Source organism: Microchirus variegatus, assembly GCF_963457635.1.
Source record: "Microchirus variegatus genome assembly, chromosome: 17".
Classification (NCBI taxonomy): domain Eukaryota; kingdom Metazoa; phylum Chordata; class Actinopteri; order Pleuronectiformes; family Soleidae; genus Microchirus; species Microchirus variegatus.
The window spans coordinates 12,528,485-12,655,212 of NC_139818.1; the positions used below are offsets into that span (position 1 = coordinate 12,528,485).

Here is a 126,728-nt window from a genome sequence, read left to right on the forward strand (position 1 = left end):
ATATACTGTTAGATAACACATAAAACCAAACCAGTTCCTCATCCCAACACAGAGAAACCCTGCGTCACATTGTTTGAGATGCAAGTTGTAAATAAGAGTGACAGGTCTATATTCGAAAGGTGAGTCAGGGAAATGTCAAAACCAAAACACACATTTAGATTTAAAATGTATTCCGGCCCCAGTCGCGCCATGAGAAGTCAAGTGTGGAATTGGAACTGGCAGCAAATTCAAATCCACACTATCACAGTAAAAAAAAAAGAAGAGGAGGAGGACCTCAGGCTCTCTGTCATCCCACCGTCTCTCACAGTCAAGTCCTGCACTTGTTAAATCTTCTGACAAGAGGTATTATCCTCAAACGTGTGAGTCCGCACACTTGAGATGCTGTCGCAGACACAGTAGACCCAAAGAACCGTCCACTCTCAGATTTTAGGTGATACACACATCTTGACACATGCGAGGAAGATAATCAACACCGACACTGTTCCACTTGGATTAAATGAAGACAGGGACGAGTTGTCATGCGAAAAGAAAAAAAAAATACTTTGATAATGAACAAAAAAGTTGATTAGCTTACATATTTAGGTCGAAAATTAACAGCCTTTTTGTCAGAAAAATTATGTCTGATTTAGTTGAGTACATTTTTTGAATTCATGATCATCAAACACACAAAGTTTTTGTTATACTATATTTGAGCTGATGAAGTCAACAGTGTTGCTTCTAAGTAAACAAATGGACACCTGCTACTACAATTACATGTAAATGCATGCTACAAACAAACTTCTCAAAGCTTATAAATCCTTTTTGTGATGAATACATGAGAAAATCAGTGAGGTTTGATCTTCACTAACGTGTGTGAATTGGCCTTAAACATGATGTGTTTCTTTTAAAGCTCCCATAGAGTGGTCCTGTTGCACATATATGTTAGTTATGGAGGTCTACTTACATACATTAACTTGTTTTTATGGTCAAAAACCTCCTAGTTGCTGTAAACGAGCTGATAGAAATCTCTGTTTTCTAATGCTGTTCCTCACCTGCGATATTTCAGACTGAACTCTCACACCCAGAGGACAGAGTGTGTTGTGATTGGCCAGCCAGCGTAGAGCCTTCCCAACTGTCTTGTGATTGGCCAATACCCGGAAGTGACATAATTAGCACACCCGCTCTCAGAAGCGCAGCTCCCCCCTCTGGAACGGTGGCTGCACTGCTACTCATTATCAAAACATTGTTTTAACAGTGTTTAAAAATAGAACTGCTGTTTACGTAACCGGACCGGGTTTTTTCAGAGATCTCGCTGAGCCCGAGATTACAATAAAACACAGCGTTCTCAGCAGTGGCTGAACTGTTTGTTTTGAACTTAAAATTGTTGTTTTCTTAAACAATAATGACACAGATACACAGTAAAAAACAGTGTTAATTGGAACTTCCGGTCTAGGTCCGCTTTAAAGAAGCTGCTGTGGGTCTGTTCATATAAGAATATTCTTACCAGAGGTCCGGCGGTGACAGTGTGTCCAAATTGAATCAGGCTTTGTTGACATAGATCTTCATTAACACGGTGTTCTCTTCAAATACGAGACTATCATTCCTACCGAAAGAGGATGCATTGTGTGTTTTTAAAAGTGCATTTATCAAAACCTCATACACCTGTCTAACGTGGCATGATGATGAATGGGGATTTCTGTGTGACCAAAACTATCTTAATCACTTTTTTTTAAAAGACTCTTTTCAACAACAAAATCCATCACAAATGCACAGTATTTGCCCATTCCCGCTCACTCACAGTTACAATATATTTCAGGATGACATTATCGTTGTGTGTCGCTGTCATTTACTGATGAAAAGAATAATTACAAAAAAGCTGCTCCCTCGTGCCTGGGATCATCTGGTGGCTCTGGGCTGATAAGGCCTCTGAACTGACACTATAGGGACCTGCAGAAGCACTTGCATGACAGCGCTCGATTGTGCCTCTCTCCAAAGGCTGAATGGCCAATGACATGTGCGAGTGTGGTGCTGGGAACGCATCCATCATAGCCAAAAGCCTTACTCGGGACAGAAATGGGGCTGCATTTCAGCTTAAATAACAGCCAGCAGCTGGCAGGCTTCTCTGTCCTCCACCTCCCTGCGGCAGCCTTCTCTTTGCATCAAGAGCAGACATCATCCTATATACGTTCTCCTCAGACGCCATTTACAGGACGGCGTTTTAATGAGCTTCAGATCCAAGGGAAACCCTCCACGCAACCTCCTTTTCAGTCTCACCTTTTGCCACCGCGATGAAAGTGAAGAGAAACTCTGAAGCCTGCACTGTATCACAGGATCTTACACACTGGAATATCATGTGTGCTGCAGTAACAATTCCACCCACACACCCTCACTCTGTCTCAACCCCCCCCCCCCCCCGCTCCCCTTATTACATCTACAACCATCACCTCACACTCTCTCCCAGTGGCTCACGTGCTGCTGCTGCACACTCAGATGAGTCCCACGCTTCAGAGGGAAAATTCTCCACACTCCAAGTCCAGAGTGGGGGGGGGGGGAGAGTGTGGGGGCGTCATTTGGCTTCCAGGGGGACTGACCAAAAGATGTTACTCCCCATCAGTATGATGGAGCAGACTTAATCAGCAGAGATATATACTTGAGCAACTCATGAAGAGGATGACACACTGCTGGAATGCAGTGATGGTGCGAAAAACATGGAAGCAGCCTTAGTATATGTTTTTGATTTCAAATATAAGGTTTGTTAAATGAGTCGTTCGGTGATTATTCTGTTTGCCCTTTTGTGCAGTTTGAAACCATTCCACTTCAAAAGAGCACAGAAACTGCATTTAAAAGTCCAAGAAACTAATGAATCATTTAACATGTTTCCTGATGTGGCACTGACAGATACATCATCATCAGCCACCACTTATTGCATCTTGGTGCCCTTTTTTCTCCCACAATTTCACAGTAAAGATAAGTTTGGATTATATGAAATTAAGGAAAAACTCGTCCCACAAACCAATCCAACTCCTAATAATATTACTTGTCTTCTGATTGCTTCTCGAACGAGGTGAGAGCGAGTAGCCCACACACTGGGCAGCGTGTGCGGAGGGGTGATACCTCCAGAGCGCATCACTGGACGACAAGACGCCACTGCAAGACGCAGTGCCAGAGGAGAGCAGCTTTGGCACGGGAGCTTGGTTTCCTGCAGTTTGTAGGAGAATCAAGGGGAGGAGGGGAAGATTCAAACTACGAATCCCCAAACGAACAAACCGCTGCTCGTGTCGGAATCCTCCTGATCATCTCCAACACGGTGACAATGTAGCGGGGACAAGAGGCGCGGATCTCCACCGGTGGAGAGAGAAGTGGGGACGCACGGACATGGCTGTGATGAGGGGATTAATGGCAATCTTCAGCGGCGCACGCATGGATATGTGCACAAAAAGTGTGGATAAGTGAGTGACCACAGGATGGACACTACGGAGGTCATCCTCTCTGTGTTGGTGGTTGTTATTATTATAGTGTCGTTGTTGTCCAACGTCCTGGTGCTGGTCTGTTTTCTGTACAACCCGGAGATCCGCAAGCAGGTGCCCGGTCTCTTCAACCTCAACCTCACCTTCTGCAACTTGTTGCTGACCGTGTCCAACATGCCGCTCACTCTGGTGGGACTCGTCAGCAAGACTCAGCCGGGAGGGGACGGCTTCTGCCAGAGCGTGGGATTCCTGGAGACCTTCCTGTCCACGAACTCGATGCTGAGCATGGCCGCGCTCAGCATCGACAGGTGGATCGCGGTGGTGTTCCCGCTGAGGTATCACTCCAAGATGCGCCACAAGGACGCGGCGTTTGTGCTCGGCTACACGTGGGCGCACTCCATGTCCTTCTCCACGGTGGCCACCTGCCTCTCCTGGGTGGGATACCACCGGCTTTACGCGTCCTGCACCCTGTCCAACCCCAGGGCGAGCAGCCGGACCCAGTTTGTCATATTCACCGTGTTTTTCCACTCCTTCACCTTTCTCCTGTCTTTTATAGTGCTGTGTGTCACTTACCTCAAAGTGCTGAAAGTGGCGAGGTTTCACTGTAAAAGGATCGACGTTATTACAATGCAAACGTTGGTGCTGCTGGTGGATATACATCCCAGGTGAGCTCCTTTAACTTATCATTATTACTATACTACACGTTTTGTGCACAAATTGCCCCCATGCTTCAAATGCTTGAATATATTATTGGTGGGATATTGGTCTAAAAAGTCTAATTTTGCACATCAAAAAAAGAAAATATGAAATTCTGATCTGTGCACCATAAATAATCTTTATCCTAATCTTCTGCACAGCTATAGGTGGACAGTGTATCAGCTAGGTAATAAGGTTTTTGGTATCAGAAACAAAACAAAAGTGATATGGATATTCATCAATATTTATAAGCTCTGTGCATCGATGAGACAATGAAAATGAAAATGTTATCTTTAGTTTTGCAAAAAAATAAAAAAGACCCAGCACTGAAAGGGGCCTCTTTCACTGCTGGGCCCTTGGAATCAACTTTTTTTTTGCACTGTCCCTGCAAATCTACACCAAGGCTGCTCAGTTTCCCACAGTGTGAATGTACCATCTCACCTTTTTTACTTTTTTTTTATTATCCCAAATTTGAATCCAAATAACCACACAAATCTTACTTTAACCATAACCTATGTCTGGAGAAAACTCGTCCAAATCCATCCTCAGCGTCTTGAGATATGCTGCTCACAGACAGACACAAACACTGCGGCCCAAAGCGTAACCTCCTTGGCAGAGGTGATAAAATAATATTAATAGTAATAATAGTAATAATAATAATAATAATAATAATAATAATAATAATAATAATAAGGCAGAGTGTGTATAGGATTCAGCTGAAGAGCAGGAACAAACTGTACCAAACCCCTGGATCACAGGGGAAAACGGGAAGCAGGCGAGCAGCCTCGTCGTTGGCCGGTGCCATTAATAACAAGCGCCACCATCAGGAGCTTGAAATGACACTGTTGTGAGTCTGCTCACAGGACAAACTGTGCAGTTAATGATGCTTTGCACTGACATTTGAATTGAGCCCTCAGTATTCAGAGGGGACACGCAATCTGATTAAACTGAAATGTCATACAGAGTGATTGCTTTACTTCATAACCACACACTATGACTTAAAAAAAAGAAAAGAAGAAAACCTGTGTGTGTGTGTGTGTGTGTGTGTGTGTGTGTGTGTGTGTGTGTGTGTGTGTGTGTGTGTGCTGGTGGTCTTTTCCCACACTCATCTCCCCAGTGTCATCAACTCCTACTTAAAGCAGTGATTGAGCATGACAACACAGTGCATTTAGCTTTAAAATCGACTGATATAATTGTAATTCAAGGTAGCAGAGGCCTTCACTTTGCAGTACAAACATGTCTTTGGGATAAATCAATTGTTTGACCACATGCTCACGATTTAACCCCGTGTGCAACAGCAGCGATGGACTCTTCTTCCTTTGCGTCTCGTATGGAACACTTTGTGGTCTTTACTTTTGTAAAGTGTGTCTCACTGATTATAAACCAGTCACCACCCGCTGTGTCTCTTACAGCGTTCGCCAGCGTTGCCTGGAGGAGCAGAAACGGCGGCGGCAGCGAGCGACGAGGAAGATCAGCACGTTCATTGGCACCTTCATGCTCTGCTTTGCTCCCTACGTGATCACCAGGTGAGCTCTGGCCCACACTGCGGCGTATAGGCTGCGCTTTTGTTTTGCTGGTTTCTGTCAAAGCAAACCCCCCCCCCCCTCCCCTCACCTCCCCTCCCGCTCCTCCCCTCCCTCTCCTGTTTGCCCACTTCCTCCTCTCTGCCTTGTCTCTGCTTCCTCTCCACACAGTGAGGCCAGATTGGGAAGATGAGATTGGCTGACCCTGTGATAAGTAATATGTCTGTGTTCTGCTGGTGCTGCTGCATTTGCACTTTCCTCCTCAAGTTTGCTGGTGCAGGTGCAGTCGACGTGCATTAACCGCCGAAGAGAGAGAGGATGTCAAAATTCAGTATATAATGAGAGAAGAGTGTGATGCATAAGAGTTGAAAACATCCTAAACGTGCAGTTTGTGAAGAACATAGACACACACAACAAAAACAATAGGTAACTTCTGTAAAAAACCTCCTGTTGGACATTTATTCTTCTGACCCTGTCATGTACATTTTGTAAAATAGTAATGCTGTTTTTAAAGGAATGTACTTGCTCCTTAAATGTGTCCTTTTTCAGTCCACTGTTGTTTAAGGTTCTTTCTAGGTATCTCAAAACCTAGAAAGAAAAAAAAAAGTGTGAAATTATCTGCATGCTTGGCTTGGGACCAACTATTTAAGTTGAAAAATGCAGGATTATAAAGAGTAAAAAAGTTTAAGCTTATCTTGGAGGATCAGTGAAACAGCGTCGAGAACATTGAGTCCCGAAAATACAGAAAATATTTCCTCAAGAAGCATTTCCTGCCTCTATTTTAGGATGAATCCACAGGGCATTTGTGAAGCCACACCAGGACATCAAATCTAATTTTACGTTAGTTTAATACATTTGAGTATTTTTTCATATATATATATATAACTTCAAAGATGATATTGCAAAGAAGTGGCCCTTTAAGACATCATTTTAACCCTTTAACCTTTACTTATTGTGCCCATAAAAGGGCCAGAAATGTCCTGTGAGTCAGAGCTTTTGCCCGTTTTTTTCAGAGCACTTAGAACTTTAAATACGTGGCAGTTATTTACAATTTACTGCATGTTAAAAGAGTGCATTAACAGTTTAAAGTCAATTATTGAGGGAAAAACACTGTAGTTGAATGACATGAATGAGAGATTTTGCATTTTAATGTAGAAATTTGACCAGTATAACACTATTTGTCTAAAAATTGGATATTTGATAAAAAATGAAATGCTCTCTCTTTGTGTGGAAAGACGCCGATTCGATCGGCTACCTCCATCGGTCTCAGTGAAATTACCGTAATGACGACATGCTTGGCTTTGAAGTTCTCAGCTTTAAAACGGTCGTGTTATTACGGTAACACAAAGAGCTCTTGCCCAAACGTGTTGCCGCGATGCGCTCGATGTTAAAGGGTTTAATCGTTAGCATCTCTACACCACGTCTTGTTAAACTGGACAATGTGAGAATCGTAATGGTTGTCTGGTCAGAATATTATAGTTTAGTATAGTAAAATAAATATTTCCAAGCTCTTTTATTGAGGTCAGAGACGGTCGGACTTAAAAATGATTACAACATACGTTGTTTTTGTCAGTAAAACGTGAGTAATAGACGTTGACAGCGCTGCATGCTCTCCCTCTGCGAATGGCAGTTTACTGATTACAATCTGAATGAATATTGTGCTCAGAGCTTCTCCGCCGCTTGTGTAGCACTCGTTTGTCATCAGGGTCGTCGTGCATATAGTAGAAACCCCGCCGTGCAGCTGTGGCAGCTGACTTAACCTCCTGTTCTCTTTGGTGCTGTGGAGAATGGAGGCCAAACAACGCTGATGGCTACTGGCCCATAAGGCCAGCGCTAATGTGCTGACGAAGCTCCACTGTGGACAGAGTAATCATACAGAGTGCAAGAGAAGAGGATCAGCTTTTTTTTTTTTTTTTTTTTTACACCTTTTTATGATGGCACGTTCAATAAAATATCTCAAAAATTAGCGTGAAAGCAGCAATTTAATGTCTTTACGAGCTCGTCTGAGCTGAGTGAACCCCGAGATGCAGACAAGAGGCGGGACTGTGAAAAGTCATTATGTGACCTTTTTAATCAAATATACAGGGTTATAACTACACAAGAGGTTTCATGTCGAAGAAACCGCGTTGTCATATCGTCCTTTCTTGTTTAGCCGTCCAGCTGACACGCAGATGTCACGCGCTAGTTTCGTTAACTGTCATTTTGACTTGAAGAGTTTTGCACGTTGGCAGCACTCTCTTGGTTTCTTGCAAATCGGAGGAGAGAAGCCGTATTTGGATGAGAACGTGGAGCTGGAGAGGAACTGAGGATGTGAGCGCTGACAGTTCACGGTGCATGACATCTGCTCTCAATCCCATCATAGCCATGCTCCAAAGCATACCCTGCTCTCTTGTCTCTTTTACTCTATATGGGACTGTGCTTCACAAAATGCTCATACCAACATGGTTAGAGTAATAATTTAATAGAAATAGGAAAGTAAGACAATTTACACCATGGTAATAACGAGTACTAATGACAGTCGTGTGGGACAGAGGAGATATTACAGTAATGTCGTGTTATTTCCAAAGTAATCCAGGTAATAGCGTGATAATAAGAATCACTACCAGTGTGATACCTTCACATGAAAACCATTGTAGATCTATACTGACAATTACTATAATATATAGTTGAAATTATTCCTCCACTATGCAGCACAATAAGGGTGGGAATTGCAGGGATATGAAACATGGTCCTTGATACACTCTTAGAAATAAGGGTTCCTAAAGGATCGAGGTTCTACCTGGAACCATTTGCTTCTGAACAACCCTTTCCCGAAGAAAGGGTTTTTCAAGGGTTCTTGGTAACACTAATGGTTCCTGTAAGAACCATTTTGATCCAGAGAACCCTTTAAAACCACTTTCCTGAATAAAGGGTTTTAAAAGGGTTCTTGGTGGAACCAGGTGGAACTTTTATAAAAATGTTCTACCTGGAGCCAAAAATGCTTCTCCTATGAGGACAAGCCGAAGAACCTTATATGGTTCTACTTAGCACTTTTATTTCTAAAGCCCAATTTATACTCCTGCGTAAAGTGCTCTGTGTAGGTTACGCAGAGACTCTGTCGAGCCTGTCGAAGAGCCTCTGCGTCGTCTCCGACTGCACGAAATATTTTTCAAGTGTCCGTCACTCCGTCAAGGGACAACGGAGATGGCAAGAGCTGCGATTGGTCCTCAGGACAGGCCGAGATAACGCTGCTCTGTGCCGGCTCACAGTGCGCACCCGAGCGTCCACAGAGGCGGAGCTCATCCCCGCCGACAACGTTGCTGCCAAACAATAAATACGTCATATCTTAATACACACAGAGCACATGTTTAGACTCTAAATGGCCAATTTCTCGCCTCAAATTATCTTAAAGCTGCCTTCCGTGACACAGAAAAGTGAGAAACGGCCACTGTTTCAACAACAACAGTCTAACTCTCTCTTTCTCTCTCGACGCCATTGCTCACTGTAGCAACACCGAGCATATCGTAGACGACACGTTTTGCATCCCTGCGGTTACTCGGTGGTTTGTTCCATGGGGAAAAATTCAAACAGCTTCTGAAAGCGTCTCAAAGCCTAGATGTGGTTATTATTTTAATTTCACTCGTGCTGTTGGAAAAATGCCTGTACTTAAGTTTCTATTTTCAATTCACCCCATGGAATGACTCCGTGTTTCTGTCTGTTTGTCGGTCTGTATGTTTGTTTTGTTTTGTTTGTGCTTCCACACTTGCACTTACCAATATGACCAGCAGAGGTTGCCAGGTCTGCCATCTCTGATTGCCTTGTTTTGGCCTGTTTTTGGACATTGAGATAAAGATTTTAAATATGTGTTATACATATAAATCTGGTTACTACAGTGTTTTTTTCTGGATAAAGCTTTTCTACATTTTAAATTGTTAATACCTAATTTTAATTCTGGAAAAATGGGCAAAAACTTAGTCACAGGATAATTTCTGGGCCTTTTATGGTTGAAATAATGATATTTGCCGTAGTGTACCAATAATCGTATTGCACAAGGAAGGACAATATTTTTAATTGTTTTTTATCAAGCTATCATTTAGTCATTACTGTAGAAATTGATAAAATGACTTCAGCATTGTAAATTATCACCATATCTTTACTGTGCTGGAATGTAAAATGTTATATATAATTATATAGTGAATGTTAAGGCTTGCAATATCCCACAAATGCCTATCTATTTCTGCACAGTGCTGCTGTCCCTCTCTCACCAGTCTTTATGCTTCCCTCCAGGATTGTGGAGTTATTTCCAGCAGTGCCTATCAATCCTCACTGGGGCATCGTCTCCAAGTGCTTAGCTTACAGCAAGGCGGCGTGTGACCCCTTCGTGTACTCGCTGCTCCGACACCAGTACAAGAAGACGTGCGCCGACATCGTCAACAGGCTGCTGAAGCGCGGCTCATTGAACACGTCCGGGCGCGGCCAAGAGAACCAGGTCAACAGCATACCGACGGTGGAGTGACACAGAGAGAGTGGACTGATAGGAGACGGTCAGAGGGTGGACTTAGCTCTGGGGAGACATGAAGCTGATTTGTCGTCGATGAAGTGTCTATTTCTGCTTGAATTTCATGTGACATTTCAAGAAACGAGCGACGACAGCGACGCGGCACAGGAAGCGCTGTGTTTGCACAGCGAGTGTCCACAGCAGCAGCGTCGTCAGTGGAGAGGACATTTGACAAATGGCAGATTTCACATCCACTTAGAGAGCCGTGTCTCACATGTGTCGGCCTCACTCAAACATGTACTGATTTTGCAGTATGTGTTTGTTTTGAAAAAAAAAATCACTGTAGTATATATATATATATTCATATTTAAAAGGAGACAGGAGTGGCTGTAGGTCTGTTGTAGTCTGTGTGCAAAGTGCAAGTGACAAGTCCATACTGTATGTAGCACTGAGAACTAGCCAAACCAAAATGAACTGTGTATTGTAAATAACTGTATAAAAAAAAGAATGAAATCATACAATACAGCAGACAGTGCAGCTGCACAGTCTGGCTCAGGTTTTTTTTCCCCACACTTGATCTCTCCCGGTTAGACACATTCTTATATGACTTTAATTCTTTTTAATAAGTGTATTGGTTTGAGAGCTTTTGAGGGCCAGTGGAAGGAAGGAAGGGACAAGCAGGACTTCATGATTGGTGTTTGAAGGACTTACTGACCTGGCCAAGCTGAGGTTTAATGGGAAACATGGGCCTTGAAAACTAGCTGCCTTTTGCTATCATGAATGACATGTGCCCCTCAGGTTGTTTAGTCAACTGGAGCGTGACCAACTGTACTTGTTATTCACAGAGGGGAGTAAACCCACAGAGACTGCATCTTTCTGCCTCATAACTTTGAGTAAGAAGGACACGGGGAAAGGGAAATGAAGGCCCACATGACGTCTGTCACGTGTAATTGACTGTTTTCTACAGTGATAGCAGCAATAGGCAGTTCTTACCTCCTTACCGTAACTCCTTTTCCTGAAGTGAACGGAGTGGTGGAGCTGCAGCATGCAGCAGTGACATGGATATTACTGCGATTTATACAGAAAACTCCTGTGACATTTTCTTTTTTCACAATGTTATTTGTTGCAATCCCTGAATAGGACATTAATAGGACGTTAGCGAGACCACACGAAGGCAATGATCGCTCTCATAATCGAGAATAACCTCTAGTTTTTGGGGCCTCCAATAACGCAACGTGTTGAAAATGAATAGCTGATCAGTTGATGATGACATCACTCACCTCCATTTGAAAGGTCAGTGGGCTAACAAACTAGTTTACGAGGCAAATATGATCACCATGAATGGGTATTCAATATTCAATATTTAGGGTACTGTTGAAAGGATTTAAGGGTATAGTTTCTACCTCAAGAGGTGCTTTTAAGTTATTTTTTATTTTAAAGGGGGTGGGTAGGATGTAACAAAAAGCAATATTAATAACATCTGCATAAGCTATTAGAAAATACACACTTTGTATTGAACATGTTTTGATCATCAGTACAGTAGAGTCCTAAAAGATGAACGAAAATCTGAAATAATGTCATAACGGAACTTAATCACCACAAACGACTGTCCACAGTCTTTGTTTACATGAAACATTCACATCACTAATTCTCCATCCTCTGTGTTTAGATGTATTCATGGAAATCAGGGTGACAGCTTTCATAGTATTTTTATTTTTTTTTGTTAGATACATGACAGCCAATGTAATAAATATACAGTGTTAGTCGTACATATATTAGCTCGTTTTCCAATGCTCGTGTACGACTCACTCTGTGTTGCGTCTGCTGCGTTACGCCCACTTTTTTCTGTATCAGAAGACAGGCGGCTCTGTATCAGAGAGCTTTTTGACAGGGTTCCACTTAAGAGTTGACGTCATTGAGGAGAAGGTGCTTCAAAAAAAAAAAAAAACATATTATATATTGTACTATTGTATTTTGAAAGTTCATTTTATAGGACATAATGATTTTCCCGTGTATTTGTACACAGTGTGTTTCGTGTGTGCATGCAGGGGGGTATAAGTGACATATTGTGTGTCTTTACAATTGAAATACACACAGTGCCAAAATTACAAAAAAAATATTAAAAGGCCAATTGAAATTCCTAATTAATAATTTTTTATTATTATCATCTTGTGTCCACACGTATTAGCATTTATGATAACACAAATGGGAACTGTTTGTTTATGTCATATTTATTGTGTGTTACTGTACGGCACACCAAGACATCAGATGCCTTAAATGATGTAATATATAGTGTTTAAGAGTTTTAGTTTTTTCTTTCAAAATAGAATTTGGATATATTTAAAACGACAGTAAAAAATACAAAAAACAAATGGCCTTATTCACTTAAGTTCATTAACATTACTATGGAGGAGTATTAGAGACACATTTTGTATATATATATGTACAATATATATATATATAAATATATATATATGTATACATATACATATATATATATATATACATGTGGCCCTAATACTCTTCCGTACATTAACTAGAGTCTGCTTATGTGTTAGTGTTTCCTGTTTCAGTTGGTCATTTCTCACTGATGTGTTGCACTGGTTTTATTTTATTTATTATTATTTTTATTTCCATAAATGATGACTTTATGGTTATTGGTGGAAAAACAAGCTCAACATGAGATGACGTGTGCTGACAGGTTTAGACGAATGACAGAAAGTCAAAAGTATTTTGTGTCCTTTGATAATATGTGCGTACTTGTTATTTATAACAACACTGTATTCATTAGTGTTACAGAATGTGCTGCTTCAAATGCAAATTAGGTTTTTAACTGTGGTTAATAGTTGACAGTCAAGTGAGTGTAATATACCTCATTTTGTTGTGGTGATGGACTGGACAACCTGAAGTGTTTTGTTATGTATCTCCTGATTTATTAAACCTCAGTGTCTCAGTGCTGCTGCTGCTGCTGAAGTCAAACTGATGAAGGTGAAGGTGGTGAAGACGATGACTGCTTTATGTTTAATTTCTGGTGATGATGATGATGAAAGATAAGAATGTCTCGTGTTGACACTGAAATATTGGAAGAACTGAGGAAGATGACAGATTTTGATCATGATGATGAGATTCAAAGTAGCCGTTAACAAAGTAGTCTGGTACTGCATTGACCAAAATAATAATGTTGAAGGTCGGCCTGGAGATCCTAGAAACACATTTTAAATTCAAAAGTCCAAGCCCCTTTGTTCAGACTTCCCTCTGAAGCTCCGCCTCAAGAGCACACAAACACGCAAAATAAACACAGATTCACGAGCACTGCGCAGCATCAGTAACTTTCGGTACTTTTCGTGATGCTTGATATGAAGTTTGATATTTTGACGTGATAATAATAAAAAAAAACAAATAACCTCGTCACTTTTGGAATGGTTAACTCAATTTCTCTGTCTCAGAGCTACAACTGCCCATCACCCTATACCTGCGAACACAGAATACCAGGTCCTTTGTGTATAGTGTATTGTATATTGTGTCTAGCCTGAACTGACACCTTCCTATAACATCCGCATGGAGTCGGGTCCCCAATACCTACAGTAGACAAAAAGGTGTGAAAACAACGTCTGGAATGGCAGACTCTTTGTCTATTGGAGGAATGCAAAAGGGGAGTTGCTCAGGTATAAATGTGGAGGGAACACTTTGCTCTGGGTCTTTCTCCAGCTAGGATCGCTCGTGTGAACATTGACCTTTTCCTTGCAACGAAAATAAAAACTTGTCGGCCGGCAGAAGTTCTCTATTTCATTCTTCGTCAGCAGCAGAGAATTTCCACAACACTTTGCGTCACCCTTTCTGGGCTTTCAGTTGTCGCCACTGTTCTAAAACATCACCAATGTTCACTCTGGTCTTGGATCGCTCTGCATCAGTCTCTTGACGGTAGCTTTTCCCATAAACGCTCTTTGCAACCAACACCTATAACGTTGCTGCAACTGTCTCGTTGGATTTAGCAAGCTAGCATAAACTCTGGCGTTGTCTTCGGTGCATGCACGATCAGTGCACAAGAGGGTTACACACACATGGGGGGGAGGGAGGGGCATATGGCTGTTTGATTGATCCATCACGATCACAATTGATTTGTTCAGTATGATTGGATGGTGTTTTTACAGGCCTGTCCGTTCCACGGCTGACTGACATTTTTCATTTTAGTGACAATGCATTCAATAATTGGTTACAGACTGGGAATGAAGAGGATTTTAAGCAATGCAGTAAAAAAAAAAAAATGCAACAGAAAATGATCTCCCACCCTTTCTTTAATAAAAATTAAAAACATCTGTATCCATGATGGTTTCTAGAAAGTTTTCCATTCATTGCATCTATTTTAGGCAGCTGAAGCTGCAGTGCATGATGTTCATGTTAGAGACGGCTCGATGCCAATATCACTTGAGTGTCCAATGATCCTGTTATGAGTCTATTACAGGCTTACTCATCTCTTTATTTCTATGATATTTAAAGCTGCTGTGTATATTTTTTTGTGGTCGCTGATGTTTTTGTTCTGCCTCTGTTTGGTCTTCGTGACCAGAAACGATGTAACACGATTTGTGTGCTGTTGCGTTCCTTCTTCTGAAAACGAGCTCTGTCCTGTAACGTTGTCGGACCTGACTGAGGCGGGCGGCCCCCGGTGTTGTGTTTTCGGTCGCTGGGTGACACGAGATGTAAACATTCTTACACAGAGGGAGTCGAGAGCTTTGTGTGAACTCATTTGATATTGGTGTGAATATAACGTACAGTTGTTTAGATTTAAAAACGCGTGTCACTGTCACTCTCTGTTCGTTTCAACAAACGCTCACTTCAGCGTCTCAAGGATCGCCACAAGAAATTCCTGTCAAATTTGACACAAACTTACAAAGTGATTGCTTAGAGTTTGGGCTGCGGGGGCCAAAGGTCAAGGTAAAAGTGGCCTCACACGACACATTTGTCCTCTTGAATATTAAAATCTGTTTATGTCAACGTGTGCATGTTATATGAGTCTGTAAAAGAAATACAGCAGGCTGAAAGTACAACAGCTTGGCAGTATTCATAATCTCAGCCGCCACAGTGCATCATATGACTTTAAGCTCTAACGTTATGGGCTGAGAAACAGTCTGACTCTGAGCCACTGTGACTGTTTCCTCCTGCAGTCGGTTCAAGTCGGAGGCAAGTGATTGTTGAGTTCACACCACAGTGCAGGTGGTAATGAAACGCCGTCAGAGGCAGACTGATATGGCCTCAGCTGTAAATGGCTGAGATTCCGTACACTGATTCTCGCCACAGGGACGAGTGATTATCTTCGGGCGGTTGGCACTGACCATAGCGCATGGCTTAATCATGGCTGGCCTCAGCCCACTCAGTTAACTGACCTCCCCATGTGGGCAATGAACCACAAACTCCGAGTGGAAAGTGGACACCCTCGCTCTGCAAAAACATAGCAGTGTTTGTCATTTTTCTCTCTCTCGATAACGCTTTGACGAGGACCTTTTTGTGTAACGTATAACGAGTGCATTGAGTGTTACCCTTCTATTTAACGGTGCTGTATGTAAGAAATATCTGTATTGACCACTGATTACAATGGTAAAGCCAGTTTATTGTACATGTAAGTCTCAAACAGCTCAAATTTGGGATTGCAGTACCCTTTTTAAACTCTATTTTTAAACTCTATTTGTGCACACTTATGTATATACACATACACATTATTTAAATGTGTAGAAAAAAAGGGTGCAACGTCTTATTTGACAGCTAAGCCTCAAAATAAATGCAAAAGCTGTGGAAAGCCCAGTGACAGCAGAGAACCTGTGTATTTTTGCTATCTTTGGCTGAAATACCATCAAAATGCACACATGACTCAGCAGGGGGCCTCCTCACCCCGAGACAAGCCAGTCATGTTGTTTATTTGCTGTTGTTTATGTGTCATCCCAACTCCAAAATACAAGATCCCACAGGCTTTGGCCTCAACATCTGAATGACGTGTGTGTGAATTTGTCACGCATGAGTTCTTGTATCCATACGAGCATGTTGTGACTTTTATTCCACCTCCACTTTCTCGCCGAGGAAAATGGGATGTGTTGTGTCAGTGAAGTGGCTGCTAAGATAGGATCTGAAAATTCTCTCAGTATGAATGGTGGAGAGTATATAAGGAAGGATTTCAGGCACAGGTCCAGACCTTTTTCTTTAATGAGGACAGTATTTCAGGAAAGTGTCCCTGATCCAGGACCTAGACACGGTGCATGCTGGCTCAGTGTCTCGTCTGTCTTCCTCGAAAACCTGACTGGATCACGGCCTCTATTAATAAATGATGAATCACGATCAGTTAATCTTGAAACAATGCTCTAAAAAGTTCTCCTTGAATATGATCAATACAATACGTTGCAAGCACCTGTGTGTGTATGTGAGGACTTTGATTTGTTTGAAGAGCATATCTGAGAGAGCCAAAAAAGAACATGTATAAGTCTCTGTGGTCTAATTATAATTTTTTTTTTTTATCCCAACTACATATTATCTTCAAAACCACCCACCATCACACTTTAATGAACCCAGAGCTCCTGCCTGTACCAGCTGTGTGCGACGATGACTCACAGCAAAACAAAGTGAATTGCATAATAATCCCTTATTGCACAAGATAATTATACAAGTACGGCAAACGCAAGACACACCGATGGTACATGCTCATTTGTTAAAGATAATGGGTGTTTACACTCAACAGTTGTCCTGCTCAATTTCATCTGACTCTTCATATTTCATATATCTACTTTCTTCGGGAAACAATACACAGTGAGCAAAATGTTGTCATGACCAGTAGGACGGATGATCAAAAGTCTGAAAATCAGCTTGACGTGGCATGAAAGTGAAGCTTCCCTGACGTTTCAACGAAACAAGAGAGATAATTCTGCCCCTTTGCTCATTTACACTGCCTAATTATCCCCAGCTTTGCAAATGAATACATAAATTACATAATTTTTTTTTTTTTTTCGACAACCCTCCCTCTCTTTGTTAATCTGGTTGTCGTCTTTGAAGTCCGCTGAGCCCACAGTGAGTCTAATCTGTCCTCTGAGGCTCTGGAGCAGCCTGAGGGCAGCTAGGTTAAGAACTGGTTTACCAACGCCGCATGGCGACTCGCTCCTGTGATATCCAGGCCCGGCACTCCAGCGCTTCAAAGGCTGGACCGACTTCTGAAGAAGCGTTGGCCTTTCAACTACTGGCAAGGGCAACCGGTGACTGTGTCTTCCCACACATCTGCACGCTATCACAGCTGCAGGCCACAGTCGGCTGCACCGTGCAGAGGGTGTGCAGCATGACCACACCTCCCCCCATCCTGCCCTGACCCACACCCACCTACACTCAAAGGGATCGTCTGCAGTCCATATGGGAGAGGCTTGGATCTCGATTCGTCGACTGTAAATCAGTGTTTCTACCGTTGTTTTAAAGATGGCAGAAGTATTGTGGTCCAAATTGTGACATTTATGCATCATGAAGTGACTCATTTACAGCCATATCTTTATGTTTGGTCAATTAATTACAACTTCATTTCATTCATGCTATTAAAAAAACCAAAAAAAAACCATATACATGTAAATCTTAAAGGTGCCATATGTAAGAATGTGGCCAAAAACTGTTATTACATTCAAATTCAGGTCTTTTAGGTTTCGTTTTCTGACGTAACTGGCAACCCGTGGTTGCGCGGCAGCTGAGACTCTACTGACCGCAATGATTGGTAGAAAGCGGTAGGTGGCGCCACATGCCAAAACATGATTTCAAAACATAAACGTGATTTGCAGTCTGCAAAATATTTTTTTTAATGGAAATATCTTGGCTGTACTGTTGTTGTTGGTGAGTTCAGTTTGTTATATGAACATTATTCTTGAGTCTCTGTGACATATTAGGAGGATTTTATGGCCAGTTGCTTTAGATTTATTACATAATGCACCTTTAACTAAAACGTTGGGAAAATTCTGTTTGGCAACCTCTCACTAACCTTTATGAAACATTGCCATAACTCAATCAACGCATGTCTCGTTCCACTCATTGGCCACCTTTAACGATCCAAATTTACCTGGACAATCAAATGTATGTAACTAAAGGTACATTTAGTCGATTTATCACATCAGAATCACTTTGAATTGTCCAATATCTTACATTCAAGCACAACTGCTGCACATAATTCCCCCTCAGTTGTGTTAAAATGTCTTCTGTGTGCAAAATCCATGACAGGGACCTCACAGCTGCTGCAGATCAGTGCCAGTGTCTGCCCTTTTACCTCCGAGGCTTTCTAAACTGGGCCACTTTTTTTTTTTTTTTTTGCCTCCCCCCTTTTCCATTTGAATGCTGAATTCTCAGAGGAAGTCAGGTCAACAATGAGGTAGAATTTGAAAGAGATTCAGAGATCTGAGGCTCTGGTAAACCTTTCGAGTAAGATGCAAAATTGTTATGGCTTAAAGAAGTCGGGAAGAAAGCGGTGTTGTGAGACTGTATGTTGGCCACAGCTCATGGTTACTTGTTTTTTGGCCACGACTATGGCAGTGCTGTGAGGATGGCAGTTGATCTGTCCGTTGGGAGGACTGATATATTCCAGTTACTCTGAAGGTAATATTAGAGAAGTAGTCAGAAAACTAAACATCTTGACTTCTGATCCCTGTGGACTGTTTTTTGTCAATGACTTTTTGGAAACATTAACTGGCTCTTCTTGCTCATTGGACTGTTGTACTGTTGGACTGAAAGAACGTTTTCTTTCTTACTCTGCACTGTGCCAAATCACCTGCACTACATCTGAATATACATACACATATTGCACTTTTCTTCTGTTCATAATTCACTGTAGAATAGAGCTGACTGGGATGATGACAGGTGCGTGAGCCTCCAGTCCGTTCAATAACCTTTGTGGGATGAGATGAAAAGAAAGAAAGAAAGAAAGAAAGAAAGAAAGAAAGAAAGAAAGAAAGAAAGAAAGAAAAGTGGAGGCTTCCTCTAATTGCATGTCGGCCAGAGAGAAGGAAGGTTTTTGTCAGAATAAGCTAGTGATGTGAAAAAGCCCCAGTAGAGCTCTTATAATTAGAGCCTTTCCACGCCGGCACTCCCCAGATACAACCACACTGCTGCGGAAATCAAATGAGATGATGCTTAAAATTAACCACGGTGATTACAAGTAAGTTATGGGACTGTAATGGAGTTTATTTTCCATTAGGGATGTTCAATCAAGCAAGAGTGAATGCAAATTCATAGTTTGATATTAATTAACGAGCAGCGCCATGGTGCATCAGTCATTACTGCGAACACTTTGACTTTATTAATCCCTTGTCCTTTTAATGCGGAGGCTAACACATTTACAACATGCATGAGTTGGACCATGTATTTGTTTTAATTCTGTCCAACGACGTTCGACATTTACATGGTTCTCAGAAGGTCCAGGAAGAGTCTGTGTTTTTTTTAAAAAACAGAATATAATACAGGATACAGGATGATTTTGAAAACCTCTTGTGAAACACTTTTTTTTTTTTAAGAATCACACCCATAACTATCTGTGTAACATCTCACAGCTGACACGGCATGTCAGAGCGAATCTCAAACCCTCGAGTGCTGCCTGCAGAGCTCAGAGAGAAGAGTGTGCTGGCACAGATCTGGGGAAGACTTCATAAAATATAAAAAATATTCTGCTGCAGTGAAGTTTCCCTAAAGCACAATGCTCTGTATGATTCTTAAACAGTTTCCCATGCAGCCAAACCGAACAATCAAAGACGGAGGACTTTGGGAATGGAGATGAAACCTGATGCAGGGCTACAGAACATCCACCTTTAAATTAACCTATAGTAAGATCAACACATGTTCAATTTGTGTAAACGTATAGTCTTTATTAATAACTTGACAAACCAGAGTTTATAAGAAACAAACCAGCGACACACAAAGGGCCACTATGTCCAATATTTAAAAGAATCAAATGCAGGTTAAAGTTTTGTAATGGTTTACGTAGCTGTGTTACATAAGTTAATACGTATGTACATAATAACAGTAATGACTGTAATGCAAAGATAAAACCTCTATCTGTAGCTTATTATTTTATTTTATCTTAAAAAAGTGTTTATAGTTGATGTCTTAAAGGTACAGTGTGTGAAATCTAGCAATTAATGGTTACATCCTTTCCTTTTAAGTGTGTTTGTATGGAAACTTGAGGTTCAAATTGTGTTTAGTTTGTCCACTGTGGGCCTCCGTTCGATCCATTTATAACGGATCTACAATTTCTTCCAAATGAAAAGAATTTCACCAAAATTTGACAAACTGGACCTTTATGGATTCAAGAAAAGAGGTTTTTAACAAACTCTTCCCTTGAAACGCACAGTGGATATTATAACACAAGTTGAAATGAAATTTGTAAAGAGCTGAGTAACCACCCCACCCGCCCTCAACAAAAGTAACCCATTTAAATGATCCACAGTTTTAAAATTTTAAAGTAATTTCTCTGACAGCTCTGTGAAGGAACCTGACAGAGGTCCAGACCCAGGGCTGGAGTTCTCTGCAGTCTGATCTGAGCAGAACTGATTTTTGTTTTTAATTCTCCCTCTGGTATTCCTCGAACGAACTTTAAGTTCCCAGACGTCTTTGTCTGGACCTGCGGGCTTGGAGTTGCCTCATGGGCAGTCTGATGGGCTGCTTGTTGAATCGTTCCATGATTTCTTTAATTCGTGCCAGGTTGGTGCGGCCGATGGTGAAGTCGCACCTGGTGGCGCCCATCTCGTAGCCCACTTCGCACTTCTTGCTGGTGAAGCTGTAGCCCTCGGCCCTGGCTGTAACTTTGTACTCTCCGGGATTCAGTAAGCGCCAGTAATCACCGTCAGCAGCTGGAAACACACACAGGGATATTTTACCAGTGTACTTGAGAGGCTATTATCAATTAGAGATGGTGGGGATTGAACCCGTGTCCACTTACACAGAATAATCAATGGCTGGCATTGCTCAATGCATGTGAGTAGAAGTGAATATGACAGTGGCAACATGGCGGATCGTATTAACCCTTTAACACCGAGCGTATCGCAGACGGCACGTTTGCGCAAATTGCCCAGCGGTTTGTGCTGTCGGTAAAATTCCAACCGTTTCTGAAAGCTGAGAAGTTGCACGTCAAAGACATTTTTTTTATTTTTTAAATGAAACTTTGAGTTTTTCTTAATTTCAAAGGTCCCATATTATTAATTATTAATCGTTTAAATCCTTACATTTGGGTCCTATCAGTCGGCAAAGTGTGAAAAAAGATGACACACTCATGTTTTTGTAGTCCCCTTAACTAAGTACAGGAGATAAAAGACGCAATGTTGACTTCCTCGCTCATTCGGACGTCACAAGACGCTAAATTCCTGGCATTGTTGTCGGAGCTCTGCTTTGTCTGTAAAAATCATGTGAGAATGCTGGCGAGGGCAGTGGTATCTGAAAACCGGAAGTCCGCGAAAAGTTCTATTCTTGGCTCCACAGTGCAGCACAGAGTTCTACACAAACTTCCAGTCTCAGAGGATTTATCTGTCCAGTGGATACATGTTATATATGAGGGCGATGTGCCTGCTAGAGCCTGCAAATGATCACTTTTCCAAATGCTAACTGCTGTTAGCTCCCAGTAGCCTCTGTGGCTGATTTGTGTCATTTCCTGTCCCTTAACCTTTTTTTTTTTTTTTTTAAAGAGATACTACTAAACAGAGCGTTCTTAACAGCACTGTTTTGGCAGGGTGATTGAACTGCTGTGGTGCTTCATCCTTATGGTATTTTGACCAAAGCATGTTACAGACATGTTCATTAGGACACCAGGGAACTAGGTTAACTTGGAGAAAAAAGGTATAATATGAGTCCTTAAAATTGTTAATACACCATTATGGGCATACAGCACATTGCAAGTCATGCTGGAAAAATGGACAAAAGCATTTAGTCACAGGACATTTTCTGGCCCTTTTGTGGTTAAAATAATTTGCAAATGACAAACCAATTAAGTCTTGGTTCCTGCCGGCAACCAACTCTTTAGGTTTCCCAATCAAATTCCAAATGTGCCAACCGGTTAAAAATCTGGATCAGGAATCAGAACCGTGCCGAGTGTTGCAACACAACATAGTGACACACAATAAATGACGATATGAACTAAAAATGTTTTTACAATACGATATAACAAATTATTTTGTGATAGATCCTAAAATAAAAAAATAAAAAACACTCAACAGTGTACCTGCTGCATATGATGAGCTACTGATAGCACAGGTTAAAGTCACAGATTTAAATTAAAGTTTAACTTCACTTCACACAAAACGTGTAATTAATCTGATATATATATAAAAAAAGACATTGGCTAATTGACAAGAGCTTATCTTTAATAGATCTCCTAAAACTTTTAATAGATTTAGTTGTTTTTTCTTTGTAGGAGAATCGTGAAAAATAATGGGACAGCACTATGTGGCTCTGTTCATAAAGTTAATTAAAAAACAAATGTATTTCCATTAGCAGATTTAATTACGGGCATCACAATGAGTACTTTCTCTTTTTACCTATGAAGGGCAAAGCACACATTAAAAGCGTAAAACAGCAGCAATATAAACGTCCTAAAACCCCTTAATTTAAATCCCCCAAAAACCCGAAAATAAAAATTCTAGAGTTCTTAGTGTTCTACCTTTGAAAAAGTACACACTCTTTATTCCTACTGAGAGGTTTAAAAATAGCTCTGCATTGTCATGTTGTATTTCCTTGGTCTCGCCGAGCTGAACACGAATGGCTCGTGGTGTATTTTCAGCCCATGACTCACTCATAAGAACAACAGTGTTGTTTCCTTCCAGTCAACCAAACGCCCACCTGACACGTTTGAACGAACACTGAGGCAAATTAGATGTGACAGCAGGTCTGTCCGTGCAGCTGAGCTACAGTCGATCCCAGCGCTTGCATTACGGACATCTGCGCTCACATTACTCACAAGCAGATGACAGAAGGGCAATCTAATTGTTTCCTGAAATGCGATATATATTTATAAAATGCTAATGAGCTAATGTCTTTTCTGTCGTCTAAACATCCTATATGGAAGTTCATCCGAGGCTCCGCAACCTGTCCTGCCTTTTCAGACTGCAGTCGATGTATGCTGATGAAAGGATGATTATATACTTTCTTCTTATAAATGGATCATCAGCTCCAAAAAATAATACAAATCTGAAAACTTTTTTCTACAAATACAACGTTTGTAAGATGAGATGTTTCAGTTTCAGTAATTATGACTAATGTCATTCTGGACATTCAATTTCACGCTCTAAGTACAAAACCGCTCTGGCTCATCTGGGGTTTTTTTTTTTTAGGCATCAGCAGAGATTTCTTGTCGGATGTAAAATCAATAGTCAAATTCAAAGCAGAAGACTTGATGACACTCGATATGTCTTTGAATTAAGTCAGACACACGGAAAATGCTTTATTTATCCTTCACAGAGTGGTTCAGAGGAAGCCAAGTGTCATGATGTAACTTCGGCTGCTTTGATTGTAATCTCTGAGCTTGTATCCACACACACAGGCAATTTAGCACGGTAGCTCACTGGCAAAGCAAGTTGTCTTTCAGCTGGAAGGTTTGTGGGATTGATTCCTGTCTCGCTGGTCTACATGTTGATGTGTCCTTGGGCAAAACACTTCATCCCAAGTTGTAACTGGGTCTGATGGAAAGTGTGATTGGATGGGTGTAGTGTAAGCCTTTAAAGGTGAAGTAAGTAGTTTATAGTGCCATCTAGAGGAGAGGCTGAAATTTACAACAAAGAACTGCTCCTCTGCTCACCCCCTCCCTTCCCTGAGCGCTACAGTATCCGCAGCCGGTCAAATGTCGTCCTCGTTGTCTTTCTCCGTGTCAGCAGATGAGGTTCGTGAGGCGAGGGAGAGGGCGAGCTACCGCGGCCGTAGCAGACGAAGCAGAGAGAGAGGAGGCGGGACTTCCTCTACAAGTAAAGCGACGCTTGATTTGTTCTCTCGCGTTTGTCCTTACAGGCTCCGGTAGAAACATGGCGTCGTGGCAATGCAGTAGCGGCCGGCGACCATGTTATTTTACATGACTTTTTGAAACACTACCAAAATGAAACACAAACTATTATACAGCGACTAGACAATGCAGGAGCACATAATATGTATAAAAAGGGGGATTTTGGGTTATATAAACCCATAAATACTACACAGTGTCCCTTTAAGGCCCTGGTATACCAAAGTGCGCATCGCATTGTGTGTCGCATATCGCGGACCCTGGTATACTCCCACGTCAAGGTCCTGTAGTAACTCACTTCACCCAACGCGCACCATGTGCGTAAGTATACCAGGGACAAAATTGAGTGCTCATCAAGATGAGAAGTACATACAGATCATTTACCATGTCAGTGATTACGTCAGATGAACAATTACTACCTGGAAATATATGAACCGAAATCACGTGTGATGTGATATATTTACCTGTACGAATATCGTGGCTGATGCCCTCCACAGAGATGGTAGCGTTGGCTATTCCACGACCTTGCAGGTCCCTCACCACACCTTTGATCCCGCGATGCACCTGCACACGAAAAGCATGACCTGTGCAGCCATGTGTGAATCCTGCCCTAAGTTTACCCCATTAAGAGCTACTGCATAATTTAACATAATATATATATATATATATATATTACACAAAGTGATGGCATGTTGTATAATTTGCGATGCATAATGTATGATCTGCAGTTTAACAGCATAGTAAAACATGTTCCTCCTCATCAAGCATCAATATTTAAATAAAAGCTGCCAGCCTGGGGTCGTATCCTCTGAAGCACACATCACAAGATTAAATAAAACATAATAGGACGTCTGTCACAGCTCAAAATCTGAAAGAGAAGCTGAGAATGCAGCCATGAAGCTGAACGACTTCTGGAACTCTCAGTATTCTATAATGCACCGTTTAGTTGTGTTATATCATACAGGTAATTAAGTCTTTTTTTTAATCAATGTGATACTGTTTCAATCTTAGGCTATTTAAAAATGGATAAAGTAGGGCCAAAAAAGCAGTGAGTCACCATGTTTAAGACAAACTCTGTTTGAATGGAAGTCTATGGGAAAATTAGCCTAATTCTCCTTTGATTTATAAGTGAACATTTTCACTTTCACTTCTAATGATAAAGTCCTCTTGATATGAATATGATGTCAATTTTGTAAATGATGTCTTAAGTGGAGACAAATGTGTCCACTTTAAGTTTATGGTTTTAATCGCTGGCTTAATGGTGGCTTGTCGTACTTTGGGAAGAAAGAAGGTAACAAGGGTAATGATCATTTCTGAAGCACTTGTATAAAGTGGGAAAAATATGACGAATGTTGCCTTTAACTCATGATCACTTAAATGTTGACCTGTACAAGACACTTTTGTCAAACATTTCATAGATGTAATGATTCCCATAGTGTGCAGAAAAATAAATGTTTGTTAAATAATGTTTTTCTGGCTGTCATCCATGTCCTTTAGAGGATCCAATGGTTTCCTATTTGCTTTTTCAGAAACACTAACCATTTGACCTTTACATCTTTTTAGGTGTTAAACCATTTAAATACTTCTCATCATGTTTGGAGTATGTGATCAACACATTAACTCCAGAGGAATAGACCACAGGAACCAGACGTAACTCCAGACTAATGAAAAAATGACTTGTCTGCTTGTGTATTTGCTTGCGTTGCGGGGGCCGCTTTCGCCTCTGTACCTGCTCCATGAAGACCAGAAGAGACTCGCGATTGTTCTCCCACTCCTCAGGCAGCTCACTCTCATGAGGGAATTTGTCACAGCCCACGTACATCGACAATTCAAAGCAGTTGGTGTGCAGAAAGCTGAAATCATTCATACCTGCCGAGACAGAGAAGAACTCGTACAGCAAAGGCCAGCATCAACTCAAATCAGCACTCTGCTTGGTTCAATGTGCAGATGTGGGTGTTTAAACAAAGAGCTCAGAGCGATTCCTGCAAGACACAGTGTTATATATAAGTGTGATAGCTATGGACACTAACTGCCAGCTGCTGTATGCCAGGACGCCCCATTGATGGTGCCGTCCTCTTTGGCGAAGTCCTCTGTGTGGCACACACGTCGACTGGCGTCAGTCATCAGGCGGTGGGTGGATGCGTAAGAGAAGGCCAGCCAGCGGAAGACGTGGTCATCCGGGGTGGGCGTCTGCTCCCTGCTCACTCCCTGGGAGCGAGTTTTGTCATAGGGGAAGGTCACCACCAGCTCTCCTCCCTGGAGGTTACCGCCCAGCACAAAGGGTATCTTCTCCATCCACGCTATCAGTGCCCTCGTCTCCAAGGCAACCTACAGGGGGAGAGGGGAGGGTGATGCTGTTCATCCACTCATCTCAGTTGCATCATTGCCGAATGAACTCCCTCACAGTGACAACAATTTCACTGCAATGTGCACACGAGGGAGAGGGATTGAGCATCAAAGGTTGTACCACCGCGTCTATGCTCGAAGCCAATTCCACTATTCCGTTTGTATTTCTGTCTTACAATCTGGAAATTCATCTGCTGACGGGGCTCAGATAATTAAACCAGCCTCACGATCACTAAGCAGTGAGCTGTTCAGTGAGGCAGGTGTGGACAGTTTTCACAGCTTCATGAGCACAGACGGGGGATCCCAGCTCTGCAAGCAGCAGCAGCAACAACAACAGCAGCAGCTATTCTGGAGGCTCTATGTGACTCACTCAGGGCTCTCGGTAACGTCAAAACACTCGTGAGGAGGAGCTTTAAATAGATCACTGGGGATATTTCAGCTCACAGCCTCTTCGTCACAAATGGCAAATGCGCCCACTTCTCCCAAAAATAGATTGCACATGGCTTTTTTTTCCATGCCCTTTTTAGCAAGCGGATGTGCTCTGCTCTGAGATTTGTCTCTTAAACTGGAAGAGGCAGCGGACATGGACAGGGACGCAGAATCCAAACATTTGAACTGAATTGTACTCAAACTTTCAGACTCACTGAAGCATTTGAGGACAGGTACCACTCCGGGATGGGCACGTAGTGGTTGAACACTTTGCGTGGGATCCATTTCTTGGCCTCGGCTTCCCACAGTATGGAGTTGAGATCGGGGAAGTTATGATGTATGTCTATTCCATCGCTGCTCCATCGACCCAGAGACCAACCACTCAGCTCCGAACCCTGGATAAAATATAATTAACATTTCCATACAAAATTGCTTTGTGACAATGTTCAATATTCATTATGGTTTTATACACAGGGTTCGTGAAAGTCAACTCAAGTCTGACCCTCTTATATTACACATAGTCATTTGTATGATCAGCAACAAACAAACATGATAATTTGAGAACTATCTCTTTAACAATGATGTACACGGGAATAAGTTGTATGCTGCACCATTAAGGCCACATTATACTTCTCCGACTGTGTAATGCGTTATCCGACTGCGTAACCATGGAGACCCCTCGAGCCTTCATACTTCTCCGTCGTGGTGACGGATACGCACTGCCATTTCCCGCCCGATCAGTAGGGGTCACTATGCAAGGCTGTTGTGCTTTTGGCTACCGTGAGAAATGGTGAGAAATTAGCCATTTAGTGTCTAAACATGTGGTGGTTGGATTAAAATATGACGTATTTATAGTTTGGCAGCGATGCTGTCAGCGGTGATCAGCTCCGCCTCTGCAGACTCGATACGCACTGTGACCGGCACAGAGCAGCATTAGCTCGGCCTGTCTTGAGGACCAATCGCAGCCCTTGCCGTCTCTGTTGTCCCTTGACGGAGTGACGGACACTTAAAAAAATGTTTGTGCAGCCAGAGACGATGCAGAGGCTCTCTGTCGACGCAGAGCACTTTATGCAGGAGTATAAATTGGGCTTTACTGTCACAGTGCATGTTCAGATTAGGTCAGCAAATGTCATGAAAGCATGGACTGTGTAAAGGGTGAGCACTGACCAAGCTCTGTCCAAACATATTGATAGTGCTTTAACTACAATAAATCAACATTGCAAGGTAGATTTATACATTTATTTACTATTTTTACTCCTCCCTGCCAGAAAAAAAAACAGCATTTATGCTGGTCTATGCTGGTTTTGGGTCAGGGTTAGTGTGCACCTGCACCGCACGTGTTCTCATCAGCAGAGGAGCTGCCAAACAGATACGGTGACATTTTCACCAGAGGCCTGCGCCTGATACGAGGTCACTAATGGCAGACCTACCACTTCAAAGGCCCTCTCGTACCCATCGGGGTTGACAGATGGCAACAGGTGGATTCTGGTCTCTTCCACCAGGTGACGAATGCGCTGGTTGCCAGACAGATACTCCAGGCACATGAACTGCATCAGCAGGAGAAGCAGCTCTCGTCCCAACACCTCATTACCATGGGAACCTGCTGTGTAACGAAACTCGGGTTCACCTGTTCGATTAGTTTGTTTTTCGGAAAGGGAAGGAGACGGGAAGAAAATTAGGATTCACACTGTGCAAAGTGTGATGTGTGTGACATTGTTTTCATTGCAGAACAATCACGTCCCGTCACTTCAAGAACTTACCAACTTCATGTTCTCCGGGATTGTCAGAGATCTCGATAGCATACAGCTTGAGGCCAGTTTGGCTCTTTCCTATGTTATAGATCCGGGTGACGTTGGGGCACATTTCATTTACCACCTTCATGAGCTGCGGAGGGTAAATCATGAAGCATCAGCTTTTAAACTGGACGGTTTAACTAAGACAGCTGAACATAAGTCTTCACATCACTAGTATGGTCCAGTATGAAAGAGAAGTGTTCAGAATAAAGGAAAGTTGGAATCAACCACCATGTACTACACTCTTAGAAATAAAAGTGCTCAGTAGAACCATATAAGGTTCTTCGGCTTGTCTTCATAGGATAACCCAATTTAGCTCCAGGTGTAGAACCTTTTTATAAAGGTTCCACCTGGAACCCTTTTGGAGGGTTCCACCAAGAACCCTTTTAAAACCCTTTATTCAGGAAATAGTTTTTCAAAACCAAATGGTTCCAGGTAGAACTTGTAGAAAGTAAAAGTAAATATACTGTGGAAGAGGCTGGTGTTAATTGATGTTGTTCAACTGCAAAATAATAATAATACCATAATCTATTCATTGTCTTGTGCCACATTTTCATAGGTTTTGAGTTTTCTTACACTGCTACTTTGAATGCTGGGAATTTGAATCCTCAAATAGTACCATATTATCGCCATTGTTATTGGTGATTTCAAAAATAGCGTCACGCGTGCTGAGACAAAGGCTTTGTTTAATATCAGTCTGGCAAGTGAGGATGGGGGGGGGGGCTCATGTGCTGCAGTCTAGGTAATTACCGAGACAGGCTTGTAGAGAAGATGATTAAAAATAGCGCGACTATCATTTGCTCATATGTGCATGAGCGAAGACGCAGAGACACAGGAGGGAGACTAACAAGCTGTTGAGCGCAGAGCAACTGCATTAATGGCAGAAATCTGTGTTTACTCGCACTCCCAGCTGCTGCGGGAAGCTATTAACCAGACAGGAGTGATGGGCTTTTAATTAAGTCTGTGTGGAATCTTGACTCTTCTAACCAAGCGCACAAACATTAGATTTGTTCATTTGACAAAAGATTGCTCGCAGTTCAATAAGGCTCGACGCTCCCTGGATAAATGTACCAGAAGTGTATTTAGAGTCAATGTTGAACATGCTGTCTACAAGCCTTTTACCATACAATTCCACTACCTTTTTAGAAAAGGGCATTCTTGTAAGCCCTTTTTAATTAGATTATTCCTTATTCTATATGATTCGGTTTGCTCTGCATTCTGTTGTACTTAAATTTTACATAAACCATTTAAATAGTGTAATATGTTATATTCTTATGTATGTAACAACAACAACAAATATTATTTTGGGCAATTATTTAAATTATTCTCCTCTTTCTATTCTATTCCTGGAAATGTCAAGGTTAGGTAATATGCCATCTTTAATAAAGTGGGAAATATTTCTACTTCATAATGCTGTTCAAAAGTCCAAGCACAGGCAATATCAGTATTCCCGAGGCTATTTCATTATAATCAGTGGAGATCTATGAAAAGCACAATCCTTGAGAGAAATCTTTCTCATTCCCCTCATGGGGCATGTCCTTTATTTGAAAAGCCGCGATGGGCTTTTTCCACTCTAAGGTCCCAGCACAGCACTATTTAAACTGCTGTGGACACAAGAAAGATATGGTACCTGGTGCCTGCGAGGAGAAAGGAAATGTCAGGGGTGAAAAAGGCTTTAGAAGAGGAGTTTTAAAAATACTCTCTGCGCTTTCTTTGTGAAGGCCTATTGAGGCTGGACACCCCGCTTGACACGCATTAGCCTCGCTGGTAACAAAAAAAACCGGGTGCGTTTAATTCACTTTGATAATGCTGGGGTTAGCGTTTTAAACTGTCACGGCAGAAAGAAACACCGCTGTGTCGCAATGAGCTATATGGGGCGAGATTTTAATTGGAGCAAAGTCTCACAGTGGGCCAGAGCAGCAGGTTAGGACACCAGCTGTCGGCTGTTTGGCACAGGTTTTTTTCGGCAGCACTCGTACACTCACTTGGTCACACTGCACACGGTGACAAATACAGCTGTCCACCTTATTATTATAAGAGGTGCAGGCTGAGCTCTGTTGTTTCCTTGTCAGCAACACTCACCTGTCTCATCTCTTTGTAGCTGTGGTGTCTGAAGTCCAAGTCATCTGACGTTATGACTTCATTGCGTCTGCGGTAGTAATTATTTGGATCTGCGCAGAAAGCAAAAATGCTTAGAGTTATTAATAATCAGGAGCGAAATAAGGCAGATGAAGTCAATTACTAGACTTTACATGCCGTGCAGGTCTCACTCAACAGCAGTGTTGTAATAACAAAGAACACATACTTTGTTACTGTACTTAAAGGTGCATTATGTAATAAATCTAAAGCATAAAATCCTCCTATAATGTCACAGAGACTCAGGAATAATGTTCATATACCATACTGAACTCATGCGGACAGCAAATCATGTTTATGTTTTGAAATCGTGTTTTGGCATGTGGCGCCACCTACCACCGTCTACCAATCATTGCAGTCAGTAAAGTCTCAGCTGCCAAGCAACCACGGGTTGCCAGTTACGTCTGAGCTACAATATCGCAATAGTGAGAGAACGAAACCTAAAAGACCTCTGTATTTTGAATTTGAGTGCAGTAACCGTTTTTGGCCACATTCTTACATATGGCGCCTTTAAGTACAAAGTTCACGTGTCTGTATTTTACTTGGTTATTTATGTTTCTAGCAACCTTTGCTTTTCCTCCACTACATTTCCTCTTAACTATCTTTGTTACTCGTTACTACCAAATAAAATCAGAAGAAGAAGAGTTGCTAATGGTCTGTATTTATATAGAGCTTTTCTCGTCCTGATGAGCTGCTTAACTGTTAACAGTTTTTCACACGCTTCAACATTAGCCTAGAATTTAACCCATAACCTTCCAGTCGAAAGACAACTCGCTCTACCACTGAGCCGCCATGGCCCAATACTTATTTCTTACTTTTTTTAATACTTTTACCTCGAAAACTTAAATACGTTTTATATCAGAAAATTACTTTTGATACTTAAGTACAGCAAATAACATATACTTTAGGACTTTTTTAACATAAGTTATGTTATAAAAAAGTGACTTCAACTTCGACCAAAGTCATATTCTGGTAACATACTTTGGTACTTTGGCCCATCTAGAGCGACTGTATAGTATAATAATTTTACGTTGTTATAGAGCTTAATTCTAATTATAGTTCCCATGATGACGGTAACACATTTAAACCAAACCCATGAGCCTTCCCCAACCCTAACCAATTCATTTTAAAACCACTTTGATTTTTATTTTGTCACATTAAACACGTTTTTCATATAATCAAATACATTAAGAAGTAATGGCCCTTTCAGATTGTGACCTTGTGTTGATTTGTGAGCAAAGTTCTGGCACTGTGTTCAACTAAAAGCTCTTTTCATTCTTTCATTCATTCAGCTGGAATTCTTCATGTGTCTGCTTTGTCCATACAAACCGGTCACCTGGCAGAGGGCAGCCAAGGATCTCCACTCTCATACAGATGTTTCCACTGTTAAACCAAGAGCGAGGGTTCACTCGGATGTACCGGGCGACCACCGGTGCTGGGAAGATGTTCCGGACTGGGATCTCCTTCTCCCTGTTGGCGCTGAAGATCTACTGAGGCAAACACAGTCAGCCAAACAGTGAAAACAAACAGGACTGTTAAACCCATTTGTCTGAAGCTGTTTTATTTCATTTCTTAGTTTATGTCTTATGGCAGTTTAAATCAAACTGATGCAAGCTGGAAGCATGGAGGTTTCCAACCACCGTGTCGGGTCTCCTGTACCCAGCGGATCGTGAAATCAAATGGCTGGCTCACATGTACCCAGTGATGGCGTCTCTAGTGCGGTGTCAAGTGTTGCTGCACTGCATTGTGGGTCTGTTGCCTCACATTCTGTGCGTCAGAGGTTGATATGCGAGCCAATCAAAGTTTGTTCTTGCCATTGCCATGTGTATGTGGCAGTTGGGAGGATTCGTACAAAATTGTTGTTCTTGTGGACGACCATAATCAGTTGTATTTGTATAATGCCCTTGGCTAAACGTAGCCTTGAATGCTAATTGTAATTGAATGTGTCTCTAAAAATCTTTCAAACTTGGTATGATATGTATGTTAAAGATATATATAATATACTGTATTAACATAATAGATATACATATAGCAGATATTGGAGTGAGCACAGGACAAATTCAATCTTCATAATTCGATCGACATAACCCAGATATAAATAAATATCCATGCACCTGTCAAGAGTCATTACACTATGATTCCATTAGGAGTTTATTTTAGGTAATCTCTGCTTCAAAGGTGGAGCAGCAAGTTTGTAACCGAGACTGCTAGATTGCTGTAGGAGCCTTATCTCCCACATTGATGACATCAACCAGCCAAGGGAGTCTACAGTTACGCCGAAATCTCATTTGTGAGGACGTGAACAGCAGTCGGCAGCAGCGAAGATGAGATTTTCCTCCAAAAAAACAACAACAAATTAACCTAATCAGAGCTGTACTATGTTCATTGGTGATATCGTTACATTTACATCCGTAATCAGTTGGTGTGTGTTGTTTTTGAGGTAGAACTCTGCTTGGTTTATATGCAGTTATTGGCTTCATGTGCCGAAGAAGAATGGAGACGCAAATCAGACAAATAGCCAGGATGAGGTTCCCATCTGTTTGAGAATTAGTGGTATTTGCTAATGTTCCCACTCAGCTCATTAAGCGTTGGAACCGAGCAGGACTCCACAGCTTTCACTGTAATTGCTCTAAAGACGGAATTAAATTTGTCCGTCTGCATCCGTTCAGTCAGTGCGGGAAACACAAAACAACACTGCTTATGAAGCGTTTCACGCAGAGGAAAACGATGATATTGCTCAATCTCGAACACTTCACGTTGAGATCAGCAGTGTGCAGATGTTGTCTGTCACAGGATATTAGATTCTAAATGTCATGGTTGTTACTCACCAAGTCTCCTGAGCCGTTCTTCAGTGTTATCCAGGTGTGACTGTCGTTGCTCACCATGACCTTGTACGAGGTCACCCAGTCACTTCTGTCAGCATTAGAAGAAAAGCAATGGGGTGAGTGAAAGGAAAGAACTCTCTTGTCAAGCTGAATTCACTGCAGATGGAGAACCGGGGTGATACAGAGTTAGAGTTGATTTAAAAATAGTAAAATTGGAAAAGAGGCAACTTATCACTTTAAACTGAGGTTTGTCACAGATTACTTTGTTTTCTAACTTCGGTCCAGTGTTGATTTTGAAACTTTAGTCTGATAATCAGACTGAGCTGCCATTTTTAATCAAGTCTCATTCAAGATTTTGGGAAATACACTCTCTTATCTTCATTTTTCATCAACATTGAAAACATCTTAACGTCTATTCAAATCGTACAGCATTTTTGTTTTTTTTAAAAGATGAAGGCTTGAAGTGCAAAACAAAAATCCAGATGGATTTCAAAGAGTAAAAAAAAAAAAATCACCCATTTTGGTTGCGCTTTAGCCCGTTTATAACAAATACTTTGAGCTTTACATCACAGTTAAACCTTTTTCAATCCATATTGTTGTGTTTTAGTAATTCTAATCTTCTGTCCTTGCCTTTCCATGTGTCCATCACTTCTCCTGTTTAACCAAACACCAAGGTTTCAGGAACTTAAATCTGCCTTAAAGGTGCATTATGTAATAAATCTAAAGCAACTGGCTATAAAACCCTCTTAATATATACAACAACAGTACAGCCAAAATATTTGCATTAAAAAAAATATTTTGCAGACCGGCATGTGGCGCCACCTACCGCCGTCTACCAATCACTGCAGTGAGTAGAGTCTCAGCTGACGAGCAAACACGGGTTGCCAGTTACGTCTGAGCTACAACGGCGGAGAAAACGAAACCTCAAAAGACCTCGGTATTTTGAACTTGAGCGTAGTGACCGTTGTTGGCCTAATTCTTACATATGGCGCCTTTAACTTCAACCAAAGTTACATTATTGGTATGAGACAACACAGTTCTGACCTACAAACATATACAAAAATATTTTTTAGGGTTTTAGAAACATAGAGAATTATATACCGCTAATGACATAACTGAGTAACCATAGCATAGCATGTTTAACAGATCAATCCAGGTAATAATCAGAACATCTTATGAATAGTTACCATTACTATAGTCAGTAGAACTAGCATTGCTAAGTGGTATTTCAAAAATGTAAAATCCCCTTGCAACAATAGTTTCACAACAACAACAACAACAACAGCTGGTGCAGACTTGGTGTTTGCTGCTTTGAATTACAAAGTCTACAAGATACCTTAAAAAAAATAAATAAATGGAAACACGCTGCTGCATTCCTCCATTCACGACCTACACGTTTGGTTTGTAAAATGATTATAGCAAACCCAGCACAGAGGTGAAACTTCACAGCAGGACAATTTGTTTTTGTGTTTTTTTTACACGTCTCTGTAAAAAGAGTTAACCAATAACTTATCGTCCCATGTGCCACACAGAGCTCTCCCCTCAGTGTGCAGCATGTAGGCTGGCAGGGACTCCCATCGTCCTGGATAAAGACATCAGAGCTAAGCCGGTGCAGCCTGGTAAGAATTCCCAGTTCTGCTAATTAAAGCACTGTTAGAGAAAGAAGCCCATGAGTTGGCAGCAACAGACAGCTACATGCCCTACAGATCTAATTGTGGAGAAACCCTGTCTCAGGAATCAGTGTCTTCTATGCCCTCAGAACGTGCTGGCCTTGTGGGGGGAAATCACAAAACCCAGCCTGATAAAGTGTCTCCCCGTGCTCTCCAACTATGCTGCAGTTTCCTGACGTCCGCGCCACCCTTCCCAATTAAGAAGAACAGAGGCCAAAAGTTGTCAAATATTATTGCGGAGCAAAGTCAGAGGAGGGGAAAATGTGAACAGAATAGGTTGTTGGCTTTCTTGGTGAATAGAGAAGCAGATTAAAAGATGACACATTCTAATGGTAAAATAATGTTGTTGTTTTTTCCAATTTTACCTTTCTACACTTTCTACAATCACTTAATTCAGTGAACTGTAACCTGCTGGCTGCATAGTAATCTACAACATATCATATGGTGGTGGAAGAAGCCTTTCGAAGTGATTTTTTTTATCAGATTTAATTGCAGGGTTGAGAAGTAATTCATTCACTGCCTCATTTTGATTTCGAAACGCAATCACATCTTTGGCCAGTTGGATTAAACAACTCTTAAAGGATTGCAGATTGTAGGAAATAGAGAACTCCTCGGTTCACTGCTGTCTTTCCCAGTGGCCTTTGTATTCCAGAAGGAATGTCATCCCTCTTTGTTTGTGTACTAATCTTCAACTTCAAAACATAAAAAAAAAAATGCTTCAGTTTGACCAAAGGGTCTTGACGAAAGTGCAGTTAAAAGGCACACACTATTTTTTTTAATTTTAAAAGTATTATATATGTCCTAAATGTTACAGACTGGACCTTTACGCTGTACCTACAGTATAAAATATTTCCATAGTTCAAATATTTGATGGGCATAAATACATTTGTGAACAGTCCAGGCCCCCGCGACCCTCTGGTGGAGGAAAAAGCGGTAGATAATGGATGGATGGATGGATAAATACAATTGTGAAGATAACTTAATTTATGGAGCTGTTCTCAATCAAAATACTACGTCAATAATTTTAGGTTTAGGTCCATAGTTCTCAAACTGTGGTATGTGTACCACCAGTGGCACGCAAGTTACCTCTAGTGGTACTTCTAATTTCACTATACCAGTGTGTGAAGTATATGTGAGGAAGAGGAGGATAAATAATACATGAATACATAACCCTTTAATGTGCCTCCTGTGAATAGTCCATAGCTGTCTTTGCTCGACCTATTTTATACCACTGTATTTTAAAGGCGCCATATGTAAGAATGTGGCCAAAAACAGTCACTACACTCAAATTCAAAATACAGAGGTCGTTTAGGTTTCGTTTTTTCTCCGCCATTGTAGCTCCGACGTAACTGGCAACCCATGGTTGCTCGGCAGCTGAGACTCTATTGACTGCAATGATTGGTAGATGGCGGTAGGTGGCGCCACATCATGCCAAAACATAAACATATTTTTTTCAATGTGAATATTTTGTCTGTACTGTTGTTGTTGGTGAGTTCAGTTTGTTATATGAACATTATTCCTGAGTCTCTGTGACATATTAGGAGGATTTTATGGCCAGTTGCTTTAGATTTATTACATAATGCACCATTAACATGAGCGATAATCATAATAGTAAAGCTCAAGCTTATTTTCTCAGGTGGTACTTGAAAGGTGAAAGTTTTGATATCCACTGGTTTAGTCCACTACAATCACACTTATGTTGTAAAATTGGGTCACAGGTGTTTGCCATGTTCAAAAGTGGATTCCAGTATAAAAACAAAGCTCTATAGATGACCTTTGTTGCTGTGGTTACAAAAATGAAAATGCAATTAAATCAAGAAAAGGTCATCATTACATGTTGGCCGTGTAACAACAGCTGTCCTTCTTAATTCATAATTACCACAGTCTCTTTGATAATAATGGGTCAAAATAAGCTCCCTCTCTTTTATCTTTTGTAGTTTACAAACTAAAACAGTCAATAATTGGACGGAATGATTCTTCACTCATGTGACTTGTTGTAAATCATTGGTGCTGGATGTTAATAATCTTTTACAATACAATACAAACAGTATTAACAGTGGCGTACAGACTGAAGAGACAGGAATGTGTAGGCGGTTTCCAAGTTTAGAATAAAAATGTGTGTAGCCAATGTGAAAAAGCGGATAAAATCAGACATTTTAAAAATAATCCCTGAGTGTCATATCTCCATTTTGCCTTCATATGAGTGTAATAAAAAAGCTTAGAATTGAGCAAAAAAAAAAAAAAAAAAAATTCAAGTGTTATTTCAACAATGCTGTGACCTTTTAAGAGAGATGAAAGAATGAGACTGAGTTCCAAATCAATACACCCTTAATCCCACAGTGAGGGGATCAGAAAAGTCTTGTGAAAAGGGCAAACACCCATGAAGGTTCCAACGCTACTTAGACGACATCGGAGAGCTCGTGTTGTTTATGATTGTAGAGGTAAAAGGTGAAAAGAAAATCCAAGTTTCTTTCGGAGATTTTGGAACAATGATAGCCGCCTGGGATGCTTTTAGTTTCCATATAACATAGTCATTGTAAAACTCTTCTGTTATTCAGCGTGATTCAATGTTGCTTTGATCGAGACTGACTTCATCTGAAATTGGATGGATGGCCGTGACATTTTGTACAGACAGTCACGGCCCCTGAAAATGGAAACATCTAACCTGACACGACCGACCGCTGTTCTGAGTATGTCACTAATGAAAACGACAGCCGCCCAGTCCATTTCTGTGAAAATAGTTCAGTTTTTCCTTTACAAATGTAAGTCACCTGTAAACATTTAACCCTTAGAACACGGAGCTTTTTTGGCTGCTTTTTTCCATGTTAAAAAATACAGTATACATATCCTTTTTTTTAAAGCACAACCTAGACAATCTGATCAAAAATAAATGGTAATTTTCACCAAATATATAAACACACCTGAGCAAAAAGTACTGAAACCTTTTAAAGTTGGATTTAATTTGGAAATACGTAGCTAAATCTTGTGTACTCGGCAAAGTTATTGCGACTTTTATATCGCTATTAAAAAAAGTGAGGATATGATATAAAAGGAACCATAACTTTAACTCATCAGCACATTAGAATGAATATGTATATATGTATTTATGTTATCTATTATAATACACGCACCCAGGATGTCCATATAAGGCGTTGTGTATTATTCCCACAGCAATTTACCAAGGGTTAAAGGGACTAAAAATATTGCCCTATTTGCTCTGCCCCACCTCGGCTACATGGGAAGACGATGTCTTCATGAAACTTTGAAAACATTAAAAAAGAAAAAAAGAAAAAAAGGACTTCTTATTTATACTTTTTCATAAACAAAACAAACATATGTTTGCCCATGACCAAGACAGACATCACTACAATTTAATGCAGCTTGGGAAAACCTGTCCCCCACATTTAGCCTTTCAAGTTCGCTCGAGCAAGAAAGAAAAAAATCCCCATTCTCGCTGTGCGACCATCTGCAACTCTCCGTGCATGTCTGCGTGGTTCCTACTCACGACCAGAGGGAGCTCCTGCCTTGTGTGATGACCCCCGTGAACTTGGTCAGCCTCCTGGCGTCCACTTCGAACCACTGCAGTGGGTCATTTCTCCCTGCACACCAGGCCCCGTCATAGAGGTCATCCTCATAAAGGCCTGCCTGCGGGTCAGAAACAGGCATGTGGAGCACAATTTTATTCCAGATGTACATGCTGACTCTCTCTCTCTCACACACAGACGCACACACCGCCTATGCATGGTGCAACACACTGACTGATAGGGCCTTAAAGCCTAATGTACACTATTGAACTCTAACAAGCAAAGCAGCAAAGATAAGAATCATCTCAGATGGATAAATGTGTCTCCTCTGCCTCGATGAAGACATTACTTAAATCTGTAGTACATAGCTTTTAAAGGTGCATTATGTAATAAATCTAAAGCAACTGGCCATAAAATCCTCTTAATATGTCACAGAGACTCAGGAATAATGTCACATATCACATCACATACTGAACTCACCAACAACAACAGTACAGCCAAACTATTAGCATTAAAAAAAATATTTTGCAGACTGCAAATCATGTTTATGTTTTGAAATCATGTTTTGGCACGTGGCGCCACCTACCGCCGTCTACCAATCATTGCAGTCAGTAGAGTCTCAGCTGCCGAGCAACCGCGGGTTGCCAGTTACGTCAAAAAGTGTAACCTAAAAGACCTCTGTATTTTGAATTTGAATGTAGTAACCGTTTTTGGCCACATTCTTACATATGGCACCTTTAAATATAAACAAAAGACGTAGATCATTTAAATTGAAACCACTGTTTCAGTCTCATGTAAAAGTATCAGTAATTATCATGAACACAGGCCACATCTGTATATCTAAATCCAAGCCTTCTTGGATTTTAGTTTTAGTGCACGCTTTAGTGAAAATGTTAAACTTACAATATTACGTTAAATCCATAAATCCTATGCTAGATCCACTGACATTGTTGGCTCTGAGCAAGCTGTGCTAACGGCATCACACAGTCTGTATGCTGACAGACGTTAGCGTCGTTCACCCTCCTCACCCGAACTTAAACACTGCGACGATACGACGGCCTCTTTATCCTAAGTGTCAAGTCTCTTTGAACTGCACGTCTCCTATTATTCCTCATTATTCCACAGAGTCATTTTCAAAATCGCCACATAAAAGAACAGAACACATCAGCGTTTACTTATTACCACCTCAAAGAAAAAAATTAAATAAAGGTGCATTATGTGGATTAAAATTGAAACTGGGATGGAATAGTTATCTATATTAATATTTAAAGTAATTCTTATGCATGTGTTGGGTATAAGGGTCTGTCCCAAAGAAGAAGGCCCTGGTATACTTCTGCGCACAGCGCGTGACTCTGAGCCGCTAGAACCAGACATATCCGATGGAGCTGTGTCATTGTTCGGCTTGATTCTGGTGTCGGACGTCTCTTTCTATGACGACGCTCTGACCAATCAGTGGCCAGCAGTCTGAAGACGTCACGCATAGTACCAACTCAGATCGCTTGAAACCTCACCAGAGCAGGTACTAACAAAAAAGTACCTGGTACCAGCGGAAAGGCAACTTAACCGTCCCGAGTCGAGGCAAGCCAGAGGAAATGCACCATTCTTCTTTGGTAGGAATGTGTCCTATTACCTGCATCCAAATTTGTACTGCCACCCGATGGTGAGGTGGGATACTACAGTAACCTGACCTCACGTATACCACGGCGTGCGCGCCATGTGCACAGAAGTACAGTATACTGTACCATGGGCTTAAGGATGTGTAGACTAAAGACGGCTGTACTTTCACTGATTTTCAACAAGAACAAATGTTCCAAGTTTTTAGCTGCCATGAACTAAATCCCTTAAATGAAAATGTGTGGGTTTATAAAATAATAGGGTCTGTTTTATATTCCACTTTTTCTGTTGGCTATTGTCGCAGAGCATCTCAAGAATGTGTTGTGAAACAGATTCCAGTGAAAAATGGCAGAAGGTTTGGCTGCGGAACAAGTGATTACATTTTGGTGCCCGTCCAGATCGAGGTGTAGATGTGAAAACAATGTGACACATATACTCATTTCTGTCCACATATCGCTGCCAGTGTGCCTCTCAGAACATCAAAGGAAAGTGAAATAATTTTTCCCAACATTGTTGGTGTCTGGAACGTTAGACCAGCTAAAAATAAAGACGGTTGATGGAAATATACAAACTTTAGTGGCTGCGGGCCTGATTCAACAGACAACAGTCACTGCTTTTGATGCATCTAGAATGGACACTATCCCTGTTGCTGCTGGCACACATGCTGACACACGTGCACAGCAGTACAGAGCAAATCCTTGAAACATAATGCCTGGTTGTCTTAAGTGAATTAAGAGCATGTGTGTGTATAATGGTTCAATAACTGTGCAGTTGGCCTGCAGAAGATGAAGCTCACTGTGCGCACGGGCAAATACCTTCAAAGCACAGCTTGCACTAACAGGAAATACCTTTTCTTAGATGCCAATACTTTTTATTGGGCTTGGGGGTGTGCCCCTGGATTGATCGCAACACTATGATTTACTTTGTTGAGTTTGCTTTGGAGAAACTGGAATACGGAATAATAAGTGAGATAGCGGGATAGAGAGGGTCTTACTCTAACCAGAAGGTCAGCACTCTGATCCCCGGCTCAGTGTGCATATACTGTATTTTGGATGTGCTGTATGAATATGTATGTGAATGAATGGCAGATTTGTATTGCAACGCACCTTAAGTGGTTGTCAAACCTAGAAAAGAGAACATTTAGACCACCTTTCATCCATAATCAACTATATAACAGCAGCCAGCATCTTTCTGTAATTATACATGCATTATAATGTAAGTGCCAGCATTTCGGCAAAGCTTCCCCAAGCTCCTCCAACACGTTACATACCTGAATGTTAAGACGACCTCTGTGTGCACCAAGGCCATAGCGTTTCGTACTTGAAGCGTGAAGCTGGAAATCATCAATCTTCAGCGTCTCCAGTCCCATAGGAGGGCATTCTGGGTAATGGGAATGACACAAAGGCATGTGATTGTAATTTTATCATGTGATGCATAACTTTCTGCATGCTATATGTACTGTAGATCCTGGGTCAGGGCTTCAGGCATTTGCTAAAAGCTTGACTAAATGACTCAAAGGCAAAGACAGTGAGCAAACAAAACTGCACCTACCATCTAACAGCAAGCACTTTATATAATAACAATAACCTACCTTTGACAACAACACGCAGTGGGTGACAAACACCAAGACATATTTTGAGCGCAGGTGAGTCTGTATGGAGGAAATGGAATTTAACAGTGTGCTGGAGACTTTTATGTATAAACGGAATTTCTAAATGTGTCAAGCTTCATGGGTGATTAATGACTCTACACTATGAACATTTCCTTCTTTGTAATTTTGCGAGGCCCCCCTCCTACCACCATCTAACTGCACAATGACTACATGATTAGAATGCTGGAATGACTTGAGCACTGTCGTTATCCTGAAAGAGAGAAAATTAGCCACAAATTTGTCAAGTTCACAAAACATAAGATGAAACGGAAAAAAAACGCAATGCTTTTTTTTTTTTTTTAAGCTGTCATAGGATAATGGGCTGCCTGTTTGATGAAGATGAACGTTTCATTCTTCAGACATTAGTTATCCATAGGCTGTAGGATTACTAATATGGACATAGTGTTTGGGTCTGGACAGTGAAGCCAAAACGGAAGTGCCTGTACACTTGCATTCTCTTAAATGGCCACCAGGGCAGCTATATAAAAAGAAGGATTTGTATGTAAGTCTATGAGAAAAAGAGCCAGTTTTCGAATCGTCTCAGCCACTATAGTTTCAAGTCTTCTTCAGAACACCATGATGTCCATGATGGTACTTTTGAATATCTAACAGACAAGTAGACATAGTAAGTATTGAGGCATAGACACAGTCAGTACTTTTCCATGTAAAGTTATGCTAAGCTACAGTCTGCAGTTCGACTATGTCGTTTAATTAGATTACGATCGTTGTGCTGGTATCAGAGCAGTAGCGTGGGAATGATTTATTAAATTTAAGTGTCTGCCACTGTTCCAACAATATGCCCCCTTTCCACTACAGTTAGTAGTAAACGGTTTCCAGTTTAGCTGCTGGCTAGTTGTTAGCACGCCGAGATCTTTTCTGAATCTTCCTATCATCCATGAACGTGTTCAATTCTTTGAGTTGGCAGAGCATAAAGTCAGTCTCCTTGTCAGTGAAGAGAAAATATTCTAGCAAAAATTGCTTTGTCTTCTAATTCTTATTGAACTGTGCTGTGTACTGGCTTGTGGGGCTGTGGAGCGTGCACAAACCACCAAGTCGCGACCAGGCCGACTTGATACACTCCAACTGAATGTATACTGTACATGCAGTAGTTATGAAATTTAAATTTGCATTTATAACCTATCCATTTTTTTACACACCAGTAGTGAACACACACAACCACCTCAGGAGCAGTGGGCAGCCCTTGACCCATCCCGGGATTTGAACTGGAAAGTCTAATTCCCTTCCATCGTTAGTCCGACCTTGAGAAATTCCATTTAGTATTGAATTTCAGTGGGACTACATATTGTACTTTTTAACCTTTTTTTCTGACATAAAGGTAGGATTATCCAATCAGTGCATGGTTGCAGGTGTGGGTGGACTTGTATTGGACATGAGTTTGTCTCATGTTTGCTCAAACACAGGTGTAAACAGTACACGAAAAGGTAATTGTCAAGATTCTTGAGTACCTGTGTCTCATCACCATCTCTACTTGTCTTTGTCAATTTCATCATACTCTTCTTTTGTTCCAGATTGAGGATGTTTGACCTGTCACTCATCTTGTCACCAAACTGTAAGCCCGCTTTTTTTCCTCCTTAAATTTCTCCGCTGCACCATATCTAACTTTGATGTTAGTGGAGAGACAGATTTAAAACAAGAGCCATAAGAATCAAAGCAGAATTCTCGACTGAACTGAAACTTCCCTGAACCTTTAAAGACAAACCTGACAGTTTGATTATAAAATACAAAAAAAACAGTTTAACATGCACACTAGTGCATGAGCTCAGCGATGTCACCATCACCACAGCTCGCAGGTTCCAAGTCACGGTTCCTGTTAAAAGGCCCACATGTTGAAAAGATAGATGAAGTTGTTTCATGTATGCATTAGTTTTCTTCAAGAAAAACTTGATGATTTCTCTTATGTTGCCACCTTTTTCACAAGATTGATCATTATGGTAAATGGTTAATACTTATACCATATTAGTCCCTGCCACCTATTTAAATAAGGTTTGTTACTAAAGCTGATGATACTGGACTCAGTGCAGCCTTAACTGTATAAATCCACAATGCAATTTGCCACGTACCTCTAGGGTTGCTGGTAGGACTGATGATGACAATTAGCTGTCATCAGTATAAATAACCATCTTCTAATTAACTCCTTCACCATGCCAATTATGCGGTGACACCCACTAATGCCACAGTAGTGGTTCAACACGTGGCTGCACTTGAGGCCATTTTAGAAAATTACAGTCTTCAAAAGAGAGCTGCACGTCAGTTCAGAATGTTATTTCATTTGCTGCTGGAGGGAGCTTCAGGTTCATTTGAACAAATGCCTGTCTTTAAGTGATTGCAGTAACTGAGATGGAGTTCGCTAAATAGGGCTCTTTGTATGAGATTGGCTCATCTTTTACACTGGGGTGGATATCACCTAGTGACGGCCAAATGGGCAAATCAAGGTTGACGTGTGAGATGTCTGTTGCCCGCTGGCTCCTTGGGTGTTAGCAGACCTGCCTGGACCACAGTGTTGAGATTAAAGTAAAAATTTCCATGAAGCAACAGCCTTTTTTTGTGCATGCAGCTTCACAAGTCTCTGTCATACAGCCAGCATAGCCTTCACAAATGAGAAGAGGAAGAGAATAGGACGAAAGGAATTCCCGTTAAGATCCGGACATTTGCTTCTACAGGATATGCACCAGAAGCTGGCATGAGTTAAGTGCATTTTTGAGCCACAGAGGTAGTTGGCTTTGTGTTTTGTAAGTGTTCCATCAGCCTGATGTGTCCGAGATGCTGAAGATTGTCAATCACAAGAGATACAGAGAAGTTGCAATATTTGGCGCATAAAGCAAACATAGCTAAAGGCCAATTTAATTCCTCCTGTAATTGATTGACAAGCCAGAGGCAAAGCTACTGGTAGGACTGGGACCAATAAAACATGTGATGCTACATTTTTGGAATCAGAAATCACAAAATACCAGACCCTTGAAGTCGTCCCAAAGGATCAAACAAAAATAGACGTGCTTCTGCCATGTTCCAAAGCCCTAAATCACCATCCCCATCTCAGTGCTATCCTTTGCAAGTGGATCCATGAAGAAAGACATTAACCGGATCCAACAATAATGTCTGATACAAATGATATAGTTGACAGTAAAGGACTCATGTTGCTTTCCAGAACATTTGCCATGTTACTGCTGAGGGCCAGGAAGTGTGCGTATAGACAGGTCATGTATTTCAAATTGTTATTTCACATCTGGGAGTGGATTTGAAATACTGAAGGTGTGTGACAACACTAGTCTGTACACTCTGCTTTGATATACTCAAAATATTAATACAAGACGATGCAACCTTTGTTGGATTGATTAATCTTCTCCAGTTTCATATGACAAATTCTCATTTTAAAAATTCTGATTCAGGGCCCTTGACTAAAGCCGTGTTTCCAACATGGTACAGATTGGATTGTGATGACAACGAACAACGCCATCGAGTGCGACACAACAGATAACAACACAACGTTTGTGGCTGTTTGTCTCAACAAGACGTCAAGCTTTGTACGAGAATAGAATGTGAACGTTGAAGTTACTTTTTTCTGTCACCCAATCAGGGTAGATTTGAATGGTTGGGGCAGGTTATTTTGGTATTCCTATGAGAAATGGAAACGCAAAAAAATACATACCGTACTGAACCTTTCCACTTAGTGGAAACACGGCTTAAGAAGATCCCCAAGAACAGCTTTGTCCAAAACAATGACAAATTGTGAAAACTGCCTTAAATGTTCTGATCAACCATGTACAATTATGGCACTGCAATGACAACATTTTTGGAAACCTACTCACTCGATCCAGACCCATTAGTTTGATTGAGTTCTGTTTTGATGTTGGTCCCTGTTGGCCACAATAAACTGTCGGTCAAATCAAACCAAGTACGAATTTACATTTTATTTATTGTAAGATCAGCTTTTCATTCACGAGAAAAAAAGTAACACAAACTGACACAACCTTTTAACAGACCGGACTTTCAAAACCCCAGCCTCTGTAGATGAGGCTGAGCACACGTGACGAGCTGTCATATCTCAGTGGGAACATTTCTGTTGCGTCTGATGGGACTAATGAATGGGCTCTTGAAACATCTGCTGAATCAGGCTTTGACGATCCCTGCTATTCTTAAAGCTCTATTTAATGAATTCCCTATTGTTTTGGTGAATGTGTAAATGTGGCAGGCGGTGAGCTTCTGCGACATCTTGAACAATGGCTGAAGAATTAAAAGTTTGGAGGCGAAGTTTGGAGGCTGGTGAAAACAGCTCGATGCATAGACCTTGTATGATTTTATTTTATACTTTTGAGGACCTCGGCTGCTAGCAGCAGATGCTGAAAACAAATATGGAAAACAGTTTGGTGCTGAATCACAGTTTCAGCCATGAAGACATGATTTTGGTAGTCGGTGCTATGTGCCAGGCGTGTCAGCATGGAGTTCTCATTTTCCATGTGCAAGAATATCCAAGTTTCTGCTCCCATTCCAGGTGTGTTAAATGTAAAATGGCAGCCTTTCTGTCTGTCTCGGTAGGTTCCTGACAATAGTCTCAGTATAAACACATAAATTCACAGTTGGCCGTCACATCCAATCTTACCCTCCCAGCAGCATAAATACAGCTTCCTGTTATGCTAGAATTGTCTGACACTGAGCAAATAGGTGTTATATGGACAATATTGCCAATTTTAGAGCGGCGGAAAATCTGAGGTCTGACTACATGCACTTTGCCCCCAAAACACTCTGAGCAAGATGAGTTGAATCTGTCATCAGATGTGACAGAAAAGTGACATCTTGGATTCAGTTTAGCAAGCATATCCATGGAAACCAAACCCAGTGCTTGAACGCAAAGAGCAAACACACCAGCGTGGCGTGGCACAACTCCACTTCTGAGAGTATCGTCGTTTGCTGCCAGACTTTTCCTCTGAGGGAAAATATGCTTTTTGAGAAGTCTTCCCCTCTCTCCAAAATATGTATCATCTCTGAAAGCATTTAAATGCCTCTGTTTTTTCATCATAGAAGCTTGTGGAAGCAGAGAAATTACATTGGAGGGAAGATGAATTTTTATGAGATCATGAATTTCACATAACAAGCAAAGGATCCTGTTGTTCCTTACTCACCATCTTTTATTGAGTTGTATTTTCCTCCGTCTGAGATGCCATCTGGGGTTTTCAGGGCGCTCTTTTTGTTCTTATCCCCCTTTTTGTTGTTCGCTGAGGAAGGAAATTACAATATTACAGGAAGAGAAACATTAAATTTTGTCTTTTTTAAAGGGTAGTCGTGAACGTTTATGTCTGTTTAAACCTGCTGATTCATACTTATAGAGAGGGAAAGTGAGAAAGAGAAAGAAACTCTGGCAGGAGTCCGTCCCACACATGTGGATGGATTCAGGATTGGGGACTGAACCAAGAGACTATCTGCAGGCCAGGAATCTGAAAACATTTAACTCTTCTGCTCCTTACATGATATATCCCACACACTGTGGCCATGTGGGCCAGTGATGCATTTTAATTTGCAATCTCATGTAAGAGCTTTAATAAACCGATAATATTTAAGATATAGCGGCCTGAAGGTTAAGATCAATCATGAAAATACCATGTGCATGCAGCAGAGGGTCACATTCCAAGGACTGAAGACAGAAGTGAAGCGTGTGCTTTTTATTTGACAGAGTGTCAGGTCAGGATAGGCCCCATGTGATAACAATCCCTCTCACATCTGAAAGTCTTTATCCGTGTCTCATTCGGGGGAACAGGTTAAATCCTCACCAATGTGCACCACGCTGCACACACCGGAGATACACAGCACTCAGATATGATCCTCACGATGTTGATGCCAAAGTGTTATAAACGAAAAGTTGGCTCGGGTTTATGTGGGGACTTGGGGATATTTTGGAAGAAACAAATCTCTAAAAATCAAAATACAAGCTGCTTTAGGGGTTTTAGAGTTAATAAAAAAAACATTAAACACAGTAGAAGTGGGAGCGTTAGGGTCAGAGATAGGGTCATGGGCTAATCCTAACTCGCATGTAGTTTTAAAATAACTATTTTAAAAATGTAAAAACAGCTTCTACAGGTTAAAGCGGCAAGTATTCAGTGTAACCTACCGTTAAACTTGAACAATATCACGACCCTGGCTCTCGAGTGGATGAAATGTCGTATGAGTGAATGTATAAGACCATCTTTCAGTCACACCATTCCATTCCTAATGCCAATAATCGCAGAATTTGACGGACGTAAAAACAGCAAAGCTAGTGGTGTGACTTCTGTGCAGTACTGTGTACACTCATTACATACATTAATGAAAATGCTTATAGACATAAAGAAGCACTGATCCTATTATTTTCATGATTCAATATAAGTTGAGTTGCTTCCTCACTGAAAAACATAATTTCAAACCATGTAAAAAAAAAGAAAGTTAGTCTATTGCTATGGGCATATGTCCATAATCCCAACTAAATTTAACTTTCTAACTTTCTTCATGGATAAACATCTATCGTATTTTAAAGCGACCACAGTAAACATAGGACTGAGCAAATTACCTATTTGCATTCCAGCAGAACATTAACCCTTAGTGATCATGCGGCACGGATCTGTGCTGCAGGTGCACCCATAGTAATTTGCTGTGGGAATAGTACACAACTCCTTATATGGACATCGTGGGGGGGCGTGTTTATAGGTGACATATTCAGGCTTTAAAATGTTTTTTTTGTTTTTTTGAGTCAAAGTGTATGTGATATAAAGTAGCAATTATTGTGCAGAAGTCATAAAATATACCGTTTTTTAATTGTATTTTTGTTCATAAAAACGAGCAAAGTAAAACTTTGAACTGTGACGTATTTCCAAATTGAAGAAATTCAATCAGATTGCCTTGGTTGTTCGGGGGAAAAAAAGGATATAAGACACTGTATTGCATATTTCTGTAACCTCGTCATACTCCTTGTCCATACAACCTGCAGTGGGTATATCTTTGGAGACGTGTAAACCCAGATGCACGAAACGTGAGGTCACTGTCGACACAGCTGCTCAAAATTACAGTACCTGCCGCCATCCAACAGAAACATTCACGCCTGTTACCGTCCTCCAATCACCTGACAGGATTTGAAACATGCCTACAAACCTGCTACTGCATGTGCTGAGAGAGAGAAAGAGAAAGAGGGAGAGAGAAAGCCTTCAGCTGTATTTTTCTACATGTGCTATAACAGGACAGCACTGCCAGTTCTCACTGCTGTGGGGGAAAAAAATGTGGATTTCACATGTGTTCTGGCTCCGACGTGTAATTCAGTCCTGACCTCTGATGTGCACGAGGCTGTTACGGTACAGAAGCTATATAACATGGAAAAATGGCTCTGATGTATGCACGTGGGGGAGTGAGGAAGATGAGGGGGAGGACTACCTGAGGAGGCCATGTTTTGTTTGTTTTGTGTGTTTTTTTTCCACGTGAATTGAAGGCAGCTGCTCCTCTGAAGTCCCACAGCACACAGAGGTTCAATCACTTGCCTCATATTTTACATTTGAATGTGTCCTGGGGAACATTAGACACGCCGAGAGAGACAGACTGCAATTTAACGGTGGCTTTTTGAACAACAATAAGGTGCGAGTTCTTTGAAGAATCATGTTTCTTTTATTGACTAAACAATGCTTCCTTAAAAAGACTAAATTATTAGCCACACACTGTCATCTAGTGGCTGCTTTGACTCAGAGTTTCCAAAGTTGCAAATTAAGTTTTGAAGCGCGTCCCAAAAGTCTCCGCAGTCAGGTTATTGATTATGTAGGTGTTTCATTTGAGTTAGTTCTACTTTTTTGATTGCATTGTCACAGGTAAGATTGTTTGTTTGAATGAGCTGTAAAGCACAAATAATATATATTTTTACAGCTGAAAATGCAAACTGTCTTAACAGAGGGCAATTATTTTACCTGATTTGGCATTAGCTGTGGTTTGATCTGTCTGCCTGCTGCTGTCTTCCCTTCCCTTGGGCACCTTCTTGTCAGGGTTTTGGCTTTGGTGCTCATATCTTTCAGGTGTCGAGTCCACTGGCTTCTCCAGGAATTGAACCTGGTTGTACTGTTCTCTCGTCAGCAACTCCTGCATGTAGTAATCCTCATCCTCACCACGACTGAGGTCCACAAACCCCACGAGGAGTCCTAGCAGAGCCAGGGGGGTCAGGAGGCTGCGGTGCTGTCTTGTCATGACCCCGGGGGTGATTATCTCCAGCTGAGAGTCCTGATGCCGTCTCCAGAGGAGCCTGCCACTGCTGCCGGGCTTTGTCCCATCAACTGCTCAGCTTCCTCTCCCTTCCAACTCAAACACGGGGAGTTCACAAAGTTCTCAGAGCGATCCAAGTTACTGACGAAAGCAGCGGAGCCAGAGGGTCCATGGACGCCTCAGCCTGGGAAAAATGGAGTGAGGGAGGGAGAAGTGAAGAAGATGAGAGAGAGCAGAGAAGGTAGAGGCAGGGAGACAGACTGTGTGGATCTGTCCTTAGATGCTGGCAGAGGACTAAAAAATAATGTTTTTCTTATTCTTGTTTAGATTTAATCCAGTCCTCTCTTTTCAGTCATTTCACTGATGTGGGTAGAAGTGAAATAGGGATAGAAATCTCAACATGCATTGACATATGGAGTATCTGCTTTCATCTCCATCTCCTCCCACTTTGTCTGGGGCAGGCGCTGCTTTGACAGAGGGAAAAGTTTCCTCTCCACTCTGGGATTTAATCAGCTAACCAGTCCAAAAGAGAAGCAGAGGCGAGCTTTCCTGTCCATCTACTGTTTGGGTGTGTGTTTGAAGTCCAGATTGGCACAGAATATACCTTCCTGAAGAAACAGGAGCAGTGATTTTGCCATTATCAGCCAGGGCAGTGCATCACAGCTGTTAGAAAGAGTCTGTTATTGCACTCAACGTCAGCTGACGCCACATGATGTCCCCTCACTGCTGAAGGTAATTAACTTGTTGCTCATTTCCAAGCTGAGGTTGTGCTTGTGTTTCAGCCAAGACCTGTGTGGACTTAGTCCTAATTTACACATTAACAAGTGGGCAGAAATCCGACTGAACAAACTCTCTGTGGAGCATCCAGACGTGTTCCAACACACGGAAGCTTTACCCTGTGTGTCACGGCACATCACATCAGTGCCGCCTGTCCTCAAGAAGTTCTTTCTCTCCTTTACTCCCACATACACACACACACACACAAACATGACCCAGAGCAGTTGATGGAGTCTTACTTCCCCAAGCCAGGAATCAAACTCCTGATTAAAACCATATTTTTCAGCTTTTTTTTTTCTCCTTTGGTTAAATACTTAAAAACAGGAAAACGGTTTAATCACAAGCATCCCTGGCATTTCACAGGCATTTAGATTTATAGCTTAGCTGAGAAATGACCCGCCCTGGGCTCCTAAGATTTAGTCATAGGGAGAAGTGATTCCAGGGATCGTTCACACAACTCATAACAACAGCTTTTGACATTTTATCAACCTGAGGCAAGGCAAACTAAGGCAAAGATAATGACCCTTTAACAAGCCTGGTGCCCTTACAGCACGCTGCCCAATTTAAACGCGTTGGTTCATTCCTCACAATTCATGTGGATGGACATTGTACTGTATGTAGAGCAAGAGCAAAAAAGGCTGCACGGAAATAAGACTTAACACCTGGGAGTCAGGGACCGTATGAATGGAGGCAAAAGCTGTCTGAGGCTGGAGTGTATCACAGGAGAACAGGATGTGGAGTGGGTGGACAGCTCCAGGCTGGAATATTCCATGCTCAGCTGGCACAGTCTTTTGTCAGCAGGCGTTCACTGTTCACACATAACCTAACCACTAGGGTTAGTGGTTAGGTTATGTGGTTTAAAGGTGCCATATGTAAGAATGTGGCAAAAAACGGTTACTACATTCAAATAAAAAAAAAAGGTTTCGTTTTCAGATGTAACTGGCAACCCGTGGTTGCTCGGCAACTGAGACTCTACTAATTGCAATGATTGGTAGATGGCAGTAGGTGGCACCACATGCCAAAACATGAAATTAAAAACATAAACATGATTGGCAGTCTGCAAAAAAAAATTTTAATGCAAATATTTTGGCTGTACTGTTGTTGTTGGTGAGTTCAGTTTGTTATATGAACATTATTCCTGAGTCTCTGTGACATATTAGGAGGATTTTATGGCCAGTTGATTTAGATTTATTACATAATGCACCTTTAAAGTCTTGTTAGAACCAGATTTTATTGTGCAATTTGAGGCAAAGGCCTCAATGTTTTTCATGTTTTGATGTGGACCTCGTTTTTTGAGGGGTCCTCAAAAATGTGTCACTGCTGTCTCACCATTAGATGTCACTAATTCCTCCACATTGGATCTTTAATTGCGCATCAATTGAACGGATGAGGTATGAGGAATCTATTATAATAATAATAATAAAACACCAGCAGTGTCCCCACAGCACTCTAGGAATTTGCAGTATATAACAACATCATGTTCATGACACCTCTGAATTCAACATTAAATTTCCCAGCATGATTATTTGGAGAATCATAAGAATAGCTGCAGAATTGCTCAAGGTTGCTTTTTGCAGCACAGACAATGTTGAATGTTGAACTTTCGAATTGAAACCAAATCATAAAACTGCTAATAGTGAGAAAAGACCACAGATAGTAAACTCACTGATTCTTTGCCAACACACAATCTTCAACACAATGTAAAAGTTACTGAGAAACAGTCCGCATTTATTAAAAGCTTGTCATCGTTTCTGAGACCTGTTGCGTGAAATAACCACAATGTCTGCCTTAAAATACCTGTTTCAGTCTGAAGCAAAGGACATCAAGCAGCTGCTTATCAGGCTGTGGAACAGAGCAGCTCGAGGCAGACATGTTGTGACAATAGCTGTCTTTCTCAGCGAAGAACACCCAAGGTAGCTGAGTGATGGCTCCTGTCTCTTTCCATAATCTCTTATGGGGAGAAAAACCCCGACTGAATTCTCATTAATTGGGCGTCAGCGCTCAGAGTGACGGGTCAGAGGCTCAGTGGTCGTTCCTCTCTGCTGCTGGTTGCAGGTTGGGGCCCAGTAATTGATTAAGAAAGGGGTCTGACTGGAGATACAGCATGTGAGGGTGTTAAAGAATGATGTATAATGGTACTGTACTACTCAGGAACACATGGCACAGCTACCATTATGCAGGCAAACGACACACACACACTAACTTCAATTATTATTGAAATGAAGGTGCACATCCTTTGTCTTTCACATGACTGAAATAATATTGCGTGGAATCTCACAAACTCTGTATACAGACACACAAGAATTATACAAATGCAAAAACGAATTTTTCTGATCGTCTATCAAACTCGACCCTGAGTGCGACATTATAGGCTGTGAGCCACATTTGCAATACACTCTGACGTTAAATGGGGACAAAACAGGGCAGGTTGGCTGGTGATTGACTTTTTATTTATTTATTTATTTATTTACCCGTCCATCACAACGTAACATGGCATTAAGGATCCAGAGCATGGACTATTTCGACCTTGGATTTACTTTACTTTTAGAGCGTGTGCATTTAAATGAATTGAAAATGACTGGCGTTAGACATTATGAAACAAGCTCTGCACTGATAGATGCTAAATATTCACATAAGGATGCACCGGTTCGGTCGTGTTGGAATTTAAATTTGGTGCTGTGTAAATCTGAGTGACATTGATGGGTCAGCTACTCTGGAGGTCCATGTATTTCATGTGGAGTTAAACAGAATGACCTCATGGTGCAGCTTTTATACAGTATTTGCAATGTTATATGGATGTTTAAACACACACACAGACACACACACTTATATCGATATATATATTCCTACATAGTTTATGCTATTTACACTTTAAAACTAGTAGCTGTGACCATTATTCAACACTACATTAGACATCTCTACAGTGATCACAAAATTTGTGATCACTGTAGAGATGTCTAATGTAGTGAAGAATAATGGTGGATGCCCACTGTGTCCAATATTCATGGGCATTTGCGTCAGCTTATGACCTCACAGCATTGTTTTCTAGGAAATTGACATTAGTTTGACTTAATAGTCCATCGATTCAGTGATTTAACGTGGTTAAGACCACTTTCTGAACTTTTTTTTCTTTGTCTGTCATTTGATTTCTGAGAAAAAAAGCTAACACTGTAGCCAGTGCTGAATTATGATATTGAGGGGAAGATGTTTGGGTTATATGAAGCTGGACTTATGAACGCATGAATATTGAAAGAGGCCATTGCCTCCAGCTACTATTTTCTACGCCATCTGACTTGTAGAAAGAGGTATTTTATACTTCCATAATCCAGGTGACCTTTCTGGTCTCAACTCTTATTGCCAAATATTTTCATATTGGAGCTGCTATAGGCCACACAGGGATACAGTGGCTACTAGCATTGTTTCCTCACATCCAGAAGATCACTGGTTCAGATGCCAGTTTGACCCAAGGCCTGTCTGTGTTGAGTTTGCATGTTCTCCCCATGTGTGGTGTGGGTTTTCTCCTGGTACGCCGCCAAAAACATCCGTGCAATTGTGCCAATCTCAGCTGACAGGGCGATAGGCTGCGTACACCCTGGACAGGTCATCAGTCCATCACAGGGACACACACATAGACAAACAACCACCCCACTCTCACATTCACACCAATGGTCAATTTAGCCTAACCTAATGCCCATATTGCACGTTTTTGGACTATAGGAAGAAGTCAGAGAACCAGGAGAAAACCCACACACATGGGGAGAACATGCAAACTCCATGCAGAAAGGCCCTTGTTCCAACTGGGTCGCGAACCCAGCTCTTCTTGCTTCAAACCACTACATCAACCGTGTAGTCTCCGCAAAAGCATGCAAATGTTAATTGGTCACTCTAAATTGACCATGTGTGAGGTTGGTCATCTCTGTATTTAGGCCCCGCATTGAACTGGTGACCTGTCCAGGGCGTGACCTGTCCAGGGCGTGACCTGTCCAGGGCGTGACCTGTCCAGGGCGTGACCTGTCCAGGGCGTGACCTGTCCAGGGCGTGACCTGTCCAGGGCGTGACCTGTCCAGGGCGTGACCTGTCCAGGGCGTGACCTGTCCAGGGCGTGACCTGCCTTTCACCCTATGTCAGCTGGGATCGGCTGCAGCCCCCCTGTGACACTCAAGTGGATGATAAAGCGGTAGCAACAAAAATGGAGCTGCTATAATCACTATATTTATATTGTGAATTGAGTATGTGGTGGAGGATTTTTCTGCTCTGTGAAGCATCGATTAATGCTGTAGTGCATTACCTTTTAAATATAAGGAAAAGTCTCCACCGTTGAAACCATTGTCAATCATTATCAGCTCTGTGCTCCTCGATAGATAGATCCGCTGTTGCGAGAAAGCATTGACAAAGATCAAATGGATTATAATCAATAACCAACAACAAAAATAATAATAAAAAAAGTTAAGCACTGCAGGTTTAAGTCACCATTTGGTTATCTTTTTGTCACATTCAGACTATTTGATTCAACACCTGCTCAGCACCAAACGACACACAAAGTTACCAAATAGATGGTAAACACAACATAAGGCTTCGCACCTAAGGAGCCAGACGTGTCTCTCTGTTGTTGCTAAATAGTAAAATTTAGGAAAAATCTGTGCAAGATTTGAAACACAGTGTTAATTGATGTTTAAATTTGCTGAACCTGAATGCAATCTCTGTGTAATTATCACTGCGACTGTTAAGAGCTGTGAGTGAGATCGGGAGAAATAAGTTCTAAACCGGTTTAGATCTGCAGCACTGAACTCCGTCTGCCTGACAGCAGCAACTCTTCGACAGTGAGAGGGATCTCTGTGCACCTTTAAGTACATACTGGACAGAGACAAACAGGATCTGAGTGCAATTTAAATACCCATAAAAGTTTTCTCTGGTATATGTGAGTAATAACCCAACATCTGTGTTTTGCACTTGACTGTCTGTGGGTTTTTTATTTTTCAGCACTGCCTCAGTCAAATCATACTCAAATTGTACGATCCCTGCAGAAACTATTAGATTTGTCATAGTTCTAAAATGTTGCACAATTTACTGTTATTTGTGGTTTGGACAGGTTGTTGATATTTTGTTGATGAAAAGACTCTTAATCTATATTTATCACACATACTTATATCTAAAGGTGCTCGGATATTTACAATGTCTCTTAGATGAGTGGATCTGTCGCAGGACAGTCCACCATCGCCTTCCTCACTAAAAACACTCCCTTCCTGAGCACCTGTGTTTCTAATACGTCCACATTCACCACAGATGATCTGGACTCCAGATGGATGTGACCAGAACAGGCCAGATGTTCACAACCCAATACAATGACATTTTAATTTTAATGTGAATGGCAACTGAATGGTGATGGGACCATTCCTTTGCATATGAGCACAATCAAATGTAAAAAAAGTTATTCGGCTATTGTTTTGTTGTTTAGTCCTTATTACCCAACTTGCTGTTTTTTGGCTATATAAAACTTAATAATCTCAGTATATGCGAAAATAAAGGGAGTTTGGCACACTGATGAAAAATACAAGGTTTTCAGTGTCTAAGTCACAGCAGATTTATGACTGATTTGATAACACAGCTGTGTTTTATGAGAAAGCTGATAGACATCTGGAGGTTTCTGCAGCTTTGAAGAGATGGTCATCCAGGCACAGATGCAGTCACATTAGAAAGTCGGCATTGTTCATAATGTGAGACGTTTGGCGAGAGTTAATGCAACGACCCTAAATCTGCTGTCCTCAGTGACACAACTGCAAGGACACAAGAGGCCTGCAGGGTTTGGAGAAAACACAAAGGAGAAACATCTGGTTTGGCATGTCTACAGTGTTGGAGGACTTAACTGAACCATTAATACGAATAATTAGGATGCAAACAGGCATGCAAATGAGATTTAAGACATGTCTAAAGACCCTGGGCTCAGTGAGCTTCAGCAGTGTAAATAAACACACACACACACACACCAAAAGAAAAACAGGTTTTTAAAGAGGCTGGACGACAACTTTATAAGAGCCTGGGAATGCTCGCAGACCCAAAACATCAAAACAACTGCATGCACTTTGACGATGCCATCATAACTATGACTTTGCATGAAAGATTGAAAAGTTAACAGACTTATCAGTAATCACACGCTTGCCATGGACCATTTCTATTCCGATAATATGAGTCCAAAAGAGATAAATCTGCATAGCACAAACAGATGTTTTGGTCAGAATGTTAACTATCCCACAGAACTCATAAGAGGTTTCTGTTTAATTTCTCTGCTTACTCGTGGATCAAAAATACTCATTATATTACTATCGTGACAAATCTCACCCACTTGAGACTGCAGTTTGTTTGTTTTTTGTTTTTTTTAAAGCTCTGTTTGTTTCCTGCATTCCTTGCTCGCTCCATCATCAGTAAGCATGACTGGGCCTCACACAGACTCTTCAAATATAACTGGCCCACTATCAGAGCACTCAAACAGCATGATGGACTACAAATGTCTGTTGGATAAACCTACGTATCCAGATCCGTCTGTCTTGTTAATTCGAGAAATTCTTCATAAATCATCGAGCGGCAGAGTTATGATTCAAATAAGCGCTATTTCATTTGGAGTCGGCTCATTTGAAAGGATCGCAAGAGAGTTATGAGCCACAGAAAGCACTTGTCACTGTCGGTGGTCTGGAGACAATGTTTTAGACTCACTGCGACGGTCAAAGGTCTTAAACTTAGGACTTTGGACACAAACGTCTCTCTTTTTAACAGCTCCCACGCAGGGTTAGTTTGACACAGGAGACATATGAGAAGAAGGAGCAGAGGCGTTAAGACAGACTCGATGAAGAGGAAGAAGAAGTGGTGGGAAAAGCCCTTGCATCAAAGCTTATCCAAACTGACAGAGGAGAAATTGACCCAAGGAGGAACTCTCTCTCAATTACATCCAACATCCTGGTGTGAAGCCCTTAAATGTGACTTAACGCACACTGACTTTATGTTTAGAGACTCAATCACTATGCTGCTGCCAGAATCTATAGGTCCTCCCTTTGTTAAACATAGAGAACACTCTGCGGACTTGTCTTACGCAGAAAGGAGGTGGCAGTTCCTTCGGGGTCGCTCCTGTCATGTTCTTATTCCGGAGAGGAACAAAGATGGAACATGAAAAGAAGGAGTAAAGGATGACTAAAGCGAAAGAAAGACAGGATGGAAAAACCCTAACCCTAACCCTTTTCATGTTTTATATGAATTTCATTCAGCGAGACAGACAAATATTTTATTATACATGACAGCATTCCTGTTTGTCTGGGTTCTCTAGTTCCTCCCACAGTCCAACAACATGCAATATGGGGATTAGGCAAAGTGGACACTCTAAATTGACCATAGGTGTGAGTGTTGGAGTGGATGTTTGTCTCTATATATGTTTGCCCTGTGATCAGAGGCACAGCTTGTGAATGGGCAAGGCAGGCAACTGCTTGGGGCCCCGAGCTGATAGGGGGCCCCCAACACTCGGAGCCTAAGGGCTGTTTTTACTGAAATGTGAAGTGACCAGCCACCTCCCAGTCCGATTTAAAACACAATGGGCGATTTGCAATGACATCTCAGTAGGAAACCTAAAGGGGCCCCACCTCACGTTAACCTGTGTGAAGTTATCGTTCTGCAAGTTGGAAAATTAAGAGGATTATTTACAGTGTAATGGGTATGTTTTTTACTCAGTTTATATATGTTTTTCAGTTATTTACAGTATTTTATTGTCCTATATATTTATATGGTTTTATAATGTGGGTTCTTTACAGTGTAATGTATTTTTTTACTAAGTTTATATAGTTTTTTTTAACAGCTATTTGCAGTATTTTATTGTTTATTACATTTATATTTTCACATACTTTTTAATTACAAGCTCTTTCCATGTTATTTCATTCATTTAGAAAAAAGAAAAATATTTTGAACTCATACATTGGTGTCAGATTATTTATAGCATAATGGTGATGAACCCTGGTTGGAAGGGCCCCCTGGGAATTTTTGCTTAGGGCCCCTACAGACTCTAGAATCGCCTCTGCCTGTGATGGACTGGCGAAATGTCCAGGACGTACCCCGTCTTTCACCCTAGGTCAGCTGCGATTGGCACCAGTACCCCCTGCGACCCACATGTGGACTAGCACACGCTTAGTGTTGAAATGTAAACATAACACTGTACATATAACTGGCCATAACCAACTTCTTAGTGGCCCAGCCTGTGGTTTCACCAGAAACACAGAGAAATAACTCGAGAAACACTTTTCAGTGTCCCTCAAAGATTCCTACATAAATTCTTACAGTAGTCTGATGAGGTTTGATAGCAGTGCGAGTGTTTTTGTGTTCTGTTAAAGGCACTCTGAGATGTTTGTGGCTCGTATATGACATATTTATCTTATTTCAAAGTTAAGCAAATGCTCACATAGTGCATTTTTTTCATTTCATGCACTTTAAGTTGCACATGAGATGACACACTTTGAGGTGTGGAAAGGACAGGTATGACCAACATAATTTGATTGCTATTTTTACTGCAGTTTTTTAATATACTCTTTAAATTTGCCATCGCCTACTGCTTACTGGCCCAGCTATATTTCTTGGTTTGAAAATGGGGCCTGACTGAGTTTGTATAATTGAATAGTCCTGGGGCCGTATTTATCAAGCGTCTTAGAGTGCCGTTTTACACTTAAGTCCTGAGAATTTGTGAAATTTAGTCCTACTCTCAAATTTAAAAATAAAAGCTATTCATCAACTTTCCTAAGTCTAAGAATCACTCCTACTCTCCCAGATATTTAAGAGACCTCCAGAGGTGTCTTAAGTGGTTAGGAGTTGCCAGCAGGGGATGGCACTGAGGTGAGAAAGATGTCCTGACTTTGTTAGATGACGAGCAGCTGATCAAACGGCAGGGGCGCCAGTTTATGTTTTTGCTGGTGGGTTCTCATCATCATGCTTGCATGATTGTTGCTATTTTGACACGCGCACATTCGTCTCCTAGTAAAACACATTAGATCAATTAACAGCAGCGGCCGCAATGAACGCACGCACGTACGCACGCACACGGACACGATCTCTTTCACAAACACAGTCTACACACTGGTGATGCATTAGAGGATTTTAATCTCAATTATGCAACCCTAACGCAAAAGACTGAAGAAGAAAAAAGAAAAATCGACAAGCCAACACCACAGCCTGGATTGAACAGCGTAGCTACCGTAACCGCCTATAAGTTTTAGGTAATAACAGCCTACTGACTCACAGCAACTTCACTCATTAATTAATCAAAACCTGATATTAATTATACTGTCAATGATCACAACTGGCTTTAATGAGACAAATGTAGGTTAAATCTAAAGTGCTACTAACTACACACATGGAAAAAAATCATCATAACCACCAAAAATACAGCAAAAAGGCTCAAATAAACGCAAATCATGGACCAAATCCGCAATTCAAAACCATTCTGACACATCCTATAACAAATATTTAATTTGTTGTTTTGTCACTCACCATTCTTTTTAATTCTTGGTGACGAATATGTTGCCTCTGGTAGTGGTGCGTCTTATAAACTGGTGCGCTATTATTTCCAGGTTGTTATTCTTTTACAATGTCTTGTGGTGGTTCAGTCTTGGTCCATTGTGGACCGCAGATAGGTTTTCTGACATTACAATGCAACCCGTTGATAGTTAGTGGTCATTAATAAATCAATGACAAGCATAGGCTGGCACATGTGAGTGCTCAACAATCTCCGTGGGTGCTCGGCAATATCCGGGAGCACCCATGGAATCGGCGATATTTCTTTATTCTTAGACAAGCGATTCCCTTCCATGATTGGTCATTTCTATGGACACGGAAGTGACGTCACCTAAAATTCAGTTTACGGCACATAGTACTGTCGTAATTCAGCTCTGAGAGTGACACTTAAGATTCAGTCCTACACTTCGCTGAAAGTGTGCGGATACGGGCCCTGGTGTAGTTAAAGAGTAAAGAAACAGAATATGTATGTCGAAGCAACACATTGTCACAAAGTCAGTCATTCTAGAAGCAAATATACAAATAGACAAACATTAAAGACTATAATTGGATGAAACTCAACAAGCGTTCCATAACACACAGTGTTATTTATTAATTACATTTTTTTTTTTTTTACTATTTTGAGTTTATTGACTTGCAGATTTAAAAAACAAACAAACAAACAAACATGGTCAATTCATTAAAATAAATGTCTGCAGTTTCTTTTTACACACAGAGAACCGTGTAAGATAAGGTGAACGTCTGGAGCTCCACTCACGTGACTTTAACGACTTCCTGCAGCGTAAAACAAACGCACCTGTGACAATGAGGCGGTCTAATTAAACGGGATGCCGCAGGTGTTGTTGTTGTTGTTGCACCACGTCTGGTTGTTCAGTGAGGCTCTCACTTCACTTGCGCCGCGGTAACTCACTAAGTGACTCATTAAAACAAGTAATAATGAATTAAACAAATGGCCATGCTAACACGCTAACAATGCAAACATGTTGCCTCATTAGCTCCTGTCGCTGCCTGACGTTGTTGGGTCAAACGTCATCAGCGCCATGTTGGCTCTGACGCCGCTGAACCACATCAATTTGGAGGCTTTTTGGAAGGATTTACTGATGCTGAGATGATGACAAGCGCTGCTCCTTTTCAGCAAGGTAATATTTTGTCGACAGTTAATCTATCACGGTGTGTTTTTAATGTCTTGTCTCTGTTTGGGTGGTGTTGACAAACATGTTTACAAACAAGTTGCCTCACTTGCTCATTCTCTGCTGTGCTTCCACTTCCTGTTTTTGTTTACGTGTGTATACACAGTGTGTTGCTGCCATATTTATGCATGCCATTTTCATTGTCATGTTGTACTTGCATTATCCGTTTTAAGACACATTTTTAAGGGATTTTCTTGGCTGTTTTGTTGCATTAGCTAAAGCAGTGACAAGAAAATTAGCTCAGGAAAAATAAGAATGAGCAAAGGATGAATTATGGCTGCGTTCCTATTAGCTTCCTCAGTTTTAACTGGTGAATGGTGGTTTATTTGCATAATGTCCTGACTTTTATGAATTTAACATGGCCATCATTAATGTTATCAGTAATGCCTGTCATTCGTTGGATTTGTCATATTCACCACTTATTCATTGTTTTGGCTGTTTTCTGTTGGTTGACTGTACAAATGATTAATATTTTGTGGTGACGTAAACTTAGGCTGTCTTCTATTGTCCATGTGTGTAGTTATTTCCCTTTAATGTTAGCTGTATGGGACACTTGGCATGGCTTTTTTAAAGTCACATTTTCTATACATCAGAGAAATGCCTCAACTCGATTCAACAGGTTGAAGTAATACTAAATATTCATGTCCAAATGAAATCTCAGCTGCTGTTTTATGTGAAGTTGAAGTTGGTTAATCTGTGCTGCGGATGTCACATGTTGTAATATGTTGCTGGATACAAGATGTTTGACTGGGTTCATCCATTTTGGTTCTGATGGTTGAGTGAAATTGACACTGCACATCCTCTGTCTGAGGTACTCTTCATTTTGCACTGCTACTCCTTCCTTCCCTGTTTGTTTTTATGCAAACACTTCATACAATTGCTGCAAAAATTGCTCCAACACAATATTAATGTGTACAGTATGGCCTTTGCTGATCTTAAGAAACCAGTGCCGTTATACAGTATGATGCCAATATGTTTTGGCTGATATATTTGGCTGATTTTTGTGTTTTTTTCCTCCATGTGATTAGAATATATTGTTTTACAGTTAAAATGACACATATTGCTCATATTTGAAATAAACATTTGTCAGATATTTGTAGATCTGTCTCTAGAACCTGCATGTTGTTTGCCTTGTAGTGCAATCATGTATTTTAATTAATAATATATAAACAGAAATTATGGAAAACTGTCAAAAAAAATTTAAATTGAAAATAAAGGGACTTCGCTGATGCCGATTACTTAAAATCAAACAAATATCAGCCCTATTATTGGCTGACTTACCTCTAGCATCGAGAGGAAGTGTATTTGTGACATCATCTTTACTCTGCAGTCTCTACTGTGCTGAGTTCATTATGTGTATTGTGCCAAATATCAACTGTATTGCCATTTAAAATTTGTTTAAATATGTTATGTATCTCTGTGACAAAGAACATAAATCAAGCCACCAGGGCCAAAGTAAAACAGGGAGGCAGTGCACAGAAATGTGATCATTTGGGGTCTTTGATGTAAGTTTTTGCAGCAGCAGCACTGGTCCAGTTTCCTGTCAGTTACTGTACTCTGATTCAGCACAGACTGGGTTGAAAGAAGCTTAGATAATATTTATGAATTCCAAGGAAATTGAAGTTGGTCGGAGGCTCTTATTGAAGCGTAACCTCTTTAGCCCACTGGATAGGCCATCTGACTCCAAGCTAAATATGCAAATGATTTGCAGTCACTCAGTCAGATTGTCTTGATTTCAGTGAGGTGGATACATCCAAGGCTGCTGGCATTTGAAACAGTGAAAGAGCTGCATTCACTTTTGAAAACTGCAGCAAAAACAACGAGTTGCGAGTCCTTTAAAAAAACGATTGCAGGTTTCCTCGAATTATGAATGAGGTTTTTTCCACTCATATTTAGGTCAGTTTGTCTGGATGTGCATGTTTTGGAAAAAGGCTGAGGAGGAATGCCAGAAAACGGAGGCATGTGTGCGTGGAATTTTATTTCTCACCAGACTTTTTCTTGATTGAAATCAGGCGTTTAGGCAACTCATCAGATCATCTGAACCTTGTTGAAGCTGGAGAGATGTCCTTATACCACTGTTGGTCTAACTTAGTGAATGTCATCAGTCCTAATTCCCAATATATTCTTAAGTGTTGTCTGCCCTCTGGTGGAGAGAATCATGTAAGGTACTCAAAATCACCATGAGAGGACACTCGCACACTTGCTGATATCACAGTATCATTGTTGCAATGCTACCTTTGTGCTCATTTCACCATGACAATTCTGACATTCCCGTAAATATTGTGCAGTCCTGGTTTTATAAAAATTTTCTGGATTTGTTCCAGGTTATATTTCATCCTAAAGTGAAGTCAGTTTAATTTATTAAATCTAATAAATTAATCTTTAATTAATCTAACAGATGTAGTGGCCTCACAGTCACAATCACAGTCATTTTTAATTAGGGCTGAGCAATATGGATAACATGTCATCACAGTATCACAATAACAAAGTTGCAAATCACTTGTTTAATAGGGTTGAAAAATTTTCCAAGATGGAAACTTTCCATGGGAGTTAACGGGAATAAACGGGAATAAATTGGCAATTTTCAATAAAATCTCGAAATCTCCCCCTGCTTCATAACACACACACCTGCACTTAAAACAATCACACTACCAAACAGAACCTGCATTAGTTTCTTCTTCTTTAATATATTTTTATTGATTTTCAAAAAATAAAATAAAAGGCTGCACATATCAATGCATACACATATCAATATTGAAAACCAGACCCCATTGGAAAAACAAACAAACAAAAAAAAAAAACATATAAACCCCATAATATCCCAAACAACCATTTCCACCCTCACCACCCCTCAGCCAGTCCAACCCCAAGCGCTAAAAGTAATGTCAGGAGGCCTGCTCCTTTTCCAGGAAGGAAAGCAGTGGTCGCCAGATCCCTTCAAATTGTTCACTTTTATAGAGTAATTGATCCTTTCCAGATGAGAGATGTCCATCAACTCTTTTCAGTGTGGGTACCTCTTTCCCTTTCCAACACATCAGAATCAGCTTCTTGGCTGTGATCAATCCATATGTCAATAGAAGCGACACTTTTAAAGATCTCAGCACGTCTGAAATACCCAGGATTATTAGAACTGGATCAGGTTGTATCTGTATTTGAAATATTTTTGAGAATAAATTGAAAATATCAACCCAGTAGCCTTCTAATCTGGTACACATGGCAAAACTGTGCAACAGATCTGCTTCTGTTGACACGCATTTATCACATAAAGGTGAAATTTCAGGAAAAATGTAGTGTAACTTCACTTTTGAATAATGGACTCTGTGTAGAATTTTGAATTGAATTAAACGGTGTCTAGCATTTAAAGAGCAGGTATGGACATGTTCTAAGCTGGAGTTCCAGGTGTTATCAGTGATTTGTTGTCCAAATTCCCTCTCCCATTCAGATTTAATCTTAGTCATATCAGGGTGACAAATACCTTCATCGAAACGTCATCGATGAAATTCTTAACGATTCATTAATCGATCGTCCATTAATTATGTCCATCCCTAATTTTCACAGACCGGAACTGTGACTCGCACTGAGAAGCCTGATCTTTCTTTATATTTATGCTTGGATATGATACATTTCGATTACATTACCCTATATTCCCAGTTAGTTCCCATAAATGCCCATTAATTCCCATTATTCCCATGGAAAGCTTCAAATATGGAATATTTCCCAAATTCCGCAGCTTAACTTCCCATGGAAATTTTATTTACTGTAAATGTTCCACCCCTTTGAAACCCTACTCATTAATTATTGTGATAAAACATCCGAAGGTTAAAGATGTAGTTTTGCTTCTGAGAGAACTGAAGAAAACAATGAGATAAAAGAAGAAAACCTTGGTCAAAATCCTCCACAGCAATTATGTCTTGGGTCTCAGTGTGTTGCATATTTTTCCCGCAAAGTGAGAGCTGTGACATGTAATGTTCAAAGCCAAATATGACATGGCACAAGTATCTTTGTTGAAAGCGGCTATTTCAGTGAACAGTTGGAAAATCAAGTGAATAAATAATAAACACAGCTTTCTTCACCTGGTTCATGAATAAGTCATCAGCTATTCAAATAATAAACAGGAACTTTATTGATATATGCGATATGGTCTAATTCCATATCCAATTTAAAAATATATCGATATATTTTTTATATCGATATATCGCCCAGCTCTAATTGCAATATGTATACTGATGTTGTTGTTGAGGCCCGAGCCCTAATTTACATTAAGGTTGTTGCTGATTATACAGTGTTGGTGACGATTGTTTTACAGAATATAAACATTGTGAAGATGTGATCAGACACATGGCTGATTTTCAGCCAATTACATGTGTTTCCCAGTAGAGGGCAGTGGTGGATAGTGAATGGATTGCGGTGAAGGCAACAAAAGGCTCTGCTTGTATTGGATAAAAAGGGTGACAATTAACTATAAGGTGTCTTTTCACTTCTATTTTTAAATTGATCAAGCCAAGCGTCAGCGTAGCACGTGAGTCAGTATGGTCATGTATGAATCCACTGTTGAATTCTTTACACCTGGTGGTACACTTACTGGAAAATTACTTCTATTATTCTTGTCTCTATTATTATTATTATTATCTACTATTCTCTTGTGCTGTTTGGTTCATCTCTGCATTTGTAACTTAAAAATGATTTTAATAGAAAACATTGATTTTTTTCATGGGCACATTCAGAAAGATGAGCCCTAAATGAAGTGGCAGGCTGACACATCAGTCCTCGTTTCCTGCTTTTTTAAATGAAGTAAAAGAAAGGTGGCTTTTTCAGAGACTATCCTCCCAGAGGAAGGAGTCGTCCTGCAGCACTTTGGCTAATTTCTCATTGAATGGCATGTAAAAGTCTTGCAGGATCTCTCTAGTGATGGGCAGCATGGGACCCAGTTCTTTGTCATCCTTATGCCTGGTGTTTGCCGCTGGTCTCCAGATGATTTCTGATTCTTCTTCTTTTGTCACTGGCCCTGGAAAACACAGGCAAAAAAAGCACACTTCACATCCCTGCTTTATTGGCCACTTCAGATTTTTCTACAGCATAAAACAAATGGGAAAGAGTACAGTAGTAAAAGACTCTTTCAATGTAACTCAGCCATAATCTGACATAACGGACAGTCTTTGTGATGATCACATCTGGACTTTTGGAAAACTGAACTGTGGAATGACCTATTATGATATATTTAATGGATTACAACTGGGTTTACACATTGGCAATCTGATGAGAATATTAGTACCTCTGATCCTGAAAATATGGGGGGGGGGGGTTGAATTTACAAGATTGCAACAAGAAAGAGCCAAAGTTATCCAATGCAGTGGTACACAAGAAATAACAAAATGTAAAAAAAGAAATATTACAAAACAGTTAGGTTTTTAACTTTTCACATCTGTCTGTTAGGGCTGCACGATAATTCGTTGAAAAATCGTGACGATTCTAAATGACAACGATTCTTCTGCATTTTATTTCATGAGCTGCATCACAAATAAGCAATGCAGAGTTTCTCACCCCAAACACAGCCTTGTAGTGATTCAGTGGACGCGGAAGCCCGTCTGCAGCGCAGAACATAGGATAAAGTGTGTACTAAGGTTGGTGACGCAAACCAAGGTGGTAGCGACAAGAATCACACAACCGCCCGACCCGAGCTTGTGCCGAAAAAAGGTTCGCATTTGGCCCACGATTGCAGGCTTTCAGCAGGGCTGTCGGTAAATACGCCGGACTCCTCTGTTGAATGATGAGATTTTAGACATTTCCTTTGCTAAATGTCGGATGTTAACACACATTTTCAGGATTCTTTTTAACGGATTTACAGTTCGGCATTGTTCGGTTTGATTTTTTTGCCTCTTCCTGTGACGGCACTCTGACGATGTCACGCATTTCCCCCGGTTATGACGTCACGAGTTGAGCTAGTGGGAACACGTCACATAGCCTTATGCAATAATAATAACCATAGGCCCATTATGCAGGGCCATGTTCAGAGCCTAAAGAAATCACACTGTTTGGCACTTTACTTGAATTGAATGTTTCTATTCCTTTGTTCATGAGCCAGAGAATTGTGACCTCAATTCTGAGCAAAACAAATCGTGATACACATTTTTTCCAGAATCATGTAAGCCTTGGCCTGTATGAAATTGTTAGATAAATTTCCCACATCAGTAAAGTTTAACCAGCATATGGTTTACTGCATTAAATACTACTCAATTTATAATCTACAGTGATCAATTTTATATCGTACTAAATAGGAGTCAGGGTTTCCCCCAGTGTATTATAAGCCTGGCGGGCTGCCAGGCTTATAATACACTGGGGGAATACACTGCGGGAATACACTGCGGCAAAAGCGAAACTTGGCTGCGTGCGGCACAGATTATGAACTCCCCGCAACATTCACTTCACAGCAGAGAACATTATCTCTCTTTGAGCAGTTAACTAAAGACATCAGCTCATCTGTTATGATGCATCTGTTATTCCTTTAATTGCAGCGTTAAAGCGTCTTCTTTCACAAAGATTAAGACCACGGAGTGAAAACAATTAAAAGTGCGCTCTGCTCTTCAGAGTCTGTCACCGGCGTTTTACTCAGATCTACACGGATCACCTGCACTTCATCGTGACTGTACTCCTTCATCGTCATAAAGATCATTATTCTTATGTGGGGATAAAACACCACTTAAAGGGACACTGTGTAGTATTTATGGGTTTATATAACCCAAAATCCACTTTTTTATACATATTATGTGCTCCTGCATTGTCTAGTCGTTGTATAATAGTTTTTGTTTCATTTTCGTAGTGTTTCAAAAAGTCATGTAAAATAACATGGTCGCGGGCCGCGGTTGCATAGCCACTGTTAGCAGAGAGACGCCATGTTTCTACCGGAGCCTGTAAGGACAAACGCGAGAGAACAAATCAAGCGTCGCTTTACTTGTAGCGGAAGTCACGCCTCCACTCTCTCCGCTTCGTCTGCTACGGCCGCGGTAGCTCGCCCTCTCCCTCGCCTCACGAACCTCATCTGCTGACACGGAGAAAGACAACGAGGACGACATTTGACCAGCTGCGGATACTGTAGCGCTCAGGGAAGGGAGGGGGTGAGCAGAGGAGCAGTTCTTTGTTGTAAATTTCAGCCTCTCCTCTAGATGGCACTATAAACTACTTACTTCACCTTTAAGTGAAAAAAAATTATATTTATTTAATTTCAAGAGTGTCTTTTTACACTCTCTATAGTTGGTGTTTAAGTATACTTAATAAATGTCTTACAATAACACATAATAGTCATAATTAAACATTTCCAGTGAACTTTTAATTTATTTATTTATTTATTTTACAAAAAAACGCCGTCGGCCGGCAGTGGGCCCAAGAGATACCACCGGGCTTAGCCGGTTTTCCTGGGGAAACCCTGGGAGTACAGGAAAGTAACTTGTCACATGTTAGGACGTGTTGGTCACTCACCTAGGTTAAGAAAATCAAAGATTTTGTGCATTGTGTATTTCATATTGGAACGGTCTTCCAACCTCAGAACCAGAATCTGCTTCTTGCTGAAGAGAGTCAGCCAGTCCATTAAGTACACTATGTACAGGCCAACGAACAATCTGACCTGCACACAAGCAAAAACAATCAGTGGGAGGTAATCAGGCACTCTCCAAGTTAGTGTGAACATGTGCTAATGTCAAAACAGAGAACAATGAAGAATACAAGAGATTCACAATTGTTACAGACCTGTATCATAAACAATGTACCAGAAACCTCATTTCCCCCACATGGCTTTATCACCTTTACTTGTCTCTCATTAGTAATAACTTTGTAAAGCAAAATTGATTAACATTCTGTAGTTCTACTTTGATAATAATATAAATTTAATTTAATATAATATAATATTTAGTTGCATACATTGACCACTGATCTCTTTCCAAGATTTCACTGAAACATTTGTAGCATCACTCTTATTAGGTTGTTGAATTCTCCTGTGACTTATGACGGCAGAGCAATGTTTTGGCATAAATGCTTGTTACTGGGAAAGGTATTACCTCCATGTCCTTTCCCCTCTTTAGTAAATCTGAAAGGCCCTTCAGAGTAGAGGATTACAACCCAAGTAACTCTTGCCTGCTTAATTCAATTTGGTATAACAGCCAATGGATACGTTTTTATTCTCTAATCTGAGCTCTAAAACTTTTATCGAGGACAGCTGGAATGCTTTTCACATGGTCTAATAACTCTGAGGAGAAATTAGTGGATGGGCAATTAGGCCAGCAGCAGAGAGTAAGCATGCTCCCACAGGACCATAAAGCTCATCACTGGCATTTGGAGAAGAGGACTTTTTAATAGAAGGCAGCCTGGAGGGGGAGGCCAAAAGAGGACGGTCCACACTCCTCCTCCCCTTCAACTCAAGGCACTGTGGGAAAAGCTGGCCAGGGGCCCTACACTAGGGCCCTGAACTGGCTGGTCCACTGGTAAACCAGGTTTTTAAGCACAAAGAGAGGCGATAGCTGCTGCACTTCTCAGTGGCTCAATAGTCCTGCCAATCCTTTTCATGGAATAGGCCCTGCAAGCTGTAAAATGCTTTAATGAGGTGTGAATTTCACTCCATTTGTCTTTATCACTCCTTTTCACCATGTTTCTTTCCACCAGCTAACATGCTAGTTGCTAATGCCCTTTTTTTCTGCAAGTTCTGAGACAAAAGTAGGAGGGAGGGTACACTCACTGGCATTGACGTGAAGACAGTACTGTTGTACACACACCAGTGCATTGTGTTCTCTGTAAGGCACCGCTCAAATATCTGCAGTGATTCTGACACCTTCACATGGAAATCCTCTGGAGAGTTGATTTTATTAAAATAAAGGTACTCGGAGTATAACCTGTAAGACAACAGAAACGGTCAGTAAACACACTTGATCATTAGTTGGACAATGATAATTTACATTTGATCTGCACACTTACTGCAAGGCTACTCATTGTGTTTCTGGCTCTAACATATTTTTGCACTGACAATATTTCATGCTGCTAAAGAAAGATCTATCTTAATGCATATAAAACAATATGCTACTGAGACAGTAGGGTCAACAATAGGGCTGAACAATTTGGGTAAAGGATTATAGTCAAGCTTCAGATCAGTATTTGCTGTTATAAAATGTGTATAATAATGATATGCCATTAAAATATGAACTACTGTACTTGAATGAAACCTTTTCTTGGCATAAAGGAAATAGAAAAAAAAGAAATAGCAATTCATTTACGGACAATTTGTTTTGGCAGTAAAGTTGACTGACTGCTGCTTATGATTCATGTGTCTCTCATAAAACAAAGGCCAACACATTTGCAAGCATTATCTTATTATTATTATTGGCTTATATGGGAAAAATAATACAGGAGACGCATGAACCATATAAATTGTTTCTACAATACAATTCAGTATGAGATTATATGGCATCTGTATCTGAGGAGATGCCGAGGTTGTAAACAAGTCATGCATAATAACAATTAATTTCCTCTCAAAGCTTTCGGGATTTGACAGACAAAGGCAATTATAGAGCACATGTTCAGACATTCTCTTAAGTAAAAATCAACATTAACTGCATGAAGTGATCCCAGTTTAGACCGAATGCCTCAGGCAGTAAGCGATCCATGCGTCTAATAAAGGTGTCATCATGTGACAACCAGACTGTGTAAAAGGCAACAGCTCTTTTGTTGCCTATAAACAAATAAAGTATCTTCCTGTATCTGCAGTATAAACCGTCATGGTGGAGCCACAATGATGGCAGTATGTGTCAGGTTTGTCAATGTGGGTATTTTAAAGCAGGTTTGTATGAGAGGGCACTGAAACTTTTTGCTCCCACCTTTCCCCTGGTTCCCTGAGCGTAACGATGAAGCGGGCATCAGGCTGCAGGGCGTGAATGAAGTCCTGGGTAAGGATGTCCTTCCCTGAATGTTTGTAATCCCACATGGTGGATGCACTGGCTTCTCCTGCAAGATACAGATTGATAATTAGTAAAGTATATTGACTGCTTAAGAAGTATAATTAAATGTTGGCCATATGATTCAATTGTGATATTGAAATGGCAAAAAAGTGGGGAGAAAACATATTAATTTTGCCAATTATGCCTCAAACACCTTGAGCACATTCAAGAAAATAAATAGTTGATTAACTGCCGCACATTTTCACAGCAAAAGTTATTTGTTCGATCTAATTTACCCCTTGTTTCATATTGATTGTCTCATCAGGCTTTCTTTATTTAAAAACAACTAAAAACAAGGGGGTACTGCAATAAGCTGCAAATGCATGACATTTTTAATGTGTTCATAAATCTCCTCATTTGAGAGTGTAACTAACACTCAGACAGTAAAAACAAAAACAGCATAATTATGTGTCCAGCTGTGCACAAAAATGTGGAATGAATGCAACCAACACAGTGACAATATGAGTGTTCAATTTTCATAGTTGGACAATCTTTTCTCCAACGGTTTAACAGCAGAAACTTGAATCCGGCTGAGCTGAGCCTTCATTATTATCTTAACTGTGAAGCTGTGGTGTATCTAGTCATACTATAAAGCAGGCCTTGTCTGCCTCATTTTCTGAGAGAAAGGGATGATAGCCAGGACCCATATCCTGTGATGACCATGGCAAAACCAGACGACTGCTAGTTCCTTTCTGGCTAATTGATACACACTGTGATCAAGTCTACTTAAAGGTCTCCACTCTCTCTATGTCCATTAAAAGAGCTTATTTTGGTCCATGGGGAGAGGCTATAATAGGGCAAACAAATGGAGGAGCCAGGATGACGGTGCCTCTGGTGTTTTACAGCAGCTTGGTCTTGGCTGGTGGTTTCAGAGAGGCAGAAGCCCCCGAATCTGGCCACAGGCCTTGCTGGGCTCTCCAAGGGCATGGTGTGAATACTGAACGGGACTTTGGCACACTCCCACCCCCTTTACAAGGATTATTTATTTTAAGAGGGAGACAAAACGGGGCGGCAGGCTAAGCTGCACCCAATGCACCAACTCAGTCCAGTGTGAAAAGGCTATTGTTGAAATTAAATCAGTTCTTCTTCGCAGCTGAGCAGTCCTTTCAGATCACATTTGGATGAGGGGGAGATGACAGAGATGGATGAAAGCAAGAGGAACAGGAAATGTCTGTGCAACTAAATCTGCTAAGAGATTTCTTATAACACAATGGTGGATGGTGTTTTACATGACATCTCAAATATCATCTGCTTAGTGAAAGGCTGTGTTTTGATTTATATTTTATAAGAATGGATAGATTGTATCGGGATGGTCATTGAAGGTCACAGGAACCTCAGTTTTTGTTCCAAAGTCCAGGTCCAGGATCAGGTTTCTCTTAAAGGGGCTAAACATTAATTCTATAAGCACTTCTTCTTAAGGACATGTGTGGTCGTTACAAAACTGCAGCCACATCAGTATGCTCATGCCTGCAGGGACCCGTGGCAAATGCAAGAGAGCGTTCTGGGCTCTGGCCAAAACAACGACAGAGGAGACTGAGATATTTTATTCATGGACAAGATGCACACTGATGAGGTAACTAAAGCAACACTCTAATCTTGCTTTCGCATCAGTCGCTTTCCTTTTTGGCCTGACAGACTGAGCTTGATAAAACTTTCTTTTGCTTTTCATTCTTCAAGTCTGACCTAACTCTTGAAGACAATGAGGGAGGTTGGGGAAGGTCTATTTCTTTAAGTCATGCTTTGATCTGTTCATTCATTGGCATCCCTTTAAACTCGTACTGAGACATTCTACACTAGGATCTGTCATTATAGAATGTTTAAATATGTACTGTACATGAGATGAGAGATGTCGGCCATGAAATCTAAGGCACCAATTTTTCACTATGTTAATGATTCGAGATCATTCTCTACACAGATGGTGGCTGATGGCAAATTTTTTTATTTAAAAAAAAAAAATTATAATAATCAAATGTCACCATAGAATGTTTACCACTGAGTCTGTAATGACGCCTACCTGTGATGATGTTGGGCTGGCTGGGTCTTCCACTGGAGTTTGCCATGAGTTTGCCCTGGATTTGGTAAGCAGCTTTATCGAACAAGTCCAGGTAGCTCTCCACTGGGCAGGGATTCTTAGCACCTGGTTGGTGAAAGAACACAGATCATAAACACACTCAGTAGGCTACACTAATGTGAATCATTGACTGGTGCATATTTTTCATTTTTGGTTGGTTTATATTTTCTGATGCTACAATACTAAGATTAGATGGAGAACGTCTCTTCTGAGTGATCTGATCAAGTCCAGATCACGTCTTAATGGCCACAGAATCATGGAAAGCACATTTGGAGGTGGTTTGAGGACATATGTGGTCACATTCCTTAGCTGCTGTATTAGCAGGATCTTTCCACAGGCTATTCAGTGGCTGGCCCTTCAGCTGACATAGTATCGCAACAGTATAGAGCTGAGCAATAAAACGATAATGATACGGTATGTATCGCGATAGACACTTCTGCGAGATCAAGAAAAAACTTTCAATAAAGTCACTCAACTTTGTTAAAAAAAAAAAAGAAAACAGAGAAAATGTTGCTTCCATGCTTGCAGCCTGTAGAGTGGTCAGAGCCTCTGGAGTTTGAGTCAAACAACCAATCACTGAACAGTCAAGTTTGGATGCGCCGTCCTCTTAAAGTGTGAGCACTGTCACGCCAATGTCACCTACAAATTACACCAGACGACCGTACCCACCAAGAGCTTAGTATTTATTATCAACAAACTTATTCTACCATCTTCGGTGCTGGTTTACACGCACTGCACGGCAATCAACATCATCTGCCGATGTAGTGCATTGTATTTACATGTATTTTAAAGGTCAGATTTTAGATAATGTCATGCATGCCTACATGCCTCAGGGGTTTCTGCATCGTCCTTATTGCTGTATGACCTAATAAAATCTAAGTTCAGTTCAGCAGGGAACACTGGCTCTGTTTAGTTTTCAGTGTTTCCAATTAAGGGACAATGTCAAGTTAATGCTTAATGTAAGACAGCACAATGTGTTTCCCATCTAGGCTGATGTGGTTGACAGTATAATTACAATTTACTTGGCAGTTGTGGAGATACAGTGTAGGACTTTGGAGGGTCTATGCAGCATAAGGGTAATGAGGAAACTCGGGCATCTGTAACATTCAGTGATGCTTTGATGGTGTTGCAATAGAAAACCTTTCTCTGTTAAGCAGGGAAATCTGATTTAAAATCTCTGGTGAACTCCCCAAACAGCCAGCCTGCAGCATCATTCCTTTGATATGAATGAAGTGTCACACAGTTTTCAAATGTCTCTTGATGGGTAGATTATAACATCAAATTCAGATTCAAACTCTTCTCTAAGAAAAGTTTGAGCGTGGATAGCATCAAATTACCTTTTCACAACATCATCCGAGTGGAAACTCTGGGGGAATGAAATCAACAACTACAAAACAAGACTGTTAGAATTTAGAGTGTTCTCAAAGGATGTCTTAATAGAAAAGTGCTGATTTCCAGTGTACAGCCCTGAGGGGAACGCAAGTGACAGCAAAGCTGAAAGCATGGGGGATTGCAGGCAACAATAACTGAAAGGGACCTATGTACATGAGATGCACGCATTTGCCGCTATGCAGCATCACACGACTGCAGAAAATTCTAACTGTAAGTGCTGCGACAGACAAATAGAATAAATTTAAATAAAAACCCTTCACCCCACAGTGTTAAGATGTGCAAAAAATGATCAACGCAAACCAAACACTGCAGAAATGAATGCAGACAAAATAGGTGTGTGAGCTTCAGTGGGATTAGTTACTCAGCAGCTGGATGATCTATGAGGGCCGTGTAGGCCATAATTCCTTTTTTTACCTCTCACATACGCAATTTTACCTCACACGTTCACAATTTTACCTCTCACATACAATTGTTTTAACTCTCACATACTCTCTTTTACCTCTCACATGTAATGTGTAAAAACATTTAATGTGTGAGTTAAAACATTTAATGTGAGCAGTAAAACATTTAATGTGTGAGGTAAAACATTTAATGTGAGCGGTAAAACATTTAAAGGTCACATAGAGTGGTCCTGTTGCACATATATGTTAGTTATGGAGGTCTACTTGCATATATTAACTTGTTTTCATGGTCAAAAACCTCCTAGTTGCTGAGAACTAGCCGATAGAAATCCTCTTTTCTGACAGTGTTTTTCAGCCGCGATGTTTCAGAGTGAACTTTCACCCCCAGAAGACAGAGTCTTGTGATTGGCCAGTACTATCCAGCACATCCGTTCTCAGAAGCGCAGCGCCCCCCTCTGGAACGGCGGATGCAGTGCTCCTCATTATCAAAACATTGTTTTAACAGTGTTTAAAAATAGCTTCGTCATGACTCCCCGCCGCAGTCCCTTTTATGACTTTAAACCGGAGTCAGACCCAGAGTCAGAAGACACTGTTGCTCGTGAAACACCTCCACAACGGACGTTATTCTTCTTCTGCGGTTCAATGTACGTAACCGGATGTGCCCGGACTACCGCCCGGAGCAGGACAATCGGTTGTTCAGGAGAACCGCTGCTTACGTAACTATTTACGTAACTATGGGATTTTCAGTGATCTCGTTGAGCCCCGAGATTACAATAAAACACAACGTTCTCAGCAATGGCTTAACTGTTTGTTTCGGACCGTCAGGGCTTCATAAACAAGGTAATGACGCAGATACACACCAAAAAAACAGCGATAATAGGAACTTCCGGTCTAGTTCCGCTTTAATGTGTGAGGTAAAACATTTAATGTGAGCGGTAAAACATTTAATGTGTGAGGTAAAACATTTAATGTGTAAGGTCAAACATTTAATGTGAAACACATTAAATGTGTCACTTATTCTGAAGCTCACTGAGGTATGGCTCTGTCAAAATGACATACTGTAGAAGGTCACATTTCACACTTTCAATACCCTTGGGCTCTCATTATTGTATACCAGCCTAGAGGTCTTTTACCACAGCAAATTATAGTTGTCTCTACTCACCAAACCTCACGCGGGTCCACCAGTGCGGCTCTTTAATTGTGCTTAACTGCATGTCCGGGTGCAGACGGAGTCTCGCATACAGGTCTGTTGTGCCACACTTTGGTTGGCCAATGATATAGAAATAGGGAAGGCATCGCATGCGGTAGAGTTTCCCATTGCGATGCAACAAGTGCTCTTTGAAAGTGGTTCTCAATTGCCGAAACTCAGTCCGGAGCCCGTACCTGCTAGCCCTGTATGGGTCCAAAGTGACATTCTCAGTGTATTCCTCATACCAACAGGGGTTCTTGACACCAGGAAGGAATTTTTGGGGGATGACGGAAAATATCTGTGTAGGCAAAGAAAGACAGCTGCATCAAACTTCAACATACTTACCAAAAACCATAAATAATCATGTCAAGTTTGTACAAGGGTGCAAATATCTCAAGGAGTAGACTTGTAGTAATTTGGTTACTAATAAAACATTATACTCAAAATTAGAGGTCAACCGATGGTGATCAATAGGCTGCTAGAATGACGACAGGTTGAAGCATTTAAAGGTAGCTGAAATGGCGACCCGCCACTCCTAAATGAACGTAGAGGAAACACCGGGATAACAACTGAATAATGTTTTAAAAAAAATGTTTTTCTTCTCCAGTCATCTAATGACACGGGGACATTTCCCGATAATATGAAAATAGCGAAAGTGCTGCCATTGTTCAAAAAAGGCGATGCGCATGAGTTTACAAATTACCGACCAGTCTCAATACTACCACAACTGTCTAAAATCCTAGAGAAACTTTATAACAACAAGTTGGACAACTTCATCAACAAACACAGTCTGTTGGATGACAGCCAATATGGATTCAGAAGCAACCGCTCGACAGCTCTGGCCTTGACTGAATCAGTTGAAATAATTACTGATGCGATTGACCGGAAACTGCATTCCATAGGGATCTTTATTGACCTGAGAAAAGCATTTGACACCATTGACCATGAGATCTTGATAGCAAAACTAGAGAGATATGGTATTAGAGGTATAGCACTGGAATGGGTCAAGAGCTACTTACGCAATAGATCCCAATACGTCAAGATAGGTGATGAAGTGTCGGACTGCTTGGACATAGTATGTGGGGTCCCGCAGGGGTCAGTTCTGGGCCCAAAACTGTTTATACTATATATAAATGACATATGCAAAGTGTCCAATATTCTGAAATTAATATTATTCGCAGATGACACAAATATCTTCTGCTCTGAGGATGATTTTAATCAATTAGTGGAAACAGTCAATAATGAAATGGCCAAACTTCAGGTGTGGTTCAACATAAATAAATTATCACTGAACTTAGAGAAGACTAAATATATGCTGTATGGGAAAAAGGGCCACAAGAAGAGTATCAATATTCATGTGAATGGGGTGGACATTGAAAGGGTTAAGGAACATAAAGTGTTAGGTGTGATTATTGATGAAATGTTAAGTTGAAAACCGTATAGAAGACAGTTAAAAACTAAACTGGCCATGAGTGTGTCCATACTATGGAGGGTGACAAAGACCATAATGCTCTCTATCTATTATACTGCACACTGATCTCTCCTCACCTCCACTATTGTGCAGAAATTTGGGCGCACACATATAAAGGGAACACGCACCCACTGCTGATACTACAGAAAAGAGCTCTGAGAATTATACATTATGCCGGTTACAGAGAACATACAAATCAATTATTTATCGAATCGAAAATACTTAAACTCTTTGATGTAAAACGTTATCGTGCAGCACAGTTTATGTACAGGGCGGCTAACCACGGCCTCCCTCATAACCTTCAAATACTTCTCCAAACCAGAGAGCGGGGACTCCACCTGAGGGGGAACTTAGTTTTCAGACAGAGGAAAGTGCGGACAACACTAAAGTCTTTCACCATGTCGGTCACGGGGGTCAAGCTGTGGAACAATTTAGATGACGAGATCAAAAGTTCAGCTACGCTGAGAGTGTAAAAGGAAGTATGTAAACATGATTATGACTGGGTACAGGGCGACCCAGGAAGATTGTGGATGAGGTCATAGTCAGATATCTGTTGACACTGTACGGAGATAAAATGACGGAATACCTAACATGTAAACGTATAAAGCTGCTATTGCTGCTGTGACGTCAATATTGTCAAAAGATAAGAAAAACATTTTCTGTGGTAATGGGGGCCGGACTAGATAAGCTTTGCTTCTCCCGCTTTCCCTTTCGGTCGTGTGTATGAATTTAAATGCTGATGTGTGCAGATGTTGATTACCTGTCATGCCCGAAATAAACGATTCATTCATTCATCACTACCTTATTAGCTGTGCTTCACTTACCACAAGATGACACCATTGTTGTCATGTTTTATGTATTACCCAAAGTTAAACACATTTCTGAGTCATATACGACTGTATACTACTGCCTGTGCAATTACTTTAACCATAAATCCCTCAGAAAAAAATAGAGACATCGCTGAAATTATCTGGTGTTTCACAAGGTTTTCAGAGCAGCTTTATCTTTTTATAAATTGAATTAGAAACTGCAGCCTGTGGGCCATATTGAACGGTATGTACAGTGTGTACAGACAGGAATACAGATTTGAATCCTCTTTTCACTGCACATTCATTTACAGCATATGACATATCTGTGATTGTCAGTTAAAAGAGAGATATTATCATGCTGCTGTATGATGTTGAGAAATGGAGATTAAACTCTGAAGTAGTCATTACTAAATTAATCTGATAAGACTATTACATTTTTGGAATATTGGCATCAGTAAGATGTATTTGAGTACATTAAATAAGAATTAAGATGGATACAGTGTTTCTTGGGTACTCACATGTGGATCACTATTAACCACCGCCTTAATCTCTGGGATCTGTCGACTGCTCTGAAACTCCAACTTGGATGTGATAGACTTGACCACCAGTTTGATGTGTGCGTAGTCTTTGACTGAGGAGAGGTTAAAGGCAAAAGGGGCGGGTTTGACAAGGCTGTTGTAAGGTGACGGGGTGAGGAAGAGGCCCTTCTTGTCTCCTGTCAGAAGGTATGAAGTCATGATGAGGAATGTGACGACAAGTCCGACTATGAAGCCATAGAGGTGGATCTTGGTGAAGCAGCATTTGGTCATCCAGCTCTGCAGTTTCCGTTTCACCCGCGTGACCACAAACGGGTTCACGGGCTCGTCCTCCATTCCTAGTGAGAAAGACAAACCTTCTTTCAAAAAATGACTCACAGTTCTTGGATTTTATGCAATGCTGTGACAAAGAATCAGACTGCCTCATAGTCACATCCTGTTCAAATGCTGACTTGCATTTTGTGTCATTTGGGAACGAGTTGACCACCAAGGCCTGAGCTGTTCTTTTCATTTTGAGTGTAATTCCTACACCCCCAGAGCATGTGTCCACATTGTCTCCAATGACATAGTAATGCTGCTTTATAGAACTGTTCAACCATTACCCTGCTCTGTTCATGGAGTTGTTGCAATATAACCTTTTGAAAAACAGTGACCACTCTGAATATAGATGAGCTGGATCAAGTAACCGCATCCTGAAAATGATGACATGCTTTCATACGTCACTATTTCCACAGTCTCTGCTGATTCAGTTTTTAAAGTGACAAACAAAAAAATCATAATGCAGCAAGGTTAAAATTAAAATCACCGACTTTGTCACACTTCTTTTTAATGAGACAGCACAGCAACACCCTCCCCAACCTCACAGTCCATCTTCCATCCTCCCTGCTCACCAGAGTCACAATATGGAGGGAGTGATAAGGATGAGGGATGCATTCAGCCTAGTAACTATGTGGCTGCATGTCAGACTCTCCTGGGCAGAGACACAAACATGAGAGATACCTGGTTCAGGCCGAAGAAGGGATTATATTATCAGACAATTGTATTTCTTACTCTGAAGTCGCACAGGGCCTACAGACAAAAGAGAGGCCAGTGTCTAAAGGGTGAAGAATCGGGGACCCTAAATGATAATGCTCCAGCAACAGTGACGTCTGGTTTTATCCTTGAGAGGTAGGGTATATTTTGTGTTTGGAGCTCTGCCAAGTAGCACGGTGGCAGAATTCTATACGTCATGAAAAAAGTCAACACAGCTAAGGGGCTTTCATATGTAAAACTTCTTGGACACAGCTGTGAGGTTTTATGTATTTAATACCTGCGCAGACACTGATTTGTTCTAAAACACCAATTTTATGCTCGTCTGGCTGCAACTTCAGACAGAGAAAATGAGAGCGCAAAAGAGAAAAAAGTATTCATGACAAAAGCTGAGACCCCAGTCAGATATGTTTTCACTTTAAGCCAGTATGTTGTGTAGTTTAAACTCACCTATTTACATTATAAAGTACATGATTTATGAGAAATGTACACAACGTGACTTGTTAATAACAGTAAATCAGTATTACTACAGACCACAAAAACACGAGTGAGTCATCTTTTTTCACACTTTGCCTACTCATAGGGCCTCCAGAGTCCCATATATAAGTATAAAAAGGATTTAAAAAGTTGATTTTGCATAATATGTCTCCTTTAAGAAATACATAGAATAAAAGCAAGACATTACAATTACATTAATCAAAATAAAAGGTACACATTGAAATGTCTACCATTTCATATTTGTAACAAACCCTGTTCTCGGTCTTCTGGAGTCACTCTGCATTTTAACTTGGTGAACCGCTACTGAAGTCTTACTTGATGGCACATCTGTGCAACGTTTAAATACACTGGATATTTTTGCAAACACGCGATGGCACTATAATGAGAGCCAATAAAGACGAGAAACTCTGAATATTTGTTCCCTTCAAAAACTAAAGCTCATGGGTGTCGGACAAAGATGTTGTTGCTATAAAAAATAGTAAGTCGAGCTCGTTTGTAGCAACAGAGAGAGAAGAGCAAGCATTCTGAAGCCTGTGACATGCTCATGTAAGGGTGTTGGGAAAAAATGGAGGCCTTTTTTAAACAATTGACTGTAGAAGTGGAAATGTTGCAAACATGGCTGCTCCTAACAGACATCACAGAATAAAGTTAGAATGGGATGTGAGTCCATTCTCTCAGACAAGAGCCCACACACTTTACATCAAATTATGAATAAGCCATGGCAATTTTATTTGAAGAGCCAAAACTTAGGAAACGCTAGGAAAAAAAAAAATCAAGTATGCGCAGGCGTCACCTATGATTCTATGATTTGCATCACAGAAGCAGCCTGTACAACGACAGTAAATCATAACCAACCCACCTGCATATGTTGTGTTGGCAACAACATAAACGTAGACACATATGTCGCTCGGCTATCAAACACAGATGGATGAAAACCCCTCCAAACAACCGCCTTGTCAATACTCCGTGTAGAAGCTATCCATCTCTCAAGAAAAAAACTCAGCAAATCAGAAGACTTTACTTTTTATGATGCACTGTAATCATCACACAAATTAGATTTAAATATCGGATTTAACAACTTCTCTGCACACTGTTGCAGAGAAGTTGTTAAATCCGATATTTAAATCTAATTTGAATCCTGTTGGGCCTAGCCATTGTGATCTGTTGCGGCCTACTGGGAAGTCATAAAGCCTGAACTCAAGCCTGGATTTAAAATGGCGGTCATAAAAACCAAGAGACCACATGGTGAAGAACAAAAGAAGAATCTGTCCCACCAGGGGGTCCCGTTTTGTGATGGACTCACTCCCCACAAACCAGTGCGGCAGATGACGTCAACGACAGACAATTGTTCACCCATTGGTGGAAATTCTTGGGGGTCGTACCCCCAGGAGAAGCCTTTAAAAGCACAAACTGGAAGGAGCGTCGCACACACACACACACACACACACACACACACATTTCTGCACCCATATCCATGCCCCTTTCCTGCACATTTGAACACTTTTATCAGTAGTTATTTAGAAAGAAGCCAGCGTACGACCTCACACCTTCCTTGTTAATTATTAATTAATATTAATATACTTATTATTAATTAGTGATAACTAGTTTTCTGACTCATCATCATTAAGTCCGAGGGAATTTGAAAGAGGACTCACATCATGTCATGGATTTCTTTTGTATTTGATCTTAATATTGGAGTCAGGAGATCAAGCATCTCTTTATCGTATACATGATTTGAATCATGTGTCAACTACACCTTGTTTTGCTTTGACCAATGTGAGGGCATTCATTGTAAAGTAATTCATGAATATCCTAATAAAAAGGTGACATGCTGCATTTCACTCTACAATGTCCAACTCCACTTTTAAGCTATGCATAATCAGCATACAGTATAGACCACAGCACTGATATTAACTGAAGGAGAGCTGCTGCTGCATGTTCCATCGTGGGTCCGAATGATGCGTCTCCACATCCACATCATTGCTATGCTGTTTTAACAGAAGCATCCACTTTAGGGACATATTTGTGATTGTTGTGTGTGTGTCTTGTGTGTCTTGTGTGTGTATGTAATATAGCAGTGTTTTCCAACCTTTTTTGAGCCAAGGTACATTTTTTTTATTGAAAAAATCACGAGGCACACCACCAAACAAAAATGTTTAAAAAAATGATACTCTGTAGCCTATATTAACAATTTAGTCATTCTTATCAAAGTGTCTTGAATATTTATATCCATATTATTTGCATATAATTATTTATTTGTTTTCAAAAAATGTTTTTAGATCAATTAGGTGAAATTTGATAATTTCCCACGGCACTCCTGACGATCTCTCACGGCACACTTGTGTGCCACGGCACACTGGTTGAAAAACACTGTAATATAGGAGTGTGAGTGCCGTGCTACACCATTTAACAGGGGACTAATATCATACAGGCCTACAAAGAGGGGATTTGCTGCATTTCACTCTGTACAATGTCCAACTCCACTTTTAAACAGTGCATAAACCCAGACTTTTATCTGGGATTTATAATTATAAAAAATAATCAGCACCGTCACATTGTATAACTTGATTAAAATGTAATGGGTTGTTGGATTGTTGGTGGTATAAAGAAGGGCTGTGTGTGTGTCGTGTGTGTGTATTTACTAAAGGAGGGTGATTGTTGTTAATTGCCATATCAAAGGGGACTCATAATTATTCTTTGGTACAAAGAAGGGCTGTGTGTGTATCTTGTGTGTGTATTTATTAAAGGAGGGTGATTGTTGTTAATTGCCATATCAAAGGGGACTCATAATTATTCTTTGGTACAAAGAAGGGCTGTGTGTGTATCTTGTGTGTGTATTTATTAAAGGAGGGTGATTGTTGTTAATTGCCATATCAAAGGGGACTCATAATTATTCTTTGGTACAAAGAAGGGCTGTGTGTGTGTCTTGTGTGTGTATTAACTAAAGGAGGGTGATTGTTGTTAATTGCCATATCATAGGGGACTCATAATTATTCTTTGAATCAAATTGTTCTTGGTCAAGACAGTGTATCATGTATGTTTTCAAATGTTTCACAGAAAAATGAGGGTTTATCCTGAAAAGGATGCCATGCACTTCATTGCCTCTGGACAAGATTACAACACATTTCAGAGGACGAAGGTATGTTCTTTTTAGAATAAAGGATTCATTTATCAATACTGCTTGTTTGTTCAAAGTGTCATGAAAAAAAAAGTTTAGATGAATTCTGATTATTGTTAGGCAGGAAGTGGTGTATTGTTACAATATATGAAGTATGGTATAATATGTGTGACTGGTATGTGTCAGTGGTAAGGTAAAGAGAGGGCAACACACACACACCACTTGCTTTGTTTTTCCTACAGTGTTAGCAATTAAATCTCAATTGATCACTTCTGCAATGATGTATCAAAAACTGTCAGTCACAAAGACAGAGTGATTCCATGTTAGGTCAAAGCTGTGTATATTCCATAGTCACACATACAGCAGCTTCCTCAATCAGGATCTTTTCACACCATTAATGATTCATGATCATGATAGTAAATAGACAAATATTCAAGTCCACAATACATGCACAAAACATGGCCCAAACAAAACTTATAGACCAGTGTATAAAGTAAGATTTTGAACTCTGGGATTTTACATGAGGAAACTGCTGTATATGTGACAATGAACCTCCAACAAAGATATGACCTATTGAAGCACTGTGTCGTTTCATGCATTTAAATGTCTTGAGAAAGCTTTTTAAATAAATAAATGCTATAGTTTATAAGCATAGTTGTAATATTATGGGGTGTTTGCGTAAGAATGATACTGATATTATCATATCAACCTCAGCAAGAAATGTGTGTTAAGCTAAAGTGTCCAGTCATGGCAAAAGCGTTCACAAGTCTACTTTGGGACATTTGGAGTTATTTACAGATATCGAAAGTGTGATATCTAAGCTTCCCAACAATGTCAAACACATGTAAATCTGATCATTTTTGAAGAAGATGTGGCCATTTGAATGTAGACACTGCTTTAGGGAGAAATTCAGCCTGAAAGATTTCGACCTTCTTGAGGAGCCAGGCCAATAGCTGCTCATTTGCATCACATTAACATGGTCACAACCCCCCACCCAGTCTAGCTGTCAGTGACATCTGATGTCTATTAGCCCACAGGACAGTAACAGTGTAGCAGCAAAAAAAAAAAGGAATGAATGTAGTTCATGTCAATGTAGTGTTATTTGCCTTAAGTACGTAAGTATTTACTTTATTGATCCCCAGAGGGAAATTCTTCTGTTACAAAAAGCACTTGAATAAAAATGAGAAACAAGAAAGGTGAAAGATAGATACATAATTCAATGATCAAATAAAATATATCTAAGTGTGTGAAGGAGAGTTCAATATTTCCAGATCATGGACTATATTATCATCTTCAATACCAGTTCCTCCCCCACAATGTGGTTGTACCCACTCTGTCCATCACAGTTGATATGCGGGCTAAATGGTGACATCACAAGCGCACCCTCTTCTGCTTACTGTTCTGTGCTGTAACCTTTGGTGCTGGGCATGTGAAGTCTTTTGCCTCATCAGAACAGATGGGCCTGATTTTTTCAAAAAGATATGTCTGCCTGTCCATGGTCAGTCCAGGTGGGGCCAGGACGGGAAGACTGTCAACAGGGGGCAGAACTCCTGGGTTGCGCAGTAGCTGAAACTCGATAGGCTCTGCATCACTGTGAGTTTGAGCAAGCACCAACAACAGGATATTTAAAACATGGCTTACTGTTCACATGGAACACTATTATGTCCATTCGTGATTTTTTTATTCATAAAATGCAGAATTTTGAATATAAATACCTAAAGTGCTGATAACTCTTGATTTGTGGGAGCTTTCGAAAGTAGGGACTCGGATGTGTCTGCCAGTCGGCCTTTACTATCAAGAGCCTTAACCGACCTCATGTATAGACGCCACACTGAGGCCTTGGACACATGGGTTAGCAGCAACTTCACATGCCAATCCTTATGCCCAGGATTCTGAAAAAAATACTTGTTTCAGATCATGGTTCATGTTAACAGGCATTTAATCATGTGTGAATGCCACACCTTTATGTGCATGAATCCACGTGTAATTAACACGTTCATCACACTTTGTGTTAATCACATGTGTGATTCATGCATGCAAAGGTGCGGCATTCACACATCATTCAATGCAATGTTAGGTTTCGAACACGGGAGTTTCGTCTCAAAGCATTTGAATTATCAAACTGAACCTGCGGGTGTACAAAATCTCAAAGAGGGCCGTGACATGTTCCCCTTACGTCTTATAATATGCTCATCTGACCGAACAAAACTTTCGATGTGCGCATCATTCTCATTGTAATAATACAGTACAGAGCTAGCGAGCTAAGCAAGCATAGCTAATAACAATGTAGCCAAACGGCGTTATGAAACGCACAGTGGATTATTAAAAGACAGCGTCCCTATGTGCGTCTGTATGTGACTTTGAATGAACACTAACATAACATAGATAAACAACGTTAATGAAAACTCACCCCATAAGAAACTGAAAGGTATTCCGGCAGACTTCAGTGCCTCCGATCAGATAAGAGGTCCGGGCGTGCTTCCTTTTTGTCGCAGTTTTAAGTCTGTTCGCCTCCAAATGTCCAATTCGATAAGAGATAGAGCGGTGCTGGCGTCATGTCATCATCTCAGTAGTGATGGGATCGGCAGTTCATTTGAGTGTTGTTTCCTAAATATTGACGTGGTGACACACATACTCTGACTTTTGATATAAAAGTACAGTTTAATTGCAAAACAGCTGTTTTTATTATTATTATTATTATTCGTAGTAGTATTAGTATTATTATGGATGCACAGAGAGGATAATAATAATATGTACATATACATTTGTTATTATTATTTTTAATCTTGCAGCTGTTGGTGAGTCTCTCTTCTGTGTCTCCTCTCCTCTCATTACTTTACATGTACCCAAGTCTGTTAATGGTGTGTGTGTGTGTGTGTGTGTGTGCGCGTGTGTGTGTGTGTGTGCTTGTTTTCAAGTGGCGTAGTTTGACTCAACATTAGCCGTTAGCTTGGAGAAAAGGACGCTAAATTGTCTGTAAAAGTCTTCTGTAATGCAGCGCGCCACCGCGACTGTTTGGCCGTGGACTCAATCCGTGACAGTTCTGTGTTCGCGAATCATGAAAAGTCGGTGACAGCGCGAGCTGAACGTGATTCACGTCCTCCTCCTCCGTGACAGCTCTCTCTGTCTCTCTGTCTAAGTTCGTTAGTACGCGCGAATCTTGAGTGAGTCTGACAGCTGCTCAGTCACAGTTCACTTCTTGTCCTCTTCTCTTTGCTTTCCATTGTCAAACAAAGCTTTGATGATGAAAGCTTTATAATCACGCTTTAATTGCGAGCACACACACACACACACCCACACACACACACACACACAAATACTTATATTCAAAACTAAATACGAATGAATGTAAGTCTAATACTTCCACAAAGCTAATGTCATCTCATAAGCTGAGCTGCTGCATGGACAGTGAAACAACTTTAGCACAAGGACACACGTCTGTATGGGTATGAGAAACAGAAAAACAAACAGCGACCGACGGGCGTTTGGTTCTGTAAGTTTTGAAACTGCCATCTCGTCTCTTTGTCAGTCCAAAATTGTTTTTTTTTTGCAGCTGAAATTTGCAGACAACACCACCATCATTGATCTGATTCAGAATGATGACGAGTCTGCATACAGGCAGGAGGTGGACCAGCTGGTCCACTGGTGCAGTCAGAACCACCTGTGGGCTGAACCTGCTCAAGACGGTGGAGATTGGAAGGAGAAACCCCCCATCACTCCGCCCTCTCACCATCCTCAACAACACAGTGACAACAGTGGAGTGCCACAGATTCCTAGGAACCAGCCTCTCATGTGAACTGAGGTGGACCTCCCATGCTGACACTGTCAGGAATAAGGCCCAGCAGAGACTGTACTTCCTGCGGCATCTCAGGAAGTTCAGCCTGCCACAGCTTTTGTTTTGTTTGTTTTGTTTTTATTTAGATCCCCATTAGCTTTTGCAAAGCAGCAGCTATTCTTCCTGGGGTCTATTCATATTCAGTGTGACAAATACAATGTAAAATGAGACAGACATGACATACATTACATGACATACATAACATAAAAAATAACAAAACAAAAAATACAAAACTAAACTAAACAAAAACAAAAAGACAGCTGCTTCAATTAAAATTAATATTAAGATAATGTCTTTTAAGTTGTTTTTTAAAACTATATAGATTTAATTGTGTAATATGATGAGGGAGCGTGTTCCACTGTTGCATTGCCCTATATATAACTGTACGTTGAATCATAGTCTTGGATTTTGGTAAAGTGAAACAACCTCCGACTGCATGCCTTGTTGAATAATTATGTGCTGCTGAACTGATGGACACATTTCTATAAATAATAAAAGGTGATTTTGTCATTATGACATTCTTAATAAAACATCAATAATGATAAAAATCTAGTTTTAACATCCAACCAACCTAATGATTCATGCATTTTAATAACATTAGTTCTCCATCCACAAGAAAGAGCTACTCTTGCTGCTTTATTCTGGACCAACTGTAACTTCCTTATATTACTCGATGAAGTAGTGGATCAGACTATAGAGCAGTAGTCGAAGTTAGACAAAACCAAAGCCTGTATCACTTGCCTAACTAGTTGGTGAGTTAAATATTTAGCACATCTTTTGATTATTGATATGGCATTTCCCATTTTAGTCACAACCTTTTTTATATGTTCATCCAATGATAATTTATTGTCAATGATGACTCCTAGAAGTTTTACTTCTTCTTGTTGCTTTATCCCCGTTTTATTTATTGTGAGATTGAGCTTTGGTTTTGAACTTAAAGAATGATTTGTTCCGATTAGTCTTCAATTTGTTTTAGACACATTCAGGATCAGTTTATTATTATTATCCAGTCCACCACCTTAGTCTTCACATTTAAGTCATCAATTGTGGCTGCTGCTAAATATATTATAGTGGAGTCATCTGCATACATTGAGATATGAGCTTTGCTTAATACAAGTGGAAGGTCATTAGTAAATATAGAATAAAGGATTGGTCCCAGGCAACTGCCCTGAGGTACTCCATGCTTCACATGTATGATATCAGAATAGCTTCCATTGAAGTACACCATTTGCTTTCTATAACTTAAATAGCTGTTGATCCAGAACAAAGCAGACTGAGTGAAACCATAACATTTCAGTTTTTCAATGATTAATTCATGATTAAGAATGCTGCCGAAAAATCCAACAGGACCGCACCTATAATGTGTTTCTGTTCCATTTCCTGAAACCAATCATCAACCATTTGTGTTAAAGCCGTAGCAGTTGAATATGTATTTCTATATGCATGCTGAAAATTGGTCATTAAATTGTTTTGAGCAAAGTAAGACTGAATCTGTTCATGTACAATTTTCTCCATTATCTTACTTAAAATCGGCAGTAGGCTAATGGGTCGACTGTTGGTTTCAGAAAACGGAAAAATCTATTCTTTTTTGGTATAGGCACTACTTTGGATATCTTCCATGATTGCGGACACTTGTTTTCCTTGAAACTTTGATTAATAATGTATGTGACCATAGGTGCAATTAGTGCAGTAATAGGTTTGAGGAGTTTACTGTCAAAATCATCAATTCCTGGAGGTTTATCCTTGCAGGTCATCAACATCAGTTCAATTTTAGCAACACTAACTTGATTTAATTCAAAACTACACCCTTTGCCTTCCATAATCTTGGCTATTAACTGAAGAGATGAGTCTATATTCTTGGACTGTAGGCTGACACTACTTTCCAATTCATCTATTTTTGTCATGAAGTAGCTGTTTAAATGATTTGCTATGTCTACTGGTTTTGTGAGAAAACCTCCCTCAGTACAGTAAATAGCAGCTATTAGCATTAGGGGGCCTGTAACAGCATCCTAGTAATATTGGTTTAAGATGCGTCATATGAATTTGGAACCAGAGTACTTCAGTATCAGATGTCATCAAGTCCTTCCTCACTAGAGCAGGTATATGATTTTGAATATAACAAGCAACCCCTCCACCATTTGAATTCCTGTCTTTCTGAAAAATATTGTATCCATTTATCATCAGAGATGAATCCTCGAATGTACCGTCTAAACGAGTTTCTGACACTGCCAATATGTGCAAATATTTACCAACAGTACATCAGCAACTTCAGTCAATTTATTCCTGATACTACATATGTTCAGGTGGGCAATTCTAAGCCCTTTCTTAGGTAGCTAATCAAACATTGCCAATTAAACCTTCCAATTTAGAAAACCCATCATCATAGCAAAATTGCCAACTAAATTTACATGTTGCAGCTGTAACATACACACACACTAATATATACACATAAAACAAACACATACATAAACACACACCCACATGTATTTGTCCTTCAACATTGTGCGGAAGCCTCGTGGCTGTGTTGAAAAAAAAATAAACTATAATTAAGTTTGCCCAATACCTCCCATCATATGTAGCCTGTCGAACTAATTCTCTCCTTACCAAACATTTTCTAACATGTCGTGGTTTTTGTTCCTGATAACTAAAACAATAATCCAAACATAATTCCAGAAACCGACGTCATTGTGCCCTAAATTGAAACAAAGGAAAAAAAAAAAAAAAAAAAACCTTTCATTAAACCACCAATTATTCACAAAATTGTGACAAGTAGAAAAGGAGAGATAGTTCATCAGTATACCGCCAGAGAACCACAATTATTCATGAGATTGTGAAAAGTAAAAAACAAAGAAAGGGGGAGAGTCCATCAGAATACCTTAAGACCACCAATCTCTGTCTTTTCCCGTGAGCTTCTTCAATAGTTCAGCTGTCTCTTCATCCAACTTCTTATTCTTGTCCCTGTGCGCTGCCTCTTATAAAAGGGCACCGGCTGTAGGTCATGCGCCTTACTGTGCATTCCGATGATGCTTTGCACTTGGAACACCTGCTCGCCACCCTTGGTAAACACCTTCAGCCTCGCTGGATACATTAAGTGAGACTTTATTTTCTTTTTACGTAATTCCTTTCGTATCCCGGTATACTGGCTCCTCTTCTTCATTACTGCTGGTGAGTAGTCTTGGTCAAATAAATCCTCTCGTCAGCATGCATGATCGGGGGCCCTCTTCTTCTCCCAGACCGCTTGTAGAACTCCCTGCCGTGTCTGCCAGGTTAAGAACCGGATTCCTATTGAACGAGGTGCCTCTCCGACCTCTGGACCTCTGGGTGCGCACAGTGAGCCGGCACAGAGCAGCGCTATCTCAGCCTGTCCTGAGGACCAATCGCAGCTCTTGCCGTCTCCGTTGTCCCTTGACGGAGTGACGGACACTTAAAAAATATTTTGTGCAGTCGGAGACGACGCAGAGGCTCTTCGAGAGTCTCTGCGTAGCCTACGCAGAGCACTTTACGCAGGAGTATAAATTGGGCTTTACTGGGGATCACCTTACCATTAGGATTGTGCTGAGCAAACTAGTGTGGATATTTTGCTGTCAAGCGTATGTTAGAATGTGTAAACCTCTGACGAGTAGCACCACTAACATTTACCTTAATTGTGTTGTGTAACCCTGTGTGTGTTTATGTTTTGTTTGTCACCCTGTTGTTGTCAAAACCTGATCAGCAAGTCACAGGCTGATCCCCCGTACACAGTCTAGCTGTCGCAAGGCTGACTGTTTATTTTAAATAGGCCAGGTTTATTTTGCTCCTGCGTCCTACCCTGTACTGTTAAGCCTATGAGAAACTGTGCGCCGCATTAGGACTCAAGAGTTTGAAGACTGTGATAGCCTAGCCGCCGCACCACTGAGCAAACAGGATGAGCTGGCGAAGGAACCCTTCTGCTGCAGCTCATTCACAGGGAGCTGAGACCGGCTCTGTCCTGCGGGACCTAGCGGCCAACCTCAGTCAATGCTGTGGTGACGTAAACTTAGGCTGTCTTCTATTGTCCATGTGTGTAGTTATTTCCCTTTAATGTTAGCTGTATGGGACACTTGGCATGGCTTTTTTAAAGTCACATTTTCTATACATCAGAGAAATGCCTCAACTCGATTCAACAGGTTGAAGTAATACTAAATATTCATGTCCAAATGAAATCTGCTGTTTTATGTGAAGTTGAAGTTGGTTAATCTGTGCTGCGGATGTCACATGTTGTAATATGTTGCTGGATACAAGATGTTTGACTGGGTTCATCCATTTTGGTTCTGATGGTTGAGTGAAATTGACACTGCACATCCTCAGTCTGAGGTACTCTTCATTTTGCACTGCTACTCCTTCCTTCCCTGTTTGTTTTTATGCAAACACTTCATACAATTGCTGCAAAAATTGCTCCAACACAATATTAATGTGTACAGTATGGCCTTTGCTGATCTTAAGAAACCAGTGCCGTTATACAGTATGATGCCAATATGTTTTGGCTGATATATTTGGCTGATTTTTGTGTTTTTTTCCTCCATGTGATCAGAATATATTGTTTTACAGTTAAAACGACACATATTGCTCATATTTGAAATAAACATTTGTCAGATATTTGTAGATCTGTCTCTAGAACCTGCATGTTGTTTGCCTTGTAGTGCAATCATGTATTTTAATTAATAATATATAAACAGAAATTATGGAAAACTGTCAACAAAAAAAATTAAATTGAAAATAAAGGGACTTCGCTGATGCCGATTACTTAAAATCAAACAAATATCAGCCCTATTATTGGCTGACTTACCTCTAGCATCGAGAGGAAGTGTATTTGTGACATCATCTTTACTCTGCAGTCTCTACTGTGCTGAGTTCATTATGTGTATTGTGCCAAATATCAACTGTATTGCCATTTAAAATTTGTTTAAATATGTTATGTATCTCTGTGACAAAGAACATAAATCAAGCCACCAGGGCCAAAGTAAAACAGGGAGGCAGTGCACAGAAATGTGATCATTTGGGGTCTTTGATGTAAGTTTTTGCAGCAGCATCACTGGTCCAGTTTCCTGTCAGTTACTGTACTCTGATTCAGCACAGACTGGGTTGAAAGAAGCTTAGATAATGTTTATGAATTCCAAGGAAATTGAAGTTGGTCGGAGGCTCTTATTGAAGCGTAACTTCTTCAGCCCACTAGATAGGCCATCTGACTCCAAGCTAAATATGCAAATGATTTGCAGTCACTCAGTCAGATTGTCTTGATTTCAGTGAGGTGGATACATCCAAGGCTGCTGGCATTTGAAACAGTGAAAGAGCTGCATTCACTTTTGAAAACTGCAGAGTTTCGAGTCCTTTAAAAAAACGATTGCAGGTTTCCTTGAATTATGAATGAGGTTTTTTCCACTCATATTTAGGTCAGTTTGTCTGGATGTGCATGTTTTGGAAAAAGGCTGAGGAGGAATGCCAGAAAACGGAGGCATGTGTGCGTGGAATTTTATTTCTCACCAGACTTTTTCTTGATTGAAATCAGGCGTTTAGGCAACTCATCAGATCATCTGAACCTTGTTGAAGCTGGAGAGATGTCCTTATACCACTGTTGGTCTAACTTAGTTGATGTCATCAGTCCTAATTCCCAGTATATTCATAAGTGTTGTCTGCCCTCTGGTGGAGAGAATCATGTAAGGTACTCAAAATCACCACGAGAGGACTCTCGCACACTTGCTGATATCACAGTATCATTGTTGCAATGCTACCTTTGTGCTCATTTCACCATGACAATTCTGACATTCCCGTAAATATTGTGCAGTCCTGGTTGTATAAATTTTTTCTGGATTTGTTCCAGGTTATATTTCATCCTAAAGTGAAGTCAGTTTAATTTATTCAATTGACTTTTATTAATCTAACAGATGTAGTGGCCTCACAGTCACAATCAGTCATTTTTAATTAGGGCTGAGCAATATGGATAAAATGTCATCACAGTATCACAATAACAAAGTTGCAAATCACTTGTTTAATAGGGTTGCAAAATTTTCCAAGATGGAAACTTTCCATGGGAGTTAACGGGAATAAACTGGCAATTTTCAATAAAATCTCGAAATCTTGTTTCCCCCTGCTTCATAACACACGCACCTGCACTTAAAACAATCACACTACCAAACAGAACCTGCATTAGTTTCTTCTTCTTTAATATATTTTTATTGATTTTCAAAAAATAACATAAAAGGCTGCACATATCAATGCATACACATATCAATATTCAAAACCAGACCCCAATGGAAAAACAAACAAACAAAAAAAACATATAAACCCCATAATAACCCAAACAACCATTTCCCCCCTGACCACCCCTCAGCCAGTCCAACCCCAAGCGCTAAAAGTCAGGAGGCCTGCTCCTTTTCCAGGAAGGAAAGCAGTGGTCGCCAGATCCCTTCAAATTGTTCACTTTTATAGAGTAATTGATCCTTTCCAGATGAGAGATGTCCATCAGCTCTTTTCAGTGTGGGTACCTCTTTCCCTTTCCAACACATCAGAATCAGCTTCTTGGCTGTGATCAATCCATATGACAATAGAAGCGACACTTTTAAAGATCTCAGCACGTTTGAAATACCCAGGATTATTAGAACTGGATCAGGTTGTATCTGTATTTGAAATATTTTTGAGAATAAATTGAAAATATCAACCCAGTAGCCTTCTAATCTGGTACACATGGCAAAACTGTGCAACAGATCTGCTTCTGTTGACTCGCATTTATCACATAAAGGTGAAATTTCAGGAAAAATGTAGTGTAACTTCACTTTTGAATAATGGACTCTGTGTAGAATTTTGAATTGAATTAAACGGTGTCCCTATATCCCCAGTTAGTTCCCATAAATGCCGTTAAATTCTCATTATTCCCATGGAAAGCTTCCAATATGGAATATTTCCCAAATTCCCCAGCTTAACTTCCAATGGAAATTTTATTGACTTTAAATGTTCCACCCCTTTGCAACCCTACTCATTAATTATTGTGATAAAACATCCGACGGTTAAAGATGTAGTATTGCTTCTGAGAGAACTGAAGAAAACAATGAGGTTTCAAATTAATTAACAGACATAAAAGAAGAAAACCCTGGTCAAAATCCTCCACAGCAATTATGTCTTGGGTCTCAGTGTGTTGCATATTTTTTCCGCAAAGTGAGAGCTGTGACATGTAATGTTCAGTCAAAGCCAAATATGACATGGCACAAGTATCTTTGTTGAAAGCGGCTATTTCAGTGAAAAGTTGGAAAATCAAGTGAATAAATAAGAAACACAGCTTTCTTCACCTGGTTCATGAATAACTCATCAGCTATTCAAACAATAAACAGGAACTGTATTGATATATGCGATATGGTCTAATTCCATATCCATTTTTATATCGATATATCGCCCAGCTCTAATTGCAATATATATACTGATGTTGTTGTTGAGGCCCGAGCCCTAATTTACATTAAGGTTGTTGCTGATTATACAGTGTTGGTGACGATTGTTTTACAGAATATAAACATTGTGAAGATGTGATCAGACACATGGCTGATTTTCAGCCAATTACATGTGTTTCCCAGTAGAGGGCAGTGGTGGATAATGAATGGATTGCGGTGAAGGCAGCAAACGGCTCTGCTTGTATTGGATAAAAAGGGTGACAATTAACTATAAGGTGTCTTTTCACTTCTATTTTTAAATTGATCAAGCCAAGCTTCAGCGTAGCACGTGAGTCAGTTTTGTATGTATGAATCCACTGTTGAATTCTTTACACCTGGTGGTACACTTACTGGAAAATTACTTCTATTATTCTTGTCTCTATTATTATTATTATCTACTATTCTCTTGTGCTGTTTGGTTCATCTCTGCATTGATCACAAAATGATTTTAATAGAAAACATTGATTTTTTTCATGGGCACATTCAGAAAGATGAGCCCTAAATGAAGTGGCAGGCTGACACATCAGTCCTCGTTTCCTGCTTTTTTAAATGAAATAAAAGAAAGGTGGCTTTTTCAGAGACTATCCTCCCAGAGGAAGGACTTGTTCTGCAGCACTTTGGCTAATTTCTCATTGAACGGCATGTAAAAGTCTTGCAGGATCTCTCTAGTGATGGGCAGCATGGGACCCAGGTCTTTGTTAGCCTTCTGCCTGGTGTTTGACGCTGGACTCCAGGTGATTTCTGATTCTTCTTCTTTTGTCACTGGCCCTGGAAAACACAGGCAAAAAAAGCACACTTCACATCCCTGCTTTATTGACCACTTCAGATTTTTCTACAGCATAAAACAAATGGGAAAGAGTACAGTAGTAAAAGACTCTTTCAATGTAACTCAGCCATAATCTGACATAACGGACAGTCTTTGTGATGATCACATCTGGACTTTTGGAAAACTGAACTGTGGAATGACCTATTATGATATATTTAATGGATTACAACTGGGTTTACACATTGGCAATCTGATGAGAATATTAGTACCTCTGATCCTGAAAATATGGGGGGGGGTGGTTGAATTTACAAGATTGCAACAAGAAAGAACAGAAGTTATCCAATGCAGTGGTACACAAGAAATAACCAAATGTAAAAAAAGAAATATTACAAAACAGTTAGGATTTTAACTTTTCACATCTGTCTGTTAGGGCTGCACGATAATTCGTTGAAAAATTGTGACGATTCTAAATGACAACGATTCTTCTGCATTTTATTTCATGAGCTGCATCACAAATAAGCAATGCAGAGTTTCTCACCCCAAACACAGCCTTGTAGTGATTCAGTGGACACTGAAGCCCGTCTGCAGTTTAAAAGCAGCGTGAGTACAGCGCAGAACATAGGATAAAGTGTGTACTAAGGTTGGTGACGCAAACCCAGGTGGTAGCGACAAGAATCGCACAACCGCCCGACCCGAGCTTGTGCCGAAAAAAGGTTCGCATTTGGCCCACGATTGCAGGCTTTCAGCAGGGCTGTCAGTAAATACGCAGGACTCCTCTGTTGAATAATGAGATTTTAGACATTTTCTTTGCTAAATGTCAGATGTTAACCCACATTTTCAGGATTCCTTTTAACAGATTTACAGTTCGGCATTGTTCGGTTTGATTTTTTTTGCCTCTTCCTGTGACTGCACCCTGACGATGTCACGCATTTTCCCCGGTTATGACATCACGAGTTGAGCTAGTGGGAACACGCCACATAGCCTTATGCAATAATAATAACCATAGGCCCATTATGCAGGGCCATGTTCAGAGCCTAAAGAAATCACACTGTTTGGCACTTTACTTGAATTGAATGTTTCTATTCCTTTGTTCATGAGCCAGAGAATCGTGATCTCAATTCTAAGCAAAACAAATCGTGATACACATTTTTTACAGAATCGTGCAGCCCTAGCCTGTATGAAATTGTTAGATAAATTTCCCACATCAGTAAAGTTTAACCAGCATATGGTTTACTGCATTAAATACTACTCAATTTATAATCTACAGTGATCAATTTTATATCGTACTAAATAGGAGTACAGGAAAGTAACTTGTCACATGTTAGGACGTGTTGGTCACTCACCCAGGTTAAGAAAATCAAAGATTTTGTGCATTGTGTATTTCATATTGGATGAATGGTCTTCCAACCTCAGAACCAGAATCTGCTTCTTGCTGAAGAGAGTCAGCCAGTCCATTAAGTACACTATGTACAGGCCAATGGTCAATCTGACCTGAGCACACAAGCAAAAACAATCAGTGGGAGGTAATCAGGCACTCTCCAAGTTAGTGTGAACATGTGCTAATGTCAAAACAGAGAACAATGAAGAATACAAGAGATTCACAATTGTTACAAACCTGTATCATAAACAATGTACCAGAAACCTCATTTCCCCCACATGGCTTTATCACCTTTACTTGTCTCTCATTAGTAATAACTTTGTAAAGCAAAATTGATTAACATTCTGTAGTTCTACTTTGATAATAATATACATTTAATTTAATATAATATAATATTTAGTTGCATACATTGACCACTGATCTCTTTCCAAGATTTCACTGAAACATTTGTAGCATCACTCTTATTAGGTTGTTGAATTCTCCTGTGACTTATGACGGCAGAGCAATGTTTTGGCATAAATGCTTGTTACTGGGAAAGGTATTACCTCCATGTCCTTTCCCCTCTTTAGTAAATCTGAAAGGCCCTTCAGAGTAGAGGATTACAACCCAAGTAACTCTTGCCTGCTTAATTCAATTTGGTATAACAGCCAATGGATATGTTTTTATTCTCTAATCTGAGCTCTAAAACTTTTATCGAGGACAGCTGGAATGCTTTTCACATGGTCTAATAACTCTGAGGAGAAATTAGTGGATGGGCAATTAGGCCAGCAGCAGAGAGTAAGCATGCTCCCACAGGACCATAAAGCTCATCACTGGCATTTGGAGAAGAGGACTTTTTAATAGAAGGCAGCCTGGAGGGGGAGGCCAAAAGAGGACGGTCCACACTCCTCCTCCCCTTCAACTCAAGGCACTGTGGGAAAAGCTGGCCAGGGGCCCTACACTAGGGCCCTGAACTGGCTGGTCCACTGGTAAACCAGGTTTTTAAGCACAAAGAGAGGCGATAGCTGCTGCACTTCTCAGTGGCTCAATAGTCCTACCAATCCTTTTCATGGAATAGGCCCTGCAAGCTGTAAAATGCTTTAATGAGGTGTGAATTTCACTCCATTTGTCTTTATCAATCCTTTTCACCATGTTTCTTTCCACCAGCTAACATGCTAGTTGCTAATGCCCTTTTTTTCTGCAAGTTCTGAGACAAAAGTAGGAGGGAGGGTACACTCACTGGCATTGACTTGAAGACAGTACTGTTGTACACACACCAGTGCATTGTGTTCTCTGTAAGGCACCGCTCAAATATCTGCAGTGATTCTGACACCTTCACATGGAAATCCTCTGCAGACTTGTTGGTTTTAGTAAAATAAAGGTAGTCGGAGTATAACCTGTAAGACAACAGAAACGGTCAGTAAACACATTTGATCATTAGTTGGACAATGATTACAACAATTTACATTTGATCTGCACACAGACTGCAAGGCTATTCATTGTGTTTCTGGCTCTAACTTTTTTGCAAACTGACAATATTTCATGCTGCTAAAGAAAGATCTATCTTAATGCATATAAAACATGCAACTGAGACAGTAGGGTCAACAATAGGGCTGAACAATTTGGGTAAAGGATTATAGTCAAGCTTCAGATCAGTATTTGCTGTTATAAAATGTGTATAATAATGATATGCCATTAAACTATGAACTACTGTACTTGAATGAAACCTTTTCTTGGCATAAAGGAAATAGAAGAAAAAGAAATAGCAATTCATTTACGGACAATTTGTTTTGGCAGTAAAGTTGACTGACTGCTGCTTATGATTCATGTGTCTCTCATAAAACAAAGGCCAACACATTTGCAAGCATTATCTTATTATTATTATTGGCTTATATGGGAAAAATAATACAGGAGACGCATGAACCATATAATTGTTTCTACAATACAATTCAGTATGAGATTATATGGCATCTGTATCTGAGGAGATGACGAGGTTGTAAACAAGTCATGCATAATAAAAATTAATTTCCTCTCAAAGCTTTCGGGATTTGACAGACAAAGGCAATTATAGAGCACATGTTCAGACATTCTCTTAAGTAAAAATCAACATTAACTGCATGAAGTGATCCCAGTTTAGACCGATTGCTTCAGGCAGTAAGCGATCCATGCGTCTAATAAAGGTGTCATCATGTGACAACCAGACTATGTAAAAGGCAACAGCTCTTTTGTTGCCTATAAACAAATAAAGTATCTTCCTGTATCTGCAGCATAAACCGTCATGGTGGAGCCACAACGATGGCAGTATGTGTCAGGTTTGTCAATGTGGGTATTTTAAAGCAGGTTTGTATGAGAGGGCACTGAAACTTTTTGCTCCCACCTTTCCCCTGGTTCCCTGAGCATAACAATGAAGCGGGCATCGGGCTGCAGGGCGTGAATGAAGTCCTGGGGAAGGACGTCATTCCCCGAGTATTTGTTATCCCACATGGTGGATGCACTGGCTTCTCCTGCAAGATACAGATTGATAATTAGTAAAGTATATTGACTGCTTAAGAAGTATAATTAAATGTTGGCCATATGATTCAATTGTGATATTGAAATGGCAAAAAAGTGGGGAGAAAACCTATTAATTTTGCCAATTATGCCTCAAACACCTTGAGCACATTCAAGAAAATAAATAGTTGATTAACTGCCGCACATTTTCACAGCAAAAGTTATTTGTTCGATCTAATTTACCCCTTGTTTCATATTGATTGTCTCATCAGGCTTTCTTTATTTAAAAACAACTAAAAACAAGGGGGTACTGCAATAAGCTGCAAATGCATGACATTTTTAATGTGTTCATAAATCTCCTCATTTGAGAGTGTAACTAACACTCAGACAGTAAAAACAAAAACAGCATAATTATGTGTCCAGCTGTGCACAAAAATGTGGAATGAATGCAACCAACACAGTGACAATATGAGTGTTCAATTTTCATAGTTGGACAATCTTTTCTCCAACGGTTTAACAGCAGAAACTTGAATCCGGCTGAGCTGAGCCTTCATTATTATCTTAACTGTGAAGCTGTGGTGTATCTAGTCATACTATAAAGCAGGCCTTGTCTGCCTCATTTTCTGAGAGAAAGGGATGATAGCCAGGACCCATATCCTGTGATGACCATGGCAAAACCAGACGACTGCTAGTTCCTTTCTGGCTAATTGATACACACTGTGATCAAGTCTACTTAAAGGTCTCCACTCTCTCTATGTCCATTAAAAGAGCTTATTTTGGTCCATGGGGAGAGGCTATAATAGGGCAAACAAATGGAGGAGCCAGGATGACGGTGCCTCTGGTGTTTTACAGCAGCTTGGTCTTGGCTGGTGGTTTCAGAGAGGCAGAAGCCCCCGAATCTGGCCACAGGCCTTGCTGGGCTCTCCAAGGGCATGGTGTGAATACTGAACGGGACTTTGGCACACTCCCACCCCCTTTACAAGGATTATTTATTTTAAGAGGGAGACAAAACGGGGCGGCAGGCTAAGCTGCACCCAATGCACCAACTCAGTCCAGTGTGAAAAGGCTATTGTTGAAATTAAATCAGTTCTTCTTCGCAGCTGAGCAGTCCTTTCAGATCACATTTGGATGAGGGGGAGATGACAGAGATGGATGAAAGCAAGAGGGACTGGAAGCACGATATGCAGATAGAGGAAGGGGGTTTATAAAACTTCTCCAACCCACTGTGGACATTATTGCTGTCCTGGCACACAAAAACAATGATTCTTTTCTATGGCCCTTCAGTGATGAGGATAAGTGAAGCAGAAGGAAGTCCAGTATTATTAAGCTGTTAGATCTCTCTGTAGAGTCCCCAGCTCTTTCAAAAAAAATCACCACCACTCTCGCTCGCTACAGAGCAGCACTCTGCTTCAGCCTCGCTATCTGCTGCTTTACTAGCAGCTTTGTAATATTAGAGCCAAGATTACAAGTGAAGTTCCTGGCAAGTGGCTATTGGCTGCAGCCAGATGAGGCCACAGGGTTCTGTCACTCAAGTTCAACACCCTGATCACAGCGCTGATGCATGACCCGAGTAATTAATATCGTTCAACGAGGCAGGGAAACTGACCAGGAAATGTCTGTGCAACTAAATCTGCTAAGAGATTTCTTATAACACAATGGTGGATGGTGATACATGATAACTCAAATATCATCTGCTTAGTGAAAGGCTGTGTTTTGATTTATATTTTATAAGAATGGATAGATTGTATCGGGATGGTCATTGAAGGTCACTGGAACCTCAGTTTTTGTTCCAAAGTCCAGGTCCAGGATCAGGTTTCTCTTAAAGGGTCTAAACATTAATTCTATAAGCACTTCTTCTTAAGGACATGTGTGGTCGTTACAAAACTGCAGCCACATCAGTATGCTCATGCCTGCAGGGACCCGTGGCAAATGCAAGAGAGCGTTCTGGGCTCTGGCCAAAACAACGACAGAGGAGACTGAGATATTTTATTCATGGACAAGATGCACACTGATGAGGTAACTAAAGCAACACTCTAATCTTGCTTTCGCATCAGTCGCTTTCCTTTTTGGCCTGACAGACTGAGCTTGATAAAACTTTCTTTTGCTTTTCATTCTTCAAGTCTGACCTAACTCTTGAAGACAATGAGGGAGGTTGGGGAAGGTCTATTTCTTTAAGTCATGCTTTGATCTGTTCATTCATTGGCATCCCTTTAAACTCGTACTGAGACATTCTACACTAGGATCTGTCATTATAGAATGTTTAAATATGTACTGTACATGAGATGAGAGATGTCGGCCATGAAATCTAAGGCACCAATTTTTCACTATGTTAATGATTTGATCATTCTCTACACAGATGGTGGCTGATGGCAAATTTTTTTATTTAAAAAAAAAAATTATAATAATCAAATGTCACCATAGAATGTTTACCACTGAGTCTGTAATGACGCCTACCTGTGATGATGTTGGGCTGGCTGGGTCTTCCACTGGAGGTTGCCATGAGTTTGCCCTGGATTTGGTAAGCAGCTTTATCGAACAAGTCCAGGTAGCTCTCCACTGGGTAGGGATCAGAGTTCATAGCAACACCTGGTTGGTGAAAGAACACAGATAATAAACACACTCAGTAGGCTACACTAATGTGAATCATTGACTGGTGCATATTTTTCATTTTTTGCTTGGTTTATATTTTCTGATGCTACAATACTAAGATTAGATGGAGAACGTCTCTTCTGAGTGATCTGATCAAGTCCAGATCACGTCTTAATGGCCACAGAATCATGGAAAGCACATTTGGAGGTGGTTTGAGGACATATGTGGTCACATTCCTTAGCTGCTGTATTAGCAGGATCTTTCCACAGGCTATTCAGTGGCTGGCCCTTCAGCTGACATAGTATCGCAACAGTATAGAGCTGAGCAATAAAACGATAATGATACGGTATGTATCGCGATAGACACTTCTGCGAGATCAAGAAAAAACCTTCAATAAAGTCACTCAACTTTGTTAAAAAAAAAAAAAAAACAGAGAATATGTTGCTTCCATGCTTGCAGCCTGTAGAGTGGTCAGAGCCTCTGGAGTTTGAGTCAAACAACCAATCACTGAACAGTCAAGTTTGGATGCGCCTTCCTCTTAAAGTGTGAGCACTGTCACGCCAATGTCACCTACAAATTACACCAGACGACCGTACCCACCAAGAGCTTAGTATTTATTATCAACAAACTTATTCTACCATCTTCGGTGCTGGTTTACACGCACTGCACGGCAATCAACATCATCTGCCGATGTAGTGCATTGTATTTACATGTATTTTAAAGGTCAGATTTTAGATAATGTCATGCATGCCTACATGCCTCAGGGGTTTCTGCATCGTCCTTATTGCTGTATGACCTAATAAAATCTAAGTTCAGTTCAGCAGGGAACACTGGCTCTGTTTAGTTTTCAGTGTTTCCAATTAAGGGACAATGTCAAGTTAATGCTTAATGTAAGACAGCACAATGTGTTTCCCATCTAGGCTGATGTGGTTGACAGTATAATTACAATTTACTTGGCAGTTGTGGAGATACAGTGTAGGACTTTGGAGGGTCTATGCAGCATAAGGGTAATGAGGAAACTCGGGCATCTGTAACATTCAGTGATGCTTTGATGGTGTTGCAATAGAAAACCTTTCTCTGTTAAGCAGGGAAATCTGATTTAAAATCTCTGGTGAACTCCCCAAACAGCCAGCCTGCAGCATCATTCCTTTGATATGAATGAAGTGTCACACAGTTTTCAAATGTCTCTTGATGGGTAGATTATAACATCAAATTCAGATTCAAACTCTTCTCTAAGAAAAGTTTGAGCGTGGATAGCATCAAATTACCTTTTCACAACATCATCCGAGTGGAAACTCTGGGGGAATGAAATCAACAACTACAAAACAAGACTGTTAGAATTTAGAGTGTTCTCAAAGGATGTCTTAATAGAAAAGTGCTGATTTCCAGTGTACAGCCCTGAGGGGAACGCAAGTGACAGCAAAGCTGAAAGCATGGGGGATTGCAGGCAACAATAACTGAAAGGGACCTATGTACATGAGATGCACGCATTTGCCGCTATGCAGCATCACACGACTGCAGAAAATTCTCACTGTAAGTGCTGCGACAGACAAATAGAATAAAATTAAATAAAAACCCGTCACACCCCACAGTGTTAAGATGTGCAAAAAATGATCAACGCAAACCAAACACTGCAGAAATTAATGCAGACAAAATAGGTGTGTGAGCTTCAGTGGGATTAGTTACTCAGCAGCTGGATGATCTATGAGGGCCGTGTAGGCCATAATTCCTTTTTTTTACCTCTCACATACGCAATTTTACCTCACACGTTCACAATTTTACCTCTCACATACAATTGTTTTAACTCTCACATACTCTCTTTTACCTCTCACATGTAATGTGTAAAAACATTTAATGTGTGAGTTAAAACATTTAATGTGTGAGGTAAAACATTTAATGTGAGCGGTAAAACATTTAAAGGTCACATAGAGTGGTCCTGTTGCACATATATGTTAGTTATGGAGGTCTACTTGCATATATTAACTTGTTTTCATGGTCAAAAACCTCCTAGTTGCTGAGAACTAGCCGATAGAAATCCTCTTTTCTGACAGTGTTTTTCAGCCGCGATGTTTCAGAGTGAACTTTCACCCCCAGAAGACAGAGTCTTGTGATTGGCCAGTTCTATCCAGCACATCCGTTCTCAGAAGCGCATCGCCCCCCTCTGGAACGGCGTATGCACTGCTCCTCATTATCAAAACATTGTTTTAACAGTGTTTAAAAATAGCTTCGTCATGACTTCCCGCCGCAGTCCCTTTTATGACTTTAAACCGGAGTCAGACCCAGAGTCAGAAGACACTGTTGCTCGTGAAACACCTCCACAACGGACATTATTCTTCTTCTGCGGTTCAATGTACGTAACCGGATGTGCCCGGACTACCGCCCGGAGCAGGACGATCTGTTGTTCAGGAGAACCGCTGCTTACGTAACTATTACGGGATTTTCAGTGATCTCGTTGAGCCCCGAGATTACAATAAAACACAACATTCTCAGCAATGGCTGAACTGTTTGTTTCGGACCGTCAGGGCTTCATAAACAAGGTAATGACGCAGATACACACCAAAAAAACAGCGATAATAGGAACTTCCGGTCTAGTTCCGCTTTAATGTGTGAGGTAAAACATTTAATGTGAGCGGTAAAACATTTAATGTGTGAGGTAAAACATTTAATGTGTGAGGTAAAACATTTAATGTGTGAGGTAAAACATTTAATGTGTAAGGTCAAACATTTAATGTGAAACACATTAAATGTGTCACTTATTCTGAAGCTCATTGAGGTATGGCTCTGTCAAAATGACATACTGTAGAAGGTCACATTTCACACTTTCAATACCCTTGGGCTCTCATTATTGTATACCAGCCTAGAGGTCTTTTACCACAGCAAATTATAGTTGTCTCTTGTGAAAGAAATTTCATTGGAGTCATCGGTGTTGGTTAAATCGTGTCTTTACTTCATGATGTCGACCAGTTGGCCGGTCAGATGTTGTCCCATCTGAGTTTAAAACACCTACAACACACAGCTTCTACCTCCTGTAGAGTTGGATTGTCATTTAGCTGTAGGTGTCCTGCTGTGTGTCTCTGAGGGAGGAGGGGTGCAGTGCAGACTTGGGGACAGCACATGGAGGAGGCAGATTCAAACCTAAACACACTTTGGAAAACTTTGAGCACAAACACATAGTCTTCAAGACACTCTTCAAATTACTCACACAGACACTCAAAGGTATTTTTTCAGAATTGTTTCCTTATTCGTCAGTCAGGTCTGTTAGTTGAGTCAGTGATTGGATCAGGGTCGTCAGTCACCTAGATTATGTGTTCAGATGTTTCTTCACACAGTTAACTTCACTTATTCTAGATTACCTTAATTTCATTTCAATTTCAACTCATTTTTATTTTTAATTAATTATTTTAACCCTATAGTGACTGGAATATATTTCAGATTTATATGTTATTTTATAACCACTTGAATCATTTTCACATCACAACAACATCCTTCAGCACACTTCCTTTCCTATAATGAGACAAAACCATTTGTTTTTACACAAAATCATGTCACATTCATCTTAAAAATTAATATGGGTTAGGATTTATCAACTGGGCCTCTCAAAGCACTCTTGAACTGTCATGATCCACATTTCATGGCGTCTATTTTTATTGTTGTTGTTGCCTGCTGCTCTCTGTTCTTCTCTCTGTGTTCACCCTGCAGGGGGCGTGGTTGACCCAGTTCCCACATGACGCCAGAGATGACGTCCACCTGCGCAGTTCCTGCCCAGCTGCGCCTGATCAGCAATCATCCGGGCATATAAGGCGGGACTTTGCGTCTCTCTGGTGTCAGTTCCACGTTTTCGCTGAGCTGGTAAATGCTTTCCTACTACGCTATTAGAATTCCTGACGTTCCAGTACTCACCTCAATCTCCGTATTCAGGTCTCCACGTCTCCTGCCGAGAGAAGAACACCGAGTCTCCGCGGATTTCCTACCACTCCTGGAATCGCCTACTCCTGTTCTTCTCTACCGCATTCGTCTCTTCCACCACGACGACGCGGCTTCACCTCTCCTCAACCTTCGTGGATCATCACACCCTCCTCGCTGTACACCTCGAGTGAGTCCGTTCCGTGGGAACGTGAATGAACGAACTGTGTTTGCCACGAAGGAGTCGCTGAGGATCTGGTCTGCTGCTGTTTCACTCTCTCTTATACTGTCACACTTTACACCCTCTCTAGCGCGTGTATTTGTGTTTATATATATATATATATATATATATATATATATATATATATATATATATATATATTTATGTTTTCGTTTTAATAAATATTATTATTATTATATATATACTCACCTGTGTCCTGCTCTGCATTCGGGTCCAACTCCCTAAGATCTAGGTTTTCCCTTTAAAGGGAAAACGTAACATGAACAGCTTCAAGTCTCCCATTCACCCATTCACATTCATGCTCTACATATCACACACTCATCAGGAGCTGTTAATGACTCAGTGTCTTGATCAGGGACACTTCGTCATAAACAATTATCCTTTCATTAACCATCTCATGCATCGTATAAAACACAGGAACAAATTAAGCTGAGCTAACTCAGCCCCAGCCACACATCATCATCTTCATGGTGACAAGAAATATATAGTTCTTATAACAAAATACACAGTTCCTATTATTTATTTATTTATTTAATTAATTAATGTGTTAATTTATTATTACTGTTGTTTTTGTTTATTTTTTTTAAATATATAAAAAAAAATATATATATATATATACATACATACATATATATTTCAAACATTTTAAACAAACCTCAATTTCAACATCTTTCCCTTTTTACTACTTTCCACAATCTTTCATTACCTTACTTTCCTTATTCTGAAACCCCCCTTCTTTCTGCCTCTCTGTCACTGAGTCCAGCCTGTAGACTCTCCCCACAGAAGCAGCTTCATTCACCATTTTACTCCAACACCATCAACTTCTATCATTTTATACCAGTCTTTTCAACATCCAAAAACCGCTAAAGCACTTGATTACCATCCTCAATCCAAAACAAACTAACATCTTCTTTTCTCCTGTAACTTCACACAACTTCACACTTATCCTCTCTGCCTTTTTTTTTTTTTTTTTTTTTTTTAAACATATCATCTGCCTGCAGCAGATCAAACATTGATTAAACTAATGCTCTTGACATGGTCTATCTTTTTGTTAAAGAGGCATTTCCTCTCTCTTTTTCCCCAAACAGTTTACAGTATTTCTGGCTCCACAGCCTGCAATGACCCCATGCAAATTTTCCTCCTCACACAAGCTCTGCAGACTGAGCTCAGATCAACATACACAAAACAACACAAGCCAGCCACAGACATGAAAACATCATAGAACAAAACAGAACAACAAAAAACAACACAAAACAACACTTAGGCCAAATTTGAAATGGTTTCCAATCTCAACTAAATTTTTATTTTTTTTTTAAAGTCGACTTCCAAAAACAATATACCTGCTCGGTCTTGAAGCCAAACGAGGTGGTATTTTGCAACCCCCCCAAAACTAATTCTCCGATGATTCAGCCCTCACGAGACAGTCATTGCCTTCAGTTAATTTAGGATTGATCCATTTATATACCCTTTTGGTTTCTACTAAATTTATTTTTTTCTTCAGAGCTTCAAAACTACAAAGCAATTATAGAATATCTTGACAGCAACCACACAGGAATTACCACTGTCTACCTAGGTTTCACTCATGTGCACTAGTCTCCAACACCACACAGGAATTACATGAGACGGTCCCGATTACCACAAAGGAATTACACCGGACCAAATATTCAAACCACAAAGGAATTATAGAATATATCGACATTCAAACCACAAAGGAATTATAGAATATCGGGACAGCTACCACAAAGGAATTACAACTGTCCACCTATAGGTTTTATCCAAGATTTAAAAAACACCGTACTCACTTTTAAATAGATGGAGCGTCCACTGGTCAGTACCTGTTTCTGACGTCAGGCGGAATTCCTCCTCCTTGGTGGAGTGGAAATTTTCCTTTCCGGTAATAACTTTCAGTCAGAACTCAGAACCTGAGCAGTGGAACGTCCATCCCATCCTCGTCGCCAAAATGTGAAAGAAATTTCATTGGAGTCGTCGGTGTTGGTTAAATCGTGTCTTTACTTCATGCATGAAGGAGCGACTCTGTCACCAAAGCTGGTCTAAATGTTCTCTCACTTTGCTTCAGAGAGCTCAAACATATATACAGTCACATCAAAGCAAGTTACAAGACAACACACTTTCTTTATGACCCACACATGTCATCCTGTGCACCTCATGCCGACCCCTGCTTTTACGATCCCATCATTTGTTCACAGCTTGACTTTTGGTTAATTGTTATCTTTAACAACATACAGAAAACCTTGCACTAAAAACTCCCTCACGGGAACAGGAAAACAATTTATTTCCCACACTACTCACCAAACCTCCTGCGGGTCCACCAGTGCGGCTCTTTTAATGTGGTAAACTGGATGTCCGGGTGCAGACGGAGTCTCGCATACAGGTCTGTTGTGCCACACTTTTGTTGGCCAATGATATAGAAATAGGGAAGGCATCGCATGCGGTAGAGTTTCCCATTGCGATGCAACAAGTGCTCTTTGAAAGTGGTTCTCAATTGCCGAAACTCAGTCCGGAGCCCGTACCTGCTAGCCCTGTATGGGTCCAAAGTGACATTCTCAGTGTATTCCTCATACCAACAGGGGTTCTTGACACCAGGAAGGAATTTTTGGGGGATGACGGAAAATATCTGTGTAGGCAAAGAAAGACAGCTGCATCAAACTTAAACATACTTACCAAAAACCATAAATAATCATGTCAAGTTTGTACAAGGGTGCAAATATCTCAAGGAGTAGACTTGTAGTAATTTGGTTACTATTAAACATTATACTCAAAATTAGAGGTCAACCGATGGTGATCAATAGGCTGATAGAATGACGACAGGTTGAAGCATTTAAAGGTAGCTGAAATGGCGACCCGCCACTCCTAAATGAACGTAGAGGAAACACCGGGATAACAACTGAATAATGTTTTTTAAAAAATCATCTAATGACACGGGGACATTTCCCGATAATATGAAAATAGCGAAAGTGCTGCCATTGTTCAAAAAAGGCGATGCGCATGAGTTTACAAATTACCGACCAGTCTCAATACTACCACAACTGTCTAAAATCCTAGAGAAACTTTATAACAACAAGTTGGACAACTTCATCAACAAACACAGTCTGTTGGATGACAGCCAATATGGATTCAGAAGCAACCGCTCGACAGCTCTGGCCTTGACTGAATCAGTTGAAATAATTACTGATGCGATTGACCAGAAACTGCATTCCATAGGGATCTTTATTGACCTGAGAATAGCATTTGACACCATTAACCATGAGATCTTGATAGCAAAACTAGAGAGATATGGTATTAGAGGTATAGCACTGGAGTGGGTCAAGAGCTACTTACGCAATAGATCCCAATACGTCAAGATAGGTGATGAAGTGTCGGACTGCTTGGACATAGTATGTGGGGTCCCGCAGGGGTCAGTTCTGGGCCCAAAACTGTTTATACTATATATAAATGACATATGCAAAGTGTCTAATATTATGAAATTAATATTATTCGCAGATGACACAAATATCTTCTGCTCTGAGGATGATTTGAATCAATTAGTGGAAACAGTCAATAATGAAATGGCCAAACTTCAGGTGTGGTTCAACATAAATAAATTATCACTGAACTTAGAGAAGACTAAATATATGCTGTATGGGAAAAAGGGCCACAAGAAGAGTATCAATATTCATGTGAATGGGGTGGACATTGAAAGGGTTAAGGAACATAAAGTGTTAGGTGTGATTATTGATGAAATGTTAAGTTGAAAACCGTATATAAGACGGTTAAAAACTAAACTGGCCATGAGTGTGTCCATACTATGGAGGGTGACAAAGCTAGACCATAATGCTCTCTATCTATTATACTGCACACTGATCTCTCCTCACCTCCACTATTGTGCAGAAATTTGGGCGCACACATATAAAGGGAACACGCACCCACTGCTGATACTACAGAAAAGAGCTCTGAGAATTATACATTATGCCGGTTACAGAGAACATACAAATCAATTATTTATCGAATCGAAAATACTTAAACTCTTTGATGTAAAACGTTATCGTGCAGCACAGTTTATGTACAGGGCGGCTAACCACGGCCTCCCTCATAACCTTCAAATACTTCTCCAAACCAGAGAGCGGGGACTCCACCTGAGGGGGAACTTAGTTTTCAGACAGAGGAAAGTGCGGACAACACTAAAGTCTTTCACCATGTCGGTCACGGGGGTCAAGCTGTGGAACAATTTAGATGACGAGATCAAAAGTTCAGCTACGCTGAGAGTGTAAAAGGAAGTATGTAAACATGATTATGACTGGGTACAGGGCGACCCAGGAAGATTGTGGATGAGGTCATAGTCAGATATCTGTTGACACTGTACGGAGATAAAATGACGGAATACCTAACATGTAAACGTATAAAGCTGCTATTGCTGCTGTGACGTCAATATTGTCAAAAGATAAGAAAAACATTTTCTGTGGTAATGGGGGCCGGACTAGATAAGCTTTGCTTCTCCCGCTTTCCCTTTCGGTCGTGTGTATGAATTTAAATGCTGATGTGTGCAGATGTTGATTACCTGTCATGCCCGAAATAAACGATTCATTCATTCATCACTACCTTATTAGCTGTGCTTCACTTACCACAAGATGACACCATTGTTGTCATGTTTTATGTATTACCCAAAGTTAAACACATTTCTGAGTCATATACGACTGTATACTACTGCCTGTGCAATTACTTTAACCATAAATCCCTCAGAAAAAAATAGAGACATCGCTGAAATTATCTGGTGATTCACAAGGTTTTCAGAGCAGCTTTATCTTTTTATAAATTGAATTAGAAACTGCAGCCTGTGGGCCATATTGAACCTTATGTACAGTGTGTACAGACAGGAATACAGATTTGAATCCTCTTTTCACTGCACATTCATTTACAGCATATGACATATCTGTGATTGTCAGTTAAAAGAGAGATATTATCATGCTGCTGTATGATGTTGAGAAATGGAGATTAAACTCTGAAGTAGTCATTACTAAATTAATCTGATAAGACTATTACATTTTTGGAATATTGGCATCAGTAAGATGTATTTGAGTACATTAAATAAGAATTAAGATGGATATACAGTGTTTCTTGGGTACTCACATGTGGATCACTATTAACCACCGCCTTAATCTCTGGGATCTGTCGACTGCTCTGAAACTCCAACTTGGATGTGATAGACTTGACCAACAGTTTGATGTGTGCGTAGTCTTTGACTGAGGAGAGGTTAAAGGCAAAAGGGGCGGGTTTGACAAGGCTGTTGTAAGGTGACGGGGTGAGGAAGAGGCCCTTCTTGTCTCCTGTCAGAAGGTATGAAGTCATGATGAGGAATGTGACGACAAGTCCGACTATGAAGCCATAGAGGTGGATCTTGGTGAAGCAGCATTTGGTCATCCAGCTCTGCAGTTTCCGTTTCACCCGCGTGACCACAAACGGGTTCACGGGCTCGTCCTCCATTCCTAGTGAGAAAGACAAACCTTCTTTCAAAAAATGACTCGCAGTTCTTGGATTTTATGCAATGCTGTGACAAAGAATCAGACTGCCTCATAGTCACATCCTGTTCAAATGCTGACTTGCATTTTGTGTCATTTGGGAACGAGTTGACCACCAAGGCCTGAGCTGTTCTTTTCATTTTGAGTGTAATTCCTACACCCCCAGAGCATGTGTCCACATTGTCTCCAATGACATAGTAATGCTGCTTTATAGAACTGTTCAACCATTACCCTGCTCTGTTCATGGAGTTGTTGCAATATAACCTTAGGCTGAACATTGATAGCAGAGAAAAAACAGTGACCACTCTGAATATAGATGAGCTGGATCAAGTAACCGCATCCTGAAAATGATGACATGCTTTTGTTGTGATTCAACTTAGTAATTGGTGGGAAAATATTAATACAAATGATTAATTATTTTTAATAATTAATTTTGTTATTAATTTCATAAAAACGGGGCACCACTCCTCTTAGCGTGAGGAGAATGACAGAGAAACTGTCACTTTACAACCTTCAAGTGTCTCTTGACTATCAGTTATAACTAATTAATAATAAGTATATTAATATTAATTAATAAATAACAAAGAAGGTGTGAGATCGTACACTGGCTTCTTTCAATTACCCTTTGTTACAAACAAGCAAGCACAAAAGACAGAAACGGTACTTTTAAAGTAAAGGTTCAACATTTATTAAAGCATTAAAATTAATCAATAACAGCAACAAACATCAATCCCTTAATCTAAAATAACTGCTGGTAAAAACGTTTCAATATAAAAGAAAGAAAGTAAAATAAAATAAAAAGGGGTATGGATCTGAGTGCAGGAATGTGTGTGTGTGTGTGTGTGTGTGTGTGTGTGTGTGTGTGTGTGAAAAGGGGGCGTGTCACTTTGGCAGTAGGTAACAGGAAGTGAACAAAACAAAGCCAAAGTAAAACAGGAAGCCACAAACAAAGCCAAAAGGTAAAAGAAGGAGAGGTCTCTGACGTGACGGTTGTCACGACGACGCGCCTCTCACTTCCGGGTTACCAAAAGTTACGTCACGTGAAAATGGCGTCACTCGCTGTTACCGTGAGGTGACGCGAGATGGCGCTCGTGCTCTGATTTCTTCACTCCGCTCTTCCGTCTTACTCTCTTTCACCAGCGGAAGCGAGTAAAAGAGGAGAGTTGACAGAAGTGAAGTCAGCAGTGACGTGGAAGAGAAATGGCGGCAGGAGTGAAATCATGGATGTATAATATGAACTGGATAGAGCTCCACCCCCTCTGCCTTGAAGACAATGTTTGCATGGTGGCCACTGTGGGTACTGCAACAAAAAATCCCATGGAGCCCAAAAAGCAATTTTCCCATTGACCGCAATAGTAAAAGAGACGCCTGTAAAAGTGTCCACAGGACACCTCGAGACATGGACACGGGCTTTTATAAATCTTTATATTCTATATTTTAATTCATGGAGTTTCATGTTTGAAAAACATTCCTAAAGGCCATAAAAAGCCCAGACAAATCGTATTTCGTCACAGCTGTGTACGAGCACAGCAAAGCGCGGTCATGTGGCGTCTCGGGAACAGCGCTGCTGTCAGTGAACCGAACGACATGAAACTTCATGAGAAATGTGAATAAATGAAGACAATGAGGGGGTTTCGTTTACATTTTTAAAATATTATGACAAAGCAGGTTTTAGTTGTTTATTCGGCGCTCATTAACATTTATTTTCAAACGTATTATCGATGTATTAACGAGCTGCTTTGTGGGTTCATTGAGGAGAGGAGACTGACATGCTGCACTTTATCACTGTGTTCAGTCCCGGACATCGTGACTCTGATGACGGTGTGGACTACGGAGCTGTGACCGTGTGATGCACTGAGACCTGCGGTCACTTCACCACTGATTCCCGGGGAGGCTGTTTGTCTTATCGTCACTATCGGTTCATAAAGTTACTGTTAAATGTGATGAATACGCGAATTATAGTTTAATACAAACGTGATGAATGAAATAATCGGGAGTTATAAACCTACTTTAACACGTTGTTATTGTTCCTACTAATAATTATATAAGTATATAAGGGAAATCAGACAAAAACAACACGATTCCTGTAACACATATAAAGTAATAGTCACGGTCCTAACCCAAATAAACCATTTTTATTGATCGTTTTAATCTTTAACTCCGTCATTGTACTTTTCAGCTTCACTATATTCACTTCGCTATCGTTGATTTTGCATTTATTTACAAATCCATGGTTAAAAGCCGAAGTTAACGTGACGCCGGTATTCATGAAATCCGCTAGCACACGTCATTAGCATACTCCCATCATGCCTTTCGCTGTTCATGTACGCGCCGAGCAAGTCGATAACGCGGACGGCTCGTTCACATAGCCGAGAGGAATGATTGTAGGGACACTACTGCGCATGCTCTATGGGCCCCGTAACCCGGAAATAAACGCGGAAGTCAAAAACTTTTTTGGCATATGCGCTGGGTGAGCAGCTTCATATGAATGAACGGAAGCGAAGGGGCGGAGCTCTATCCAGTTCATATTATACATCCATGAGTGAAATAGACAATCACGGAAGTTTCCTCTCAATGAGTGATCGCGGACTGTGTTGAGGACACAGGGTCGCGATACACGGGGAAAAATCACAGTACAAAAGGGGAGACTCGTGAGGAGAAATAGAAACCTTATTCGACCACACAGATTAGCGAGAGTTTATCTCGTGAGCCTGTCTTCTTACCGGTCAAATTAAGCTTCTATTACGATCGCTGCTGGCGCTGCGCGCAGAGCGAGAGGCACACATAAATAAATAATACCAACGATCAGCTGGTCGGTCGGCGCCGCGGTGGTTCCGCTAAACGGTCCGCTAGCTTAGCTCACAGGTATTATTCTACACAAGTTACAGCCGTGTGTGAGACACACACGGTGGCAATGAAAGAAAATTACAAGTACATCAACAATAAGAACACAATGAAACTCCGGGGTGCACTCCCGTGTTTATAATAAGCTCTGAATAGCTAATTTGCCCAGTCACAATCGCTTACTATGAGTTGCCTTACAACGAGTAAGGAAGGGGTCCGTGGATCGCGTTGCGCGATTCTGCTCCGTGCATCTGCCGGAATAGGAGAGATGAGAGCGCGCCTCTAGAGCTGTGTTCAATCCGTGGTTCAATCCGTGGTTCGATCTGTTCTTCGGTCAGTATACCGGCATCAGAGAACGGGGCGGGCGTCTCGTTGAATAAAAGGGAAAACAAAAAGGGAAAAAACAAAAATGGGGTATGAATGGACGAAGAAAGAACCTTCACAGCTTGGCCAGCGAGAATGGAGTTCTTTGATGTTTTCCTCTTCTTAAACACATACATCCGCTAGGAAAATATGGTGAAGATACCGAACTCTGGGGTTCGTTCAGTTTTATTACCTATGCCTAGGGGGCGGGGCATCCTGTGGTGTCCACCAATGGGTGAACGGTTGACTGCCGTGGATGTCATCTGCCGCAGTGAGTTGTGGGGGATGAGTGCATCACAGCTGGACGCCTTGGAGGAAAAGATTCCTTCTCTCTGTTCTTCCCATGTGGCTCCTGGGGTCTTTCAGACCGCCATTTTAAGTCTCATCTGCATTCAGGTTTTCCCAAAGAGGACAGTGAGGCCTCACAGTCATGCTGGGCCCAACACTTTCATACGTCACTATTTCCACAGTCTCTGCTAATTCAGTTTTTAAAGTGACAAACAAAAAAATCATAATGCAGCAAGGTTAAAATTAAAATCACCGACTTTGTCACACTTCTTTTTAATGAGACAGCACAGCAACACCCTCCCCAACCTCACAGTCCATCTTCCATCCTCCCTGCTCACCAGAGTCACAATATGGATGCATTCAGCCTAGTAACTATGTGGCTGCATGTCAGACTCTCCTGGGCAGAGACACAAACATGAGAGATACCTGGTTCAGGCCGAAGAAGGGACCATATTATCAGACAATTGTATTTCTCACTCTGAAGTCGCACAGGGCCTACAGACAAAAGAGAGGCCAGTGTCTAAAGGGTGAAGAATCGGGGACCCTAAATGATAATGCTCCAGCAACAGTGACGTCTGGTTTTATCCTTGAGAGGTAGGGTATATTTTGTGTTTGGAGCTCTGCCAAGTAGCACGGTGGCAGAATTCTATACGTCATGAAAAAAGTCAACACAGCTAAGGGGCTTTCATATGTAAAACTTCTTGGACACAGCTGTGAGGTTTTATGTATTTAATACCTGCAACCTGCGCAGCTCACTATGATATGATAATGGGTTTATGCTCCACCTCAGACCAGCTGATGTTGTCTGTACCCCACCACTCATTGCACAAAAACATTGGACAACTCTGTATTTGCAGAACTGATAAGAGTCAGCTGAAGAGCTGCTCGGCTCGAGCAGTGTCATTTTCTCCCAGCTGGGCCCCCATTAAGACCCAGGTGAAGGGAAAGACCAGACACTGATTTGTTCTAAAACACCAATTTTATGCTCGTCTGGCTGCAACTTCAGACAGAGAAAATGAGAGCGCGAAAGAGAAAAAAGTATTCATGACAAAAGCTGAGATCCCAGTCAGATATGTTTTCACTTTCAGCCAGTATGTTGTGTAGTTTAAACTCACTAATTTACATTATAAAGTACATGATTTATGAGAAATGTACACAACGTAAAGTTAGAATGGGATGTGAGTCCATTCTCTCAGACAAGAGCCCACACACTTTACATCAAATTATGATGTAACAATGTCCAACTCTGCATGTTCCAACGTGGGTCAGAATGATGCATCTCCACATCTACATCATTGCTGTGCTGTTTTAACAGAAGCATCCACTTTTGGGACAGATTTGTGATTGTTGTGTGTGTCTTGTGTGTAGGGATGCACCGATTAATCGGCCAGTGATCAGAATCGGCCGATTTTCACGTGATCGGCCGAAATCGGTGACCGGCCGATCAGACAGAATATTCCGATTTTAATAAGCCGATCAAATTGCACCCGCATCGCGCAGCATCAGCAACACACGTGCACGCGGCTACACGCACATGTAGTAGAGTATAGGGCTGGGCGGTATACTGGTTCACACCTAATGCCGTTTTTTTTCCGTTATGATATGAATTTTTAATATACGGCCATACCGTATATATGATTACACAACATCCGCGCGGCCGCGCCGCTGCCGTCTGCTTTGCGAGTGAGCGCGCGCTCTGCATGTAAACGTTTCATTAATGTTTATATATTTGTTTCAATCACTGAATGAAGCCTGTCGTATTTGGGACAAGAGTCAGGACCTTAAATCACTTGCACAAAACCTTTGATCAGCATTTGTTTGTTTGTCATTTAAACCTGTGTGCGCAAAGAGCGCGAGGCATTGTTGGCACGGGGCGGGAGAGAGAGAGAGCGAGAGAGAGAGAGAGAAAGAGAGAGAGGTCATTTACTTATTTGTGTGTAGGTTTCTATGTTGTGAAATATGTTTAAACTTAAATAAACTACACATACAGGTAGTGATTCGTTTTTGTATTTTTAGTTGAATATTGGATGTGAACAACATGGTTCCATAACACTGCACTTTTAAGATGTGTGTGAATATTCCACAGCATTATTTAGTTCTATTTTATAGTGGTAATCTGTTCAAAAAGTCACACTTTAAGTTATTATGTTCCATGGTAGCATGTTCAAATGTATCATGACAATTGTTTTTGTATTTTTATATATACTTCTGTTTTATAGTGATTACTTTTTGTATTTTTAGTTGGATATTGGATGTTAACTGATTGTATTTCTATGTTGAAATGTTCTATTAAGGAGAAAAGATGCAAAAATATATATCTTTCTGTATGCTGAAAAGTGGTTTAAAAAATTGAAATCAGAATCGGCTAAAATCGGTATCGGCAGGTCAAACTTCTTGAAAAATCGGTAATCGGAATCTGCCCCAAAAATGGCAATCGGTGCATCCCTAATGTAAATAAACGGCTTTGAAACTTAATATGCATGTCTTGTTGTCTTTTCTATCTGTGGTTATACATTTTATAACTTTATTTATGTTCTTTTTCTTATTTGTTTTTCTAGGTTTTTAAATACTTAATTACACTGTTGCTTTTACAGGCAAGGCCTTTATTTATAACAGTCTTAAGGGTGAAACTGGGTATAAAATGCACTTTTAGCCTGTATGTGTCTTACAAAAAAATAAAAATAAACCAAGGCTCAACACATATTTTAGTTGTGGTTAAAAAAACAAAAACATGACCATTTATTTTTGCTTGTTTCTCTCTCTCTCTTTTTTTTTTTTCATTTTGGAGTGTAAGCGACTGGCTACTTGACTTTCTGACTGGCAGACCCCAGACTGTCAGGATCGGCAATAGGACATCAGCCAGCATCATAACAAACATTGGCACTCCACAAGGATGTGTCCTCAGCCCCATCCTCTATACCCTGTTCACACATGACTGTGTCGCCTCCCACAAAGACAACACCATCCTGAAGTTTGCTGACGACACTGCAGTGATAGGATGCAACACCGCGGCAGACGAAGCGGCCTACAGGATGGAGGTGGCCAGTCTGGTTTCTTGGTGCGAGGACAACAACCTTACCCTAAACACAGACAAGACGAAGGAGATGATAGTGGACATGAGGAAGGAGAGGAGACCTCACCAACCACTGTTTATCCGGGATCTTGAAGTGGAGCGGGTGAGCAGCTTTAAGTACCTCGGGGTCCACATCACTGAGGACTTCACGTGGACCACCAACACAACATAGCTGGTCAAGAAAGCACAGCAACGGCTGTATTTTCTGAGGAGGCTGAGGAAGTTTGGCATGTCGACAAAGATCCTCAGCAACTTCTACAGCTGTGTCGTGGAGAGCAGTCTGACCAACTGCATCACCGCGTGGTACGGCAGCACTGCGGCCATGGACCGCAAACGCCTGCAGAGAGTGGTAAAGACAGCTGAGAGGATCACCAGGTCTCCACTGCCCTCTCTGCACAGCATCTACCACCGCAGAGTCCACAGGAGAGCTGCCACCATCATAAAGGACAGCACCCACCCACAACATGGACTGTTTACACTCCACGCTGCACGCTGCCCAATTTAAACACGTTGGTTCATTCCTCACAACTCATGTGGATGGACATTGTACTGTATGTAGAGCAAGAGCAAAAAAGGCTGCACGGAAATAAGACTTAACACCTGGGAGTCAGGGATCGTATGAATGGAGGCAAAAGCTGTCTGAGGCTGGAGTGTATCACAGGAGAACAGGATGTGGAGTGGGTGGACAGCTCCAGGCTGGAATATTCCATGCTCAGCTGGCACAGTCTTTTGTCAGCAGGCGTTCACTGTTCACCCACTCCACATGCAGACAACACCTATCCAAGCTGTCTTGGAAGTAGAAGAAGAAGAAGAAGGAGGGAAATAGATGGAGGAATGAGAGGAAGGCATCCAAGAGTACTGTAAGATTTGATCACATGAAATATCCTCCCTCTTTTCACACCGTGAGGCAAATGCAACTCTCATATAGTTGCACTGGCAGTACTTTACCATTAAGGCAAACACTCTATACTTAAAGGTGCATTGTGTAATAAATCTAAAGCAACTGGCTGTAAAATCCTCCTAATATGTCACAGAGACAGGAATAATGTTCATATAACATACTGAACTCACCAACAACAACAGTCAGTGCAGCCAAAGTATTCGCATATGGCATGGATCGCCACCGCCCTGCCGTCCTGGAGCACCAGAGCGGGTACGGCAGCCATCGATGCCGCCTGCCCCTTGCGCTGGAGCCCCATATCGGGGAGAGCAAATGCAGCCGCCTCATCAAAAATGAAGGACAGTTCTGTCAAATATCATGCATAAAGTTATTCTGTCTGATATGTCCATCCCAAGTCGACAGCTAACGTTACCATAAATTATAACACATCTTCATCTTTACAGAGAGAACAGAATACTTTTAATGAATTTTTGAAAATCTGGAAAGCGATCCATGCACTTGGACATTCCAAGTATTGTATGTCTTGAAATTGTACTCAGTCATAGTCAAAGACGCCCTAAACAAGAATCCATTGAAAATATTTGCATATCTCGTAAGGAATATTTTTAATGAATTTTTGAATATCAGGAAAGCGATCCATGCACTTTCGCAGTGACTTAACTTTTTCTTCAAAAAATACCCCAAAAGTATCTTGGAATGTCTTGAAATTGTACACAGTCATAGTCAAGCATGCCCTGAACAAGAATCCGTTGAAAATATTTGCATATTACTTGAAGATCTTGAAAATCAGGAAAGCGATCCATGCACTTTGACATTCCAAGTATTGTATGTCTTGAAATTGTACTCAGTCATAGTCAACGACGCCCTAAACAAGAATCCATTGAAAATATTTGCATATCTCGTAAGGAATATTTTTAATGAATTTTTGAATATCAGGAAAGCGATCCATGCACTTAGGCAGTGACTTAACTTTTTCTTCAAAAAATACCCCAAAAGTATCTTGGAATGTCTTGAAATTGTACACAGTCATAGTCAAGCATGCCCTGAACAAGAATCCGTTGAAAATATTTGCATATTACTTGAAGATCTTGAAAATCAGGAAAGCGATCCATGCACTCCCATCCATGCAAGTATGTTGGAATGTCCTGAAATTGTGTGTCTTAGAGCCACTCATTTATGATAAAACGCTCACCCTAGTCACTCCTCGCTCGTTGCTGACGGAGGATACGCCAACCGCTCTGGCAACCTCGGGTCTGGAGAGGGAGGCAGACACGACTCGCCGCAGTATTTTGAATTTGAGGTGCCATATGTAAGAATGTGGCCAAAAACGGTTACTACATTCAAATTAAAAAAAAAGGTTTCGTTTTCAGACGTAACTGGCAACCCGTGGTTGCTGGGCAGCTGAGACTCTACTAACTGCAATGATTGGTAGATGGCAGTAGGTGGCGCCACATGCCTAAACATGATTTGCAGTCTGCAAAATATTTTTTAATGCAAATATTTTGGCTGTACTGTTGTTGTTGGTGAGTTCAGTTTGTTATATGAACATTATTCCTGAGTCTCTGTGAAATATTAGGAGAATTTTATGGCCAGTTGCTTTAGATTTATTACATAATGCACCTTTAAAGTCTTGTTAGAACCAGTCTTTATTGTACAATTTGAGGCAAAGGCCACGCTTTACTGAAGCCCAAATGGAATAACCAGCCAGAGCATGTTCCATGTGTTGATGTGGACCTCGTTTTTTGAGGTGTCCTCAAAAATGTGTCACTGCAGTCTCACCATTAGATGTCACCAATTCCTCCACATTGGATCTTTAATTGAACGGATAAGGTCTGAGGAATCTATTATAATAATAATAAAATACCAGCAGTGTCCCCACAGCACTCTAACAGGGGAATATGCAGTATATAACAACATCATGTTCATGACACCTTTGAATAAACAACATTAAGTTTCCCAGCATGATTATTCGGAGAATCATAAGAATAGCTGCAGAATTGCTCAAGGTTGCTTTTTGCAGCAGAATTGAAACCAAATCATAAAACTGCTAATAGTAAGAAAAGACCACAGATAGTAAACTCACTGATTCTTTGCCAACACACAATCTTCAACACAATGTAAAAGTTACTGAGAAACAGTCCGCATTTATTAAAAGCTCGTCATCGTTTCTGAGACCTGTTGCGTGAAATAACCACAATGTCTGCCTTAAAATACCTGTTTCAGTCTGAAGCAAAGGACATCAAGCAGCTGCTTATCAGGCTGTGGAACAGAGCAGCTCGAGGCAGACATGTTGTGACAATAGCTGTCTTTCTCAGCGAAGAACACCCAAGGTAGCTGAGTGATGGCTCCTGCCTCTCTCCATAATCTCTTATGGGGAGAAAAACCCCGACTGAATTCTCATTAATTGGACGTCAGCGCTCAGAGTGACGGGTCAGAGGCTCAGTGGTCGTTCCTCTCTGCTGCTGGTTGCAGGTTGGGGCCAAGTAATTGATTAAGAAAGGGGTCTGACTGGAGATACAGCATGTGAGGGTGTTAAAGAATGATGTATAATGGTACTGTACTACTCAGGAACACATGGCACAGCTACCATTATGCAGGCAAACAACACACATACACACAATGACCTCAATTATTATTGAAATGAAGGTGCACATCCTTTGTCTTTCACATGACTGAGAATTTAATATTGTGTGGAATCTCACAAAGTCTGTATACAGACACACAAGAATTATACAAATGCAAAAACACATTTTTCGCATCGTCTATCAAACTCGACCCTGAGTGCGACATTATAGGCTGTGAGCCACATTTGCAATACACTCTGACGTTAAATGGGGACAAACAGGGCAGGTTGGCTGGTGAATGACTTAAAAAAAAAATCAATTTAAGGTTTTATTTATTTATTTATTTACCCGTCCATCACAACGTAACATGGCGTTATGGATCCAGGGCATGGACTATTTCGACCTTGGATTTACTTTACTTTTAGAGCGTGTGCATTTAAATGAATTGAAAATGACTGGCGTTAGACATTATGAAACAAGCTCTGCACTGATAGATGCTAAATATTCACATAAGGATGCACCGGTTCGGTCGTGTTGGAATTTAAATTTGGTGCTGTGTAAATCTGAGTGACATTGATGGGTCAGCTACTCTGGAGGTCCATGTATTTCATGTGGAGTTAAACAGAATGACCTCATGTCGCAGCTTTTATACAGTATTTGCAATGTTATATGGATGTTTAAACACACACACAGACACACACATTTATATCCATATATATATTCCTACATAGTTTATGCTATTTACACTTTAAAACTAGTAGCTGTGACCATTTGTGATCACTGTAGAGATGTCTAATGTAGTGAAGAATACTGGTGGATGCCCACTGTGTCCAATATTCTGGGCATTTGCATCAGCTTATGAGATATATCTCAAAGTATTGTTTTCTAGGAAAATGCCATTGGTTTGACTTTATAGTCCATCGATTCAGTGATTTAACGTGGTTAAGACCACTTATTGAACTTTTATTTCTTTGTCTGTCATTTGATTTCTGATACACTTTCTTTTACAGAGAGTGGGGGGAGTGGGGGGGGGGAGCTAACACTGTAGCCATTGCTGAATTATGATATTGAGGGGGAAGATGTTTGGGTTATATGAAGCTGGGCTTATGAACACATGAATATTGAAAGAGGCCATTGCCTCCAGCTACTATTTTCTACGCTATCTGACTTGTAGACAGAGGTATTTTATACTTTGGAAACTAATGCATGATATGAATCCAGGTGACCTTTCTGGTCTCAACTCTTATTGCCAAATATTTTCATATTGGAGCTGCTATAGGCCACACAGGGATACAGTGGCTACTAGCATTGTTTCCTCACATCCAGAAGATCACTGGTTCAGATGCAAGTTTGACCCAAGGCCTGTCTGTGTAGAGTTTGCATGTTCTCCCCATGTGTGGTGTGGGTTTTCTCCTGGTACTGCGCCAAAAACATCCATCCAATTGTGCCAATCTCAGCTGACAGGGCGATAGGCTGCGTACACCCTGGACAGGTCACCAGTCCATCACAGGGACGCACACATAGACAAACAACCACCCCACTCTCACATTCACACCAACTTAGCCTCACCTAATCCCCATATTACACGTTTTTGGACTATGTGAATAAGTCAGAGAACCAGGAGAACACCCACACACATGGGGAGAACATGCAAACTCCATGCAGAAAGGCCCTTGTTCCAACTGGGTCCCGAACCCAGCTCTTCTTGCTTCAAACCACTACATCAACCGTGTAGTCTCCGCCAAAAGCATGCAAATGTTAATTGGTCACTCTAAATTGACCATGTGTGAGGTTGGTCATCTATGTATTTTAGGCCCCGCATTGAACTGGTGACCTGTCCAGGGCGTGACCTGTCCAGGGATTTTTCTGCTCTGTGAAGCATCGATTAATGCTGTAGTGCATTACCTTTTAAATATAAGGAAAATACTCCAACGTTGAAACCATTGTCAATCATTATCAGCTCTGTGCTCCTCGATAGATAGATCCGCTGTTGCGAGAAAGCATTGACAAAGACCAAATGGATTATAATCAATAACCAACAACAAAAATAATAATAAAAAAAGTTAAGCACTGCAGGTTTAAGTCACCATTTGGTTATCTTTATGTCACATTCAGACTATTTGATTCAACACCTGCTCAGCACCAAACGACACACAAAGTTACCAAATAGATGGTAAACACAACATAAGGCTTCGCACCTAAGGAGCCAGACGTGTCTCTCTGTTGTTGCCAAATAGTAAAATTTAGGAAAAATCTGTGCAAGATTTGAAACACAGTGTTAATTGATGTTTAAATTTGCTGAACCTGAATGCAATCTCTGTGTAATTATCACTGTGACTGTTAAGAGCTGTGAGTGAGATCGGGAGAAATGAGTTCTAAACCGGTTTAGATCTGCAGCACTGAACTCCGTCTGCCTGACAGCAGCAACTCTTCGACAGTGAGAGGGATCTCTGTGCACCTTTAAGTACATACTGGTCAGAGACAAACAGGATCTGGATCTCCAACATCCTGGTGTGAAGCCCTGAAATGTGACTTAACGCACACTGACTTTATGTTTAGAGACTCAATCACTATGCTGCTGCCAGAATCTATAGGTCCTCCCTTTGTTAAACATAGAGAACACTCTGCGGACTTGCCTTACGCAGAAAGGAGGTGGCAGTTCCTTCGGGATCGCTCCTGTCATGTTCTTATTCCGGAGAGGAACAAAGATGGAACATGAAAAGAAGGAGTAAAGGATGACTAAAGCGAAAGAAAGACAGGATAAGTTTTTTAATGTACTCTTTAAATTTGCCATCACCTGCTGCTTACTGGCCCAGCTATATTTCTTGGTTTGAAAATGGAGCCTGACTGAGTTTGTATAATTGAATAGTCCTGGTGTAGTTTGGACAAAAGCATCTGCTAAATGTAAATGTAAATGTAGTTAAAGAGTAAAGAAACAGAATATGTATGTCTAGGCAACACATTGTCATAAAGTCAGTAATTCTATAATTGGATAAAACTCAACAAGCCTTTCATAACACACAGTGTTATTTTTTACTATTTTGAATTTATTGATTTGCAGATTTAAAAAAAAGAACAAAAACAAAAAACATGGTCAATTCATTAAAATACATGTCTGCAGTTTCTTTTTACACACAGAGAACCGTGTAAGATAAAGTGAACGTCTGGAGCTCCACTCACGTGACTTTAACGACTTCCTGCAGCGTAAAACAAACGCACCTGTGACAATGAGGCGGTCTAATTAAACGGGATGCCGCAGGTGTTGTTGTTGTTGCACCACGTCTGGTTGTTCAGTGAGGCTCTCACTTCACTTGCGCCGCGGTAACTCACTAAGTGACTCATTAAAACAAGTAATAATGAATTAAACAAATGGCCATGCTAACACGCTAACAATGCAAACATGTTGCCTCATTAGCTCCTGTCGCTGCCTGACGTTGTTGGGTCAAACGTCATCAGCGCCATGTTGGCTCTGACGCCGCTGAACCACATCAATTTGGAGGCTTTTTGGAAGGATTTACTGATGCTGAGATGATGACAAGCGCTGCTCCTTTTCAGCAAGGTAATATTTTGTCGACAGTTAATATATCACGGTGTGTTTTGAATGTCTTGTCTCTGTTTGGGTGGTGTTGACAAACATGTTTACAAACAAGTTGCCTCACTTGCTCATTCTCTGCTGTGCTTCCACTTCCTGTTTTTGTTTACGTGTGTATACACAGTGTGTTGCTGCCATATTTATGCATGCCATTTTCATTGTCATGTTGTACTTGCATTATCCGTTTTAAGACACATTTTTAAGGGATTTTCTTGGCTGTTTTGTTGCATTAGCTAAAGCAGTGACAAGAAAATTAGCTCAGGAAAAATAAGAATGAGCAAAGGATGAATTATGGCTGCGTTCCTATTAGCTTCCTCAGTTTTAACTGGTGAATGGTGGTTTATTTGCATAATGTCCTGACTTTTATGAATTTAACATGGCCATCATTAATGTTATCAGTAATGCCTGTCATTCGTTGGATTTGTCATATTCACCACTTATTCATTGTTTTGGCTGTTTTCTGTTGGTTGACTGTACTAATGATTAATATTTTGTGGTGACGTAAACTTAGGCTGTCTTCTATTGTCCATGTGTGTAGTTATTTCCCTTTAATGTTAGCTGTATGGGACACTTGGCATGGCTTTTTTAAAGTCACATTTTCTATACATCAGAGAAATGCCTCAACTCGATTCAACAGGTTGAAGTAATACTAAATATTCATG

The 126,728-nt window shown here is 40.7% G+C and overlaps 4 protein-coding genes across 4 annotated transcripts; 1 reads left to right on the forward strand and 3 right to left on the reverse strand.

Annotated features, from left to right (window-relative positions):
• Positions 1-3,443: 3,443 nt before the first annotated feature.
• On the forward strand, positions 3,444-32,861 carry LOC310938962 (G-protein coupled receptor 26-like; the record flags this gene model as incomplete). The annotated part of the gene is made up of 4 exons (XM_083903616.1): positions 3,444-4,111; positions 5,555-5,668; positions 9,932-10,329; positions 32,111-32,861. 3 exons carry the CDS (start codon positions 3,444-3,446, stop codon positions 10,158-10,160), a joined length of 1,011 nt encoding a protein of 336 aa, XP_083759742.1. The 3' UTR covers positions 10,161-10,329; positions 32,111-32,861.
• cpxm2 (carboxypeptidase X (M14 family), member 2) lies at positions 20,027-50,667 on the reverse strand. Its single transcript, XM_083904113.1, has 14 exons — positions 50,034-50,667; positions 47,241-47,333; positions 41,722-41,831; positions 38,819-38,958; positions 33,647-33,731; positions 32,155-32,305; positions 30,765-30,853; positions 28,650-28,773; positions 28,320-28,516; positions 27,105-27,284; positions 26,145-26,442; positions 25,844-25,983; positions 24,579-24,678; positions 20,027-20,986 (listed from the first exon to the last, which is right to left on the reverse strand). The coding sequence occupies exons 1-14, from the start codon at positions 50,305-50,307 to the stop codon at positions 20,730-20,732; spliced, it is 2,238 nt and encodes a 745-aa protein (XP_083760239.1). The 5' UTR covers positions 50,308-50,667; the 3' UTR covers positions 20,027-20,729.
• Positions 50,668-66,637: 15,970 nt separating this feature from the next.
• On the reverse strand, positions 66,638-80,005 carry LOC310938997 (carbohydrate sulfotransferase 15-like; the record flags this gene model as incomplete). The annotated part of the gene is made up of 7 exons (XM_083903664.1): positions 66,638-66,831; positions 69,300-69,444; positions 70,549-70,702; positions 71,681-71,807; positions 73,815-73,937; positions 76,827-77,151; positions 79,652-80,005. The coding sequence occupies 7 exons, from the start codon at positions 80,003-80,005 to the stop codon at positions 66,638-66,640; spliced, it is 1,422 nt and encodes a 473-aa protein (XP_083759790.1).
• A 15,550-nt stretch (positions 80,006-95,555) lies between these two features.
• On the reverse strand, positions 95,556-112,406 carry LOC310938998 (carbohydrate sulfotransferase 15-like; the record flags this gene model as incomplete). The annotated part of the gene is made up of 7 exons (XM_083903665.1): positions 95,556-96,350; positions 97,692-97,839; positions 98,946-99,102; positions 100,083-100,209; positions 102,650-102,781; positions 109,239-109,563; positions 112,053-112,406. The coding sequence occupies 7 exons, from the start codon at positions 112,404-112,406 to the stop codon at positions 96,157-96,159; spliced, it is 1,437 nt and encodes a 478-aa protein (XP_083759791.1). The 3' UTR covers positions 95,556-96,156.
• Between the last annotated feature and the right edge of the window lie 14,322 nt (positions 112,407-126,728).

Excerpts from the sequence above, each read along its gene's own strand:
- cpxm2 (XM_083904113.1), bottom strand. The coding sequence starts at position 50,307 with ATGACAAGACAGCACCGCAGCCTCCTGACCCCCCTGGCTCTGCTAGGA. Across the intron at positions 47,334-50,033 it reads CACAGCTAATGCCAAATCAG|CGAACAACAAAAAGGGGGAT; the intron begins GTAAAATAATTG and ends TTCCTTCCTCAG. Across the intron at positions 32,306-33,646 it reads AGAACGGCTCAGGAGACTTG|ATCTTCAGCGCCAACAGGGA; the intron begins GTGAGTAACAAC and ends TTGCCTCAGTAG.